Source organism: Pyxicephalus adspersus, chromosome 12 (genome assembly GCF_032062135.1).
Source record: "Pyxicephalus adspersus chromosome 12, UCB_Pads_2.0, whole genome shotgun sequence".
In the NCBI taxonomy this organism is placed as follows: Eukaryota; Metazoa; Chordata; class Amphibia; order Anura; family Pyxicephalidae; genus Pyxicephalus; species Pyxicephalus adspersus.
Window position 1 is genome coordinate 30,893,861 of NC_092869.1, and position 138,138 is coordinate 31,031,998.

General features: G+C 38.4%; 2 protein-coding genes across 4 annotated transcripts; one reads left to right on the plus strand and one right to left on the minus strand.

Annotated features, from left to right (window-relative positions):
- The first annotated feature begins 2,932 nt into the window (after positions 1–2,932).
- On the plus strand, positions 2,933–117,803 carry DAAM1 (dishevelled associated activator of morphogenesis 1). 3 transcript variants are annotated; one of them, XM_072428579.1, is made up of 27 exons: positions 2,933–3,069; positions 44,405–44,500; positions 58,495–58,716; positions 66,110–66,199; positions 69,239–69,310; positions 77,368–77,462; positions 78,383–78,716; positions 81,554–81,664; positions 82,026–82,129; positions 83,159–83,225; positions 83,306–83,423; positions 84,824–84,962; positions 85,445–85,503; positions 86,182–86,369; positions 87,432–87,737; positions 87,817–87,924; positions 89,672–89,701; positions 91,144–91,250; positions 98,356–98,440; positions 99,781–99,887; positions 102,843–102,931; positions 103,291–103,459; positions 105,001–105,108; positions 105,672–105,732; positions 106,873–107,004; positions 109,561–109,731; positions 111,287–117,803. In XM_072428579.1, exons 3-27 carry the CDS (start codon positions 58,534–58,536, stop codon positions 111,494–111,496), a joined length of 3,243 nt encoding a protein of 1,080 aa, XP_072284680.1. In that variant the 5' UTR covers positions 2,933–3,069; positions 44,405–44,500; positions 58,495–58,533; the 3' UTR covers positions 111,497–117,803. The 3 variants fall into 3 exon arrangements, with proteins under 3 accessions (XP_072284680.1, XP_072284679.1, XP_072284681.1); XM_072428578.1 differs by lacking the exon at positions 2,933–3,069 and having other exon boundaries at positions 44,189–44,500; XM_072428580.1 differs by lacking the exons at positions 2,933–3,069; positions 89,672–89,701 and having other exon boundaries at positions 44,192–44,500.
- Positions 117,804–128,303: 10,500 nt separating this feature from the next.
- Positions 128,304–133,807, minus strand: GPR135 (G protein-coupled receptor 135). Its single transcript, XM_072427885.1, has one exon. It carries the CDS (start codon positions 133,744–133,746, stop codon positions 132,427–132,429), a length of 1,320 nt encoding a protein of 439 aa, XP_072283986.1. The 5' UTR covers positions 133,747–133,807; the 3' UTR covers positions 128,304–132,426.
- Between the last annotated feature and the right edge of the window lie 4,331 nt (positions 133,808–138,138).

Consider the following 138,138-nt stretch of genomic DNA (forward strand, 5'->3'; position numbering starts at 1 on the left):
TGCTTATGTTTTATTCCTGTTATTTTTCTTATTTGTTGTTCTGAAAATCTTAATAAAAATATTGAAATACAAATCTTTAATAATGTGAGCATACAACCAATGATTAAAATTGTCTAATTTGGTTGTTTCTCCCACCTGCTGAACGTGGACATTATGGAGGCAGGAAAAAGTGGTCAGCAATCTTGGCTTGTATTACTTGACTTCATGGAGCAATTCCCACTAATTATGCTACCTGTATTATGTTATTATATGTTCTTCTTACTATTGTGTGGCTTTGATTACACAATTCAAAAAAAAGAAATAGGTAGGCCGATTGGTTTATGACCAGATTGTCCCTGGTTTGTCTGGGTAACTTTGGTATGGATAGAAGAAATAGACTGTCAAACCTCCTCTGGGTTATGGACAGACAAGAATGGTGTTTAAGTTTTGGAGGACTGATGAGAACAGTTCCCACTCTTCTGGGGAAGGGACTGATGAGAATGGTTCTATTTCTTTGGGGCAGACCCAATGAGAATGGTTTTACTTCCCTGGGGGAGAAACTGAACAGAGTGGTTCTACGTCTTTGGGAGAATTTTTTTCATGGTTGTGGAAAAGAAACTGGTAAGACTGGGCCTACTTCCATGGAGGAGAGACCATTGAATATGGTTTTGCTCCTCTGGGGAGGGGTTAAAGAAAATTGCCTCCTTGTGGCAGGAACTAAGCAGATTTTTTTAACATTTGTGGAACAGAAATTGATAAGATTTGGCCTACCCCCCTGGAGGAGAAACTGATGAGAATGTTCTGCTCCTCTGGAGAGGCATTATAGAAATTGCTTTACCTCTTTGTGGTACAGACTAAGGAGAATGATAGCAAAAAGTTTACTTTTCTGGGAGAAGGGCTGCTAAATATTTTTTATATCTCTGGGACAAAGACTGATGAGAAATATTCTATTCCTCTAGTTAAGCAACTGACTAAAATGTTTTGACTACCCTGTAGCAGGGAGTGGTTCTATGTATTGTAACTATAAAGTCACACAAGTAATTGTACACATTACACTTTTAATATTTTTCTGCTGTATTTATTGTATTCATGTGCTGACTTGTATTCATGTGCTGAAACTAAAATGCAAGCTTCTTTGAGCCCTTATTTTAAAGTACTGCATCACAGATTACCACAAAATTGTTCATTCAGAAATAGAGCACAAATAATGTATCAGCCTTTTTCCTTTTCTCATTTTATATCTTTTCAGCTACAACATGTTGAGAAGGTGGAGTAGGCACATACAAGAACAAAACTAAAATGTTACCAAAGTACTTGGGAAACTGTAGAATTTGTTTCCATAGATTACGTTTCTTGGAACCATACTGGAGTTATTATACATCCATATAAGTACTAATAATATTATTTTATGAAGTGGGGTTTTTCATTAAAATATAACTTTCTTTGAGCCAATTACAAGCTTAGCTAAAATTTAGCAAACTGTTTTTCTTACATGCTTCCATTCTAAAAATACTGGGCCTGATTTATTAAAGCTCCCTAAGGCTGGGGAGGATACACATTCATCAGTGAACCTGGGTGATCCAGCCAATGTGAAATAGTCAATTGCGATTTGCCAGCAAACATTTTGAATCCTGAACCAGATGCATTCCAGGTTTACTGGATCACCCAGCTTCACTGATGAAAGTGTATCCTCTCCAGCCTTGGAGAGCTTTAATAAATCAGGCCCACTGAGTGCAACCACCCCAGCATCAAACTTAATAAAACGTTTATCTTCAGTTTATTTGCAATTGTCATGCAATCAATGCCATTGTTGTAAAAGCAGAATAAAAGAAGAGAAGAACATTCAGTCTGGGTAAATAGTGAGCCAAGTACGCAAGTACGAAATAACATTTCAGAAAGTTAAATTAAAAAATGGCTTGTGTTTATGTTATAGGCATGCTATAGAAATATTTAAACAATATAAATGTAGAAGGCCTCAACATGGGAAGTTCAAGTTCAAATCGGGTTATGATCCAGAAAAGATATATGAATGTGAAATGACCCCGCACAATAAGATGAGCTCACGGTACAGATGTACACAATTTTTTAAATGGTTAATTGACAATTCCCAATGGGTATGATATGGACAGCGGCCCATCGAGAACCACGTGTTCTAGCATATTATTTATATTGCTAAAATTCCTTCTTCTAAGGATAAATATAATATTCTGACATATAAATTACAATGGAAGACAAAATAGATAAGAACAAGTGAAGAAATATTCCTACTCGGTTGTAAACTGTTGTAAAACATACATTGTGCTTCCCATCAAGGTCTTTGCAAGTGAGAGGTCTATTCTGGGGTTGAAAAAAGTTTTATTTTTACTGACCCTTGGGGTTGTTGAACCACTTCCAGGGGTACTTAGAAAACGTTTTATGAAAAGGTGACAGAGACACTCCATTAGCTACTTCCCCAAGTACAATACATGCTGGTGGGTGGTGAGCATCTACTATAATCAGTACAGCATACTTACTGAATATGGCCCAAAGTTACCCATTTGTAACCGCCCTGCAGCAATGACAGATCCATCATTCTACGGTGGACGTACATAATAATAATAACAACAATATACATGTAAATATATATGTATAACAATATATATATATAAAACACAATCATCTGCGCTGATTTATTCCAGCCTATTGTTTGATTTACATTGCAATACAACAAGTGACCGCTAGGTGTCAGTCTCGTGCGCTAAGCTTAGATGCTTCTGCGTCTTCCTCCCCCTATTGTCGAGCTCCATTCTCAGCCCGTAGATAAGCTCCACACACAGCAGACAGCGCCGCTTGCAGTGTGGGGGTTGTAGTTCACTCGTTCTATATCACACGGCTTGTATGGCTAGGCGCAGGACTACATTTCCCCAAAGCCCTTGCGCCTTATCAGCTGCCCCTGCGCACAGCTCCGATTGTGTCCTATCACACCGGAGGGGGATGATGTCACCTGCAGCCTGCAACACGCAGCGGATGGGAAGGAGAGAGTTCAAATAGATCTCATTGTATGCAGATCACATGCGGGCTTTATGAATGGTCAGGCATGGGGATAATCAGGTAAGACACTCCCTGTAATATGAATGGCAGGCAGACATTAATGTGCACGCTGGGGAGACACTGAACCAGGTTATGGGCGTGACAGCTCCATGGGGTTATTCCTCATATTCAGTGAAGGGGTGCAATGCATGGTGCAGGGGTGGCTGCATTCCCTCTCCTTAATCTGCAGCCCATAGACACATTGGCCTGATTTATTAAAGCTCTCCAAGGCTGGAGGGGATACATTTTCATCAGTGAAGCTGGGTGATCCAGCAAACCTGGAATGAATCTGGTCCATAAATCAAAACATTTGTTAACAAATTTTGAATGACTTTTAGGAAATCCATTGCAGGTTTGCTGGATTACCCAGGTTCACTGCTGAAATTGTATTCTCTCCAGCCTTGGGGAACTTTAATATATAGACCGCTAGGTCTGCTGCTACCTTCTGTTCATTCCTATTTGCATGCATTCTGCTCCCACATAATTGTTATAGCATGGTATTGTGATTTCTTCTGGTGTAGGCTGTCACTGTTCCCAACAAACCATACCAGCAGTTGTACAATGCCAGTTTGCCCATAACCGCTCATGTGCCCACTACCTCTGATCTAATAGGACTGTGCATGAAATGTTGCAATCCCAAGCAGAGATTTATCAGGATGCAGGAAACAATATTTTAGATCTGCTTTCCAATTCCCCACTTTCCAATGGCTATAGGGAGCTCTTATATTTTGCAGGTGCCAGGGATCTGTGCCCAGGTTACAGCCACCTTCTTGAAATCTGATCAGTCTAAATGAAATAGTGCTGAGCAAAATTATCTTTGTATTGGGGATAATTAGTTTGCTGGGGTACATGTCCTAAAATATTGTGAAATAAATGAATATGGAGAAATTAATATTGTGTTTGCAGCTTTTCTAGGGCTATGTACATTATTTCTGTTGTGTTTGTTGTAGGGGTATAGGGTTTGAATTAGTTTGTAGTGTGAATGAGCTTGATTGACAGTGCTGCTTAATATGTTGGTGTTATGTAAATCATGTTTGATAATAATAATAATATTGACCTGCTTTGCGTTTTTTGGATGTGTTGGGATCCATGCGTGTTGCTTTGAGCTTTTTTACAACTGCGATGGAACACAAGTGGATCTCTGATCATCTGCTTTCTATACAGAACAGCAAAATAATGTATGGAAGTGTAGTCCTAGGACAGGCTGTGGCCCTTAAGTATGTCAGAACAGGTACATTATTTCAATAAATGCCATTAGGACAGATGTTTGTCTCAACATATTATTAGGCAGCGTGGTGTCAGTTACTGTATAAAATCTCCACTGTGAGTTAATCACAAACAATCTGTTGTTTCTTGGTTTCCAGTGTTCTCAGATTTTTTTTTAAGTGGTGGGAAGAAGCTGTAGGTGGGTGATCAAAAAGTGTGCAGAGCAACGTATGACAAATTTAGTGTTCCTAAAAAATCCAGTAACTCCTATAATTCTGTCAGCTTTCTACCAGCCCTTTTTACTTTGTATCAACTTTTTAATGCTCACTCTTAGTATATCTAATTTTTCCATTGTCTTCGTATGCCCCAACTGTCTAGTGCCTGCGTATTGTGACCCAACTTTTCAGTAATTGCCCAAATACAGCAGGGTGGTTACTGAAAAGTGGTGGGCCGGGATCAAAGGGGAGAACACTGCTTTCTACCCAGTACCTAGGACTGGACTATTAACCAGATGTGCTGCTTTCTAACAGAATGGTACTTTTATGTTAATAATCAATATTTAGTTTTATGAACACAAATACACTATTGTCAATATTTACAAAATTTGGTTTACTAATAACTCAAATAAATTACATTTTGACCACTTTAGTTGATAATATATATTGTTCAGTATTACTGGTGTTCCCTTATCCTAGCTTTTTTCTCGTTCAGGTTGTTTGCCATCACATTTACTGTGATTTCAGTGCAGCTCGTGTACAGTTGAACAATTCTGTATATTGTTTTCTATATGAAAAAAGTCTTTGATAGACAACTTTTTTCACTGACATGAGCTTTTTCACCAAACTTTCCCCAAGTTGCCCAGTTTGACCTTTTTTTTTCAGGTTGGGCCAATATATTAATTTTTGTTTGTAATGGATCGGCATATTGCACATCATTATGTAATCAAAAGGGGGTATGTAGGAGGATTGCAAAAGGCTGCATTCATTTTTTCACTAAATTTATTAGACTGGGTGTTAGTGTCTTTAAAGCGGACTTTGTGCTAAAATGCATGATCGAATTGTATGGCTGCCCGGCACTCTCTGCTGTTAAAACTTTGTTTTATTAACTAAGGATTTAGCATGATTTTGCCAGTGGTCCCTTGGAGGAAATTGTGGGCTTTTCCCCTGCCCAGGTGTTTGGTTTCCCGTGTGTGTGTGTGGCAGTTCCCGGAGGGTCCTGGGCACTTGGAGGTATAGTGTCAGTCTTCCCGTGTCCCTGTTGGTGACAGCTTCCATCAGGACATAAGTCCATCAAGTTCAACCACCAGGGTAATAAACATATCCTAGATATAAAACCCTATGGACATAGTTGGTCCAGAGGAAGCCTTTCACTGGAAGACACCAAGCAAAAGGAAGGTGCTGGTTATATTGCCCTATGATCACATTATCTCCTTTGAGATGCACTATGGCAGTTTGGGTTTCAGAATCTGTTGAGCAGGCCACTGGCCAGCCATGTGTGTACTCCTTTCATTTTAGTGCAAGTTCCGTCTTCATTGTTGCTAAATCCACACCCATTTTGTGATTGTGGAATTTCTGCTGATTATATCAAATTCATATTTGTGAGGTCAGGTACTGATATTGGGTTAGAAGCTCACAGTCATCCCTCCAATTCAGTCCGAAGGTGTTTAGTAGGATTGAGGTCAGGGCTTTGTGCAGGCCACTTGGGTTCCTCCACATTGAATCTGATACTTTATCAAAATTATGGAATTCTTTATCAATATATTGAAAAAACTTTAATTGGGAATTCTTGTTCTTCTGATATATATTTTATTTCAGTTTGAGGGTGTTCTCCAACAATCACCAACCAAAGTTTCCTTCTGGTTAATAGTGTAGACATTGAGAGATGCCACCATGTAAGCATTTAGGAAATGCCACCATTGGTTAATTGGTAAATGACAGCTTTTCTGGTAAATAGATGCATGTCTGTAAACAGGTAATTGATGGCAATACCCTTCACTGGAAACATCTAAACACAATAATTTAAATTTGTGTCAACAAAGTTTTGGCGATATAGGTGGGATGGTCAGGTTAGCCTATTCAATGAGCACACAAACCATTGTCATGGTCAGGTTAGCCTATTACATTAGTACACAAGCCATTATCAGAGGACATTACCACTGCACAGTTGTTGTATAAAAGTATTAAAGCTACATACACACGTCCAACGGTTCTCGTACGATAATCAGGTCAGGGACGATATCGGGCGCAAATCTGGCGTGTGTACAGCGCCAGTCGTCCATCGTTCAAACGACCGTCCTGGCGGATCCATGGATGATGAACAACTTATCAATCCTAATGCAAGGGAAGGGAGAAAGCGGGGTGCAGCTCCGTTGCTCTCCCCCTCCCATCTGCATAGAGCAGAACAGTGCTGCATCGTGCAGTAGTTTGTCGTTAGAAAGGATCATGAAAGACCCTTTCCAACAACTATTATTGCACTTGTGTATGTGGCTTAAGTTAAGCATGCTGGCTTATGTACTGTGTAGCCACCCTTATCTTCTATGTCTTGTAGGAAAGATAATGATCATTTGTGTAGACTCATCATGGATTTTTTTTTTTGTTTTGTTTTTGCATAATTCATATAAAAGGAATTAATTTTCCTGATCAGACTATCATTGGACTGATTGGGCAACCATTGCCTCATGTCTGTGTTATCTTGTGTTGTGAAATGCTGGCAATCATGTGCTATCATATTATTACATATCTCAATTAATACAGTAATACAGACATATCACATGCTTTGCTCTTTAAATGCTTTGTAACTAGTTAAATGTAAATTAGGCTTTTTGTTGTTACTGCCCAGTTTACATTGTTCAATCTGATACACAACTGATTACTGTGCTTCTATTGCGCCTTTCTTTATGCATGCTCCTTGCTGGCATAGACAAGATAATCAGGTTTTCAAAGTGATAAACTTCTTTTTACTTAAACCCTTCCCTAGCCTGGAGCTATGATCATTATCTCATGCAACCACCCTACTTTCTACAATTACACAGGCTTGGAATTTTTCAGCTTAACCCCATGCAGTCCTTTTTAAAAGCATTTCACTAATTGGCAAAGTGTGCATTCAAGTGTTTGCGTGTAGTGGTGCATGGCTGTGTATTGCAGTTCTTTTGAATGTTTAGAAACTTTGAGCCAAGTCTATAAATGCCCAGGTTAACAATCGAGCTGTGAAAAAAATACAGCCATGTTTATTGCACCAGGTTGGTTCTTAGTAATGCCAGCTGGTCGCTCTTGTCAAATAGATCCATACTTTCTTGAGTTGCTATGTTTTGGGAAAACTGCCTTGTTTCTTCAAACAGGTTTTATGTTGCTAGAAACTGTTCAAGAAATGAATGTTTTCAAGGAACTGCTACATCACGTTGCAACAGGGATTATAAAGGATATTTATGTTGCTGCCACTGTGGGGTATGGTAACTATTGGGGGCACAATGAAAGTACTGGAAGTTCCGGACACTTCAACCTGACCAATACCCTTACATTGAATTCCGTTTCCCACTCCATATGCTTGGTAATGTACACATACCTGACCTGAGGTGGGTGTAAATAGAGTGTAAGTATACCAAACTGGGTGTTTTCTCCTCCCCCACTGTGCCTTTGGGCTTTCACCAAGCATTAAGTAGTACTGAAGCCTGCTAGCAGCTTGTTTAAAGTGTCAGTCAGCACTTCCAATCAGATTTGTGTTTAACCTCCCCAAAATGGAGCTGAATGGCTTAACAAAGCTTGCTGAAAGATATTGCCAACGTTTGCTGTGCACACTGCTCCAATACAAATTGAAACTTAAGAATCCATTCACACCTTGCCATTCTGGTGTGTTTCGGTAACATACATGACTTAACCCATGTAGCATTAAGTCATAGTAGTAGTCCTTCCTTTTTTGTGGTGGCAAGTGTTTTTTTTTTTTTTTTTTTTTTTTGTCGTTGGTTACTTTTTTACGAACGATTTTTTGCCCAATCGATCGTTCGTCGTTCGATTGGAACGATAAAAATTGGAAGTGTGTACGCACCTTATCAATTCCAACCATAATGGAAATGAACCAAGGAAGATATGTTTGAAGTCCCGTCTGTGTTACAATTATAGCTCAGTGAAGAATTTAAAAAATTGACTAATCCAGCCGCTACATTTAGGGTAATGGTAAGCTGCAATGCATATTTAAATCCAAAAATAAAAAATATTTTAGCTTGCCTGTGAAATATGGGATACCAACAGCCAAAATGGACAAAGAAAACCTGGTTACATGCAGCTATTTTCTAATGCAGTGCATTATGTCATTCCGTATTGTGTTATGTTCTTCTGGTCATGTGCATTACAAGTGCAATGCATTTGCGTCTTGGGGTTTATTCACAATTAAAGTACGATAAGGTCATATGCCAGTCTATCATGCATTACCCTACAGGGCAAAAGTGTGATTTGGCCCTTACTGTCAAAGGGTATTGCATTTTATTTTATCATGTGAATAGAAGCTGCAACCCCCCCCCCCTCCCCCCAAGATATATATTGGATACAATTGGTGGGTTGCACAGAAAATTCTTTTGTAGATTGTGGCCCTTAGTATAGTGCAGTGTTCCCAGTAGCAAAAGCTATTGATTGACGATCCAACAATGTGAACAAGAGATGACAGATTGTTGTAGTTGAGAGATAAACACGGAAAATTGCCAGTCTCAAAAATTAGGGAAAAATGAAGATTGCATACTACCTTTTTGTTTAGTACAGACCTCTAATGGCAAAACACCTTGAAGTGCCTTTACCTTCCCCACACACGCACACAAAAGTTGTATATTCCAGTATACCCGTCCTTGGGTGTGGTGGATTGGTTTTTTTTTTTTTTTCCCCAGAGCTGCAGTGTCCTTGTCACTTCCTATGACATGAATTAGAAGCAAAAGCAAACTAATCCCATCATCCACCATGTCATGGAGATTAACAAAGGCACACATGTTTAAGGTTGCAGCATCAATTGTGTTAATGGACACATGGTTGGGTCGCAAGTCATCCTGATATCTGTCTTGGGCCCTGCGCAGAGGGAGCACTGGGTAGAGATGAGCATCTCCTATGTCACCCAATCTCGCACTGCGCAGGCGTGACATCAGGTGTCCTAGATTGTGATAAAAGATTGAGAAAAAATTTGCCGATATCACTGCGCATGTGTGAGGTCAACAAACTTTTTTTCTGTTGATGAAAGGAATCTTTCTGCGCATGCCTGAGATGCTCGGGCATGCGCAAAAGAAGCAGCAAAGAGCCTCCTTGGATGCATGATGTAGGTATCTATTCAATTCCTTCCTAGGCTGTTCTGCACCCTTTTTTTATTTTAAGGTTAAGGTGGCACTAAAAAAAACCACACAAACAAAAATTTTTTACTTTAAATAAAAGGTTTATCCACCCGTTTATGTAAAGTAAAAATTCTGAGTTTAGGTACGCTTTAAAATATTTCATTTCCTGCATTTTAGGTTTTTCTTTAACCCCCCCCCAGTGGTATTCCTGAGTGTGACTCGGGGTGGATTTTGCCAGCAAAAAGTGGAAATCCCCAGTCAAGTCACACTCGGGTTGCTTTAAACGTAAAAAAAAAAAAATACCTTAATTATATTATTTATGCTTCTGTACAGTTATATTACATGTTTAACATTTTTTTAACAGATTTTTTAGTTTTTTTAATATAAAGTTTATTACTAAATGTATTAAATATTTGACATATTTCGGTGAGTTATGCCTAAGAATTATACCCTACGATGTAAAATACATTTTCATGCAAGAAAAATGAAATTCTTTTTACATGGAAATAAGGACAGAACTAAAACACTAGGGGGGCTTAAAAAATAATTCCGGGGAAAACTCATAGACTGCCCAGAGGTGCCACAGTTTAGGCACCATATTTCGGCCTACTGTATCAAAAGGCCTCGTTTAGTTGATCAATTCGAGAAACCGAATGACAACAGCAAATAAAGAAAATATTATCTTGCTGTTCTTGCTAACAATATCGGTGCTGACAGAAGCTGAGTTTGCATTCTGACCCAGCTCCAGGGATGGTGAAAGAGGAATCCGGATGGCTGCCTGTCAGTCTCCCGGAGGTGGAAGGTTGCTGTTGCCATGGTAACACCCCTTGCCACTGGAGCGTTGCTATCCTCTTCAGAGGACTGGGGGTCAGGTGGTGCTGGAGGCAGATATGGGGCAGGGCTTGGCTGACTTCTCTCTGGTTGTACACGGCAGGTATTCTGCAGAGAGGAGGAAGTGTGATTACATGTGTTCTGTCTCTTCAACACGCCCTGGGAGTGCTGTGTAGTCAGCTGTAGTCTGTGCCCATTTCACCTTGGAAAGTTACAGTAATTAGGGCCTTACCTGCCAGGTAATTCATGGACACAATTAGTCGCTAGTTGCATAAACACTGATTCTCGGTTTGGGAGCTTAGGGGAATGTAAGGGAAATATAATGTTATGAATGTACCTTGCAGCTCCTGCATTTACCTTACTGAAGGTTTTTTTTTTGTTTGTAATTTCTACTAAAAGTGGCTTTTGCAGAATGAAACACTCTTCTTTCCCAATGTCTGTTATGTTATAAGGAGAAATTTCCACCTGGCTATGTCTCTATTTAATGTACAGTGCTGTGTAATATGTTGGCGCTATATAAATACTGTTTAATATTAGTAATAATAATGTTAGATTTCCAGCCCCCTTTTGCACTCAATGGTTCCCTCCAAAATACTTCCCTACTATATCCTATGCAGTTGTGGGATGAACTATTGAGCGCAGCGGGGGACACAAGATAAGACTCTTACGGATTTATATTTTGTGTATCTAGAAAGGTGAGGATGTTAGATTCCTGGTCCCAGGCTGCACTCAATGGATCCCCCAGATTCCACCTAAATCAATACTTCACCATGTAGTGAAGTGGGAGTCCTTAGGATGAACTATAGAATGCAATGGGGAAACAGGAGAATAGACTGTATGAAGATTTTTTAGGTGAACATTTTTTCCCAATTATATTTAGTGTATTGGGAAATGTAAGGATTTTGAAACTTTTGGAAATGTTACACTTCTGGTCCCCGGCTGCACTCTGTGATACTTCACCCTATATAACATAATATTTTATGGTAAGGTGGGAGTCTTGGGGATAAACCATAAAGTGCAGCAGAGGACCAGGAAATTAAACTCTCTGAGTAGTCTTCAGATGATTTTTCCCAATTATATTCAGTTTATTGCAAAAAGTGAGGATTTTGAAACTTTTGGGTATGTTAAATTTTTAGTCTTTGGGTGCACTCAATGGTTCCCCCACATCTCTACCTTATCCTATAGTGATGTGGGAATGCTTGGGATGAACCATAGAGCACAGCAAGGGACCAGACGATTAAACTCATCAGAATTTACCTGATTACATTTTGCATAGCAAGAAAAGTAAGGAATTTGTTTGTTCTTTGATAGAGGTGACATTTTCTAGCAGTTTTGTAAATATGTAATTTTAGTAAATAGTTTTGTATAATTTTATGTGTTTATTAACATATTTGATTTTATATTCTTCAAACCTGTTGGTGTTTACAAGCCATTTTTTTTATTAGGACAGCTACTATTTTGGATCCTGTGTTTCATTGGGGAGATTTAACTACCCTCCCTACCGGAAAAAGTGCTGTTAATTTGATCCTCATGGGTGGTATTTAGCCTCCTGTACTGTCCAATGAGTGTACAAGAAGTGAAAGACAATCTCTCAAACATGTACACAGACCACTGAAGCCCTTCTGGGTGTGTTTGTGGGTTCCCTGTACAATGTTGTGATTTCTCCACCTGGTTGCTACTTCAATAAAGAACATGGTAGTAATGTGGTTGGAGGGGGAACCGCATTGTGTGACATGCTCTCAGACACACCTTGAAGTATCCTAAAGCTGCCAAGCCTGTATCTGTTGAGGGTTTGACTTACCACCTACCAAGCAAGAAAATTCACCTACTTTCTTTACAGATTGTTTGTTTTAGATTTCATACTTCCTCAAGTCAACAGGGTCACAGGGAAACTGTCGTCTTCAGTTCTCCTAAACTCTCCATATAAAGTCTTCACAGCTTACTTGGACACATTGGCACATACCCAGCAGTCTGCCCGCTTTTGCAATGTAAGGCCTGAGCTCCCGTGACAGCTGACATTTTCTCCCTGGCTTCTTTTGGGTCTTTTATTCTGATAACAGAAATCCTGCAGTTGTGTTCTGCTCAAAGGCTCATTCTCAACCAGGGTTTGGTGGAACCCCTAGGTTTCTGCAGAGGTAGCTAGGAGTTCATTCAGCAATGGTCAGTTTGTTCCTTTCAGGTCATTTTGAGACACCAATGTTCTTTATGGCTAATTGTAACGGCGACATTCTCCCCAGTGGCCAGCAATGTAAGAGACATTCTTCCTATCGCCCACCATACTAATATACTGTGAGCTGTGGATATAGTTATTATAGCAGGAGATCCCTGAAGACCTGGGCGTTATGTCAAGGATTTCCTCATTTTCATGTTCAGTTATCAAGCCTGATCAAGCAAGTTTTGGTATAAGGGTCTGCAATGGAATGTCTAATGATCTATAGAACAGGCCATGTGGACATTTCCTCAATAAAAATGAACTCTAACGTTAGGAACAAGAATGAAGAACTTATGAAGCCTCAACTGTTTGTTCAGGGCTAGGCTGTATTTAAAAGAGGAAACAGAACTCGAGCACAGTGTTTGCAAGTTGGTTTATGAAGCATAATGTTTCCTGAGCATTGGCTGGAAAAGATCTGTTGAATACAGATAATGTGCGGCATGGTGCATGGCAAAGATTAGGTGTTGATTGAGGAAACAGAAATTGAATGCACGATATTGGCTTTGATTGCAGCAACAGTAATCTGTTTGTATTCTCAATTAGAACATTAAATGATGTCATATTTACAATGTTGACAGCTGCCAACCAATTGGTGTCTTGGATGTCACAATTGCATCAGAGGTTTCTCCATGACTGGGAAATAGTTATAATATTTATTTACAATTTTTGTAGATGACTCAGTCTGATGTTGTTGATATTGACAGGTTTAAAGGATCAAACCAAATGGTACCCTTTGCACATCTCCATTGGTCAGATCCCTATACTAGTTCCTAGTGTATGAGGGGCTCTCCCTGTTTATTATGAAAATGTATTTATTATTAACAGTGCAACAGAAAATACTGGAACACACAAAGGGGGCCAGAACTTTCAAATCTCTGGGGCCATAGGGTAAAATTATGATACAGGAAGTATTCAAGATGGGCCGATGAAGTCCATTAGAGACCAGCTATAACAAAAAATTACACTTGCCTGAACTCATTCCCTAATGGTGACCATCATTCCCTAAAGCCCCCCCCCCCATTCCCAGTAGTACCCCTTTCTGACCTTTTAGACCCATAATTTGCTTTAGCAGAGAAGTCTTAATGCTTTCTCACCTGCACTGCAATGCATAATGTTGCATTAATGTCTATTGTGATGTTTTGCATCAGAAAGAAAATGCAGATGCTAATATTTTTGTTCATTCTGGCACATTGGCAACTCATTTAAATTCAAAAATAAAAATGACTTAACACAACACACGACGTGCATTAACACAAGCAGACCAGGAGACTGGTAGAAAATGATTTTAAAGAAATCCATTCCCCGTTTGCTGGATCACCTAGCTTCATTGAGTGTATCTTCTCCAGCTTTAATAAATCAGGCCCTTTAAATCCAAAAGAAAGCCCACATTGCATGCTTAGATGTTCTGCAGTAAGCTGGTACTATGGATCACTCTTTACATCCTCTTTGCATTCTTCCTCCGTTCTTGTCTGCTGTCGTTGGTGCATCTTTTACAGCTGCTGCTTATAAAAGGCATTCAAGTTCATCATTACTCCCCTGCTGGTGACATTGCCGTCCTCAGAGATGGTTCAATGCATAGAATCTTCTCAAACAGCGCTAAGTGGGAAGTGATTGGCTATGTTTTCCCTCTGCTTCCCAAGGTGTATGTGTATGCACTGCTAACGTGATCTGCTTGTTAATAATGTCTGTGTAAGCTCAGGAGGTAAAGCTTGTCCTGGGTTTAAAATCGGCTCTTAAAATGAAACACAATTACTATTTAGGGATATTCTGTGCACTGGGTAATTTGTGTAGTATGATAAGCGTGTATGTGACACCAATCATTGTGTAGTTAAAAAAAAAAAAAAACAGCAATTGAATATATTGTAATGCAGCAAAGGTAAGCATGTGTTTTTTATGTTTCTGGTAAAAGAAAATTGATCGGAATGCCCTTAAGGGCCAAACTGAATATTCCACATTGATGTCAGTAACAGTAAGACAGCATGTACAGTAATAAAGATATCATATTTTAAAAGTAGTCAAACTGTTGTTCCACCCATATGGCAGAAAATCTAATGGAGCCTAAGATAGCAGACACGGGTTCTAATCACTTCAGTAGAAAAAGAAAAGAAAGATTTTGGTGTGACAAAAACTTTTATAACATATTCATAAACATAGAACCATGAGAAGAAACCATTTCAGTCTGGCATATAAATGCATTTAAATCTAAGGATGTGCTGCTCCATGTTTCCTGGTTTATTCTATTTCTAAACATTACACCCTCTAGGGTTGAAGCCCAACTCCAGGCTCAGGGAGCTGCCATGACTGTATTATATTCTATTTTATATTGTCTATTATACTTTATTTGGTATAGTACATGGAGGTAGAGGATCTGGTGGAAGTGTCTGGCAGGGATACCTGGATTATTAAACTGGCACAGGCACTGAACATATATACATAGATGGCCTAATGTGCAAAGGGCTTTTGGTGAAGTATATTTAGGTTAGATTGTGGAAATACTTCGCTGTCATTGTAGCTCAGTCCCTTTTTCTTCTTTTGTGTTGATGACAGCAGAGATCAAGTCTAATTTTCAACTGAACATCAACAATCTCTCTCTATCCAAGTGTAGGATTTAATTGGAGTTCCCTGAGAATCACAATGGGCCTAATTTATTAAAGCTCTCCTAGGCTGGAGAGGATACACTTTATCAGTAAAGCTGGGTGATCCAGAAAACCTGGAATGGATCTGAGTGAAAACATTTGCTATCAAATAGCAAATGTCTTTGAAAAAATCCATTTCAGGTTTGTTGGATCACCCAGCTTCACTGATGAAAGTGTATCTTTTCCAGCTTTGGAGGGCTTTAAAAAATCAGGCCCAATGACGCTGAAATGTTTAACACTTTCACTACAAGAAGCCGACACAATGTGCTCCTAATAACTTAATCTAATATCGATAATAAAATTGTTGTACATTAGTAGTAAACGGTTGTAAATGAATATATATATAAATGTGTGTGTATTTATTATATTTATTTATTATTATCAATATCTGGGTTGTAAAGCAGTGATCAGTTAGAATAATCTTAGGAGAATCAAATATAATAATCTATACACATCCATGAACCCAATATTGCAATACAAATGTATTCTTACACCCTTTGGGGAAAATAATAAATGACCCAAAAATCTGAGTCTGTTTTTAAAAGTTTTTGTTTTTTTAGGGTCCCTTTTGTAATTGTTCTATTTTTGTTTTTATTCATACTGATACAGACCAAACGGTCCAACAAATATGGAAGATAACAGGGTTGGAACAAACTAAATACAAATACTAATTTACATAATATACAAAAAATTATATATATATATATATATATATATATATATATATATATTTATAGCTTTATTGCTAGACTGAATAATGATCATTTTTTTCTGCAGTTGATGAGTATTTAGAGCTGCCCCTAGAGCTCAATGAAACAATGAAATAAAAAAAATAATAATTAGGAAATTAGGAAACCTAATGCTTTTTAATATACCCAAGTATTTGTTAAATGTAAGGTAGAAATCCCTAATGTTGGTTTGTTTCAGGGAAAGCAATACAGTATTGTTATTACCATATATTGCACAAACATCTTATGCAGCACTTACCAGTTCGTAGCCATGTCACTGGTGACTGTTTACAGCTCATTTGCTTGTATCCACACATTTGTAAATAGTTACCCACTAACAATACTGATACCTTTGATGACTGTTGTTTTAACCTGTTATACGCCTGGTATGGTGTGCACCCAATGATCCCTTTGCATTAAAGCAGTGTTTCCCCATTAAAGTAGTGGTCTTCACTCTGGGAAATATTAGCAGTAATGTATTAAAAGTCATTTTGGGCAATTGATTTTTCTTTTGGCACCCATGATCATTTTAACTGGGGTGTCTGTCCAGCGGGATTCATAGAAATTGTTTGCCAAATTGGCCACGATGACTGGGCAACACTAATCTGCAAGCACACATTTTAAATTTTGGCACATGGGGAACTTAAATAACTGCAAGCTTATACAGAGCGTTTGTTCTTTAACTGAAGAAATAACTTTAGGTTGAGGAACTGTTGCCTGTTGCTTTGCTCTGAATGGAAATATCACAAATTTCTTCTAAGTTAGCCATAGAAGATCAGATTTTGTAGGAGGGAGGTCTTCTGTCTTCAGAACAATCCCTGTATGCCGGCATCCTTTGGGACAATTACTTTTGGCATGTTTAAAATGAGATACAAGATGAAGTATGTGCAGTACACACATTGTTCATTGGAGAGCAAATACTTGTATCAAAAGTCTGAGGTTCCTAACATAGTTTTTTTTCCAAGTATGTCAAGGCTGCACTTCTGATAAATAACTGGCAGCGCTTTAGTTGATCTAGCGGAAAGTTAATATTCCAAAGTGCATGCTTTGCCTTTATTACTGTCCCTCCCTTTCTTTCTTCATAAGGAGGATCGCTGTAACACAGTGTAGTTGGAATTTGCAGATCATGGTTGTTCTTTGATGGAAATGAAAATTCTTAATGTGTGGTATCACCTATAAAGTGTACATGGTAACCATAGTGCGGGGGGGTTTTAAACACCAAGTATTCATTCTCAGTCAATGTAGCAGTTTTAATGTTTTCTGGGAAAGTTTGGCAAGGCAGTCTTGAAATTCTTTCACCCCCCCAAACATTTCTATTGTCTCATCTCTATGATGGACTGCCTTACTGGTAGGAAGGTGCACAAGGTAGAAAGGGTGGGCATGCTTTCAGAATTTACATAGAAATTGGAACATACTTGCAAGCTTTTCCCGTCAGAATAGCCTGAGATTGGACAAAATGTTTGTGTTATTATTTGCACAAAATTATTTCCACTTGACTTCACTTCTCTAGGTGTTTCCATTTTATACATGCAGATTTTTTTGTTTTGCTGCTGACAGTCTTTTTAAAACCAAACTTCAGGCAAATGCCTTAAGCTTTAGTTTTTAAGCTCTGTAAATGGGCAGTCTTAAAATAATAAAACATTTTACAAAGATAGATAAAATTGTTTATTTTCTTTTTCTTTCTTTTCTTTTTTTTTTTACTAACTTGTACAGCTGTTAGAATGCAAATACAATGTCAGTAGATGAATGATATCAATAATATTCTTCCAGTTTTCATACACGTTTAGCTTCTTTAGCTGTTCTACACACAATACTGCCATGATTAATATGTTTGCATTTATATATTTTAATATCCAACTGTCAACAGAACAGCTACACTAGAATAAAAATGATTCATGTATGTACATAAAATTCAGGGCAGACAAAGCAGCTGAAGGTACAGATATCTAGTCTAGCAAAGAGCATGCTATTATGACAGCTTAATTATATATTTAGCTTTTTTTTTTGTGTAGGAGAGACGGAAAGTCTGAATACCTGTTCTAGGCCTAAATAATGACAGGAACCTCTCTCATCCTTTTTTTCCTAAATACATTACTGTATATATGGTAAAAGCTAATTGAACAGCTAAATGCACAATTGAAATAAACAGAGTAACTGTTTAGCTGCTGAAAGATACATAATGCACATGTTTTTTTAACACCCCTACATTAGATGATTGCATTAGGAAAGTGACCAGACATGATGTTGACTGGTTATAAAGATTCACACTTGACATTATCAGAAGGACAAATGTAGGCATTGTCAAATCGAGGTACTTTTTTTAAAATAAGATATATAGTATATTTTGCTTTCTGTAAATAAAAAAGCTTTTGCTTTTAAACTTCCACCTTTTTAGTACCCACCTGGCTTTTTAGGGTGGTTACCGTGGAATTAGGTCACAATACAACACTATTTCCTCCCACCCAGCTTAAAAGTCTGGGTGGTTGAACACTGCTGTCATTGCTAGAATGTCACAGAAAGTGTCTTAGTTTTTAAATTTATTATTAATAAAATTATAAATAATAAACAGGATTTTCAGTCAACATATTATCCGTGCTGTACATTAAATAGGGGTTGCAAATGACAGACGAATACAGACCGTGACACAGGAGGAGGAGAGGACCCTGCCCCGAAGAGCTTACAATCTAGGAGGTGGGGGAATTGACACACAATAGGAGGGCATAAATGTAGTGGTGGGAAGTAGTGACAGGTTAAAAAGACAAAATAGGACGTGTTGGCAAGTTTGAAAAAATGCATTTTCGGTGCTCTTTTAAATGAGCAGAAAGTAGGAGCAAGCCGAATAGGACGAGGGAGACCATTCCAGAGAGTCTGGGCAGCTTTAGGAAAGTCTTGGAGCCGTGCGTGTGATGAGGTTATGAGTGAGAAAGTCAGTTGTGGGTCATTGGAGGAGCAGAGAGAGCAGCTGTGGGAGTATTTTTTTACCAGGTCAGAAATGTAAGTGGGACAATAACTGTGGAGGGATTTGAAGACAAAGCACAGGAACTTGAATTTGATTCTAAGGTGAAATGGAAGCCAATGAAGAGAATTACAAAGAGAGGCAGCAGGAGAGGAACGTTGGGAAGGATGGATGAGTCTGGGTGCAGCATTCATAATAGATTGTAGAGGAGAAAGTCTGGTTAGTGGAATACCAGTGGAACTAAATTGGTCATGGTCATGTAATGCATAGCATCTTCTATTCCTTTCCACCCGTGGCCGATCCTCCCTAATGCAGAGAGGGATTTTGACATTAAAATTCAGGGATACCACAGGGAAGGAGGGTTGGGTCAATAATGCAATGCACCCACTGTATGTGCCTAGATTTTCATCAATTTTCATCAATCAGTAGTTCAATCCCCATCAATTCCTATGGAAAGGCACTTTTAATAGAAATTATTGAAGGGACAAGGGGAGCCTAAATTATGTGTAAGCACCTCTGGATGTCTATTTTTTATGTTTGTTCTGTGTACATAAGAAACATGTACCTATTATAGCCATAAATATTACCATATATGTTACAGGCAGGTTCCACTGTCTCTGTTAGATCTACCAAAAGTCATACTTCAATGACCTGCATTAGTGAGCACAAATAGGAATAAATTCTTCGGAATTAAATTAGTTGGTTTCCCTTCTGTAATGAAAGTTGCTTAGTTGTTCCACAGTTCTGACCCAAGATAGTTAGAGGTCCTTTTTTGTATACTGGTTTTAGGTCTCTGACTCAAAGTATTAAAAACAATAATGTCAATGTGACACCTAGGCAGCTTGGCTTTTTAGAAGGATAGCCAACTTTTTTCCTACTTATTGTTAATACTGTCTACTGTCAAGGTCCCTGTTTTTTTTTTTTTTTGGATTGTTTGTAGCAACTGTGGCATCCATGGACAAAGACAAATATGGAGTATGCTAAACATAGCAGTGATAGCTTTCATATTTGTGGGAAATCCTGCACAAAAGGTATCTTAATCTATAGAACGTTGCTGCCTTGTGCATTGGTTGCCTTTCACTGCTCAAGAAAAATGGGCCCAACCCTTTGTTAGAGCCGCTGCATTGTCTGCCGTCTACACTACTTGATCCTGTATACTCTTCTATGAAAGCTATAAAAAGCTGCTACATGCCCCATTTTTGACTGGTAAATTAAACTTTGCATTCATTCAGTTTACTAGTGAACATCAGAAGTCTTTGTGGTTATTATATTATTAATAAGTGAAAGTATAACAAGCCTGAGCAGAGCCTTGGGAAGTTCCAATGGCTATTTAACTGTCATGTTTGATTTTGTGATTTCTAGATTTGCATGTTTTTTAAGTAGAGGTCAGGCCTATGATGTCATTAAGAGGGTTAAAAGTTCTATTTTTTTAATACTATATTTGTAACCCCCAGAGTACATTACTGTATGCATTGGTCAGTTCTTTACACAAACTTTCATATATGCTTATCTGATGTGAAAATTCTTTCAATATTCACCACACTTCTAGGTGTGTTGGATTTCTGACTTCCTCACTTTAAGCTCTGGTTTCAAGTCATCTATTACATTATTGTGTCTGCATTAAATTCCACAGGTTGAACCACAACATGTGCCAGGGAATGGACTTCTTGTTAGTACATTTAAGAAAGCTGTATAGTATAGAGTCACCTACAGAGAGTATGCAGTGGCCCTTTTTTTGAAGAAAAAAAAAAACATGACCACTTTATTTCTCTTTGTGCAGCCACTCGACAGGCCAAAGCACCATTGTGTTGTAAAAGTGGGTTTGTGGTGTGACAATAAACATATATTGAAACCAATATGCAGGCATTGGGAGAACTTCTATAAAGCAATGTGCCAGGAAATACTGGCACAACCCAATAGCAAATCGACCATCAATGGTTAGATTCTGAACCCTTTTAGTGTCGGATGGCGTTCTGTAATATAGTAAGCAGTTATGTGCAACCTTTATTACCATTACCGTGTGCTTTATTCAGTGTCCAGTCTTCTGGTACAGTGCCTCTTCCCTTTCCCTACTAGCCCTTAATGACAAATTCGGGACATTTGAAAGATTTATATTGTGCTACATTATTATTGTGATTTTGGCATTATAGTGTGAAGTATGGTTTCTACCCCTTCCCAGCAGTTAGAACATTAATAAGATTGCTAAATACCGTCATTTTATAAATACTTTCAGATGTATGGGCTGTGATTTACGATGCAGTTCTCCGTAATCGGCCCCATATGAGTAAAATTAAGATGGGAGAAAGCAGAGTGGTTCAAAAGGGAAATTTCTGCATGAATAATTTAAAATGGGTAGAGATTCGATGGTTCCTATGCCTTTAATGTCCTAGTGTGTTTTCTGTACTAGCACTGCTGGCTTTCCATGGCAGGAAAACATTTATGAAATGTATCTTTTTCAGCAAAGAGCATACTGTGCTACAGTTGTTTCTTATAGATACTATTGCTAAAATAAAAAAGAAAAGTCCTCCCTACATAGACAATAGGTAAAGTATACAAGAAAAACTTGTTATCCCAGTCCTAATTAATGTTCTCATATTCTAACATTTTTTTAATTTGATGTACTATATTTCAACATTCTTTTTCTAGTCATGTGCATTTCCTGAGGGCAAGCAACAGAATGATGTCCAGGACAGCAGGGATATAAATTTCCTATTCATGTTGAGTTCCATAAGGATATTTATAGACAAGTATTGCAGAGAACATTAGACTTTTGCTGTGCCCCCTTAACACGCTGGCACATATGAAGGGCTATACTGTCTCTAACAACCACAAGCAACTTGGGGCATTATTTGCATATGTTTGCAGAAAACAGGTTTGGTGTATGGTAACGGGCACCTTCCATGACAGATCAATGTCCAAAATGCTTAAGTAACTCATCTGGAACAGTTATGCAGACAAGCAGAGTCAGAACACCTTATCTGCATGCACATTCCATTTGAGCGATTTTGAAAACACAGTGATCTCCAATTTAGTTGCAAAACTAGTCTTATTTTTTTTTTTTTTTTGATGAAGGGAACCATATCCCTCTAATGTATAATGTGTTATAGCGTGGCTTTCAATTAGCCAGGCTCGTCCACCACTAAGAACCATGCTTCTATGAGAAATGTTCATTTGGGATCTTGGCATTGAACCACCTGCCAGGAGCAGTTGTCAGTTAAGTATGGCTGGGCAGGGTGTGTGGCAACAAATTTGAATACATCGGCATGGTGTCTTGTAGCTCTGATCACGAAGTTAAACTGACCAAATTAGCATTAATGTGCTTCTGTGCTTGGCATTTTCAGAATGCCACAGGAAGAAGAGGCAACTGACTAGGTATTTGCCACCAATTGTTGCAATTACATGAATAAAAGAACTTGTAAAGAGTTTGTAGGGACAGAGGAAGAAAATTTCATTTCTAAGGTTTCTATACATTTTCATATTCACCTATCTCGCTGCCCTCTTCTCCAATCTCTGCTGTAATGGAGGTATCCTGCTTCTGTAAGAATATTCAGTATCTGACGCTTCCAGGAATATCGGGTTTCCAGAGCGTCTTTTTGATGTTGGTCCCTTCTGCTAGCAGCCCATTTATTTTAAATGGGTTTCCAATTACACACAACTTTTGGTCCCAGTCCTACTATTGTGCTGGGGCAAAACATGTTAGTGTAATGTGGTGCCATTCATTCCCAGACTTTTCCTAATTTACTACCGAAATTGCTGTATACATCCTTTTTTTCTGCGTTGATGTGCATTAGGCAGACAGTTAAAACAAAGTTGCTTTAAAGCAACAAACGTTAATGCAGTTTAACCACGAACCCTTGTGGACGTCTGTCACTTCTGTCAATGCAGCACACAACTTTATATACCCTTGTGCATTGTGATGTGCTAAAATGCATGTCAGTGTTCAATCCAAATCTTTTTGCTTTTACGCTGGGTGGGAAAAAATTGTAGGCAGGTGTTAGCCACTGTATTGTGACCCAACTCCTTAGTAACCACCCAAAAACAGCCGGCTGGCTACTGAAAAGTGCCGGGCGGTGCGCCCTGCTAAAAGGGGCTGGGGAGAACACTGCATGTGTTGTTGTGCACTGACCTGGTGTATTGATGTGTTTTTTATTTCATCTGCATAGTGTTTTGTATATTTAGTTATGGGCACATGTTCTTCCTCTTCTAATATATCATTGGGTGTTGGAGTAAAAGGTCATCTTCATGTATGAGAAGTCCTATGTACATTTTGACTTGTGAAACCAGGAAGAGGCCAAGACAGGCAAAAAAGTAAATTAAAGGTACTAGAAGCACGTGTTTACCTAAGAATCTCTCTCTATGCTGAAATATTGCCACTATAAGATTTCCAAGAACCTCAAACGTTTTTGTAGTTTTCCTAAGACTTGACTCTTGCCATGCTTTCATTGTTATCTTTTGGTCATTTTCTTCCAAGAACAAAATATTTCCATTGCTATCTCAGTGGGCAAATATTTTGGATTCTTTTGACAAGTGATAAAGCCTTTTTATTGGAGCTGTATTTGTTAGTCCAAATACTTGTTACATCAGGTAATAGGGTAAAGGTTGAATTTCGTAGCGCCTCTGGAGCGGTGTGTGTGCATTCTGGTCATGCTGGTGGGTGCAGCTAGTCTTACCAGAATTTTCTGGGTTCTGTCGTCCTAGTTTACCCTGGGCTAAGGCTTCTCATGACTGTTCTTGTCTGCAGCGTATGATTGCCGCAGGCCCGTGCGAGCCAGGAATACCCAGCTGTGTCATCTTGTAAACAGGCAAAAATGTATCATTGTTAACTCATTTGTTCCTGACCCTTTCTGTGTACTTTAAAATGTATTTATTATTTTTGCCTGCGATCCCACTGTGGTGACTTCACCTTGCTTCCTGTCTGAGACACAAAGACAAGAAATAAAGAGTGGGAGTACTGGTAATGGGGCAGGAATGCTAATTTACCAATAAAAGGTTATAGACCTTCCCCATGCTATTACAAATGTGACTTTTTTTCTCCCCTAAGTTTGCATTATTGCGATTTTGTTATTACTTCCTGCACAGAAATGTCCATCATATGACACTGACCATACCTGACAGTTTCTATCCCTTCTGCCTTTCTGTCCAAAATTAATATTAAAGGTTTTGGCTGGAGGTCACATTTTACACTGATGGATTCTTCCCTTCATGAGCATTTGGTTTCATGACTGACTGCTATGGGTTTTGGAACAATGTATTTTAGGACTTAAGTTGTCATTTTTTGGGTTTATAGAAATGGTGACGGTCTCAGGAGAGGGCTGATCTTACGCCACTTTCAGCCAATACTGTTAAAAGAATTCTAGTAATCTAATGGAAAAATTGCAGTAAAGTGTAGAGAAAACCAATTTTTTTTACTTTCAAGTTGGACCGTCAGCTGGGATTCTGTGTCTGTCCGTTGTTTTAAAGGTGGGAAGGTACAGTGTTGAAGGAACAGGACTGTTGTCCCAAATACCATCAATACCCTGTTTTAGAGGTCTATAAGGACATTTTTTATGACTACTGACTGATCCCAAGAATGTGATCCAATCACTTCAATGTAGAAGGACTGAGGTGGGAGATCAGTACTATGGGGGGTAGTTTGTACAGCTAGGAAATAGCAGTTTTGACTGTACTCCTGTGGGCAATCCAATGGGTAGACCCTTTTGGGTTTTGATGACTTATCCAAGAGGGGATCTCCTTACTTTGGAGGAATCTCCTCTCCTCAATTTCCTGCTGTGTTCCTGGGCCAGGAAATAAACCGAGATCTTCATGATTGGACACAAACTGAATATAAACTTACTGGGTACTTAACCATACTTAACTTTATTTAAAGTTTAAAAAGAAAACACTAAAAATTAGCTTTTTAATTAACTTAAACCTAAAAATAACGTCTTCCAAGACTTTTTTTTTTTCATTGCAAAATGTAAATATAACCAATGACTTTGTTTGCAGACAGTTGAATAACATTGGAAAGCTTGTCCTGGTCTGCTCTTGTGATTGCTCTTAGTAAATCACATGGGATTAGGCATAGCTAACTAGTTGGCACAGTGGCAACCTGTTTTTGTATCAAATACTTTGTGACAAGCCAGAGGCAATCGGGGTGACCCAGATTTCTCCTGAGCTAGACGGCAAAGCCTGACCTCATTTTTTTTTCTTTTTTCCATTGTGCACTTGAACAACAAATACACTGGAGGAATCAATTAAATAACCCCAGACATGTGGGAAGGACACAGTGCAGTATCTTTAGCTGTCATGATCCTGGGGTTTCATCCTTTGCCATGCACTGAATAGAATGGCTCTCCTAATATTATTCCACTCCGGCAATTATTTCCAGTCTGTTTGAGTTACAAATTTTATATCTGTGTTCATACCAGTGTATAGATACTTACCAAGTGCTATATTAGGAACATCCATTAGATTTTGACCAACTGATTATTTTTTGATGCAAGATGGTCTGCTTTAAGTATTTTCTTTAACTCCGGAATTTCAGGGCTTTTCGCTCAGTCTATAGAGTTTACGGTGTGAAAAATAAACATTCACTTAGTTTTGTGGACAGAAATGACTTGTTTATTTGAAAGGTCAGATGAAAATGACCAGACTAATGAGAGCTGACCAAAAGGCTACCAGAGCTTGGAAATCTATTTTTTAGAATTGTAGTGTGTAGAATGTACAACACGTTTAGACCGAGGGGCTACAATAGCAGAAGACAATGTCTGGGTCCATTTCTGTTACCCAGAAAGAAAAAAACAAGGCTTGACCAAAACTAGACAGCTTATAAACTATTTCCTGGTCTCATGAACTTTGATTTCTGTGGAGCCGTATAGATGGTAGGCCACTCACCGGTACTTAATCTAATAATACCCATGGGATGTGGTTGAACGGGAGGTTCACAGTATGAATGTGCAGCTGACAAATCTGCTGAAATTGCGTGATGCAAGAATGTCAATCTGAATCTCAAAGTAATGTTTGTGGAATGTAGAATCTATGCCATGAAGACTTGGGGCTGTTTTGACAGCAAAGGGAGGCCCTACCCGATATAAGTAGTGTGTTCTCAATAAATGGCTTTGCGAGTATATGTATGGATGAGTTTGTGTATAATCGTGTATGTAGAGGTGAGCAGGAGGAACCACTGAAAAATCAAGGGACCATGAGATCAAAACTTTAGGTAGGGAATTCAGCAGCTTGCCTTTAGATAAAATAAATGATGCAAATCTGGAAATAGATGCCTGACTGTGTTTGAGTTGCTGATTAAAAGAAACAGGTAGAATGCAAAGTCAAAACTTCGGATCTGCATACTTTTTCCAGATCATTGTTTTAAACAATACAGAAGCCTGTGCAAAAGTGTGAAAGCCAGCCAACCAGCGTTTTTAAAAAGATAAGCCAGCATAGAAATCCCCAATTTTTCAAAGGCTTTTTTTCATTTACCCTGGCTGTGGGTTATGCTGAAAAACATTCAATTTTGACAGTAGGTGAATGGACATAAAATATTTTATACATTTAAGCATGACCTTGTGTCTAGTTACAAGTTTATATACCTACTATCGGATGCAGAGCTGTCATTGAGTTGGGCGAAACATGTGACATCCAGCTAACAGCATGTAAGGAACAATTTCTAAGTACTTGGTACCCTTCTAAATATAGCGTGTCCCAGATAGACACCAAGAAATCCTTTAATGGTGCAAATTATGCAGCTAGTGTGCAGATTCAGGGAAGCTTTTAATGAGAGACACATCCACGAACACATGATCGGATAAGTGCTTATGGCTCCAGAGAGAGATGATTTAAAGAAATACAGTTTTAGGCTTTCCACACACATCAGATTATTGTTGCCTGAGATGAACGGTTGTGCTTATCTCAGGTGAAAATATGCTTGTGTACAGCGGTCCCCTGAAAAAGTTCATTGATCTGTCCTGGTGGATCAAAGAGCAACTGATCAGGAACAACCGCTATGGATGTAATTGGAGGAGAGGACAGTGGGGTGCTGCTTGCTTATCCTTCCTTCTCTCCTTTTCATGAAAGAGAACGGCGCTGTGTGTACAGCGCTTGTTTGTTCATTTGTCATCGGAAACCATTGTGAAAAATCGCTTCCAGAAGCAGTAATAAGACATAGCCGTCATAACCCTACACTTAAGCTACATACACATGTCAGATGATTGTTGCCTGGGGTGAATGGTTGTGCTCATCACTAAAAATCTGATGTGTACAGCGGTCCTGATGATCGATCAGGAATGACTGCTGTGCATCCCTATAGAAGAGGGCACAGAAGAGTGCTGTTTGCTTGTCCTACTCTCATAATAGAACATTGTGGTACAGAGCTTGTTCAGTATTCATTTACTAATATTATTATTAAACAGGATTTATATAGCGCCAACATATTATGCAGTGCTGTACTTTAAATAGGGGTGGCAAATGACAGATACAAACAATGACACTACAATTACAATCTAGGATGTGGGGGAAGTAACACACATACTAGAATGTATTATAAACTTTACAGGGCTTTTGGGAGTGGGGAGTGCAGTTAATTCTAAAGCTACGTACACACTTCCAATTATTATCGTTGTTAAACGAACGACGAACGATCCTGCACGATATCTGCGAACGATCGTATAGCACCGATCCTGCACATACAGATAACGACACGATCGTTCGTAGATATTGTACACACAATAGATACGATCGTTTGAGCGATACAGGGAGTGACGTGCACGACAGGAAGTGAACGAACGTTCGTTCGTCACGCATGCTCAGACCATGGACGATCAACGAACGATCGTACACACGAACGATGGTCAACGATCGTCGTCCAATCCGATCGTCCGGTCGTTCGTTTCCAACGACTTTCCTCGTTCGTCGGCGTTGTTGGTTACTTTTTTTACGAACGATTTTTGCCCAATCGATCGTTCGTCCATTTTGAACGATAAAAATTGGAAGTGTGTACGCAGCTTTAAGCTGGCCATATAATCAAACCATTACCAGTACACGCCAGAAACTACAACCTATAAATTTGGTTATCAGAATTCTGTTGATAAAAAATTTGGCAATAAATGAACAGCTTTAATGCATTTTATTGAAAGGTTAAATCATAAATGGTGAAAAATATCTATTTCTTCAAATGATGTGATGTTTCAACCAATTAATCAAAATTTTCTGCTAGATTTGAATGGAGCAAATAAAAATCTCCACATCCATGTAAAAAAAATTGCAATTCAACGCATGCCAACTCAAGTGCATTTAACATAAATCAACACAAGCTTAATGCAACAGACGTGGTATGAATCCACCCAAAGTTTGTATTGTATTTTGTGCTGGTAGTGTTATTTGACCTTAGAGATCCATTTTTCTAACCAGAGTGAAAATGGCTTCTAATTGTGGTTTTTATTTCTGTTTAGAATACAGAAATGCCTGGCTAAGTCATCAGCAGAATCAGTTATCTTGCAGTAGCCATCTGCAAGTATTAAAAATCAAGATATAGGGCAGACTGAACAGGAAACAAAGATGGCATTTGGTTTATAATGCTGCCTCCTTTCTCATTACAACTACCTGCCATATGGAGAGCTAGTGTACCAGATTGGGGCTGTCAGTCCAGTGACAGCCTTATCACATATAGAATAATTGCATGTAAAATTGATAGTTTGGTTCATCTGGTAAAAGTTCTGACCTTTTTTCATTTTTTTTTTTTTACCTACAGGTAAACTATATACATTACTGATATACATATACGGTAACAACACATGAGTACAAAAGTACTCCGTACAAAAGTAAGTTTGTTTTTATCTCCAGCCAATGCAGAAATTTTGCCCTCCCAGAAGGCAGAGCCAGCCTGGTGACCGAACATTTCCTAATATATTAAGAACAGTACAGCTCGGTCACCTTCCCACCTCCACCCCACCCTGTAAATGGGTATAGAAGGTGTTCTCCTCCCGTCTGTTTATTCTTTATTACCACATGAGTTCTGCAGAACATATCTGAATGCTTCCAATGCGGACCCAGTGCTTATTTCAGAATTTTTTTTAGCTGGGAGGGAAGAAATTGTAGGCAGGTGGCAGCTCCTGTATTGTGACCAAGCTCTGAAATTACCTCTAAAAAACAGGCGGATGGTTCCTGAAAAGTGCTGTGTGGTGCGCCCATCTAAAAGGGGCTGGGGAGGACACTGTAACCTCTCCGTAATTCTACTACATCTGAGATTACTAGATGCCAATTGCAGTTTACTAATCAGTAGAGCTCAAAGATGGGGAGACACTCAACTTGCTGCAGTGCAGGTAGTATTGCAATAGGAATGCATAAAAGCACTGTATGTATTTTTCTAAGCCCGTTGAAAAGTCCCTGGGCCTAAAGCTAGGTACACACTTCCAATAATTATCGTGAACGAACGATTACAACCAATCGACAATTATGCACAATTATATTTGAACAGTTGTATTGTGCACAATTCTGTACATGCAGTAACGATACGATCGTTCAAATATATTCCACCAATAGTGTACACATGCTGTATACAATCGTTTGAACAATGCAGGGAGTGACATGTACAGGAGAAAGTGTATTGTAGAAACATGCGCGATCACTGAACGACCGTACACACGATAGATAGCTAATGATCGTCGGCCAATCCGATCCGCCGTGACAGTCGTTCATTTCCAATGACAATCTTTGTTTATCAGCATCGTTGGTCACCTTTTTTTTTCCAACGATGATTATTGGAAGTGTGTACGCAGCTTAAGTGTGTGTTAGAAGGTAGATTGAGCCCTGTGACAATGCTCTTACCACAATGCTCAAAAAAAAAAAAAAAAAAGCTGATGGCCTAATGTGCCTTTGTTTTGAAGGATTCTTCAATGCACTTGTCTGCCCACCACAATGTACAATGCAAAAAAAAAATATGTGCCTGTATTGAGTCTTTGGGTCTACACACGTCCGATCATTTTTAGACGATAAACGACGTGTACAGAGGCCATCCATCGTTGTTCCTGGATCTGTCCTGGTGGATCCATGAACGACAGAAGAAAGATGACCTCAATGGAAGTGAACAGAGGAAAGCAAAGCGGGGTGCCGCTCGCTCATTCTCCCCTCTCCATTGAGCAGAATGGTGCTATATGTACATCGCTTTTTCATTCACCTTTCAGTCTATTGTCATTGGAAACTATCGTGAAATATTATTTCCAATGACAAAAATCTAACGTTTGTATGGAGCCTTACTGTAACACATCATAAAGTTAGGAAGCGTCCATTACCATATGTGTGATAATACATTGCATGTGTCATAAAGCCGAACTAAACGTAAAATGTAAAATTTAAAAAAAATGGGACCAGGCAGCTTTTTTATTGCAGAAAAGACAGGTAATGTTCTTTCTGCAACAAAATAAACTAACCTAGCCCCAGTTCATCCTGGGCCACTGGGATACCCGACATAGAGTAGAAACAATTGCGAACAGGCATATAAGTTAACTATAACTCCTACCATCCCACCCCCCATGAACATAAACTTATATGCTCCACCAAGCATTAAGGTTTATGGTGTGTTGTGTGGCCAGGAGGTAATTGTAATCGTGTTTATAAACTGTTGGGATATGTATGGGTACCTTTCGCCCCCTAACAGTTGTCTGAATATGTATTATTGGAAATGTTCATTAAGTGAAAATGGTGCTTTTCTAACCTTCCTTTCATTGGCCTATGATTTGATGATCTAAAGAATCATTTATCAGAGCCTGATTTCATGCACTTTCTCCTGACAAAGTATATAGGATGTTTTAAAAAATGTATTTCCCCTCAAACAAGTTCCTCCCATAAGGAAACAAGCAAGTGAACTGAATAAACACTGTACGGATAATATATCCTGTACACCTGGTTGGAAAAGGAAGTGTCTGGCCAGGCTGTCTCTTGAGGATAGCAACTTGAAAGTAAATAGATCTGCAATACTTTGCAGCTTATCTGGAATTCATCGTGTATGGTTTAATATGCGGGATGTGAGTTTTGTTTTATGCTGTCTGCAGTCACAAAGTTTATTCAACGATCTGGCTCGAACATTTTGGCAAAGGCCATCGCTCATAAACCAAGGATCGCAGGTATGCTAATCTCGTTTAGTATGAACTGTATGCATAGTAGTGGCCATGACAACACCATCAGCTGATCTGCGTACAGAACATTTGCAAACCTAGATAATACATTAACTGTGTTGTCACAAGAGATCCAGCTGATTATCACATGGGGAAACCTTCGTGCTTTTACTTGTAAGCTGTTTATAGAATACAGAAAGATGTTTGTTCAAGAAAAAGTCCATCGAAGAAGTGAAACCCTTATTTCACTTCTTTTTTTTTTTCCAATGCAGTATTTGCTAACCTGTAATAACTGCGATTAAAATTCTTAGAACGTGACTTGGCTTGCTTTGCTGAATATACTGACGTATGCAGCAAAATTGGTATTTTTTTTTATGAATTTCAGCAGGATATTTAGCCCTTTGGAACTAGTTAGTTTAGAGTAATGAAGATATAATTTTTTTAAATTTAATAAAGCGATTCTGTTGTCATACTTGGCGCCCCAATTATTATTAATCTTACTACACAAAATGTATATAGCGCCAACAGATTAAGCAGCACTGTACAAAGTCCATAGTCATGTCACCGACTGTCCCTCAAAGGGGCTCACAATCCAATGTCCCTACCATAGTCATATGTCTTTAATAAAAGGTCAATTTTTGGGGGAAACCAATTAACCTAACTGCATGTTTTTGGAATGTAGGAGGAAGCTGAAATAGGATATTGGACAGAACTAGTCATTATCAATATTTGACAGGCAGTAGCATTGCCTGAGTTTTAAGGGTGGTTTGCTGCCCCTACCATCTCCACAGACTTGAATAGGAATTATGGGGGTCTGTTATTTTGCCATAAATGTAAGAACTACATGCTATTTGTCCCTTTCCTTCTTTGGCAAGCCAGATTCCAGGGAACTTTTTTTTATATAGATAGGAGAGGGGGCACACACATTTTTTGCCTTATTGCCTATCCAGGCAGGTCCCAAGCTCATTAAAAGTCCTGGTTTTAATGTTTGGGGGGGCGGGCACATTCCGATCTGCCTTTTTAATCCTAAAACTTAAAAGGCTTTTCCTGTATATTACCCTGGTTAGGAATTGTAAAAACATCTGTAGTTTTTTTGTAGGTTATTACAAAATAACAAATCCTTTTTTTCTGAAAAGGTGAAATTTTATCTGATATGATGCTGCTGGGAATAAATAAATCAAAGGTGATTCTGAGGACAAGCGTGTAGGATGTCTTTGGATGTAAGCTTCAACAACACTTTGCATGATGTGTTTGTGGAAGTAGTCTTGTAAATAACAGGTTTGCTGGCTGGGCTTCTTACCTGTGAACATATAATTCTAGTTTACAAAAGTGAGACATTACATCAGCTGGGTTACAACATTGCTAGAATTCTCCTTAACCTCATAAACCTGATAACAACCTCTCAGTTCACACACTGAGCTGCTAACTGTCAATAAAGTTGAATGAAGTGTAAAGCGTAACTAAGACCCGTTTGGCACAGCTTTTTATATACATGTACGTAAAAGAAATGTAATTACAAATCTGACATGCCCCAGCATTGGTGAAACAAGTTCAGCCGGTATACATCTATTAAGTTGGTAAGCTCGGTTTCACTTGTTTACTAAAACTATGCGATTCCGTGATGTACAGGATAAACTAATCTAGGCGAGACTTGCTGATATCACCTAAACCATGGCCTCCCAGACAAGTAATACTTTAAAAAAGGAGTTCATAGCTTGGTTAGTTGGCACCTTGTTGTGGGTACAAACTGGCAGTCTTTGGCACAGTTTTAACGTGTAGTTATCCACACGATGCAAGTTATTTTTAATCATTGCTTTAACATGTTTAAGGACATCTGTTGCTTCTATTATTATTAGCAGACAATAAATTACCATCTGTTGGATTCTGCATGTTAAGATAGTATGCTTTATTAGAATATTTGGATTACATAAAACCATTGACAACATTAAACAGTTAAAATCTTAATTTTCCTTAAATGCAATTGTTACATAAGACTTTGGCTAAAAGACCCACCCCTATTTTGACACATAGGGTGATATACAGAATATAGAGTCATGGACAAAAATTTTGGCATCTTTGCATTTGTATCAGAAAATGCAACACTCCCAGAAAATTGGACAAAATTATTGGCACCCTAAAATTTTTGACTTGGTAGCATATCCTTTGGAAGAAATAACTGATGTTAATCACTTTATGTAACAATCAGTGAGACTTTTATATCTCACTATTGGAATTTTGACCACTCTTCTGTGGCCAGCTGCTCGAGGTCCCTCAGATTTAAGGGCTTCCTTCTCCCAGCTGTTTTTAGATCTCTTCACAGTTGCTCTATGGGATTTAGATCTAGACTCATTGATGGCCACTTCGCAAATTTTCCAGCGCTTTGTCTTAAAACCATTTCTGGGTGCTTTTTGAAGTGGGTCATTGTCCTGCTGCATATTTACCTGCCGGATTCAGGTAGTGCTGAAGCTTATGAAGGCAGAAACCTATGCATGGCCATATTTGTCTAAGTAGGCATCACTGGTCTCAGTCCCCGTGTACCTGTTAAGTAAATTTGTTGGCTGTATTAAATCAGAAATTGAAGGGAAATCCAAAATGTTACTATTGTCACCAGAATAAGAGGTGAGGGAAATTGTTCAAGTGGGAAAATCCTAAGGGACCCACCCAGTCCACAGACTAAAACTGCCAGCAGAAACTTACTGGGGGTAGATTCAAGACCAGTCACCTTGCACAAAAGAAGAACGAGACTAACCGGTCTTCTGGCAAAAATAGTTTTATGTTACATTATTGCACAGATCTGTAATAAAAACACAAAGGAAACAATGTTTCAAGTAAGAAATGAGATGGCCCTTGTGTTTGAAAAATATTTATCGCGGCTTTCAGTGTTCCTTAGATGTGAATGTCTGGTTGGGAACAATCTTCCAGAAATCCTTTTTTAAAGAATCAGTGAACCCAAGAGTATTGCAGGATGGATCATCACCTGGCTTCATATATCTGGGAATCAAGCAACAGATTTTTTTCCTTAGAGTTTAGGGTTTCTCTGTAATAAAAAAACTATTAAAAAAAACTTTTAAGTATACACAGAACTGAAATGGGTAGTTTTGTAAACAGTTGCATCCCTCCTGTAGGGCCTGCTTAATAACATATCTTTTGAATCTAGCTCTGTGCTTTCAATTAAAATCTACCATCTGCCATTTATGGGCTCGTTCACACTGCTGCATTGGTTATGGTTTATCTCAAGCTGCTGTATGCAGGTTTGACGGTTGATAATCCCAGAGTACTGAGCTTGTTTCCAGTGTGACCTTTCTGAGGTGTTTGCAGATAACATTGTGAGTTAACTGTCAGAGCAGTTCCTTGTCAGACAGTGTTTGAGGTGTCTGGCAGTGAGTCCAGCCTTTCAGCAAGATGGGACTAGCAGGATCTGTGCAGGTCTGAGCTCTCTCTGCTCTATCAAAGCATTCCAAATCTTCATGCTGTTGCTGTGGCTTCCTTATTTTTATTCACAAAATATTTCTGATATGTATTTTCATTGTATATGATAGATAAAAAAAATCCACTTCCTCCAATGAACATGCACATGATATATGCAGATGATTCTAAAGATTTGGAGAGCCCTTGTGCTTTTTGGGCATTTGAAGGATGCTCTTCTGCAAAGCAATAAGCATATTCAGTGATCTCCTAAATAATAAGTGACCTCTTCTTTTTGGGAATTTGAAGGATGCTCTTCTGCAAAGCAATAAGAGCATATTCAGTGATCTCCTAAATAATAAGTGACCTCTTCTTCTCCCCAACACTTCCAAAGGATCCTTACTGTTGCGCCTCCATGGGCAATAACCTAAGGGGAAATTGGTCCCTTCATTGCAGCTTCCACTCGCAGAAAGGTATGGAACCTTTTGGCCCCATGTTCCCCATGTACTCCCCACTCTTGCCACCCCAGCAAAAAAAGTAATCATTCTTTTTACTTCATGTTCATAAAAGTTGAAAGTCTCCTGCATTAAATCCAAGACCAAAGGAATGAAAACTAGTATGCTGACAAATCCTTTGTGGTCTGTCCATGTCTAGGCTTTATTCATATATACCGTGGTCTTGTTTGCACATGCTTCAACATGTAGAAGAATTGTATGTACAGCAAATTTCTGTAAAACATTTGTAAATCTTTAGGCAAGTTCAAGCAACTTTGATGAAGCTTTTAAAAAAAATTCAGTTTTAGTTTGGTGGTAAACCTATATCTTAATTGTCGTGTTGACGGTCACTTTAAAGAAGCAGCTAGTAGGCTTTAGCAGGCTATTGATAAGCTTCAAGTATTGATGAAACCGAATAGCAGCTTGTTGTAACAGTCAGCACTCCTATTTAGGTCTGTGTTTGACCTCCCAAAAATAGAGCTAAAGGCTGCTTGAAGCTTGCTGTATACGTGTGAACAAGGACTTCTGTGTTAAAAGTAGGCTGAGCAAACTAGGACCACCATCCCTTTCTCAGCTGGGAGATATACAGCCACTTTGAAGTTTGTTCATGGTCACTTCCCAGTTAGGACAGGAATTGGTTAAGGGTAGCCTCCATTAAGGTGGTTGTGTATGATGCCCAAATCTATGTCAACTGTCATCCCCTATGGTGAAGAAAAACTCTACTCCAAGGTATAGCTGGGCAACCACACCCTCATGGACTACAAACTCAGAAATTTAGTATAGAAGTGTTATGGCTTCTTCCAAAGCAAACATTATTCTTCCATTCATTACTCCCAGACCATGATTGGATAGGATGATGGGGACCTGTCCATGGCGAATTAAGGATATCTTTCCCAGAAAACTGTATTATTTTTAGTAATAAGCTGCTGGCATATAGTTTTTTGATCGTCCCTAGAGCAGAGGTATTTATCCCCATATAAATGGGTTCATAAAGTGTTGGTTAGTATTCTCTGAAATGCCAATATCTAGTTTGCTATCAAAGAGAATTTGATATTCAAAATTATGCAATTACCAGTAGGATGGATGCAGTTTTTAACCCAGGCATTTTTAAAGCTGGGTGGGAAGAAATTGTAGGTGGGTGGGTGGCAGCCCCTGTATTGTGACCCAAGTCTTCAGTAAGCACCCAAAAACAGCCCAGTGGTTACTGAAATGTACCAGGTGGTGCGCCCAGCTAAATGGGACTGAAAAGAACACTGGATGAATGTTTTATTTTAGGGGTCTGCAAACCCTTAAGACTAAAATCCCTCTATCCTTTTGCATTGTTCTTTTAAAAGTCATCTTGCAATGTGGCTTTGCAAAATGCATTTTGTGTATTAAGGTTCTTGTGTGAATAGTATCACTAGACTGAGAAAAGTATGTATCAAGTACATGAAGAATTTTTATGTATTCTGGAGAATGTTCATGAGAAATTATGTATTTTATAAATAGGACCTTATTCACAGAAAAAGATCCATAACCTGTTCTTCATATAGTCTATTAACATTTAGTTTTTATAATGATACTACCCAAAGCCAAAAGTGTAGGAAAGCTGTGAAGCACCAGTTAAGCATTTATTGATGTCTGAGGAGCAACTGGTGAGAATAATCCTCACATTCTGATTTATTAAAGCTCCCCAAGGCTGGAGAGAATACGCTTTCATCAGTGAAGCTGGGTGATCCAGCAAACCTGGAATGGATCTGATCCACAATTGAAAACATTTTCTAGCAAATTGCTAATGACGTTTAGGAAATCCATTACAAGTTTGCTGGATCACCCAGCTTCACTGATGAAAGTGTATCCTCTCCAGCCTTGAGTGCTTTAATAAATCGGGCCCATTGAAAACATGGAAAGGATTCTCCCCATTGGGTCAAAGCAACTTCAACCTTGCATTAGAAGTAATAACTATTAACTAGACTCCTTAGCATTAGATTAAAGTCAAATTCCAGGAAGGTATAAAAGATGCAAATTAGTGCAACTCTGCATTTAATAATTTATTATAATATAATTTAATATATTAAAATGGCCAAACATTCACTGCAGGTGTATATTTCTGGTGTATGTGTTCCAAACTACAGCAGTTGATTCACTTTCAGTGAAAAAAGCCAAAGGTTTGTAAATATGCACCACATTGTAGTAAGTACCTAAATTGGACTTGGTTTCAGCCTCTCGGTACTGGAAGGGACTTAGGTGTGCTGCGCACAAACAAGGAAAGTGCTGATAGACGTGCACAGGAGTAGTTCACTTTTCCAAACATACCAAAAACAAAAACTGATAAACTTAATTTTTTGTGCTAGGAAAACAACTATTGCAAGCTCTTGGAAAACATCCTCTCTCAATTAAAAAATAGTTATTTAGAAAATTAATAATATTATGATAAATGAGAAACTAACTTCAAATACACAAAATACACATAATAAATTTCTAAAGATCTGGAACCCGTGGATGAACTATACTAAATTAAATATTGATACTCTTTCTTTATAATAGTTATATATATCTCCCCTGAAAGAATATTTCATTTTATTTTCCTCTTCTCTTTTACTTATTTCTTTAATTATCTCTTTCTTATATGTTATCTTTATTACATTATATGCATTTATTTTTCTTTTACATTATTATTTAAATTGTATCATTTCATGTTACTTCATTTTTATTGTAACATTGTGTATCATTTTTTGTTATACCTTTTAACCTTGTAAAACTCAATAAAAATTATTGTAACAGAGAAATGCATAGGAGGATAAACCTATTGGTCTTCTGTTTCTCTTTCAAACTCAACAGAAGGCTGAAAATGTAGAGAGAACAACAGGTCTTCCACCTTGCTGTGCTGTGTGGTGCTCTGATGTATGCACCCCATCCGTGTAAAATTCACTGTTTTATAAATTTGCGTTTAAAGTCTGTCCAGCAGCAGGTCTGTGAGTTATACATACCTGCCCACACCACCATAAAGGTACATCTAAAAGGAAGGTCAGACACATTTGGGAATTTATCAATTCTTGGCATCGTCGGTTTCTTGATGAATCTTTTCCTGCACTAATGCAAAACACTGCCGGACCCCCCTTTGGTGCCACAGATTGCTGATGAAATGTCATCTCTGCTTAGCATTCCAGGTTTGCTTGTTAAAGCCTTGTTCTCTTTTTGAAGTTAACGTTGACCTAGGCATGCTTTTAATTGTGTTCACTGTAAGATTCAGTCTGTTTGAAGAGCTCCTGTTGTAAAAATAAATAACCCTCCTCAAAAGACAGGTTTACCCATGGGAGTCCAAAGGAAAAGGAACTGGTGAGGTCTCTCGTTTAATCTTTCTTTCTTTGTTAATGTTTATTGTTGAATTTACATTGAGATATCTCTTCCAAATTCAGTATTTTATTTTCTATTTGTAAGCAATCAACTATAAGTTTGTCATCTATTGCATATTTTTTATTTTATTTTAAACAATAATTTTGTAAGTGTTACTTTTATTAGTCTTTTATACAATTACTCTATTATGAGTAGTCATGCAGGATGCAATGACTGGGGTCTTGAGTATAGGAAGGGTTTTAATGACAGGGCTGGAGGTGAGGTGGTCAGCTCTGTCAAAGAGACCTTGTCATGAAGCACTTATTTAAACTTATAAATTATATGTTCATTTAACACTTTTTGTCATGATATTTACCTACAAAAGCCTCCCCTGTGTGGGCATAATGCAGCCCTGTGTCTGCTGAGTGCTACCACATTGGATGTGATGTCGGCAGTCCCAGCAAACTCAGAAGTGTCACACAAGTGACGAGCTTAAGCAGTGATGATAGATTTGATATAAATTATGGAGGGCCTTGCATGCAACCTGTGACACCTTCAGAGGGCCACAAGATAGCTGTGCATTTTTGTAAGCTGGGATGCATTGCTGCGCAATAGCTGCCTGAACACTTTAGTGTTGGAGTAAAATAAGACTTATTGTTAATAATGACGGTAATGGCAACCTCCACATTGGTGATGGTGGTTGCAATAAAAACCTGCAGCTTTGGATTAAGTGACGGCAATACCAACCTCCTGCATTGGTGTCAGTGGTTGCATTTATTACTGCAAGCAGCAGTGGTGTTATTGTTCGTGACTACGATAAGCCCCATGTTGGTGGTGGTGGCTGTGAAAAAAAGTAGGGGAGCAGTCCTACTTGTCTAACAGATTAAGTGGATTTAAGCGGGGAATTACTGGCATACCCATATCTAAAAAGCCTAGTTTTATTTTAATAAACATACAAAATATACAGAACACATTATTAATAAAACCTTAAATACATGACCTTGAATCACAATATATCACACAACACAAAAAGGCTATCGACAATCCCAACACATTTTGCTGTAATTACCGCTTCCTCAGGGGATGTCATAGCAGAGTAATATATATGTGTGTCCAAAGCTAGTAGGTGGCTGTGATAATATTCTTTAACTTTTGTGTATGTGGCTGGAAGCCTTAATAATAAACCCCACAACGGTGTTGGTGTTTAAAATAATAATAAGCGCTACATTGTTGTCACTGGTTGCAACAACACCTTTGGAAAACTGGTTCTATTGCTTGCTTTAGGTTACCTGCATGATATTGTTACTTCTGTATTGTATGTTGAATACAAACTATTTTTTATTTCATCTTTGGAGTACAGTTGCCATTTATGTCCTAGGTTGTACCATTCACAGCCCTTGGGGTTACTGGTTGCCTAGTGCACGTTGAGTTAGTTGCTATGGCAACCACAACTAGTGTTCTGGTTTATAAAGAAGCCCTATTACGTATGCATTGTATATTTAATTACACATTATATATACACTTCTAGATTCCGGTCAGTTATATTTGACAGTGCTCAATAAATATAATTTCTGAGAGAACATGATTCAGATCATGGTGAATTCTGCATGCTGCCAAATGAGACTTTAATTTATCCAATATATTTTGTTTTTGTTTTTTAACTTACCAATTTAGGTGTTTTATTTGATGCCCTGAACATTGCAGACCACAAAAACTCAAGTCAGAATTTAAACACACCAGTTAATAGCCATTACTTTCCCTAATTAGATAGTTCAGTCCTAACTTTCAATCACAGATACCAGGTTTTTATAACAGACTGCATCTGCAGAGATGTCTTTTTGACTAGGCCATAGTGCACAGGGAGTCCTTTTTCATAAATCAAAAATTAAAATCACATTTTACCTTTTAAAGGTGGATCTATATGTAAATCTTTTATTAGATGGGGGAATGGTTAGAGCTGTCAGGTTTCTCTACAATTGGAGAGATTCTTTAACTTTATTTCTAGTAAAAAGTTTGTCACCGGGAAAGTGAGGGGAAATCTCCAAATGTTTTCCTCTAGTACAGGAAGTGAGGGAAATTTTATGTAACATTGGTTTTAAAACTGACAGGTTCAAGCCTTTCCTTATTTCATTAAAAATGTGGTATTTATAAACTTTAAATTAATGTAGGAGATATAACTTTTGTTATATAATATATATTAACCTATTTTATTATTCTTTGCTTGTGTATACCAGGCTGCCCGTTACAAAATCCCTTGGTACCTGGTGTTCTGAGTTGTGTTCTGTTTAGTCCCAAGCTGGTGATTACCATTCGTCACCATCCATCTGTCACAGAGAAATCAGAGTGGCAGTATGTAACTTAAAATGCAAAATGAAAAGCCGAAAATGTGCAATTATATCTTACATTTCATCAAATTTTAAAACTGGGATATTTCCAAGAGCAAAAATGTTCCGGGATAAATTTTTGGTTTTGACATATGGCACTGTCATGAAAACTGTAGACAGAAGGCAATTGTGAAATGGTTTATATTTTAAATCTGCTAATTCTCAGGTTGGCAAACTAGTTTTGCAGCAGAAATTACATAAGCCCAGCCTTTTTATTTCTTCCAGTCTTTCATTGCTGCTGATCCCCTGCAGTATCTCTAGCTATTTCTAGACTACATATTCTTGCCTCAGTGTTGGGTGTACATCATGGAGCACCATTGGTCAGGTAGTCTTATAATGGAAGATTATTGTTATTAACTAGTGTTTATAGTGCCGACATATTTCAACGAGTTAGACGAAGTCTATAGTCATGTCACTAGCTTTCCCTCGAAGGGGCTCACAATCCCCCTCCAAGTCAGCTTGCAGATTTGCAGATTACTCCTGCTAAAATCCATACAAATTCAGATAGTTACAGAAGCTTGATTTAAAATGTAAAAGAATTTTAGTGATCTTATTATAGCAATATTCGATGTAGGGTTTAGCTTCATACCTAACTCAGAGGGGCCCTCAGCTGCAAATACCTGCTGTGTGTTGTGTGAACTGGCTGGAGGTATTTGGTATTAGTGTGAAAAATGTAGCAGAGCTTTACAGAAGAAAAATGTAAACATTCCCATACATGCTTGCTATTAAACTCGCTCCATGGCCTTCTAAGAGAATGGCCACTCTTAAGCCTGTAAACTCCATGTCCATATTTAGAGCTGGTGTCGGCTTTTGTTCCTAATAACTTAAGTGTGATGTATGAGGACTTGAAAGATGGACCGCTGGAGTCGACTTTAAATTGATAAATGCTAAGGCTGCAGGAAAAAAAAAAAAGCACGGCTGAGTTAAATGACCCTGTGAAAAAGAGAAGTAAAGCACCAGGAATAAGGATCTTTATTCTCAAAAAGCGACCAATAAGGTTTGAAAATTACAGTCACATGACTTAAAATTGCTTACGTCTGTGCACAGCATTGTCAGTTGAGCTTTGTGTATGAAATAATTCCACACAGGATCTGCAATGCTTTCAAAGATGTGTTTTAAAATCATAGGAAAATTATTTGCATGTTTTTGGAGGTAGCCAGAGTTGGGAGGAAGCCTATGCAAACAGAGGACAGTCATGCAAGACAGTCATGCAGGGTTGAATTCTTTATGGTAAACACCAGTGGACCATATCTGTCCAATGTGTATTTCAGTTTATAAAACGCCTCTCATATATGCAGTTCGTCTTTCCAACTGGCTCTTTGCCTTATGTTACACTTTAAAACACGGGAAAGGGGAGCTTAGGGGTTTATCAGTGTTTTCAACAGCTCCACTACTAGGACTTTAGTTAACTTTCAGTCAGCACATATATCAAGTTATCATAGCAGTGTCTTTTTCTCCAAAGTAAAATATTTAATTGACGCGCTTTGTCTTCCATATTTTGTTAGGGTTTTAAATATAGAGATTTGTATATTGGCCACTAGAGGGAGCTCTGTGAGTAACTGTAATCATGTCCCCCACCCCCTTAAACAAATACAATCACCCACACATGGAAGGCCTTGTTTTTAGTTAAGCTGCGTACACACTTGCAATTTTTGTCGTTGGAAAGGATCTTTCACGATCCTTTCCAACGACAAGGGAGTGCACGATGCATGAACGGTACTGTACATACAGCACCGTTCTGCTCTATGGAGAGGGGAGGGGGAGAGCGACGGAGAGGCACCCTGCTGCGCGCTCTCCCCTTCCCTTTCATTAGGATCGGCTGTCGTCCATCGTCCGTGGATCCGGCAGGTCGGTCGTCCGGACGATGGACGACACCGACTGTACACACGGCAGATTTTCGCCCGATAATTGGCCGATGCAGATTATCGGGCAATAAAAATCTGACATGTGTACGTAGCTTAAGTTATCAGACCCTCGGAATTCCATTATAGGTAGGAGCAGTAAAGCACAACTATTGTCTAGTATCAAAATGCCAGTAGAAAAACCGCCTTTGCAGTTGGCCAAATTGGCTGCCTCCATAGACTATTTAGTTATGAAAAAATAAGACATTGCTGAAAGGATTTCTCTTGTAACCCATAGTTTTGTATGAATTTATAACACCTTTCCTTTAAATGTTTAGTTCGCCATTCCTTTAGGTAGTAAATAAAAGACCTTTGCCATTTGTCCTCCTGAGTTTAGCTGGGGAATCTGTGAGATAAGAGAAGTTTTGCAAGTTATGTTATCTTCCAAGGCTACATAATCCGTTCATGAACACCTTGCTTGCACTCCCTCATTCCCATGTAATGTTATTGGGATGTCTATGCTGGCTAACAAAGGCTGTGCATTGAGATATATATATATATATATATATATATATATATATATATATATATATATATATTCTTTGTAGTTCTGCATCATTTCTGTTTTGCTAATAAACCCTTCTAAAGGTCTTATCTGTTGTGAGCACCAACACAAAAAATGTAAATAAATAAAAACAACTTGGTTACAATCAACTTTTTTGTGGATTGCCTTAAAGCATTTGTAGGGGTAATTATTTTGATGCCATTATTTGCAGTGGTTAAGTTATGCAATATCAGATAACAGTCAATCGAGATGAACAATTGGCGCCGTTTCCCCACAGCAGAATTGATAAATGATCAGTTGGTAAGAATGACTGCTGTTCATTCCAATGGAATAGAGCACAGCTGGGTGCTGCTCGTCCTTCCCTGTGTGTGTGTGTGTGTGTGTACACCACTCCATTGTTCATCTACCACTGGAAACTATCACAAAATATTGTTTATAGCGTCAATCATCAGACATCTATTGGACGTCTATAAGGGGGACTTTAAACCTAGCATGGGGTACAATTTGAAAATTAGGAACCTGGCCCGTTATTGGGGGGGCAATCCAGGATAGTGATTCCTACATATGCGGTGTGGAAATTATTCTGCTGGAGTTTCTCGGGGTTTTGTTACAACTATACACCCATTTTTTAAATTTTTAAGTGTTTTTATTGATGATTATTCTGGTTAATGCATTTTCCCCATCATATGCCCATTATCAGTTGCTGTGGCTTATGACGGTAATAGGAAAATTAGCAAGCACATCGACTAAGATATAAACCTATTCCATTTACTGAATTTCCATCATGTAAATCCAAGTGTTTTCCAAACCACGGCAGCCCCTTTTATTGAGGCATTGACCAAGCAGATTGATGAGAGAGGTTTGTGATGGGTTCCTTTATTTTATTGAATTTGACCTATAGTAAAACAGTGATTCGGTGCTGTGTTTGTTCAGAATTGGTGTCTCTTGTCTGGGCACTTTTAGAAATCAGCGTTTGCATTTTCAACTGTTAAGGGGCATAGCAGATAGACAATGGTTAAATCAATATAGACAGATGTTTGGACTGAAGAGCAGTGGGGGGTGGAAACCTGCCTTGTCATGTCTTCAGCCTGTACACCTTCCTTGTTCTTCCTCTATATCTGCATAGCTGCATCATGCAGCTTGTTAGCAGGAAAGCTTCTTCCTCCTATGGGCTGTCTCAGCTCAGCCAGTCCAATGGCGGCCATGCCATTCACATAGGAGGAGGGATTCCCCCCTCTGCTTCAATGAACAGTCACATCTGTGCAGGTCTGTGTGTGTGTCGCTGTTAGAGGACAAGCCTGGGGAAACCTAGTCCTCATTGCATTCTCATTTACAATAAAAAAAAGCCTTGGATTAAAATGGGGAATGGCTGATAACGTCAGACTCTTCTTGCAGATGCTCGGTGGGGCTTTTGTGAACATGTCGGTGTGGAAGGTGAATACTGACCTGGAAATGTGAGCTGGTGTCACAGGAGTGCCGTCTTCTGTACAGGTAAGCAAACGTCCCTATGTTCCTGTTGTACTATAGGCGTGTATTTTTATTTTTTTTTTTTTGCATGCACACAGATATGTTGGTAAAAAAACTGGACGATTTGGGATTTGTATTCCCCAATCTGCTTACTATGGATCAACTGCGGTTGTATCTTTCATTTAGATAAAAAAAAATGATCGCTTATACATTTTCGAGTGGCAACACAGTGACAGACTTGTGTTCCGATCATAGAAAATTGCCACAATGGTGCATGGTGACAGAATTGTTTTTTTTTTTTTTTTTAAAGGCTGCTTTCATAACCATTTACCGGCATGCTGAAATATCTAATCATTTATTTACTTTGATTTGCCACTTGTCTGAGCATTGAAAGTGAAGCTCAAATTTTTGCTTTTCTAGGCAGGACGATGGCAAGCAGACAATATAAAAAAAGCAATTTTAGATTTTTACTTGGGTTATTTTTTTATTAAAATGTGTTTAGATTATGCAAAACCAGTTTTACGTATGCAGGCTTTTTTCCCTATGTCATTATTATATATAACTTCAGAACAAGGATAGGGATTTAAATTTCCTTTACAATAAATTATTACCATGTTGGTTGGTTCTCATTACCTACAAGATGGTAAGGAATAGGCTAATAGCAGGACACCTCAGTAACTAATTAGAATTAATCAGACTACAGCGAGCTGAAATCTAGTTGATTGCTACCAGTTAGGGTTCTTACACATCCTGGCTTTTTGAATCCCTGTATTAAAGAAAAAAGTCTATTTTAGGGTTAGGTTATTATACCAAGCAAAAGGTGTTCAGAGATTTCCATTCCTAATCTGTTATTTGTGGCTGGTCTCCAAATGTTTTGATGGGCTTGGGTTCCCGACAAAAAAATGCCATCTATCGCTAAAGGCAAATTCATCTTTTTTTTTTTTTTTCCAACCTTGGAATGTCAGTTATTTTCGGTATTGAGGAAATGGCAGATAATAGGCATTAAGTGACTCTTTAGAGATACCGTAACTTATTTAGCATGTTTTGTATGTATATGCCATATTTTGACTTCTAGTTTAATACTGTTTTACACTTTTTTTTTTCCCCCACTTGGATTCAATGGCCATGGAGTTAATTAACTTTACACACCTTCACAACCTTTAGTCACAGCTATCAATGACAAAATGTGAAGAAATGTTTTGGCAGCATTGCATCAAGTTGGTTTCATGATCCTTTGTTTTATTTAGTGTTAATTTTACACCTTTTGTGCATTCATTCATTTTGTGCTGCGGCATCCTATGAGCTTGCAATGCCCCCCCCCCCCCCCCAGTGCACTTGCACTACTTTTGGGCACCAGTTTGCGTTTACTTTTTATGGATTGGGGTTCAATTCAGGATGTTGGTGCACTACAGCTCCATATATATATATATATATATATATACCGTGTTTCCCCGAAAGTAGGACCTACCCCGAAAGTAAGACCTATCACTATTGTCCCAACCTGCCCTAATATAAGACCTACCCCGAAAATAAGACCTAGGAAAAAAAGAAAGAAAAAAAAACAAAAACAAAAATAGTAAGGACACAGTCTATTTGCATCTACATCATATATTCATCATTAAACAGATTTTATACGATTATAGGTATATAAGACCTACCCTGAAAATAAGACCTAGTGTGTTTTTGGGAGGCCAAAAAAATATAAGACAGTGTCTTATTTTCGGGGAAACACGGTATAATGCAGTGCAATTACATTTTAAGTGCTCAGAGTAATGTATATACTTCTCATTTGTATATATTACAGAGTCCCAATTCTCATGTACTGGTGAGATGTTCAATTCTCTTTTTGGAATACAGCTGTGCATGGATGGACCACAGACATGGGAACCAAAGGGTTCAACTTTGATTGTAGTTTGGGGCATCCAAGGGCTGTAAGATCTGGTACAAGAGTATGTACTAGATTGCAAGCTCTTCTGAGCAGAGTCCTTTCCTCCTCATGTATCTATGTCATTTGCAACCCCTATTTAATGTACAGTGCAGAGTAATATGTTTGCGCTATGTACAGTTTATTAATAAAACTTGCACTGGTTTTCTAAAGAAGGTTGTATTTCTGTAAACATTAAAGAAAAGGCACTGGAATGCTGCCCCCACACAGATAATTTAACATTTGCTACAATCTGAATTAAAGACATAACATGGCATGGGGACTCCCGCTAGCAACAACTCCGTTACCAGCATTTCCAGCTCTTCCCGATCACTCTAGTGGTCATCAAGCCATGGTTTTCCACCTCCATAAAAGTGTGTGGGTTTAGTACTATGCACAAGTAATTGGGGAATCTAGATGCAGGTCGGGGGCACCCAATAATGGCCCTTTGGGGTGCAAGCTCGCAGTTTGCTTTAGATGGGTGTCAACATTGGGCCCATAAAGGTGATTCGCCCCAGCAGCATCCAACCTGAAATAAAATAGCAGTTTTTGCTTATGACTAACCCTCCTACACTCCTGTAAATGAAAAACGTAATCATAAAAAAATATGTCTCGGATATTCTGTGGACAACCATAAAGATTCTTGCTGGAGAACTATAAATCCCAACTTGGGAAACTTCTTAATTTAGCTGCAGAGGCTCGGCCATAGCTGGCCTGGGCCATATAACTAAGCATTGTGGGTAATGCCAAGATGTATTATGCATGCTGAAATGATGAGTGAGGCTCAGCATTTGTGGGCCTGGCTCTGAGCAGGAAGTCTGTTACCATGGAAATCATAGTAGATATGTCTCGTAACGCCACATGAGCGAGGTAAATGTTTGTTGCCCGTATGAAGATTTCAACAAGTCCCCACGCCAAATTAATTAGTCTTAACCGAGAAAAACTCATTACTCACATCAGCCTTTTGCAATCACACAGATTGTCTCGAGGGATTAACAATAAACCAGAGAGGAAAGGAAGAGAGAACCTAGCAACCAGCACCTCTCTTTCAATAAATCATGATTAAGGGGAGAAAATTTTTCATTCAGCCAGGAGTGTTTTCCACCCAGCGAGAGGTCTGGCTATTAAAATAAAGCCGACATTGTATGCAATCTGAGAGATTTTGTTAATTCCTGATTTGCAGCGCGTTTGATGAGAGAACTGGTTTTATTGCCTGCTGCAACAAATCAGCGTTACCCTTTTTATTTCCCCAGCATGACGGGAACAGACAATTTGGAAAATATAGCTGTAGTTTGTCTGTGAGAGTATGCAGGACATATATTGACCTCACTGGGAAATGGAGTGATATCCCAAATACATTTATGTATATTTGGTCCCTCACTGGCAGAGAGATGAAGGGGGTGGGCCAGCAGGTTTATTTTTTGCTATAACAGTGTGCCCTCAGGTACAAGGCTCCCAGGGTACGGACATCTAAAGGTACATTCTGGAATCTTTAGATGAGTAATTTGTAGTTAAATTATTAGTGGCACAACTTTGTTACACGTTTAATATATTTATGGATATGGATATTTATGGATATATATATATATCCAACGTTTTTATAATTTTTAATGTATAGTTGGACCTTGATTATAGGTGCAGCTACACTTACAAATTCTGTGCAAAGTCCACAGTTAGTGGTTTCCTGTGATGGTGTGGCAACAATGCTGCACTGCTCCTGAGTTTGGATCTGGGTTGCCACTCATGTAGGTTGTGCCGGTTTGCACTATAATAGGGGCAAAAAATGGTCACAATTCTGTTGATTGTTGATCATTATCTGGCCATGCATAGTCTTGCCCAAACCCTTCTGTATTGTCAGCATTGTTAGTAAACCCTTTCCACTGTGAACTGCAGTGTCTGGGAGGGAGCGTATGTAAAACCAATGAAAGAAGATTTGGCTTAACACGTTGAAATAAAAGATATGCACATCACATAGTACCTGGATTTGGTGCTTGTTTAGACTGTCATACCTGGATGGTAATAGTGTTTTTTTAAAACCTCAGTAAGATTCTTATTCTGTGTCCCTGTTAGGGAGATCCACACTTGGTTCCAATGCTCCTTATGACTTTTGTAAATGAAGGCAAAATAAGAGGGAAGTTATTTCAGTGGCAACACTTGTTCTGGTGACAGCTAAAGGGGGTTTTCCTCACTATCTAGATATGTCTTCCTTTTTCCTGTTGTGTCCACAGAAACAGGATAGAAAGTGAAGGGAAATCTTTTGGCTTCAGAAATACTCCACAGAGGAGCTAATTTTAAGAACATACGTATAATCTTGCTGCTGCTGTCCTGAGATCTCTGCAGTGGATGCCTTACAGAAGACATTTGGATCCCCAAACACCTCCAGATAGATTGTGTATGTTTCCTCCTTAACACCCTCCTCCTTTTCCACCACCAAAGCCTCTAATCTGAAGCACTGTACTTGTTATATCCTCTGATGGTATCACATACCATGCCAGACCAAAAGTCCTACACTGAGTAATGAGGGCTGCAAGAGCTCGTCAGCAACCTGGAGTGTCGTAGGGAAGAGGAAAGTGGTGATTTCTGGAGGAGCAAGGTTTAAGGTAAGTAAAGTGCTCAATACTGGTACCCTAGGCCAAAAACCAAGCATTTATCACTTGCAAAACCCTCTGCAAGGGTATTTTTCATTTCCCCCAGGGCTCAGCTGTAATGTTTTAGTACTTTATTTTGTAGTAGTGATTAAAAACGTTTGGTCCCTTGAAACTGTCTGCCAGCTTCTTTCCTGACCAATTTTCTCGTGTTTTCTACAGTAATGTTCTCCTCCTGATTGACCCATTTAATTTGATTCACGCTCCTTTGCAAATTTATTTTTCAAGTATAAACATATCAGGAAGTAGATGGTGTGTGATTACCATGGGATCTGCTTTTCCTATAACGCATCAAGAAAACAGGAGAATCCTTTGCCGTCACACACTGGTTTCCATAGCACACAACACAAAACAGTGTCAAGAGACTTTGGGTGGAGTGAGCTTTGTTCTGGTCTTCCAGTAATTCCCCAGCGAGGAAACTGTTGCAGTACAAAGTAGCAGGTTACATCCTTTATTGACATCTTGTAGAAAGTGTTGTCACAGATATGCTCCTAGCTTCTGGCGATTGCTTCTTTTCAGCAAACTTCTCAACTATTCAATGTATAGGACTTCAACTGAAATATATATATATGTATTAGTACATAGTTTTGTATGTCTTTTTTTACCAAATCTCTAGTTACATCAGCAGCTGATGGAAGGAAGATGTGGAGGGGAAGTTTTTACACTGTAACCTGTGTAAAGGAGGCAAACCAGGAGGCAAGTTTGCCATTATGTGCAAGTGTATTATTCACATTATGGTACTGAAAACATCAGTTCTGTGATAATTAATTGTATGGAATATATGACCTATAGTGTAATGATGCAACATATGTAACATACTCTACATTCAATGTATGGGATTAGTTTGGAGTATGGTCACCGTGTAAAATACTCGACCTATAAAACTCGTGTGAGCTCCCATCAGTGGACTTTTATCAGTGATTTGCATATCCTCGCCAGCAACCTTTATTTTCCCTAAGTTTCTCTTTGACATAAACCTCCATCTACTTCCTCCCTCTGTCTTTTTTAATGCTGGTCCAGTTCATGTTGTATGTTATAAAACTGGGGGTGCTAAAAGTTCTTGTCCATCTTGAATTGGTAAATTCATCCAATAAAGCAAGCAGTGTAGTTTATGCAATTTAAGGGCTTCCCTTCATTTAGGTTATATGTATAAATGAAAATATCCTATATGATTTTTAAAAAGGTTGCTAAAATAGTTCAGGATTTATTTAAAGTGTTATAATTACCCTTTTTAAATGGCTGGGGAAACTAGTGCCTACAGGAATCCATTGCAAACACAGGAAGAGCATACATACTCCTTGCAGATGGGCTAAATGACTTTTTAATGGTCTACACGAATTATCTCCCAGTAGTTATAATATTAGATAAAAATGTTAACTGACCTGTCACTTTTATTGCTGTCTTGGCCAATATTCCCAGGGAGGTCAATGTATTTGACATTGTTAGCATTGTGTCTGGAGCAGAAAGTGAAGCATTATACAATATTTTATGAGGGTCACCACGGCGGTGGATGAACCTTCTAGTGGGGACACTTGTTCAGAAGACGACGATCTAAGAGGGACTCTTAGATCGCTTTGTGCACTTTAAAGATTTTCTTCTCTTTACATTGTGAAACAGTTGTTTGATGGACAGGGATTCAAGAGTCCACCGGGGCACAGACAGCAAAAAAAAGAAAAGGGTACCAATCCTTCCCTATCCCTATTAAATGTAAAAGAAAGGTTTTTGGATATAGTTGCATTTGAATACACATTCCTGGGATCAAAGCAGAAGAAAATGCATAAAAAATGTACTTCAAACAGAGTGTAAAGTTTAACACATTTCTCAATAAACATTCCTTGTAGGACTCTTTATTTGCAATTCTAAAGAGAAAAGCATATACAAACAGATACACAACTGTTAAAATAAAGCATGCTTATTGTAGTACAACCTCATGTTTAACAAAATCCAGGTTTTATACTTTTTGTATTTCTTCTCTTAATGCGACTCTTGTACAACAAGGGTGTTTATACCCAGAATGTGAACAAGTGTTATCTGCAGTTTGTAATACATGGCACTGATAAAGCTGCACACAGCACCCATAGGTGCCATTCAAATCAAGAATCAGCAAGGTGCTTATTGTTTTATATGTGCCCAGGTGTCATGATGTATACGGTTTAGGTTTTGTCAACCTCACAGAAAAAGGTCTTTAAAGGTACTTTTTGATTGTTAATGACTTATTTTTTTTTAGGATATAGGATCATACAGTTCAATACACTTGTGTTGGGGTTTATAATATGAAATACAAAATGTGCAGATATCGGCATCAATATAGGAAAGACTTATTGAAGGTTAATGATTAGTAAATGAGATGTTAATGGAGCAGGTGTACTGATATTAATGCACAGAAATGCAAAATTAGGTTTAGCTAGCTAGGCATCTCCAGAGGGCCATTGATTTTTATTGATCCAGATGACCATAGCATTTAGTTTATTTGCTTTGTGATGGCTAATAAATATTAAATTGCTGGAGAAGGACAGAATATTTTCCAGTTAACACCTAATGGACTTTGGTCTCAGCTGTTGGCAACTTTAGCCAGATGTCAGCCTGTAATGTGTGATCTGTGTATTAGCTGAAAATTGATCTGGTCAGCCTAATATCTTGAACAATACTTGTCTAGTGAAGTGGGGACACCTGAACTTAAGTGACTGCTAGCTGAGTCAACTGTCAATTAAGGCACCAGGGATTAAGTCTGATACACACAGTACTGATCTACTCTTCTGTCTGCCAGGAGACTGTATTACAGTCTGAATTTAAATATCAGACAGTGCTGTAGAACAGTGTTAATTATATTAAAGATCTCCAGTTAGCATCTCATTTGGGCAATCTGTCTGGGTGGTTTCAAAGCAAAGCTCAAAGATGCCTTTTATGAAGGCCACACTCAAAAACACTTTACCTTCCTGTAATCTTAACCCCAAGGGCCTTATCACATCAGCAATCCTGTCTCTGCCAACAACTCTCCAACAACCAGATCCCTAGGAAAGCAGACAGAGCACTTGTTTGCTTGCTGAAGAGGTGTCGCCTTGTTGCTAATTGGGAGTCCTTAGCAATTTAGCCAGTGAGGGAAAAGGTGAATACTCTCTTTATGTGAATCTGTCACGAATTCAAAAAGTGCTAAAGAAGATTCTATTGTAAAGATAAGATACACTGCCGATCATTGCTGTGCTCAAGATCTTTGGAGAACATTCTTTTTTTCCAACATACTTCCTGGTTTGTCAGGCTCTTGGTCCCTCGTTGGGTACTGTGGTTTCTTTCTCCACTTTCTCCATTACTATTGCCTTCTGGACATGGGGTCAGGGGACCACAACTCTCATTGACTTAAAAGATCTGTTGAAGGTCCTGGAGTGACCCCTTTACTTTGCCCCACAAGGGCAAAAATGAAAGGTAAACTTTAATTGCCATTACTAACATGCAAGTGATTGATTCTAATCTCCATGAAGGATGAAATTTATGAGCACCTGATAGCTGTACCTTTTAAAACAGCTACTCAACTAATGGTCAGATAAAATATCTTTTACATTTGATGCACATTATAGCTAGGTTTCCTGACTTCCTTCCTTGGTTTAATACCTATAATACCATTATACATGAGCCTAGATCCATTATTTAAGCAGCACTTTCTCATAGACATAATCTGCTTGTTGCATCTAATGGAGCCATCAAGCAATGGTCATTTAGCTTTTGTAAAGAGTCAGACAATCAAATTCTACAAAATGAAAGTGAACACCCTAAATAAATAATATAGAACAATTGGAACAAACAAAAAGTTTTTTCTATGCTTTATTATAAGTTCATTGTCAGATGATGCAGGGAAATCGGGTATTCCTCAGGCTATCACTTTCTAGTTTATCCTAAAATGTTTATAATGGAAGATTGTAACATTACATTTAAATAATAGATGACAGCTCATTTATTGTTAATGCTTTGTTCCATTGACAGTAGGGTGAGCTATAGGTCGGCTGGCTTTTAAAAATTTTCCTGACTAAGCTGTAGATTTCTCAAACTTCCATCTATGCAGTCTCCTGAAACAAGTCCAATTTGTCCCTTAAATGGCTTTTCTGTAGTGCGGTTGATTGAATTCCTGTCTTAGCTGACAGTTAGGTGGAAAGAAGACACCAGTACCAATGACAGAAAGCAAAGAGAAGAGTTTACTTTCTGGTAGGGTTGTCCATTCAATATTAGCAGCTGTTTTTGGAGGCACCCAACTTGGAAGTAGGAGACATTGGTATCTTGGTAAGAATACTCAATATATTTCAGAAGTTTGTTTTTTATTAGATTTGTAATTCTGATGACAATATTAATAGCCTTCCAATCAGAATTTTTTTTATTTGGAAATATTCAAGAAACCATTAGGAGTAGTGTTTTACCAAATTTTATGAGGCACAAAAGAACCACGACAAAGGTGTAACTTATTATTATAAGGCGTGTCAGAAATATGTTAGACTTGCTGATGGCCATTATTACATTAGATTGCATTGGGTGTAGGTTCAGTGCTGTGAAAATTATATATGCGTATGCCAAGAATGACAACTAATAAAACTAATAAGCAGCATTTTGAGGATGTAACCTAACATTCATACTTTGTTATGAACTACTGCAATGCCAACATGTTTTCTTCCATCCTCATCCCCTACTTGAGCCATTTTTGAGGAACCGCATGAAGTGAAAGGAGAAAATCTGTTTCCCATACCCACTCTGGCAAAGTGGTAGATTTACCAGAACAGGCATGGAGTGCAGTTCAGCCACTATACCCTCCTTATTCTCCTTCAGTGGTAATTTTTATCCTTTAAAAATGTAGACCCATTTATTAAAATCTCATATAAATTAAAATACATTTAATTTTTTTTCAAATGTATCTGTTTTTGGTATTTTTAGATTATCAAAATTCACTAAAATAGTACTTGGTGATCTTGCCAGGTTAATCCTTGTCCAGGCACTACCTGTTTATGGTTGACCACATTCTATACCCATCTTCTAATTTTCCTCCTGAATTGTTACTAGTTTGAATTCCAGTTCAATGGAGACTACAAGAGTCTTGCTAATTATACTGGCATGATCCATTGTAATGATTATTGGTCAAACTGCTTTGATATAGGGGGTACAACAACTGGTAAAGTTTGAAGCTTCTGGTAATGACAAAGACTAAAGCAGAAATGAAGTAAGTGCTGGAGTGGGAATGTATATAAAAATACTTCATATTGTAACTTGCAAATTGCTTATTATATGCACCTAAATGATCCACTTCTGACTTCAGAAAGTATATCACTCACATTGAACTGTGGTGCATTGAATCCAGGTGTTAATATCTTGTGTAAATATAAGATGCACTTTTCAAGCGACACTTGTTAGTATAATTTTAATCTATAGCGTAAAAGCTCTTATATCATTATATACTCAACATTCCAGCAGACTCTGTATTGTTCTTTTAGTATGGATTACTGATTACTAGTCTGAAGCAAGATCTGCAAGGCAAAATTGAGACTGTTTTATTGGACATTTATAATATTGGAGAACGGACATGTTGTATAGCGGTATCCTTCATATCTGAAGAGGAGATTCATATCTCTTCTGTGGATTGTGTAATGACAGCAAAAGGCTATATGAGATCAACCGTTATTACATTTAACAAAGGTGAAAAGTATTTTTTAAAAAGTGGAGTTTGCTTTAGCTCATTGAATGTCATTCCTTTCTTCCTTCCTACTTTTTAGTAGCTTTATTTGAAAATAGGTATTAGATATATACTAACCTTCAGGATTGTGGAATCTTGGAGGTTTCTATCCAGTGTATTTTGTATTCATGCAAGCATATAGGGAGGAAGTGCTGTCACATCATGTTTCTCAGTATATTCTTTGCATAATGGTGTAGAAAAATCCGCTTTAAGACTTGTGATTCGTAACCTAATTGCACATGTTTTGTGACTGGTCAAATCATTCTTGGACTGCAGTGATTGACTAAATAATTAGCCAAGTAGAGTCACCAATAAGGTCATTAGCACCACCAGGGAAAACGTATCATGGGAATGGAATATGCAAATAGGCTGCTGCCTAGCTGAGATTAGGCAGAACACAAAAGTCTGATCAATGGTTTGTTATTTTTATTTCTGAGTTACACTCATATTATAGCGCTCTGGCCAGTGTAAAATGCAACGTCGTTTGATCTCTGTACATAATCCTGTATTATATTAAAACCATAGCAGATAAGTTTATCATTCACTCCTCTGTTACTCCTTCCTTGTTTGTCCTCTGATGTGCAGCCAAAAGTGGTGTTTGATGTCAAGCTAATGCAACATGTAGATTAATAGAGGCTGTTTTGTGATGTGTACACACGAGGGACGGACGAGCAACCAGCTGTTATGGCGTCGCTTCTTGTTGGCTGGGCATCATGGGAGAGAGATCTGCAGCAGCTGGAACACAGTATCTCGCAAGCTTGTTATCTTTTCATACTGATTTAAAGGCCATGAAGCATGGGTGACAGTTACATAACTCGCTAAATATTTCAGCTTTTAAATTAACAAAAGAAACGATGCATGACCTAAAACTGTTTCATTTTTTTTTTTATTTTTTTTTTACATGGGGGGCAGTTATCTGAATATTTTTTCTTTCTAGCAGCCCAAAGACCTGAACTGAAAAAAATCAAAGACTTACTTTGTTAGAGGATCATGTAGAAATACTGTTGTGCCCACAGAGTACCCTGAAAATCTACCTTTTGCATTCTTGGCAAAGATAGCAGTGCACTGATTGCTAATCTCATAACATTTGCATTCTCATTTTACTATTGCTCAACTTCATGGAGAGGAAACTGTAACTGAGGACTTGTAATGCAAGGATCACCCTGCTTCTGTTTTTTTTTTTTGTTTTTTTTGTGGATCTATGCATCCTCTTCTGCTGCATTTGGTCATTCTGCCACCAGTCCTTACGGGGCAGCTCTTTCAAGAGGAAGCCAAGCTTTGTTTCTCTTCCAAGATGGTCACAATACGCAAAGACCGAAGCATGGTCTAGGTTCAGAAACATTTGGCTGCATTGAGCATAGAGGCAAAATTGCTAGCGAATCCTTCATCCTGTGCTCTTCGTTTTGAGCACAGGACACACACTACAGGGCACCTTTCAAGGTACGTTCATGCATTTAATTTCATGCAAATTTAATTTTCATTAATTTAATTTCATGCAAACATTAAAGTTATTTGTTTAAAGCACAAGCGTATCTTAAGACCCAAAGTTTTTTTTATTCTCCAACTTGCCAGGCGTGGCAATTAGCAACTATTAATTTATAGGTCTCTTAGACTTAGTGTTTGCATGCTAGTAGATCTGCAGAGTGCACAGCTTCCAGAGCTCACTTTAAAGTACTGCCAAATCTAAATTTCTTTTTTATTTTTATTAATAGTACACAATGCAATACCTTTTATTAGCCACCCAGATTTTGGGTTACTTTGTAATGAAAAGGAGAAAAGTAAAGAGTTTGCATTACTGCATTTGCACTGCTTTACTATACTAAACAAGCTTTTCGATGTCTGTGCAAAGAAAACTACTGAAGCTGTAATTTGGATCTCTCCTTCCTAAAATGCTAGTTGCTGGATGTCACTCATTTGAAGTTATTGATTCTAGCCAACATTTTTAATGAATATCAGCAATGGCAGCTGAAATGTTTCTCTCTAAAGTTCCAGTTTAAGGTAAACTACACACATAGCCAAGCACACAGTTTAAATTCAATTCCGTGGATTACGCTGCTTGCAGAATGATTTGATATTTGGTTAATACAGTATTCCAGCTTCTTTAGCCAGGCTGGTGAATCTGCTTTTCTAGTTGGACCTTTCAGCTCTCCATATTCCTTTTCCATCCTGCTGATTAGGCAATGAATCCGCATCCCCTCTGTCCAGTGAATAGCAAAATGACCCTGAAAGCAATGGAGCTGAAACAGGATGCATTAGATTGATCATCTTACCTTGACCATGTGAAAGAGGTGTATGAATCACATAAAAATCAGAATAACAAACTCATTGCAATTAAAACCAAGGTGTGCTGTATATTGCTGGAGTTACATTAATTAAAAATATAAAGCCATGACTTTATTGTCTTAGAATGACAAGAACTAATGGGTATAAAACAGCTGGAAATAGCTCTTTGTTTAAGGTGTCAGAAATTATTCACAGCTCTTTTCTTTAGCCCAGCGTAGATGTATGGATATTGCTTTCCCCCGGTATACATGTGTGGGAGAGAACGATCAGCAACTAAGAACGCCACATGCATGTTTTTTTAACCTGTTTATTCCAGGGAAAACACAGAAACATTATATTATTTTAGAAAAGCTTTGTTTCCTGTTACTGATCCAAAACAGTTCAGATCACCTTTTATTCCAAACCGTTGATAAAGAGGAGACTGAAATAAAAAGTTTATTTTATTGTATATACACGAATAGTGAGTTTTACCTGGAACTGTTCTTTAACCGTCTTCTATCAACTAAATCTGCCACCTGCTGAATTATTGTATTAGTTAACCGTCCATAAGGAACACCTGGCTCTTTACCTCATCTGTTAGAAACAGCAATACCCCTAAAGCAAGAGTTACCTTTCTTATTCACTAGATATGTTAAATCCAGAAATATTTCAAGATTCTTTACATTGGATTTTAACTTATAGTTTTAAGTAGGTTCTTGCCCTATTAAAAGCTGGCTGTTCAGTAAGTAGCTCAATCCCCTAAAGTCGTTCTTACTTGGAGTGATTTATATAGGATTGGAGGTTTGTGTTGTGCTTAACGTCTACGGAAGAATACCTTCTCCTGCTAAGCTGCTTCAGAAGGAATCCAAAGTATACATTGCATTATTTTAAGTAGCTGTACAACGTTCAAATACCTATGCAGGTTTCAATATGCGTAAGGCATTTTATACAAGCCCTCAATTTAAACAGGCAGTCTACTCAACACCCAGCCCTAATGGTAAAGGGACAGTCTACACAAAATAATATTTCAGCTTCTTGGTAAAGACCTAAAGCTTTACTGGGTGACGTTTACTTAAAGCCTGTGAATCCTTTTGGTAACATTGGTATTGTATGTATGTGTGTGTGTATGTGTATGTGTGTATATATATATATATATATATATATATATATATATTTTTTATAAAATACTGTTTTCATTTATTGTTCATATTTTTTTATACTATGGCTGCTAACTTCCTCTAATCTTTTTTTCCCCAAACTATAGAGTTGCCTAAATGCAATGAATCCAAAACCCTTTTTTAAAAAGCACATTTCAGACAATGATAGAAAGAACCAACTCTGCTTTTCCCATAAAAGCGAGATGTAGTTTAAATACATAACATATCTCTAATGTCCCATTTTAGAAAATGTATTGAGTATTGAATGTGTAGTGTAATTTTGAAGGTCACTTTGAAAAAATAATATATGCAATTTCATTTTTTAGGATTTCTTAGGTAGAACCTGCGCCTAGAATCTCTGGGACATGGCTCCGCGGAAGAGGAGTAACAGAGGGATCTCCTTCATTTTCTGCTGTTTTCGAAGTAATGAGCATCCAGAGATTACATATCGATTACGAAATGACAGCAATTTTGCCCTGCAGTCAATGGAGCCGGCGCTGCCCGTCCCTCCGATTGAGGAGCTTGATGCTATGTTTGCAGAGCTGGTGGTAAGTTGACCTTTCATAATGTAATATGCATTTATTTTTTTATTGACTTCTATCATGGAGAAAAGTCAGAATGCCTTGTCTGCACACCAGGCTCCAGGACAGTAACTCAATATATGGAAGCCAGATAGTCTAACTTGAAATTTCACCTTTTGTTTCAGCCTGTTTGGGCAAGCTGGAATTCACCTTAGCTTTGCATTTTCATATACACACCCACTGTGTGTCAAATCCGAGTTAAGTAGTGTTACACAGGTTCCAATTAGATCCATGTATGTCTGATTGGTAATCTAGCAGACAGACAGCAGCATATAGAAGAGGTTCTTGCAGCTACCAATTATTGCTCAGACTTATCTTAAAATTTGTAAATTCCATAGCATCGGCTTATACCTTGCTTTTCCAAATGTTATAAACTCTGGAAATCCAGCTTCCATTAAATGAATGCCACATTTAGTAGTGTTTCCTGGATAGCATCAGCAAGTTATTAAAGTGCGATTCAGATTTACGTAAAACGGTCACCGGTCTTGGTGGAACATCTGCCTATCAGTAACCTCCATGACTCACAATCAGGCAGGATTTGTTAAGTGCAGAGGACTGTCATGCAAATTATTGTTTGGACTCCGGGATCCTGAATACAGATGACATTTATACAGCTTTCCTGGCAATAATGTGTAATGTGGTGCTGCATCCTGTAACATTACCCCACAGCATGGTCTCCCTTATTTGCATTGCAAGAAAGCACCAGAATGCCGAGTCATTTTTACCAGTGTGTGTCTATATTTGCTTAGCATTTGCATGTTTTTTTTATTTACTTTCACAGTATATTAATAGCTTGTGATGTGTGTTCCCAAGTACACGCAAATCAGTGACTTTTAATAATGTTGCTGTAGACAGAAGAGTTTTACGCTCATATTGCGGTATAAAAAGTGAAGTAGGGGTTTCTTTGTGATCCTTGGTGATGAATAAGTTAGGCTGGCCACACATTCTGAATAATCTCTGTACATTGTCCTTCGATAAATTTTGTATTGTGGATCAAAAAAATGTTTTGCATTGTGCTTAATTAGCTGATGAGTCCAGATGCCCTTTTGCAAGCTGACTTGCCAAATAATAACTGTGGCTTCAAAACATTATACAGCGTACTGGTACATTATGTCAGACCTTTTCCCACAATGCAACATCTCCAGTCCCCTTTATTGTCACTCCTGCCATATTTTCCCAAACTCCTTCCATGTATGAAGTTCTCGATCGGAAGAAAGAGGTGATTCCCAGACATGGCCATGGTTACTTCAACCTTGCTCTGACAATTGTACTCCCAACTGCTTATGAGTACAAGTTAAATTACAATTATTGAACTAGAGTGTTCTCCCCAGCCCCTTTTAGCCGGGTGCACCACTCAGCACTTTTCAGGTAACCACCTGGCTATTTTTGGATGGTTTCTAAAAGTTGGGTTGCTGAAACGGGCTGCCACTCACCACCAACTTCTCCCCACCCAGCTTAAAAAATTCTAGGGTTATACTGAACTATTTATATGTCTGAAGTTTATGACATAAGGGACGTGCATAAAATTTTTTGCCTTCAAACTGTTCTTGCTACCAGGTTTGTAAACGTAACTTTATTTTTGCTTTATCCTACCAGCCCTTTCCTAAAATAAGGAAGAAACCTTGATAAACATTGCGCAGGCTGTATTAAGCGCACGGCTATTGGTTGCTTGTTAGCTGCTATAAATGGCACGCAGTTCTTGCACTTTCATGCAGCATTTTTTGTCAAGGTCTGCCAACTCTTATTGTGAAAATGTGTGGATAGCATCCCCCCCACTGTTTAATTAGCTGTGATGATAAATATGTACTGTTTTCATACGGGCGCTGAGCCAGGGACAGGGTGTATTCTTTGTGCGTAATGACTGAATCCTCAGCATTTCACTTAAGAAAGGACATGACATGGAACAGGAAGTGTTGATTGTTACTTCCTGTATCCCCAGCTTTGGGACCTATCCATATGACCACAGCAAAGAACGAGAAAGGATAGGAAGTATAGACATGTATTGGAGGAAGGAGACATTAAATCATACATCCTCTTTATTATACATTACATAGGCATTGTAAAAAGAGGAAAAAAACAATGGACAGAAATCTATAAAGTGCAAAGCTGCATATTAGATGCTTTATAATGGCTGTGCCTAGCCCTTTTAACTCATTAGTGCACATTGATCCTTGCAGTTACATGATAAATCCAATAATTGCTGTGCAGTATGAAACCAAACTCATAAAATGGGGAGAGACCATTTAAAATGCCTTATAGGCGGCTTCTGTATGTGAGAGCTTTAAAACACTTAGTCATAGTATCTGGCTGTACCTAATTCTCAGGGACAGTTACAGATCCTACAAAGTTTTGGAAATGTAAACTTTTGAACTCTCATTGATTTTGATTATGAAACATCTACAGCACTTGACCATTCTGCTGCACCACCCTGGCGCCTATTGTTCATCACCTATCAATCAGTAGTTAGAAGGTAGGGCTGGAAAAAAGGGCATGTTTGGTATCTGATAAGTATAAATGGGCTGCCTTAAAGAGGAACAGTCATTTCTTCATTGAGGGCAAAAGGAAAAAGTGTTAAAGGTTTCCCCCGACCCACTGATCATCACCTTGTCATCTGCTACTCAGTCCTCACCTGCCCTAAAATTCTCAGCCCTGGCTAATGTTGCGTACTGGGTGATATGATGGTGAGTTGTCACTTTACCTTGTATGTGACAGTGTTTGTGCCTAGAAGTTGACTGGTGAACACTTCTTTACACCCAGGTACACTTGGTATTATCGATATCTGCAACAGTAGAGTAGGTAGAGTGATCATTGTTAGTATCAGTGTATTTTTTTGCGGTTGGAGTTGGTCCTGGGCCCTTTTGCAAAGACAAATTCACTTTTCCATTAATAGGCATTGTGACATTGTCTTTGTAATGCACTTTTAATATCCAAATACTTATTATTAAACAGTATTTATATAGCCTCAACATACTTACGCATCTCTGTACATTAAATAGTGGTTGCAAATGACAGCCAGACACAGTGATACAGGAGGAGGACCCTGCCCAGAAGAGCTTACAATCTAAGAGGAGGAATCCACATACAATAGGAGAGGGGATATGGAATGGTGGGTGAGTGGTTTAGGAGACAGAAGAAGACGGGTAGGTAAGTTTGAAAAGATGAGTCACATTAATGTTCATGCAGAAATGCACCACAACACACTGCAATGTGTAAATGATATCTTACCTTCAGTAAGAACTAAGGGAATAGGAAATTATAAGAGCTCAATTGTTAACATGAAGATATAATCAATCTTACCAGGATAGATCAATCAATAATTTAGGGCTGAAATACTTTTCATAATGAAAATGTTGCTGATTCCCTTTGGTGCTGATGTCCTTAATCATTCCTCTCAATTAGCTGGCAAAGAATAAGGCTACGTACACACTCGGCTCAGGGCAGATATCAGACGAGAATCTGGCGTGTGTACAGTCCATCGTCCAAACGACCGCCCTAGCGGACGAACAATTTAAATGGAACTTAAGGGGGGAAGTGCTCAGCGGTGTGCCGCTCCTTCGGTCTCCCCCTCCCCTCTCCATAGAGCAGAACGGTGCTGTATGTACAGAGCTCGATCATGCATCATGCAGTCCTTAGTCGTGGGAAAGTATCGTGATAGATCCTTTCCAACGACAATTATTGCACAAGTGTATGTAGCTTAAGGTTTCTCCCAGACATACCCATGTTTATCCTGACACTTGTCTCTATACTGTGCAGCTAGTACAACATCACATAAAAAATTTCATTATGAAATGAAGTAAAACTTTACTCCCAGGTCAATCCACTAAAGCTCCTTAAACAAGTTTTGTTTTTCTTTTTCACCTTTTTCATTTCGTACATCTTTAAAATTATTTCAAATGACACAATGAATGTGTTCATTTAAAGAGTGCAATATTTGTGTAAGCTTGGGTCATATAAAACTAAATTTAACTCTTAAATTATATCCAGCGTGTTTTCCTAAGCGTAAGTTTCCAGACTGACTATTGAAAAGGTAAATTGCATGTTTTCCTTTTAATAATTACAGGGCTGGAACATAAAGTCACTGTTGAAACAGTAACATGCAGGACATTTGTCGACTTTCAGTTTTAATATGAAGGGGGAGGGAAGGGCTGGTGGTATATGGATTTGTTTGATGTTGATTTATATCTACCAGCTTGGCTTTAAAAAGCAAATGATGGTGTTATTCTTACTTCAAAAGAGAGGCTTTGCACCCAGGCATCTGCTGTTAATTTATACGGCAAATGAAAGACAAGCGTCTAGGACCAAGCGCAGGTAATCAAATATTAAGAGCCCTCTGTTTTATGTTTACCTGCCATGTGTAAGAGAGGCGTGCAGCTGGCAGATTAAGTGGCTTCAAAGGTCTTTGGTGTTTATAGAGTCACCTGCTTAAAACCTGCTTGGGTAGAACACTGAAATGATTCTTTTAAGTGTATAAAAACAAGAACATTTCACCTTTAAATGTATTTAGGTGAGTTGGTTCTTGTATGTGCAGCCCTTCATTCATCTCCATAGCTACTTTGTTTTCTAACTTTCATACTCCTATAATTGCTAGCGCACTTGTTTAAAAAGTTCTGAATCCAATCCTGTATTATTGTAGCCATGACTGTTTAGCAGTCTGCTTCTACCTTGCCTACCCTCATTGGAACAAGAGAGGGGGGTTGTAAAGCAGCCATTCTCAACGAGGGTTCCACCAGTGGCTGCTAGGTATTTTTCAAACTATGGCTGGTTCCCATTTTATGATGCTTGCATAGTTCTGGGGCCAACACCATTTGGTAGAGACAGCTACTTGACACTAATGATTAAAATTGTCTATAAAGGTGGCATTCTAGCCACTACTGTAAGGGGCTTTATTCCCACTGACCACCAATTTAGGAGGACTTTTTCCCCACTGACCCACAATAAATTGGATTTAGCAAGGGTCCCTCATGACCTGAAAATTATGTTAGGCTTCCTTAAAACTACTACTGAGGATTTACCCTCACCTCACTTTTTGTAAAAGCATCTGCTCTTGCAGGAATGTTTTTCATAAGATTTTGTAGTGTTTTTTTAGGTATTCATATCTATTCTGACAATAAAGCATTTCTAATGTCAGGTACTGATGATGATGTATGAGAAGATCTAGCTCACAATTGGCTGCCCAATTCATCCAAAAGGTGTTCAGTAGGATTGAGATGAGGGCTTTCATCGGGCCACTCACGTTTCTCTATGCGAATCCCATCACACCATGACAATGGAGCTGGCTCTCTGCACAAAAGTGGCTGTTAAGTAATGGTCAAAATACAGGTTCAATTTGAGTGAAACATTAGTTAGAATGGAATTTGAAAAGGACTTTTTCTGGCATAAAATTAGCAATGATACCAGTCGTTTTGGTTGAAAAAGTGGGCCTGGAAGTGAGTTAAAACAACCCGGCTAAGATCCCACCAACATGGTTTCATTGATAGACCAGAGATTGGCTCCCTGCTGCAAGTGCTGGCATTGACCTTGGTTCCATTAGGGATAGCCATGTGAAAAGCAGACTGGTTGTAGAAGCTTTTTCAGCTTTCTTTCAGCAAAACATCTGTTCTCATGAAAATGGTTTCAGATCTTTATTATAAGAATATGGACTATATATGGCATACTCAGGGCATGGTTTGCAGTATTGCTTCCCAATTGAAAAGTATTTCTGTGTGTGGTGGTGGAGGCTTTGTGTGAAGATCTTATGGTGAGATTGTAAAGGCGCAATGTGTATCATAGTCTCCATAAAGGGGAACTTATTCTGCTGTGCAACATTTGTTTCATATTTCATGGTACATTTAAGGAACATTCCATATTGCCAAGTGAAAAGTCTAGCTCACAGCAAAAAAGATAACACATCCTTTGTAATCTAGTAGAGCAGGATGTTGTTATTTTATGCCTTTGTATTGGGGAACATTGAATTTCTTACCCCCCTCCCCCCCAATGATGTGATAACATCTTATACAGGAGCCTAAACTTAGCAGGAGCAAAGGTGCTTTTATACTACTTTTTTTATTGCATAGGAAAAAAAGTTTTGGCAGATATACCCAACCAAGCAAGGTATTTGATGAAAGATAGGAAGGATTTGGTCCACTTAGTTTCTCTGCTGCAAAGAGAAATCAAATTATGATTATCAGATTTGTACTTGTTTTACAGTAGGCAAAAAGTGGCTGTCATGTTTCAACCTGGGAAATCCCAGATACATCCTGGAGGGTTCAGTTGAATCTTTTTAGTCTTGTAGTGACTGCAAAGATCTCTAATGAGACACGGAAAAAAAACTGACCATAGTTTGAACCCTTTTCTCCCTTTTTCTTACCAGCATATTAGAAAATTGCATTTAGGCTTTGTCATGTGCCTTCTAGGTTTTCCTTACCTTCTGCTGACATAAGCCTGTGGCTTTCAGAGTTTAATAACTCAAGCTGAAATTTACACACCCATATGAATGTTGTCAGCAGTGACAACTCCCCCTCCTTCTCCACCCCTCTGTAAAGCTTTGGTTGAATTTTAATTTAGACAGGACAACCCCTAAATAAATCGGACCCACAGCCATGATAGTTTCTAATAAAAACAGAAACTTTGGGTTTGAACATCGCTAGGAATGAAGCAACTGTGTTTAAAGCAAAAGCTGACCTCCAAGCATAAAATAAAAGGTTTATTCCAATATTAGTCAATATGATCAAATCCACTTTTTGGTATTTATTACCTTGTCAAACAGCTGACAATCCTTTATTCAGAGTAAATTTAAGTACATTTTTAAATCAGATTATTCGGAGTTTGACAGTTGCGTGTTGGATATATTTGACCTTCAGCTGCATCAATATGTGTCAAGCCACTTTTACATTCCTCTTGAGTTCTATAGAGGCACTTCGAACAATTGCCTATTTACACTTTTAATAAAGCTACCCAACGTGGTTGGGAGCATGAAGAGGACCTAGGACTTTGTCCGTTCCCCATGTGACAGCACCTGGCACCCAAGCACCCAATCCCCAGGCATTATCAGTGTTAAATAAAAGGAATGGAAGCAAGTCACATGCTCCTCTATACCTGGAAGTACCTGATGATATAGGAGGGCAAAACATATGGGAAGATAAGCCAGAGGCCACAGTTAAATTTTACTTTACTCTACATAGGCAAAGCTAAAGTTCACTTTTAGTACTTATATTGTACTAGTTTGCAAACCTTCCTACATTAATTTTCCTGAGGTTAAAATGTTTACAATTGTAGGCAAACCATCTCAAGGATAATGTTAAATCGAAGATACTGTCTGACTGCACATCTGTATTACAGCAATTTCTGTGAATAATATTGTTTTTCTCCTTCTTGCACTTAGGATGAACTGGACCTCACAGACAAGCACAGGGAAGCCATGTTTGCCCTCCCAGCTGAGAAGAAATGGCAGATTTACTGCAGCAAGAAAAAAGTAAGCAAGCTCAGCACGTTCTTGATACATGATTTATATTTCCTTTGTTGATGTTATGTTGACTTTTTTATGTTATGAATTAGAAAATGCAGAAGCTACCAAGGAATTTGGAAAAATGTGTCAATGTTTTGTCTGTCTTTGGCAAAACAATTTCTAAAGACAAAGCAAGCAATGATTCCAGCTTTTCTCTTTGGAATCCACAGATGATGTAAGAATGAGCAAATAATACATTTCAGGTTTACTATAAAACCTTCCAGTCTCCCCTTCTCCTATATCCCTCTAATCTCTGCCTCAACCCTCTTTTGCCGACCCTGATGTTTACTTGCACCTTCCTGATAATGGTGACCTCCTCCAGTGCTTACATCTTTCCTGCTGAAATCCTATCTGGTCCTGGCTGAGCTGCTACTTCTCAAAGACCTTAACCAGCCATCGTGAGTAAATCCTTGCAAGTCTTTAGAAAGCTACTGTGCGGGCGAGGGCAGCCCCAGACAAATTCCCATGAAGAAGACTGTAAACATCGGAGGAGGCAGCTTCCCTTGGGGAGAAGGCTGAAACCTAGATTGGGGTTGAGAGGAGAGGCTGAGGGCTTTTCAGTAAACCTAACCCTGACCTTTGAAACTTCAATACAGCTGTAGTGCTTTGTTAGCAGTGTGTCAGAAGCAAATTGCTTTGTAAAGAGTCAAATTATATTATGGTTTGTTCTCCCTCAAAATCTGTATTTTGTTAAAAGCAGACTTGTCATTTGTACTTTGTTTTGAATCAAGGGCAAATAACGGTTCCCCCACCAACAGCCGACTTACGTGTGATCGTAATGGCTAAATGGCAATAAAAAAAATTTGTGATTCCCAAACCCAAAGCTGAAGGTCACACAACTTTCTCAAAGTGCTGTCTAAGCAAGACCAATTAACCGCTTGGAACAGACACACTGGAGAGGTTTAATAAGCCCGTTAAGTGCATTCTCTTTATGATGGAATCTAAAGTGAAGTTTCTCCTCTACTTGATACAGACTACCAGAATTTTATGGAGTGTTATCACTATATTAACGTGAAAGAGAATGGCGAGTAGAATAAACTGACCCTTATTCTGTGCTTTACTGACCTATTAACAGACTCGGATATCTCGCTTACATGCAGGGATCTAAACATTGGGGATGAGAATTGATCTTGCTTTCCTGCATGAGCTAGGGCCATTTATACATTCAATTTGCTTTTAATCACCTCCTAATATCATTTGCATAACCACTGGCGTGAAGAAAGGAACTTTATGACCATCCTTTTAATTGAGTTGCTATTCCCCCATGATCAAATGGCTGATAATGTGATGGATTTAAAATGTCATTCCAGTCAGCCTGGGAAGAAATTTAACTTGGAAGTACATAAAGGGTTATTTGAAATCTGCTATCATAGGTAAATGAGGCCCATGTATGACGGCAGCATCCATCCTAGCCAAACCAACTCTGAGGGGATCTAATCATTTTGAACGTAAGATTAGAATAGAAAGCAATTTTGTAATATTTTTTTCCCAATCAATATTTTCAATAAAATGTTGCATATAAGATTATACCTTTAAGCTGGCTGTGTTAGGTTAATGGGCCCAGTCTACTGAAGACATTTTAGTTTTGGGTTTACCCTGGTGAGTTCCCTTGGCATATATATTGGATACTCCAATGGTTAAAATCACTGCCATAATTCCCAACTAGTGACAATTCAAGGTCCAACGGAGATGGACATCCCATTATAACGTCCTTGGAAGGTTTGGAGATGGAAGAACTAAGATATTTATAGAAAGCTTTACAAATCTTTATGATGGTTTACCACTCCAAAATCTGCCATAAAGTTTTATGGGAAGTTAAACTTTTAAACGGCCTTTCCTTTATGCCCTGTTCTTTTGAACATGCATTCAATTTGAACACCAATGTTTCCACTTAAGGGTACTATTAATGCTACCGCATTACAAAGATATTTTAGCAAATGTGCACCTCCAACCCTGTGCAGCCATTTGAGAAAGAATTTTCTTCTGGCATGACTGTGCCTCTGTGATCAAAGCCTAGAGGAAAAGTTGTCTGCTTGAGCTTTGATTTTTACCCTTTTTAAGCACCTTAGGGATGAACTGGAACACCATTTGCAATCCAGTTTTTATTCTATTCAGCTAATGCTCTCTTCACTGAATTGGCATAAATATTCAGACACTCTCCTAAATCCTGTGGAAAGCCTTCTTAGTAGAGTGGAGACTTTTATAGCCTCAACAATATAGTTCAGAGGGACTGTATTATTACAAATAGTTTTAGAATGAGATGGCTAAAAGCTCCTAAAGTGTAATGAGGGGTTCCCAAACTTCAGGTATGTATCATACAAATATTGACTCCCTTTCACATAAATGGAAGGTATGCTAAATCTTCTTCAAACCGATACATTATAAAGTGTACATTTGTTGTATTCTTTAAACCCAAATTACACTTTTACCCTTTTGATGTTCATAGTTGTCATTTAGGAACAGAGTCCTGTGTTTCCATTAGACCATCACACCCGTACAATGTGGGGACCATATTCCCTTTCTTCTAATAAAATCTGGATTACAAAAAAATAAACTGGAGGCTAAGCTAATTGTCCTTTCTTTTCATTTTAAATGGAAACCATTTGTGAAGCCTCACTGAGACAATTCTGTTTTCCGTGTTTATTTTATATGTCTTTTGAGGTCATCTGCCCGTCTAAAACATATTTTTACCCTAAGGTGTGTAAAAAGTCTACAATTTCCAGCCAGACATTTCCAGTGTGTTCAGATCTTTGCTTAAACTGAGTGGTTTTTATTATTAAAAAAAAAGTATATATATATTTTTTCATTTCTTTATTCCTGCAAGAATTCTAAATGTTGACAGCATATTGGCCTTTCACATTACTGGGAGTGGCATATATTAGTTATTCATAATTTTAGAAGTTCCTCTTTTTTTTTATATGTAACATTTTTCCATTAGACATGCTTTTTGTATAACCTGTTCAATCATGGATTAATGTTTTCAATCTCATTTGTTTCTTTCCATAGGACCAGGAAGAAAATAAAGGTGCTACAAGTTGGCCAGAATTTTACATTGATGAACTGAATTCTATGGCTGCTGTAAGTACTAAATAGTCTAACATCAAGTTCTTAAACTGAGATCTGACAAAAGTGCCGGGTGCAAAGTGCATTTGTCACTTGTTCCTGCAAATCTCCAGAATCCTGCTGACCACTTCCCTAGTAGGCAACTTGCCAGATGTACAGAAAAGCTGGTATTTCATAATCATCCCCTGGCACAGTAAAGCAAATATTGAACCGAGCTTACTTTAATTATCTGTATGGCTTAAAGGAAAACTCCTGGCAAACAGTTTAATGAGTTGAAATATACTTGCCAAAAGAATTGCAATTCTGACCAGCTGTCAGTCCTGAGATTTATTACCCATCTACCTTATTGCCCAGCCAGACAGGTGACATCCTTAATTCCTGCTTCTCCTGTTTGCTTTTTGTGCCTCATTGCCCCACTTCTATCCCGATGTAAGGCCTGATCTTTACCACTTTCCAATATGCAAACATGACAAAAGGATCCTCCATATTAGCAGAGACATGTGTATATTACAAGAAAGGTTGGCCAAATTTGCAGGGCCCTACAGAAAAAAGACATTTATATATTTTAACTGCATATTTAGTGGTTTATCTGGATTTCTGCATCTAATATACCACTTTAGGCTCTGACACGTGTGAACCTTGCATCCTTTTAAATGCTGGGAGTTCTGAAATTTTTCTGTAAGGTAATCTTTTAGGGGTAAAGATGTTATGTGTAACTAGATTTGGAGGCTCAATAGTTAAAATTTAACTTGTCCTTGTACAAGCAGAAACACACTATAATTCATACAAACCCTGTGTACACTTAGTGACAAATGTATCATGGTAATCCTTTAGACACTAAAGTTTTGTGTGCTCTCTATTAACTTTGAGATGACGAAGGTTAAATGGGTGTCAGTGATACCATTAATATGGAGGGAAAATGCCAGGGTGAGGCGATGTAGCATGGCACAGCTGTCAAGCAACTGCAGCATGGAAATTTGCCAGGTGCATACTCTAGATAGAATAAATATCTCCTCTCATCACTCAAGATAATGAAAACAAAATGGAAGGCTTATGAAAGGAGCAGTTGTTTACTGTCCCATATCCAGCATATTGAGTAAAGTATGCTGGGGACAGCTGAAGATTCTCTTCTTGTAATGCCAGCATTGAAAATGCTGTATAGCTTGGCATTGCTGGCTGCTGTTAATTGCTAGCGGAAGAGTGAGATTGGGTTGGAAGTGTCTTTACTGGCTAATAAGAGAGAAGGGAGAGGAGAAATTCCAGCAAAAAGGAATTACACAAATGCCTGTATGTCAATTATCCTACATTACATTAGCTGGGGAAGGATAGGAAAGTGAGCAGCACAAGAAATTAAACTCAGAACTAAGGCATATTTGCAGGTTCAGAAAATGTGGTCTTGCTCTTGCAGTTGGAGTGTATCTAAAACTAAAACGTCTTTGGTTAGAGCTGGGTTAGAATGTTAGAAGGTTAGAATACCTTACAGATTCATATTGCCATCTGGGGTGCCCCTCTGAGAAATTCACTTTCCATTTGTCCTATTGGCCATTGCCACTGGAGCTGAAATTTTAAGTTCAAAAAACAAAAAGTCCAAAAAACAGAGGGAAAATCTTCCAATGGCGACAAATATTCCAGACAAATGTTCCTACTCGGTCAGAAACCTTGGCCAAGGATGACAAGAATTCCATACATGTCCAAAGGAGTTAATATATCCTAGAACCAAGGCATGCTAAGAATGTACCCTGAGCTGCACATTTGTGGCTCATTGTAAGCTTAGAAGAAATATTACAGAGGCAGAAAAAGCTTTTCATACATTAGAAATATACTTAGTCTCTTTTTTACTAAAGGCCTACAATCTGTTTTGAAGGTAATTTGTTAGAAGCAAGAAAAAACTAACTAGATCAAGGACCTAATTTGTAAAGGTTAGGTGACTGGGTTAGGGGTGTTCCTCATTTTCAGTGGTTAGTGGTCCAAGGAAGGACAATCTGTGACACAATAATACGTGTGGGTGGGGAGGCTAGGTTGTCTGGTCCAATCCCACAGAAGAGCCACCATTGCATAAATTGCTGAAAAATGTAATGCTGGCTGTTAGAAGAAGGTTTCAGAATACACACTACATTAAAGCTTAGACATAGACAATTTAGAGTGCCCATGCTGACCCCTGCCCACCACCAAAAATGTCTACAATGGCCAAATTGTCATTAAAACTTTACCATGGAGGAGGAGATGACTTGGCCTGATGAATCCTTCAATTGGTGTAATTATGAAATGTGTTAGAACCTCGTTGTTGTCATTTTCGGCTTATGTTCTATTTAGAAGATCTCTTCTATTTATAGAAAAAAATTCTTCCCACTCGGTATATACATTTATTCAGCCACATCCCAATAATTTCAATAACAAAGCAAAACAGTTAACGGGACTTTAGAGGCAGCAAAGAAAAAACAAACTTACTTAATCCAAATTAAAATCAGAAAAGTAAAATTGTATTTTTATTTGTTCATAATAAAATATTATAAAAACAGATCACCATCTCCGGTACACACAAAATTTTCAGACAAGATCTCTAGATGATACTATTTTCTACGTGTTTCGTGGAAACTGTCCTCTTCATCAGGAAATTTAGAGCATTGTTTCCTCCTCCCTCTAGCGCCATAATACAGCAAAGACATGCTCTCAAAAATTTGATCCCAGAGATCAAGGAAGATAAGTAACCATGACACAATTAGCCATAGGCTAGGTACACATGTCAGATGGTTCTCCGTTAATCGCCTCATCTATCAGACGAGAATCTGCCACGTGTACAACGCTCATCGTCTAAACGACTGGCGGATCCACGAACGAGGAACGACCCTAATGAAAATGAAGGGGAGAGAGTGCAATGGGGTGCCGCTCAGCCGCTATCCACCGCCCCCTAAAATACGTTTGTACAGCACTCGTTCGTGTATCGTGCAGTTTTTTGTAGTTGGAAAGGATTGTGAAAGATCCTTTCCAACAACAATTATTGCTCGCGTGTATTTAGCCTTAGAAGCAACATGTGTCACATTATTACCATCATTGCTGAAATCAAACCTCAAATTTCCTATGTAATATTGTATTCCTATGTCATCTTATATTTACTCTATATATGACCATAGTCACCTGTGCAGGAAGCAAGAATGGAAATCTAGACATGAGTAAAAAAACTGAAGTAAACCCCTCATCCCTTAAAAAAAAAAAAACCCTTTGCACACAGATTTTGTAGTTGCTCAGCAGTAATGCAAACCCAAAGTGTTCACATTGTATTACTCATTTTATGTCATTATGTCATGGGTGATATGAGATGATGAAACACCTGAATAGTAACAGAATGACATTAGAAGAAGAGAAGTGAGCATGTGATGCTGAAGTTTTTGTAGTAAATGTTGTAGTATTATCACTGAGACAGCGTGGGAGGGATGATCTGCTTCCTGCACAGCTGGCTTTGTTTAGCTGATAAGAGTTACAGAAAATTGTAATTCACTTAATCAGAAAATTTAAACGGTGTAATTAATAGATTATTCTCTAAATTGTCTTGTAGCACAAAGTCCACTGTGCTATCTTTTCTCATTTAGTCATATGCTAAAGGCAGTTTTTGAACACCAGATATTTTTTTTTTTTTTTGCGTTTGCTCAGTTGCTGAAAAGGCACTGATTGTATACTATAGATCTTCGCTCCCACTGTTGGTTTACAGGGGAATGCAGCATCCTCCAGCCCCCCACAGTTATATATTTTATCCAAAACAAACCTGCCCACCCCCCATTGGATCATTTTTTTAATTGCTCAGTTGTAAGCCTATAGAATGGCTTCCTATTCCAAAGGATGATTAAATTTTTCATTGACTAGTTCATCAGTAGAGGATACATGACCATTCTACCATACAAAGTCTGGAGTATTTGTTTTAAGGATCTCATCATGTATAGGATTCTACAGCATTGAAACAACAGAATAATTACTGGGAGGTTAGACTATTTCACCTGTCAGGTATGGGCTCTGCTGAAAAAGTTGGACATATTCAAATCATAGCATATCAAAAGTTGGAGATAAACAAATCCCATAATGGAGATCACTTTGCATGGGGGAAATGATCTTATTGTTAATCGAATGAGCAATCACTCATGGGTCTGATTTTAAACAATTAGCTCCAATGTGTTGGTTCTAAAGCTGGTAATAGACATTAGACAAACATTTAATGGGACATGCATGATCTGAGTGCCAAACATTCTTAAAAGCTCTGTACATGCCTGCTGTCTATATAGTAAATAGGCAGTGACCATGCCAAAGTTGCCACAGAGAAAAGGATTTGCTGAAAAGCCCTCACTGACCCAAATTTTTTTTTTTCTTAAGGCTGTTTGCTCACATGCCAATAGTCCTTCAGAGAAAATGATTCCATGTCCGTAGTAATTTTACAGTTTGGTTTCTCCGCCATATATTTTATATGAAGGAAGTATAGATATCACTGTGCAAAAAAATGTATACACCTGCACACACAATCATTTATTGCAAAAGAAAATATTCCAGTATATGTATTTAGTGGTATCATAAAGGGAGCAAAATGTTAGTGTGAAACTTGGGGTGCTTCTGTATCCTTTACAAGAAAACCAAAAAATAAGAGTCTTTTTAGGCTGAAAGAAATATTACAAAGTTCAAACATTTTACACATTTTATTAACAAAAACTGTAATATATATTGAATTGAGGATGATTTTGTTTGTTTTCTTGGCATTTTACTGCTTTTAGTTATACAAATAATTTTTATCAGTGGAATACTATGTTTTTTTGTCTTTCTGCATGTATATGGGGTCAGCCCATATGGGAAAGTGACTGTGTCATGAGAAAAGTATTCGGACAGGCCTCCACATGAAACTGCTAGATAAATGATAGTCAGACTTTTTTTTCTTCTATTAGTCTTTGAACAAGCAGACTGTAAATAAGCTTCAAAACTACATATCTCTTTACCTGTCCCATACCATTGACTCCAAAAGCACTCAAAGTCAAACTGTGCCAACCTGGAAACTAGCTTTCTGAAAAGAGAATTCAGTACTGGCAACTTCTATTAATTTCTCATGATTGTATTCCTTTAATCTGACCCAGGTCACATAGGGAATCTGGCTGTAATTTTGTTCCCATTGCAGGACAAGTACCATTTTTTTTCTTGGCTTGTGCTTTATTTGTTTAGTGTATAATGTAACTGATAGGTTAACTGTAGGGAGAAAAAGAAGCCAGCTATAGTAAAAATACAAGATTTCCATTTCAGAACTCCTTTTAAAAAATCTTAGCTTGGCCATCCTGCTGATCCTACCGTGTTCATATAGCTACATACTGGTTCTGGGGAATACTTTTCCGTCTATAAATGACCCTGTTGCTAGGCCGTTTTTTTGCAGCTATGATCCTTCAATAAAATAATTTATTAGATAGTGTGCATATTATTTAATTGTAAAACTCTCCCTTGTGCACATCACCAAAATCCCTGAGACTGCTGCTAACTAATATTGGATGAGATATCGGCAACCCAAGCAGACACAAAGCAGCACCTCAGATGACACTCCAGTGACACACCACCCGGCACTTTTTTTTGTAACCACCCGGCTGTTTTTGTCTGGCTGCTGTAAAGCTGGGTCACATTACAGGGGCTGTCACCAGAGTACAGCTTCTTCCTACTGAGCTTAATTCCTAATTAGGGTTTGTGGAACCCCATGGTTTCTCCAGAAGCTGCTGTGCCCTATTACCTCCCATCTGATGGTGCCTCCCTAGTTCTGGGTCCAAGGCCACATGGCAGAGCCACCTGCATGACACCAGTAGTATTTCATCTGTCTGTAATGGTGTTCTGATCACCACTATAAGGTGAATTTTCCCCACTGACCCCAAATAATTTGTTTTAGCAAGGGTTTCCCAAGACTTGGAAACTATTTAAATAGTTATTTTGGATCCAAAAGGTCAAGAAAGGCTGTTGTATATTTTTTCCCATCATTTCTTCCCTGGCTGCTAATTAAAAATGTAATTAGGAAAGAAATGAGGTGGAGGGGCTTGACCATCAAATTAAGTAGTTAGATGCATCCAAAGGAGGAGAGGGTCTGTGATGTGCGAGGGGGAGATAAAGGACCTTTTTCAAAGTAGTCAAATTTTATAAAAAGTTTGTAGATATTTTGCAAGTCAATAAAAAAATGGCCATTGTAAGGTAGGATGCTGCTAGTGGGAATTTACATGATTTAATCTGCCTTTACCCGCAAATTGTTTGTTGGGGTCAAGATATCTTTAAGTTATAAGCAGTTTGTCCTACTTCTGTGTAAGGGCTGATAAGTCTGTCCTAGCCATGCAGCTAACATGGTTTATTGATCTCTTCCATGGCTAATGGGTGAGCAGTCATCTATATAAGCAGCAGCCGGGATATTGGGGAGATTAAAGTCTCCATCGTCTGTGCTGCCTTTGTTGAAGGTTGCAGGACGTGATGGAATAAATGACATCAGTGGGCAGCCATCCCTGCAGGGCACAGGATTGCATTGTTCCTCTGCTGACAGCTGTCCCCACATATTACCATGGGGCCGCTCTAGCAATACAATAGAACCCAAATGCTCTTCCTTTTTTTTTCCTTTTTAGATTTGTTAATGCAAGCGCCGTTTGCTCTATCTGTATACAAGCTTATTAGGTCGTTTATTTTCTTAAGTATAAAAATGAACGCATATGGCATCAGTCATTAAAATAATACCTTGTTATCTTTCCCATGGAATTCAAATGGTGTTGCCTAATATTAATAATATAGTACATAGAAAATCCAGACTTATTTATCTGGAACTGAATTCTGCCTTTGTGTTTGCAGGCTGACAGCAGGATTTAATTTCTTTGTTTAAAATAACATGTTTTCTGTATAATATGTAGCAGAACATTGTACTGAGTCTTCAATTTAACAAGGGAAATGTAGCTGTGGGCTGTGATTATGGCTCCATGTAGTGCATTGCACAGGGGTTTTGACCCTAAATCAAGTGTTTACTGGAACTAGAGAACAACTTACCCCATGTCATGGAGTAGTTCTATAGCCCTATGAGTTGACACCATAAGTTAAAAAGTATATTGCATGAAGAATCACCAGGTGAAAAAGAAAGTAAATACACCCACATCCAAGAACTAAGTGAGCTTAGATACAATTTACCTACTTATTGTAGCTTCTTGAAACTGATTTAAAAAGAAAAGCTAAATGTAATAATGTATATGTATAAATGTAATAAAGTAATATATTGGTTAAGAACCAATTATGTTTTTCGCTCATCATAATATTATTCTATTGTCTGTTCTCATTCTGATAAAATTTGAATGACTGTATGCATATGTGATGACATACATACGTACTTTTAAAATGTCTGAAATGATTCATAGTTTAATTACTGCAGAAAGTGTGGTCACCATTCCTGAACAAGCCCCATGATATTTCTCAGCCATCTGCTCCAGGTCCCAGATCCCGTTCTGCCTAGTCTTTAATAATCTGAAATGACATTGTGTTTCATGCCATATTAGCAACATAAACCGTAGTGTCTTAAAAGGTAATAAGCTTCATATATCATCCATGGTGGGAGAAGCCATTTCAGGGGCTCTTTGAAAAACAAAGTTATGTCTACATTTTGGCTGTGAAATAAACATTTCTGTAAAATGGGGTAGTAAGCATTACTTACTTGTTTTTGGTCAATACAAAATGAACACTTTCTATTTTTATGGCTTTGGAGCTGCGGGCTGTCTTTGCCAATCTGACAAGGAGCAAGACTTGCAATATTTTAGAGAGAGGCTGTGTGTTGATAGGGCTGGGTCTGGAAAGGGTAAGTTCATTAAAAGTGTTCATAAAACAAGAACAAATGATTGCTGAGAGCACAAACTAGTTTCACTATAAAATACTATTAAATAGATATTATTAATAGGTAGGTTGTTTCTGTTTTTTTGTTTTTATTAGAATTGTTTCGAGTATACTATCCCTAAACACATTCATCTGATCCTAGCAAACATCATACTCATTGCTGTTTTAAAAATAATGCGTCAATGAACCAGCAATTAACCTGTTGTATTCCAATGTTGCAGAGAAGAACATTGTTGGCAATGGATAAGGAGGATGAGTACGAAAGAAACAAAACCATCGAGAGTCTAAAGACTGCACTGAGGACAAAACCTATGAGGTTAGTACAAATCAAAAATGTATGTGTGTCTCTGGCATCAATGCATTTTTTGTCATTATTATTTATATAACTATACTTCTAAAACTTAATCCAAACAGACCTTATTTTCCTCTCTCATTTAGCTAAATGACTTTGCTCATATGTCAGATCATTGAGCTAATAATTTCAGTAGCTGTGGACTGGAATTTGTTCTGGTTCTCTTCTGAACTGGCAATATGCAACTTGGCCTCCATAGGCCCTAATGAAAGCCTGCAGCTAGTGGGCTTTTCTGTTAGGGTGCTTGAAGAATACATTGCTCATGGGCAGTACCGAGAGGTTCAAAATTCTTGGATTGGGTTGTCTGCATGATCTGGGATGTGATCAAGTAAGTAAAGGTGAGCGTGAATGTTAGCCCTATGTGAGCTCTGCATCACTGCTGGTATAGCTTACACAGGGTTGTGGACTCTCCGAGCCAGTCACATGCTTCTCTAATCCTGGAACTACCAGACAATTGTTGCAAATAATTTTTGCTCCTGACACTGAACAGAATCATGAAAGAAGAATAAGTAAATTTATTAAGGCATTTAAGGGATTAATGCAAAGCTCTTGCTTTGCTCTGCATGTGATTGCTATAAAGGTAACTTGTAATGAATCCTATAATCTGCCACTGCTGACCCAGTCTGCAAATGCTATTTGCTTGGCTGTCACTTTTACCCTCTTGCTTCTGTAATTAAATAGTTGGGGCATGTATGCACATAAGGGGCTTCTTACATTTCTCCAACAGGTTTGCTTTAATCTGTAGTGATTTAATAAAGGAGCCAATGTGTTCAAATAATGCAAATGCCTTTTCATGTTTTGGCAGCATATGTTGACTTTTTTTTTTAACCTAATTTCATATATTTACTTTGGTGCTTTATCTTGAAATGTATATCTTTTTTCAGGTTTGTCACCAGATTTATAGAGTTGGATGGTTTAACTTGCATTTTGAACTTCCTGAAAAATATGGACTATGAAATAGCAGAGTCCCAAATACATACCTCTCTCATCGGTTGCATTAAGGCGCTGATGAACAACTCTCAGGGGAGGGCTCATGTCTTGGCCCATTCAGAGAGCATAAATGTGATCGCTCAGAGTCTGGCAACAGAGAACATCAAAACTAAGGTGGCCGTATTGGAAATTATGGGTGCTGTCTGCTTAGTCCCTGGAGGACATAAGAAAGTTCTAGAAGCCATGCTGCACTACCAGAAATATGCCAGTGAAAGAACGCGCTTCCAGGTAGGATACACCAATGTTCCTTTGAAAGTGGAAACCTAATTTATTATTATTATTTTAACACTAAGGTTATGCTTAGATGTAATGTAGGGTTGCAGTGTATTTACCTCTTGCTTTTGCACATGAACCACTTCCACAGTTGAGATTCTACAGGCAGCTGCTCATAAGAACTGAATATTGGTGGTAGTGAGTGGGTCAGTACCTAGACCGAGACCATCATTTTGTATAAAAATTATATTCACAGGTGTTGGTCTTTAACTGCAGGTAAAGGCTAGACCTGGAATCTATCTTAAGTCACCCATGTTCCAATGTTGGGTAATTTAAATCATCTTAGTTTGAGGAAGCTGTTTTTTTTTTTTTTTTTTACATACCATTTTGTAGACATAACCAAGTCAGTGTGGTGCAGTGCTCTATGAAATGCAGGCAGATCATGGCGGAAATGGAGCTGGTGAAAGGGGCCATTAAGGTGCTTTATGTAGATTCCTGGAAACCTCATAGCACCCTGGTTTAGTATTCCTCTCAAAGTGCTCTGCCCTGATGCATGAGGCAAGCTCCCTCTTATTAGGCAAACATCGAAAGCCCTTGGAGAGAGGCAATCAGTCTCAAGGAAAGGAGTTGCTATATAGATTGCATTTGCTTGCAGGCTGTTTTGAATAATGCCCTATGTAAATCTGGGCTTTCAATATTGAAAGAACTGAGATTCAATGAATGAAAGGGGTGGTCTAGGGACAGTAAGGCTAGGAAACAAAGACTTAAGCCGCATACACACTTGCAATATTTGTCTTAGGAAGGGATCTTTCACGATCCTTTCCAACGACTAGCACTGCACGATGCATGAACGAGTGCTGTACATACAGCACCGTTCTGCTCTATGCAGAGGGGAGAGAGGGTGCGACGGCGCTGCACCCTGCTGTGAGCTCTCCCCCTGCTTCCCCTGTAGGAGGATCGTTAGTCGTCCATTGTCTGTGGATCTGCTAGGACGGTCGTTCGGAGGATAGATGACTGGCGCTGTACACACGCCAGATTCTCGTCCGATATCGGCCCTAAACCAATTATCGGGCGAGAACCGTAGGACTTGTGTACGTGACTTTAGATGTTTCATGCTCTCCAGGTAATGAGTCAGGCTCTATCTGACTTGAAGTAGTTTCTAAGGAACATACATAACAGTATACAGTAAATCAATGAGTGAATTTTCAGTACAGGAATAGTGTCTGTTCAGCATTAAGTATCTTAATAAGCTAATGGTGTTTTGTGGGGATCTTCAAAAGGTGTGTTTTGTTATTCATGGAGATAAAGGTGCGGTTGCTGGGATTTCTTAACATATTAGAAAATCCCTATGTGTAATAATAAGCGCCTCTGATGATCTCAAGTTTTCATTATGAGTTGCTAGTTAACTGTGGCATGGCCAATAAAAAGTTGTAGCTTGCAATGTCTAGCCTTGGAGAGACAAACACATTGGGCCTAATTTATTAAAGCTCTCCAAGGCTGGAGAGGATACACTTTCATCAGTGAAGCTTGGTGATCCAGCAAACCTGGAATGGATCTGCTGCAGGGTAGCAAATTACTCTGAAGAACTCCATTCCAGCTTTGCTGGATCACCCAACTTTACTCATGAAGTAGCCTCTTCAGACTTGGAGAGCTTTATTAAATCAGGCCCATCAGGCTCTACAACCTTAACAAAAATCCATAATGGCCCAAGACACTAAAATTAAATTGTCTCCGATTCATTTTATTGGTTTACCTTGTTTTCTAAAAAAACAAAACAAAAAAAAGACCCCAAGCGAGTACTTTAACACCTATACTGTTGACAATGCATGTTATTGGCAGCATAGCAGTAGGCTGACTTGGTAAAGCTGCAAGTGGTACATATTAATTATTCTTATGAAGCATTTCATGTTTACCTTCATAATCGAATGTTTAGTAAATCTATTTTTGCCCCAAAATCAGAAAGGCAGTTTATAAAAATAATTAAGGCATTTTTGCATTGACTAAATCAGGAAGTGATTTAATAACTTGTTTTAGGCATTTGTAAAAGTGTGTGGTATTCACAGATAAAGAACTCTGTAGATGCTATTCAATAATGAAAATAATAATGTTTTTCAGTGGCTGATTTTCATCAGATACACTGCAAAATTTAATTAAATGTGTTCCTTAGTCTCTTAGAATGTTAAGCACAGAATGTACTTTGTACCAGCAACCAATGCCCTGTAATTTGTACGTATGGCTTTTTATGAGCCTATGTGTCATGAAGCACTTTGTAATTTAGTAAATGAGGGCTGACCACTAATTAGATGCTGCATAATACAATTTAAAACACATTTTTTGCCTTTCACCGACAGTAATTAATTACTTCATTGATCAGAATTATGTTCCCATAATGAGGAAACGGTCTGGTCAAAACTGAGCTGATTTAGATATACTGAAGTCACACCCGTTGAAGTCATTGGTTTTGGCAAGCTATCAGATTTTCACTTTTTAGTTAGCAAACAAATCAAACCACCTTCATGATGCTTTTGCTTTCTTTGTTGATTTTTGTTTTCAGGGTTGGACACACGTGGCATGATTACAGAATAACAGGCAATGTATTTGTTGTGTGTCTGCTAGGCAAAACCTATGACCAGTGAGAATTAAACAATATATTGAAACCATTAAAATGACAAGTATCCGTTAAAAACATATTGTAGTAATAGTAATTTTGGTATTATAAAGGAACCCATAGAGTTTTACCATGAGGAATAAAAAATACATCTATGCCCTTTTGATGTTTTCTAGAACTTGAAAAACTAGGACGTTTTTTCATATTGCTATGCTATTATTAAATTACTTTGAACACTTTTTAGACTCTGATTAATGACTTGGACCGTAGTACAGGAAGGTACCGCGATGAAGTGAGCCTTAAGACCGCCATCATGTCCTTCATTAATGCTGTTCTGAGCCAAGGAGCAGGTGTAGTAAGTAATATTTTTCAACAATCGTTGTGCTGGGTGGGGTATTCAGTGATGAATTTGAGTAAATAAAAAGGCAAACATATATTTGTAATACCAACAGATTACAATAATACCTGCACATTTAGAGGATGTCATTATGCTGCAATGCCCAGGCTCTTCCACATTGTAATTGAAAAGTTTGGGTGTAATTTCTTCTTATAATAGACCATGAATTTATAGATGTTTTGGGTAAAGGAGAGGGATTTAAATTTAATTTTTTAAGAGGTATATTCAGCTCTGAAATCTTGGGGAATTATATATATATCCTAGTTGATCTTGAAATACTTATTATAATTTTGACCCAAACTCGCTGTTTGCTTTAAAGGAAAGCCTGGATTTCCGACTTCACCTCAGATATGAATTTCTAATGTTGGGGATCCAGCCGGTAATTGATAAACTACGTGAACATGACAATTCAACACTTGACAGGTATTTGATTGGGATTATTGAACTGTATGGATATACAGTTTTCTTTTTTTCTTTTCTTTTAAAAATTGTTTATTAAATTTTTTATATTTTTAAAAAAGAATCTATCAAACAGTTCAGAAGTTACCATTCAGCTGATGGTGAATGACCCTTCAAGCGCACTCTATTTTACAAATATTGCATGATAGATAGATGAACTAAAAATGTCATTACAAGGTTTTCTCTCCTTTAGTATTTGTATGGAGCACTCTTAAAGAATCAAATGCAGACCTTTATACTTTGAGTCCTTCTCTCTTCCTAATTTACCCACCAGAACATACGCATACATTGTAGAATAGAGCTAGTAGAAAAAATACTTTTGCTCCAGAATTTGCATGGTTCTGATCACATTATCTCGGCTAAGGGGGATTAAGGGACTGTTGTCCTGCAGAACCATCCAGCCAGTGTGTTTATCCCTTTGGCCAACTATCAAGGCATAATAAATGATAAAAGCATGAATACATTTCATTAAAGTACTTTGATAAGAACAAGTTAATATAATTTAACTAAATATAAAAATGGCTTAAAGTAGCATTTGTGAGGAAGGATTTTGTTACAGCCAGAAAGTTGCCTATGCTATAATCTTACTGAAGGATGCAGTAGTTACATTGTCCTAAGTGTCTTCCTCAGTGACTTCCTAGCTTAAAATAACCAATGACATTGGATACATTGTTCCTATGCCTACATCCTATGTCTACATGCCAAATGTTAATGCAGGGGAAAATATACTAATAACTATAGCAAATACATTCTCCACAGAAATGTCAACATTCATTTTCGTAACTTGTATAAATAGCTTTGCTGCTTGCGGCACTGTAATGGTAATCTGGGAGAATCTAGGACAGTGTGGGAAAGACTGCATTTTAGAGAATAATTATATATATATATATATATATATATATATATATATATATATATATTTCATACATGTATAATAATAAAAAGAAATTAAGTATATATTCATTGTGTTCCTGTAATCTGTTTTAATAATAGGCATTTAGATTTCTTTGAAATGCTAAGGAATGAAGATGAGCTTGAATTTGCTAAACAATTTGATTTGGTGAGTATCCAGTCCCACTAATATTGGATTGAGGGTAATTTTTATTACCGAGTTCTGAATGTTTACCTTTTTCTAAACAGGTCCACATAGACACTAAGAGCGCAACCCAGATGTTTGAGCTGATACGAAAGAGGATAACGCACTCTGAATCTTATCCGCACTTTATGTCTATTTTACATCACTGCCTTCAAATGCCTTGTAAGTATGGAGGCCAATAATGGGATATCCTAAAGTAAGAGAGGTCCTAATAAAAAGACCAGGCCTGACCTTGTTTTGACTTGTAATACAATAAATGTCATCATGTTCTAAGGCTGAATACACAAGTGGACAAAAGAGCAATCTTCTTTTGTATCAGTAACCTATGGAATGTAATCCTTACATGATGATTTTTTTTTGTCTTGCCCCATCAATGGAAACATTGGTTGTAGTGTTGGTCATCTCTAACATTACACCCTTATTAACTCAGTAGTGCCACTGAGTAATAGAATACATGAAAAGCACTTTTGAAGGTTTTTTTTACACCTAGTCATGTCATTGCAAATAAATGTGTGACTTTAATCCTTCCTGTAAACAGCTGTTTTCTTTAGTTTGGGTGGTTTCTTCTAAGGGGCATTTTATATTAGTGGCTCCTATCCAGTACAAATCTCCATATCTAGTGATTACCAGTGATTTGTAGCTGTAGTAATAGCTATGATGGCTGGAAATGTGCTGTGTTTACAATTTTGGGAATTTGGATACTAAAGTTGGCCAGAGGCATTAGGGAGCAGTTGGAGGTTATGGCAAAGTTCTGCTGCCCTAGGAAAAATGTACAAGCCAGCGGTAGTAACTGCACCTGTATGACATGGCTGATTGCTAATAGTGCCTAAGACTTAACATGCCACCCATGGTATGTTCAAAATATTACCAAACAAGCAGGGTTTTTCAACATGTCCTAATCACAGTTGTTCCCAAGAATGCTGGCATGGTAGTGTATGTGGATTACTGAATAATGGAACTCATAGCTGAATTCTGTTGGCATGCCCATAAGTGCTTGGTGATAATCAAGTAGAAACAGGATCTTAATAGAGTGCCCTGGTTTTATATTTGGGTGTTTCAATATTTTTTGCTATGATGCTGACCTGTCCAGAGAATGCAGTTAAATTTTGGCTTGGTTTTATAATGTCATAAACACTGATTAAAGTAAGTGATAAGGCAGATTTTACCCTCTGGATGACGACAGTTATTACTAGCATTTCATAGTTTTCTGCTTGGACAGCTGTGTTGAAGTCTGCCTCTTGTGTTGCTGTTGGCCTGGGCTGTGTAATATGTCTGCAGCAGCCCAGTGTTGAAAAGACACTTAACTGTTTTTATATCATAACTTCATTGAAGCTGGCGCCCAACTGACATTGCTTATATCTTTTTGGCTGGCTCTTCTGTTGTCTCCCCATTGCATTTCTGCTACGTCACAGATATTTATAGAACACTTGTTTAGTGACAATTGATTATTTTTGTTTCTTCCAAGAACACGATAACTTATCTGAAACTTTGTAAGTAGAGGGCAGTGTCCTTGTTATTCCTGAATATGTTTTATTCATATTTTATTTTTTTTTTTCTGCTAGATAAAAGAAGTGGCAACACTGTGCATTACTGGTTACTTCTGGACCGGATAGTTCAGCAAATCGTCATCCAGAATGACAAAGGGCAAGATCCGGACATCTCCCCGCTGGAGAATTTTAATGTCAAAAATGTTGTTCGAATGTAAGTCATTGTTGCTTAGAAAAACATACATAGCTTAATTCCCACGTATTCAGCCAGAGCTTGCAAAACACTAGTTTGGCCCTAACTTGGTGCAAACAGTTTGGTAATGACAGTAATTTAGTGCAAAAAAGATTGAAGAAAATGTACTATAGGTTACAATATTGTGCACATAGGCCGATGTCACTTATACTTCTTAAAGCTATTTACTATTTTAGGAGGTTGATATCCAGTATTTATTTCATATTGTTGGAATGATAGAAATATAAATTGCCCTGTTTTTCTTAATGGTTGGAATTTGGTAACATCATGGTTTGGCCTGTCCTCCATTCCAATGAGCAGCCAATAAGTGTATTCTTTTTGGCTAGCTGAGACATTGGTGAGCCTGAATCAGTAAATTGATTTCAACAGATTCCTTGATTTGTGTGGTCTTATTTGCCTGAAATGATTTCAAGTAAAACCAAGTACTACTCTAATGTTTATAGGCTGGTCAATGAGAATGAAGTCAAGCAATGGAAGGAGCAAGCTGAGAAAATGAGGAAAGGTAAATTAAGTTCCTAATTTATTTTGTACTGTTAAAGTAGAATTTACCATGGTGAGGGAGGCCAGCAAGTGCCATAATGCCGAAAGCACTACATACTGGCACAGTATAACGTGCTTCCTTCATTCTTCCTCCCTTATGGCATGCTTTCCTATTGCGATTCCGTTGTCTTAACCCTCTTTGAATGTTTTTAGGGAGTCTGAATTCCTTCAATAACCAATTTTATAGATTGGTACATATCTAGATATTTATACAACAAGAATCTCGCCCCAGTTTTACCCACTCACCGCAGCCATCATAAATTGTGTTACTTAATCATTATTTATTTTGTCAATAGAGATAATGGTAAAGTTAGGGCGGCAAACATTTGTTTGGCATGCAATGCTTTTATTTAATTGCAAATATCAGGTGGAGATATCCAAGAAATACTTATAACCTCTGAGCAACCTCCTTGGCAGTCAACCAAACCATGGCAGTTTGGAAAGGATTTGGTTGTTAAAGGCCTAAGTTTGCCACCTACGTATACTACCTACAATTGCCTATTGATTTACCAACACTTATGTAATGTAAGGTCCTACGTTTGTTTAATTTGTATCCAATCATAATTGTGTACTGCTTAATCACAGTGTCATAGGTTTTAGTGCCAAATCCTCTAACATATGTCACCTTGTCCTTTACCAGAACATCATGAGCTGCAGCAAAAACTGGAGAAGAAAGAGAGGGAGTGTGACGCCAAAACTCAGGAGAAAGAGGAGATGATGCAGACTCTAAACAAGATGAAGGAAAAGCTGGAAAAGGAGTCTAGTGAAAACAAACAGGTCAAACAGCAAGTGGTGGAGCTCACAGCACAAATACAGGAGCTCAGCAAAGTAAGGCATTGTCCTCACTATATTCTTTATTTAATTAGGGGTTTAGCCTTGGGAAATCTCAAAGTTCCAGTTTTCTTATATAGAGTCTATAAAATATTAAGGGAGAGAGAAGAAGCAGCAAATGGAGATGGTCATTTTTCTTGCAGTACGTATGTACTACCAAGGAAGAAAAGGCAAAGCAATAAACTAATATTTTCTTTCACTGGTTTGGGGAGGAACATGACATGCTAGTCAAACACTATGCACGGTTTTTCTTCACTTAGAAAGAAGGACAAAAATGTCAAAAAATTGTATTTGTAAAAGTTTTTGGGCAGAATATAAAGAACAAATTGGCAAATTGACTGGACAGTTTTTTTTTTCCGGTTGACTATTACCAGTTGCCTTTTATCAACATTATAATACACTTTGTGCTTTGCAACTTATATTTCCGTTACATTATATGATCAAAAACAGTTATAATACTGAGCAAATCCCAAATAATCGTAATGTTTCTCGAGGATCAATTTAGGATTTTTTGTAATTAGATTGTGATTTTTATCAAATATACCATGGAGATAAAATAAGTGTATACCTAGCTTTGCTGAACTACAGCAGAGTTCAGCTTAAAACTGAACAATACAATCAGGATTACTGATAATCAGCTAAATAGGTAAAATGGGTTCAGTGGTTCCATGAAGTGATATATGCTTGTAGAATGTAATATATGAGCATTTCAAAGTATGTGAGAACCTGCTCACTTAGGGCTAGCCATTCTCATAAAAAAATACAGAAAAGTGCCTGTTGATCTGACAGAAATGTTTTGTGCTCTTATGGTAAACTGACAATGCTGCTTCTGTTGCACTGAAATCCCAAGCAGTGTTAGTCCTATACTCTCCTGCTGGACTACAGATTGCCTGCCATATAGTAGAGAACCATGAACATTCCAAACTGTATAGGTCACAGGTTCCTTGCTTGTACTTGCCATGTCAATTTTCTAAAATGTTATTTTCTATTATACAGTAAATATTCAGTCTTAGCTCTGATTTTCAATAAGTTACTTATATGTATTTTTGTCTGTTGTAGAGATCAGTATGTCCTCCTGGTCCTGGAGGACCACCGCCACCTCCGCCAGGAGCACCAGGTGGGCCAGTATCTTTGCCTTCTGGGAATATTATGCCTCCACCACCCCCACCGCCACTGCCTGGTGGAATGGCTCCCCCACCTCCTCCACCTCCACCCCCTGGTGGCCCTCCTCCTCCCCCAGGACCACCACTTCTAGGAGGATTGGCAGCACCACCTGGAGCACCTCTGGGTTCTGCATTCAAAAGGAAAAATATACCCCAGCCAACCAATCCCCTCAAGTCTTTCAATTGGTCTAAACTGCCAGAGGTAACTGCTCTGACTTCTGTAATTAAATAATACTAAATGTGTTTATGTTTTATCAACTATCTACATGGTTCCATTTCAGAACAAGTTGGAGGGAACTCTCTGGGTTGATCTTGATGACGGTCGGGTGTTCAAAATTTTAGATTTGGAAGATATTGAGCGAACTTTCTCTGCTTACCAAAGACAACAGGTATATTCCTCATTTATTTTTTTAACATAGTAAAGTTTCAGTTATAATGTGAAGATAACAAAAAGACATTATATGTATGACTGTTTTCTAATTGCCTTCTGACCTGTGCCTTCTGTTCTTCAGAGAACAGAACTTCCCTGTACTGAGTAAAATATGTAGGCCAATGCTGACCACATTCTCTAGCTGCTAGTCACACGGCTGTTTGTGCCTCAATAGTTCCTGAGACACTGACCTGCAATAAACACACAAACATCGTCCGTAGATCCGCCAGGGCGGTCGTTCGGACGATGGACGACAGGCGCTGTACACATGCCAGATTCTTGTCCGTTATCGGCCCTGAGCCGATTATCGGATGATAAGATTTGGACTTGTGTACATAGCCTAATAAAATGATGGCTAGATATTGACTGGTTGCTCTTGTCAAAACCTCAAGCCATCCACAAACCAGTTTTTAAGTGAATCTGTCCTGGTAATATACAGGGGCTACCACTGCTGACCTCCTAAAAACTCCAAATGTTTGACGTAAAAACATTTTCACAGTTGCTGGCCAAGGGAACTGATGTAAACCTGAAGTTTTGACGTCAAAGTCAATGTAGGTCAACGTCTCACAGTAAGAAAGCCAAAAATCATCAGTTTGACAACAATCCAGCATTTTCAGAGGGTCAGCAAAGGCACAATTACATAATTTGTTCATTTCAGGTTTTCTTTAGTATGAGATGCTTTTGTTCTGCATCTGGAGAGGTGTTTTTTGGCAGTGTAAAGTGTTTAGGGAGTTGTAATCCCCTATATATTTTATTTTGTAATCACTATAAACTTATTTGCTGTATAAACGATTTTAGATCCAACTGTGGGAAATATTATGTATCACCATTTACACATATATATGTATGAGATAATTCAGGAAGGAGAATTTTAGGTTAAAGGAACATAGAGTGCATTTTTATTAAGCTCAAATTTTAATTTTTATTGTTGGGTTTATATTAATTAAAGGATAACTTTACATTCAGTAAAGGGAAATCTAGCTGGTAAAAATACTTACCTTCACCACCATTTTTGGAACCTTCAGTGGGAAATCACTGAAGAAAATTGCTGTAGCAGGGAGATATTTTACCAGCTGAAATGCACGTGTGGGGCTTACTTGAAGAGCAGTAAACTGCAGCCATTGCGTAGTACAAAGCAGAGGCAAATATGGTCGCCTCATGTACATAAATCAGAAAATATAGAATAAGATTTTTTTTAGAAATGAACACACGTTGAATGGATTATACACATCGATCTGAGCACATATATCAAGCACATAAATCAGGTGCACTTTAAAGTTATTGTGTAAGGTATAAGAACCTATTAGTGGGTTGTGGGGCTGAGTTGTATTTATTGTGACTTGTTGTACCCTAAACACGATATAACACAGCATGTTAACTTTCAGAGCTGTGTGTCAATCGATATTTCTAATTAGGACTGACCTTTCCAACTGACGGCACTACCGAGTCTCCCCTGCATGATATGTATAATTAAATGTAATTGTTCAGTCACTTGTTATGTGATAATTTTGATTAACTTTCACAATCGGTTGACATCACTGAGCTTGTGTTTCTCCTGTTTGCCTCTTTGCTACAAGCTTCTGTCTAAAATTTTACTGTATACCTTGCTGATCTGCTTTGGCCACTCTTGTCTTAATTTGCTGCCACCGCTGAAATTGCACGCAATGATTGCCTTTCCCCATGCTTGGCTGATGACATGACTGCAGGATTTCTTGATCAACAATGGCATTAAACAGGTAAGTGAGCTGCTTGCTGCTACTCTTCAAAAATATATACTATACATAATAATGGGAATAAAAGTACAGTAAAGGTCCAGTTCATCCAATGGAGGCTATTCTGTTATACATAGGGTGTGGTGGGCTCAGTCACTGGGGGGGGGGTTGGGTAGATTCTCATACTAAGGGTGGTGGCAATGCCCCCTGTTGCATTTTCCATATTCTTTATTACAGAAAAACCTTTGAAACATTTTAAATAGCACTATTAAAATGTCTGCAAGATCATCATTATTATTATTAGTAATAATAATAAACCGTGTGTGTGTGTGTATATAATATATATATATATATATATATATATATAGCCCCAGCATATTACGCAGCTCATAGAGATCTTAGGGAGTTATCCTTCAAAGAATCATGAAGAATTTATATAATAATTCCATACAGATCAAAAGAACAAAAGGTTTCTTACTCATTTTGGTTTGGTGGACAGGGTATGACAATTATTCTTTGATGCCCCTGTAGCCAGCTGCCCATCCCAACAACTTTTTTATGGCAAATGCACGTGGATCTAGTTAAAAAAAAATTACATACATCAGTGCAATATTTGGAATCCATGGTTTCGTGGAACAGTAGGACAGAGTCTTTAAGTTAGGTCCGGGTGAACTGCAGTGGCAACACTAAACTTTGGCCTTTAGGACATATTGTCCATTGAGGCTGCCTAACAATATCATTAGTACTGTGATACTAATTCTGCCTTCTGGCTGACAGAGCTTATGTTACAGGGTAGAGATAGATCAAAAGATCCAACCAACCTGTTTTCTGTTTCCTTGTGGATAAGTTGGTTGGGAATGTCAGCTTTCTCCAGGTTACCTTATTATAAACATGTGGCACACCTTCCCTCCAACCATAGTGCACTCGGTGACCTGTGGCTGGGCTCCTATACTGGCTTTTATTGGGAATGCTGATGATTTTATTATTGATGTTCTGGTACACAAACTTGTACTTTTAAATCTCTTCCCAAAATAAATTGTCTGCTGTAGTTACTACCCCATAGACTGTTGACCCCAAGTCCATTTGATTTCTGTAGTTGAAAGATGCTGGGATTAAATAATGGGGTAACGACCATCTTCTGAGACACAATTTGTTATTATTCAGCAAATGGTACGGTAGACCTCCACAGAGAAGGGTAGAGATACAAATCATATAAACTGCATTCATAATCGGAAGCATTTTTTGGCCTGAGTGGGTGGGTCATAAAAGGCTAAAGACAATTGAGAAGGAGTAAGATCGGGGCTTATTGCCATTTCACTGGGAACTACCCATGGCTGCCCAGGATCTTTTAAAACATCAGTAATGGCTTTGTTTTCTCTATTGGACCCTTTGTATTTTAGATTTTATTTCATGGAGTGTATATTAAAATAAATAAACTTGGGAAAATGTTCTTGTGTCATTTACAGAAAGAAACCGATACCACTGATGATACACTGGGATCCAAGATGAAGGTGAAGGAACTCTCTGTAATAGATGGAAGAAGAGCACAGAACTGCAATATTCTCCTCTCCAGGTATGCCCAAAGAACATAGAACATGTTCAGGAGGAGCCGTTCTGTGCATGTTTGCCACTTAGATGTATCAGTGTTTATGTACTGCTTTGTTCCATAAAGTGCACTATTATGAACTATAGATATAATATATATACATTATGAATTACAAATTCTATTTAGTAGCAATTGGGGTTCTACACACAAATGGTAATTACTTGGTCTTTTTATGGGGTTTTGGTTTATGAATGATTACACACCAACCCTGATATCTTAAATTCTCATGATCTAGAAGAGCAAGCAATTAAAGGCCAAAGGAGGGGTCTACAACAAATTAAACACAGATTTACTGGCATGAGACCAGTTACCATCAATGCGATTGATCAGGGAATTCTTTTTACAGAATACTAGTATTAGGAGGACTGCCAGTGTAAAGGGTTGGTTGGTATTCTTCAGAACTAAATTCTATGGCTTCATGAGTTCCATCCATGAAAGTGCATTTCTCTTCATGCTTCCTGAATAGGTATGCTGGCAGAGCAATCTTGCATATGAACCTTCAGTCAGAAGATATTCATTTCTTTTTTTTAAGCATATCAGCTATGTTTTTTTTTAACTTTTATTTATAGCATGTAACTGTAGATCGGTTGTTTAAATACTTTTACATTTTGCTGGTCAGTTCTTCTATGGGTGGGAATGGGTTACATTGTATTTTTAGACATTCCTGTTTAAGTATGTATGCTATGTTGTGTGCAGCAAAGAGAAATTCCTGTGATAAAGCAGTGAAACTACACAGAGAACAAATGTATGTCCTTTGGCATGTAGCTGTGTTTGCCTTAGTAAGCAACAGTGTTTATCTAGAGTAATTACACAACAGAACACTGCAGTGTATTTTGTACAATGTGCAGTGTTGACAAGCTGTTATTCCTATTTGGCCAGTGATAGTTTGCCAGGATATGCAGGTTCAAATTCTTCTGTTAGATCATTTATACCCCAAAGAATCATTAAAACAATGTGCACAATTAAAGGCAAATCTAGGAATATCTAAGGGATACAAAGCAATGAAGCTAGATGTGTATTAAAGCTAAACGGTGGGTTTGGGATGAGAAAAAAAAAAGGATTTTCAGTGGACCCGCTGCCCCTCCTTGCTCAGTGCGTGAGTTAAATGCTCAATAAACATGCAGATGATGTAAATATTTACTGTATTTCTCACCCCCCTGGTATCTTGTGCTCTTCTCTCTGACTCTCCAGGATGGGGGACATCCCCTGCCATCTTTGTTACACTTCAGCCCTCCCAGTTCTAAATTTGTACATGTCAAAAAGCCCGCGCCTGGCTAATAAAAGCAGCTTTAAGGGACTAATCACTCAGCATAATGAAACAATGCTAGAGTGAGAATAAATTTGAGTATTGCAAATTTTTTCTCTATCCCTGGACTTAATCATTCATTCACTAAGTATTCAACCTTTGCAGTGCACAGTGGATCTTTTCCAAGGGTGTTTTTTTTTCTGCTGCCTGGATTGTGGCTTTAATAAATCATGAAAAGTAGCAAGGAGTCAAGTACCTGATTTAAACCCATACACCAGTTCTAAGGAGGCTACTTACAGACGTCAGATGATTCTCATCCTATTCTCGCCTCAGGGCTAGTATCAGATGAGAATTGTGAAAGATCCTTTCCAACATGTGTACGTAGTCTTAAGCTACGTACACACTTCCAATTATTATCGTTGGTGAACGATCCTGCACGATATCTGCGAACGATCGTATAGCACCGATCCTGTACATACAGATACGACACGATCGTTCGCAGATATTGTACACACGATAGATGCAATTGTTTGAACGATACAGGAAGTGACGTGCACCACAGGAAGTGAGCGAACGCGCATGCTCAGACCATGGACGATCAATGAACGACCGTACACACGATAGATGGTCAACGATCGTCGTCCAATCCGATCCGCCGGTCCGGTCGTTCATTTCCAACGACTATCCTCGTTTGTCGGCGTCGTTGGTTACTTTTTTCACGAACGATTTTTGGCCAATCGGCCGTTCGTCGTTTGTTCGTCGTTCATTTCCAACGATAAAAATTGGAAGTGTGTACGCAGCTTTAGATTAGAACAATCTGCCGACAGAGGGAGAGAGCAAAGGGATGACCTTCTGCCATGGCCCCCTTACTGATACTCTGCTGTATCCTATGTACCCTCCAAACTGTAGCAAAGAACGTGGCATTATCTGCCTGACTTTGTAGTGTGGCAAGGCTGTTTTTATTTCAGAATTCAATAAGTCACTGCCTTATCTGTTTGTGCCGGAAATAATGAATGACTTTATCCTTCATCCTGTTTGCTGGATGCCTTTTAGATCAATGAGGAACAATTGTCTGTGGAAAGAGTCTGAACCTTCTGTTGGCTACAGTAACTATTTTTGTTCTTCCAAGATCATTACACTTCAGAACTAATTACACGTTCTAGTGAAAACACATTTTTTAATAAAATTTTATGTAGATTACTTGGCTGCAGAGGTGTGTTAGGAAAAAAATGGTTCCTGATGGTTTTTGTTCATCAATTTAGCTTAAACTATTTAGCTTAAGCTTAAATATGTTTAATTGTAAGAACACATCTTACTAAAACCACAGGAGTCCATGCAAACAAATGCTCCCTCTTCTCTTCCAACTTTGACTAATCCTCACCAATTCATCAGTTCCCGATTCTGTTTAGGGACCCTTCATTGGCCACAAAGGCTCCCTCATTGGACAAAGGAATGTGAACTGACGGAGTCTTATTCCCAAAGTCAGGGATACCCCTATAATACCCATACACAATTGATGGTCATCAACATAGTAAGGTTTTTTAATATTAATTAAATTCAACCATCCTACTTTACAGTAGACAACTTGTGGTGTCCATACATCCTTGCTTCGATTTTCATCACTGCTGATGTTCCCCAAAAATACATTTTAAATGCAAACTCTTAAGCTATGTACACAGGTTCAATAATTGTCATTGGAAAGGATCTTTCACGATCCTTCCCGATGACAAGGGATTGAACAAGCGCTGTACACACAGGGACTGTTTTGCTCTATGACCAGGGGAGGAGGGAGAAAGACGTAGCAGCACTCCCCTTCACTTCCATTACGATCGTTCATGGATCCACCTGGATGGTGCCAGATACACACCAGATTCTTGTCCAATATCAGCCCTGAGGCAATTATTGGATGAGAATTATGTAATGTGTGTACATAGCCTTAGGATACTGAACAATTGTATAGATTATCTGTAAAGTGATGTTTGCACAGTAGCAGCAATGGCCGATTACCCTCCAGCAGTTGGGTTGTGTGCACAGTGACCTGGTACATCTGACCTTCATCCAAAGTTTATGGCTAGTTGTAAGTTTGCCATATGGGAGATCAGGCCAGCTAACACATATTTGACTTGGAGTGGCCCTATCACATTTCTGGCCAAATCTATTAGCTGTATCATTTAAATGACAATAGAAATAAGGGAACAAAAAACAGGTATTTGTTAGCTTTCCTATGCCAGTTGGATGGGAGAGAACTTCCATAATCCAGAGAGATGGGGAAGAACTTACACCAATATTTATATGATGGGTATACATTTTTCACACATATTTGTGAATGATGTTGGTGCCTTATTCTTGTTTATAATAAGGTCATTTCGATATATAGGCAGCACGGTGGCTCAGGGGTTAGCACTCTGGCCTTTGCAGCGCTAGGTCCTAGGTTCGAATCCCAGCCAGGACACTATCTGCATGGAGTTTGCAGGTTCTCCCCGTGTCTGCGTGGGTTTCCTCCGGGTACTCCGGTTTCCTCCCACATCCCAAAAACATAGTTAGGTTCATTGGCTTCCTCCTAAACTGACCTAGACTACATTAATGACATATGACTATAGTAGGGACATTAGATTGTGAGCTCCTTTGGGGGACAGTTAGTGACACAACTATGGACTCTGTACAGCGCTGCGTAATATGATGGCGCTATATAAATACTGTATAATAATAATAATATAACAATATATTGTTCATAACTGCTATTTGTATAAAATATCTATAATTAAAACATTATGTTTCATTCCCCAATGCATGAATAAAGCATTTAGAGAATGAGTGCCTAAATCTGGTCACTGTGGAACTTTACTGACAATGTTTTATTAACCATGCTTGCCATTTTTTTCCTAAAAATGAACACAGAATAGCCCTTCTCTTTTAATGTAAGATATTTTTTGTTTGTTTAACGTAAACAGCTTTTGAAGTAGGAGAAGTTGTGCCTGAGCATTCTACGGAAATTAAACACCTAAGGGATTATTTCATAAACTCCAATTGTTTTTAGTGATTAGACCTTGCTAGCTTTGATCTTAATGTGTTCCACCTCCCTCCCCCCACCCCTACAAACGCCTCTCAGCCAATAACATCTGCCAAGAACAACAGACATGTATATATCATGTGCCAATGTATACAGAGCAACAAAGCAATGTTCCCTGCTGTGTTACAAACAATGTGTTTGTAGAAACACTTGACTAGATAAACGTGCATTTCATGAGATGCTTTATTAACTTTTTATCAAGTGTATAATTTACTTACTATATCAGCATGTTAAAAACAAAAAAAAAAAAAAGAATCTGAAATAATTATCATACAGATCTATGGATGTGATAGTACATTATGCCTGGCTATTGTCACCCTTTATTTATTTTCTCTTAAATTTGATCTCACTTTCGGATTGCTGTAGGATAAATAATCCCTTTCTTTAACCTAATTTGATTATACTGGCACATTTATGCAAAAGTAGTCACTTTAAAGCAGTGTTTATTAACAAGCGTTCCTCCAAAAGTTGCTAGGGGTTCCTGGAGCAATTAACAATTTGGTCCTCTCAGGTCTATTACCACTGGCACCAATTATCTTTTTGGCTATCTGAAAGGGTGACGTTTTTCCCACTATCCGGCAAGAGGGATTCTTACTTGTGGTTAACATGGATCTGAAAACTTTCTCAAGGCTTCAAGGTTGATAAAGGTGGCTATAAAGCATGAAGTGAAGAACATGATTTTATAAAAATATATTAATGATTCAGGTTGAAGCAAACTGCAAGCCAACAGCTAAATAAATGGGTGAGGCACAGAGCTATTTTATCTGCCAAAGGATTTATTTGCTTTGTACATCCATTTATGTGGAGTAAACGGCTTTCCAGACATGGTCCTGTGTTGTATGCCTGCCTGGAGTCCAGCTCCAAACTCTTAAACCATACATACACAAAATAAATACTGTCCTAAAAGTTATTTACACTATAATTTAAGCATTGTGGGCTGACCTACTCCCTACCTTTTTGGATATTGCAATAGAAAGATGTTCCTATCACAATTTTGTCCCTGATTTGGATGTTTCCAATCACTTTTGCATGAGAGCTGAAAGATTTAAATACCACTGGACTGTAGTTAGGTTGTAGCAGTGTTATGACTGGGGGTCCCCTACTTGTATTTTATGTCTGTAGGGCTAATACTAAACAATAGGCATTTAAACATGTGAGAACATGGGAAATCATAACGTGGCAAACGTGTGGTTAAGCACTGACAAGTTCAGAACTGTGTTTTCCAAATGGATACTTTTATGTTTTCTCAGAAAGTTTATATTACTACAAAAATTATTTTCCTGACTTTCACATTTTTATAGTGGATTTTTTAGCCTTTTCATTTGTTTTCATCAAGGGGGGCCCTTAATAACATATCTTGGTTAAAACACCATTTTTTAATAATTAAAAACCACTGTAGCAAGAAAAATGCATTCTGATGTGTTTAGGTGGAAGCAGTTTGTTGTGGACATTAGTCGAGCACACGTGGTTGGGAGGTATGGGGGTGAACAAAGGGCAATCTTCGGCCCCAGAGCTTTGCACTGCAACAAGCTCATGACGGCCCCTCAATTGCTATTTAGTAAGATTTCTGCTGAAATCTGATTGAACTAGAGCAGTGCATAGTAGTAATTCAGATAAACAATCAATATCACAGAGATACTGATCCTGTTCCTGATCCTGTTCCTGATCGTGCACTTTTCTGCTAGTATATAGCCAGCAGAAGAGACTTTTCCTATGGGGACATAGATGGCAAAAATACTTAGAGATGTTAACTCCTCCAAATGCTATCCAAACCTAAGGAAAAATGTTTGGGCTATACATACACGTGGCAAAAAATGTTCTATACATACTTTCCAGAAGTCCAACTCCCCTCATTGTTTTATTTTTGAGTTCAGTCACATGCAGCCCAACTCATATCTCTAAGTCTCCATTGGTGAGATTTCTTTAGCATTGCCTTCACATCCTCTGCTAAAACTTTGACAACAATGTCCATTTTTTAGCTACATTTACCCACTATTAGATGCTTCATGGGGGATTTCTGGGGGTGTACATCATTATTTGGCTTAGGTTTGGCTGTAAGCCAGACATAGATTTCTCAAAAGAAGATTTCTATTGGAGCCCTGACACAGAACAGTGATTCTGTTTGTTGTCAGGCATATAAGGCATGAATTATCTGTTTTGTGTTGAATTAGCCGTTAATGTATATGTACATCCAAAAATATCTTCCTCCAGTCACAAGTCTTCATTACCCTTATAATATTACCCTTTATTTACAACAATGTGCATCAAGCAAATAAAGTACCAGTTGGTCCTCCAAACACACATCTTTGCCAGTCGTGGAAAGTGCTCATGTTGCTGCATGTTATCCAGTAGTTAGCCTGTCTGATACAATGATAGCCACACCACCCAACCTGCCTATGGTTGTTGATTTGACAGCAACTTCTGTATTGCCCTTTTTGCTTGGAAAAAGGAATATTGGTTGCATGACTGCTAAGAAAAGAATTAAAAAGTTATTTATGGGCATTTTTTAGCAATAAACCATATACAGATGTTTGAGCTGTGTTTCTACGTGCCTATTGTTGAATGGTATTCCCACGACTTTGCAGATGCTTTATTGTTAAGCCTGTGGTATGCTATCTTCTCCGAGGGATTTTGTCCATTGAAACTTTTCTATAGTGTTCACAGTTCAGCATGTTTCATTGTGGTATGCTGGTAGTGTTCCTGTGCTGTGACATGTACTGTTCTTTATTTAAATTATGCCGTTTGCATTCTTGCAGGCTAAAGCTGTCAAACGATGAAATAAAGCGTGCCATTTTGACAATGGATGAACAGGAAGACCTTCCAAAAGACATGCTGGAACAGGTGAGGGGCAATACTATGGCTGAATATTTCTTCAGTGCTGACCTTTCCCACAGAGCGGATCACAGACACCTCCAGCCATGTTATCTGTTAGCCAGAGAAATTGTCTCTTGGAAACCAAGTAATGACTGATGAGCTGTAAATAATTAGGAATTGCCATGCTTGAGAACTTCAGCTGTATATAGTGTCAGGTTCTTCTTTCACATAATGGGTGAATGATATTTAGAATGTGTATAGTGACTAAAACATACATTGACAGGCCCAAAAAAGTCATCAAGCCTACAGGGACAGATTTATGATCTGGGGTTGCTTCAATTGGTCAGATCTAGGTTCTGCAACAATATGAGCCTAGAACATGAGGTCAGCTGACTACCTAAATATCTTGAATGATCAGGTTTTATCATCAGTGTATTTTTTCTTACTTGATGGCACAGGCAGATTCCAAGATGGCAATGCCAGGATACAATAGGCACAAATTGTGAAAGACTGGTTCTGGACATCATTTTCACACATGGATTGACCACCAAGAAGTCCAGGCCTTAACCCCATTGAAAATCTTTGGGATATGTTAAAGAAGATGATACCCAACAGTCTGACTATCCCATTGATGTTTTTTTAGATGCAACTGTCCACTTTAAAGTAAGGTCTGTTTTGCTAAAAACAACATATATATTAAACATAAAAAACACAAACAAACGCATATTAAAGCTGATCAAGAAAAGAGAAATTAAAAAATAATTTGCCCCAGATCTGGTTTATACCCACTCAATGCAGCCTCATTGGGGAGCTGGGTGTATGAAATCTGAAAATGTGCTTCAGCAAATCATTGGCAAAGTTATTTGCACTCATAACAGCACAATTCCTGGCCCTGATCGGTGGGCCTGGGACACATAGGTCTTTAGAGCAGCGAAATGTTATTTCCTTGGTCCTTCTGATTGCCTCTGAAAATATACGGCTAAAGTCTGAAAAAGAATTATCGTGGAAAGTAGATGCTGAGAGATGTCAGTAAACTTGCTGCTGTTCAAGAAGCATGAAACTATCTCCTAATATAAAGCAGGCAACATTCTTTTGCCAGTAAAACATTTTAGCATTAGCAAGATTTCGTAATAAACTAATGATGTGACACAATGACAAGGGATTACATAAGGACATCAAAGAGCAAGCAGACTGGTGTTAAAAATGGTACCCTGAGCATGGGAGACCCAATAGTAAAATGTCATGTACTCCTCATTTATCGAGCAAGCTACAGGCAGGATGGTGAAATAGGAATATACAGCTGTGTAGAAGACTTGACAATGAAACATGCAACAAATAGCAACAAATATTTTGCAAATTTTTTGCAGCTCCTGAAGTTTGTTCCAGAGAAGAGTGACATTGATTTGCTGGAGGAGCATAAACATGAACTGGATCGTATGGCCAAAGCAGACCGATTCCTCTTCGAAATGAGCAGGTTTGTGTCCTATTTGTCATGTTAAGGAATATGACACTGTATTCTTCTTATGGGTTTCTAGTTCTAGCAGTCACTGCTTTTAAAAATGGCATCCATTAATTTGCTGCACTAAGCAATCATTGGCCCGTTCCTGACCAGAGGTCAGTGAACTCTAGATGTTAAGGCCAAGTTTATCAGCATCTGCGTGTGTCAATCAACACAACTATATCTGGTAATTTCTCACCTAAATGTATTTACAATATATATATATATTAGGAAATTAGTTATGTTTTAGGCATCTTTTTGTTTCTTGAAGCTAAAAAGTAATGACCAAATTAATTTCATGTAACACAGGCTTACTGAGCTTGTCTCTGCATATTCCAGGCTGTTCAAGACAAAGTGTCTCACTAATGCAGTTTTACAACATTTTTTTCATTACAATTCACTATGATCAGGCCCCAGATGACTAAGGGACTATTACAGGCCAGTAATAATGGGCAGAACAAGTGAATGAGGACATCTTTGGTGACAAGTCCATTTGTCATACTTTTTAAAATGGGAACATTTGACTAACAATATGTAAAGTGACCACTAAATTAGTCATCTATGGTTGTCTGATGAGGGCTGAAGATATTTATAGACAGAAGGACCCAGCCAGTCAAGATAAAGCAATGATAGTCTCATTTCTGTTGAAGGGCCTTTAACCTCCCTAGAGGTAACCCGGAGTGTGACTCAGGGTTGAAAAAAGTTGCTAAAAGCGGTAACCCCGAGTCACACCCGGGGTAGGTAAACCCATGAGAAGGTATGTAAATACAGCGCTTACCTGATCCGCTGGCGTCCCGCGTCGTCCATGGCCCGGATCTCCGTCTTCTTTCTCCGGCCAGCTTCTGCACCCGATGAGTCGCCGGGGAGTTCCCGTTGACGTTGGTGCATGTGTATGTTGCGGGGCAGGACATTCAAAATCCATTTGTATTGCATTCAGTACAAAATAACTGTATTGAATGCAATACATTGGATTTATATGTGTAAAATTAGTAAATTGTTTTCAAGAACATTTATTTTACAGTATATATAATAGTATGAGTATAATATGTATTTTTCTTTAAAAATTAAAAAAAGATTAAAAAAAAATAGATTTTTTTAATTTATTCAATTTGTTTTTACATGATTTTGTGTTTCAAACTTTATTATACTCATACTATTATACTGTAAAATAAATTTTCATGAAAAACAATGTACCGCTTTTAGACATATAAAACCAGAAAGAAATGAACCGCTAGGGAGGTTAAGGCAAAAAAAAAAAAATTTGAAAGGCATATTTCACTGGCCTTATCTTAGGGCTTGTTTGCATATTGTGATATCAAATTAATTTCTGTCCAGAAGCAGTGCATGGAAATGTGCATCACATGTGTTGGTGTGCTGGGTTTCCATTCATTCACACTGTTTCCCAAAATGCTCCTCACTAGCCCACTGCAGATCAATGCTCAATGCTGCTCATGGCATCTTGTAAATAATATTTAGCATTACTGAACATCCTAGCCCAGATCTACGGAAGTTGCTTCTGTGGATAAAGTGGATTTCGGAGTTCTGGATCCAGATTTATCTGTGTGACCCACTTAGTTCCTCCTACTGTTCTACATTTAGACATTTTCAGAGCTTCCACACAAAAATCCATAGGAAGTTTTCATATGCTGATATGCGGAATCACGGACATGGCATGGGGACATCTACAATGGCCCTTTTGCCCCTAAGCCCATACAAACAAAGGTTTGCTTTTGGCTGCCAGGATGATGAAGGCATTTAATAGAAAATCGCACACACATAGGAGGCGAAATATTAAAATAATCGAAAGCTGGAGCCTAAGCCAGATGGATAGAATTAAAGTGTAACTAAACCTTTATATTTCCAGAAGTCCCATGCGTTTTGCTGTTACGATACATCCTTTTTCGTCAATGCTGCTCCCAGTGCAGCTTTGGAAAAGTGTAAACCTTGTCTTTTCACAGCTGCAAAAGATTTTCTTTTCGTATAATTTTACATATTGGAAGCTTTTCACTTTTCCTTTTTTAGAGCTTTGTCACAGGAGATTTTTAGCTTTTTTTCTAGTTGCAGCTTCTTCACCTTCTTTACAAGGTGTAGATTCAATTGCTTAAGAAGACATGTGCCCTGTCCCTTTGATGTTCAATGCATTACATGCAATGTGTTCGATACAGTAAAAAAGTAAAGTTAGTTTGTTAATGGATTCAAACCAACTTATGATGGCTGCTTTTTATTTCTGAACTTTTAAAGCAGACGACATCATGGATCTAGCAGAGTGTAAACACTGCTTTGTTTATGCTTAGCCTGTCGTTGTCTGCACTGTGATGGGGCCAAGGGCTGATAATTGGAATGCTGTCTGCTCTTCATACCAGATATACTCAAAGTAAATAGCAATAATACACAAACCCTACATTTAAAATCTTACCTCCCTATTGCTTTGATACTCCTCACACAATCCCTGCTGTGATTTATATTATTTTTATGCTGTCACATAACCACAAACCTCCAGCTCAACCCTTGGCTAACTACAGAGTAATGGATATAGGCTGTCCGATGTCGCACGCAGAGTGTAGATTCGTTTATTGGGCTTTATTAAGGACATAGTATGTCAAGAATGTTTTACTTAACCTGGAGTTCCACTTTGCTAGTGCTAGGAGTCTTGCATGACTTCTATACTGCAGTGCACTCATACATTCACTGATGATTACAAATTACTGGTTTTTGGCAGCCCTTGCAATAATTTACACTGATGGGTCTCAACAAGCTTGCAAGAGACCTTGTGCTGGTTGATGACAGACCAGTGTTTATGAAGTGAAGATATGCAAATCTTTTTCTAGGAAAGCAATGCTGTATTTCATCAATGACCACGTAAGTCTTTAATGTATATCAGACATTTTCTGGATCCATTCATACTTATCACCTCTTTGCTGTTTGTTTTAGGATCAATCACTATCAACAGCGGTTGCAATCGCTATATTTTAAAAAGAAGTTTGCAGAAAGAGTTGCTGAAGTCAAACCAAAGGTAGAAGGTAAGTATTTATTGTGTATGTGTGTGCGTGTATGTGTGTATACATATGCATATTTATTTTCTTCCTTTATTTAATGCATTAATTGAGAGTAGACATGCCTTGGAGTTACCTCCTGGCTGACTTAAATGTACAAGAATATGGCCCATGTAGCTCCAAGGCAGCTGTAGACCTCCAGTGTATTTTAGTAGCCCAAACCCAACAATGGCAACTATTCAGGTGGGTGTGTAATATATGGGCTGAGCAATCCATATTCTATATATCTTTTTTTTTTTTTCTGTATGTCTTTTCTGGTCAGTGTTATTAGTTATTTGCTTTTTATTTTTCGCTCCACTAATTCTATAACATTTTTTCTTGTGCAGCAATACGTTCAGCTTCCAAGCAAGTTCTGCAGAGTAAAAGTTTAAAGCAGCTGTTGGAAGTGGTCCTTGCGTTTGGAAACTACATGAACAAAGGGCAAAGAGGGAACGCCTACGGGTTCAAAATTTCCAGCTTAAACAAGATTGCTGATACCAAATCCAGTATAGACAAGTAAGTTGAACTGGCTACAGGTAATTTTATAGACTTTGTCCCCTGACTGCGGGCCTGCCAACACAGTTTTTATATGTGTTCTGTAAAATCCATTAATTCTATGAAAGAACAACTAAAGTGATATATAGGAGTACCTGGAACCTATAATCTTTTAATAAGGTGCTATAATAGGCATGTGATGCACTTATGAGCCAATCTTGTTCTATAGAAACAGTTAGAGTCTAGGGAGGTAAGAGGAATCATGTTTGACCTGAAGCCAGCTACGTTCTCTTAGAAGGGGAATGTCAAGGATCTCATGCAGGCCATTAAACAGAATTTTGGGTCTTTTTATTAACGTTCCCAGAGACTAGAGAAGATAGACTGTCATTGGAGAACGTGGGTGATCCAGCAAATCTCCTGCCCATTTAGAGGAGTGTGCTGTGGCAAATATGAGTAAATATCAGTATTAGGCAGGTAAAATAGCTCCCGTATATCAATTTCATACATGTCTTCATTATTATCATATTTGTTTTTTCTAAGGTCAGCTTTAATATTTTTGTTCTTATGTTCAATGAAACTAGCTAATGTCTTTGTATATAAGGATATAAACATGAATTTCCCTAGTCACCGTAGGCTTACACTGACTTGTTACACAGGAGCAATGGAAGTGAAGCGCTCTTACCATGTTTTTCTTGGCCTGCCCCCTACTGGAAAAAGTGGTCAGTGCTTGCACAACACAGGAAATACCTTCATAATGGTTTTGTTAAAAGTCTAATTTAAGTTCCCAGCAGCGGTTTATGCTTTTTCCTACAATCGACCTCTCACAGGGGGTTTTATGTGCAGGATCCCGGGTGTGCAAGCTGCTAATTTCCCACCAGAGCTGTGGTTTGTTTCATGCTTCCAATGTTAGCAAAAAAAAGAAAAATGCTCCTGTGGGGGCTGTATGAGGTAATGTAAGGAAGAGGGATGGTGCTGATGACATTCAGCTGTTTAAATTCTACAGTGAATATGATGCACACATTGGACTAAAGCCAACTTTGTCCAAGTTTGCATGTTCTGCAGCACTGGAGTATATCAGAGGAATATGCAGTGTGTGCATCTGTCTACTGCTGAAATCTTCTGCTGGACTAATGCACATCACCCTACCGGGTGGTGAAGATTGCTATAATGACGGATGTGTTGTACATTATTTCCTCCTCTTATGTTTAATGTCACTTATGACATCTCTCATTCCTTGCGTGTAAAGAAATACCTAATGGAAACCTTCAATAAGATAAATGTTGAGATATTGAGAGATGATGTGAGCTGCCATTGCTGCAATTGTAAAGAATCCCGATTGCCTGGACTTAAAGCTGAAAAAAGCATGCTGACAATTGGTATTAAAGGCAAAGGATCAGAACCCCAACCAGGCAAGCTATATATTTCAGAACTGATGACATAAATACAAAACCTTTGGTCAAATGGCCTCCATATATATTTTGCCTGTTCATTTATTAACCTTTTATTATTATAAAGTATTATAAAGCTAGAATGGTTCCATGACGCTATATCTCTCATTACAGGAACATCACCCTTTTGCACTATCTTATAACTGTGGTAGAAAAGAAGTATCCCAAAGTTGTCAGCTTACACGAGGAACTCCAAAGTATATCTGAGGCTGCAAAAGTCAAGTAAGTAGCAAAAACTTGTAATAGTGTAGTATGTACAGATTATGTGAAAGATGTAATATATTTTAGGGTATTGGGGCAGACTTAACCCCCTGTTGAAAATTCCAAACCTGATGATATTAAAACAAAATACTGTTTTTACATATTATGTTCGAAAGTTTAAGAAATACATTCTTATTTCTGTTTTGGTAAAAATGACCACTTTCATATTTACTCTTTTAGTGAGGTGGGGATTGGGCTATGGTACTCTTAACACACTGGAAGTAAATACCTACAAAAACCCCAATGAAATGGCGGGATCTTATACACAAAAGATAAACGGGACACACAGAGAGGTGGCACCCTCCTCATTTTCAAGCAAAGACTTTGAAATCAGGATCTTGATTCTATAGGACCAGTCAAGTTAAAGTACCAGGCTTTTCTGCACACACTTAAGAATGGGAGCCTCCTGTATTAAATGTTCAAAAATCTAGAACAACAAAAGTAATGTAAAATAGTTTCTAAACCTTTAAAAAAAAAAAAAAATGTTTTTTTTTGCTACATATTTACCTTATTTCCTATTGTAGTTTGACTGAGCTGGAGAAAGAAATCGGTAACCTGAGAAATGGCCTAAAGGCTGTGGAGACTGTAAGTATTCCCATTTTAGTCTCTGGCAATACATCTAAGAATAGAGCTGTCACTGTAAGTCACCACTTGAAAAGGCTTATTGCCTACATCCAAATGACAGGCACAGAATAAATACAAAGCAAAATTTCCATATCTTTAAAGTATTAATATCATAGAATCAGTAAACGTAGTCCCCGATTTATATAGCAATAAGGAAAACAAAAACTTTTCTTTTTACTTTTTAAAAACCGAAGGCAGTATTACAATAAATGTAAATAAAATATAAAACTGAACGGTAGCCTTATTTCCTATTTCATGGTACTTTTCTTTGATAATAGCTGATAATTACCTGTCTGCCTTTTTTTTATTGGGGAAGTATCTTTAAGACATGCACATAAAACCAACCACTATACAAACATATTTTACAGTTGTGTACAAAAGAAATGTCTTTATGAGTGATGTTAGAGACGTTCCTATGTTGTAGGTTATAAATCATTTGCCAGCAGATGTGCTGTTGACAATAACAGCACTGTGAGATGGAAGAAGTGGTCACTGTCGCTTTGAATTGTTGTGTATTTGCTAGTTTGCATCTGGAGCCGCAAAGGTCGCCTCTTCTTCCGTCTAACAGTGTGGTTATTGTTAAGAGCTGAAAGGTGAATTGTATTCTACATTACAGGCATATCTATTATAAATAATTTATAAATACTTTCTATTTGTAGAGATCCTTGTAATATTATGTAATGTCTGCTGGTTATTATTCATTATTTATATAGTGCTGCTTTATATATTTATGATTATGCAACACTTTACAAATTGCATTTGGCTTACAATGTATTGCCCTATTACATTGGAGGGCTGGGATGTGGGGAAAACATAGGAAGAGAAAATTCAATGTATAAGCTCAATAGATGATATCTTGGCCAAGATTTAATTGTGGGAGCCCAGTGCTGCAAGAGTTTCAGTCTCTGGGTCACTCCTAATTGGGACTCCCCTTTAAAAAGCAGCACAAAAATAACTCATCCACTTTGTCACTACTTAGTAGTAATCTGAAAATTTTTGATTACTTCAAAAGTAGCAACATGGAGTGGTCCATTTTAAATTGATTTCATTTTTTTGAAATTTGCTTAGAAGTAATTGGTATGATTTATGTTCCTTGCCTAGGAGCTGGAATACCAGAAGACTCAGCCTTCTTTGCACGGGGACAAGTTTGTCTCTGTTGTCAGTCAGTTCATTACTGTTGCTGGTTTCAGCTTCTCAGATGTTGAGGATCTGCTGGCAGAGTCCAAGGAGCTGGTAAGTACAACATCTGCAAACATCCCAAACGTCTCTTTCACATGTGCCAGTTGTTCCTAATTCCGACTAATCTCAGCCGGGAGCTGTACAGCCTCATCTTCTAGGGATCAAACAGCAAAAACTACAGCAAGAATGTAACAAGATTTCTGACAGCAGAACACTGATTGCGAGTTGTTCACATATTGAGAGCACATTACCCCAGTTCCTGGAACTTTACAGGGAGCTTGTTCCTTGTAGGGTGGAGAAAATAATGAAGACAAATGTTTTACACTGAAAAGCCTTTCAGTTAAAGCTAAATTCAGAGCACACCACTAAATCTTTAGTGGAAATAAATATTTTAGGACCAGTTCTAAGATTTACACAGTTCAACCGCACAAATCAATCTGTCTATTGACCCTTTCTTTTTTCAAGTGGAGTTAAGCAATACATGTACTGACGTTTATACAGAAAATGCAGCTACCCTGTTTCCCCCCAGTAACAATATAGCCATCATGACACCCCCTCACCCCTAACAAGTGTGGTTACTGTGTCGTCCTTCACCCCCTTCCATAACAAGCATGGCGACCCATGAGTCTCCTCTTTACCTCTCCATGCAGAGTAGTGCAATGGCAGTCAATGCCTCCTGCAGCACCAGGTCCTTCTTTTCCATGCAGCTTTCTGGTTTCATGCACCACTGTTCCTCTCCTAAGGATTCTTATTTCATGTGACCTCACTTTTGAGCAGAAAAGAAAAGAGGGAATGCAGAATGCTGCATTAAAAAAAGCAGTGCTGGAGGCGTTATTACATAGGCAATATTCTTTTAATCCACCACTGCATTATTCCAAATGGGGGTAGAAGTGGCTACCAGCACCTGCCAGAGGCAGGATAAAGCAGTGTGGGCCCGGAGACAGCTTCCCTAGTAAGTTATGCCAGTATTTGGGCGGACTAAGCCTTTTAAAGAGTTTTACCAGTTTGCTAACATACTAGTAAGTCTGGAGCTATACAGGCATTTTTTTTATTTATCACCTTTTGATTCACTAGAGCAGCATAGAGTTCCTAACTTTCCAGTAAAAATCGAAAACCTCTTTTAAAAGCCCTCTACCCTTAATCTCCTATTAAAGACCGTGAACCATCACTGGCTTCTAACCATCACTGTGACCATTCTGCTGAATATCACCCGTGAAGTTCTTGCTATTACAAACTTTAAGCCCAGTTCAGGGTGGTCCAAAGTAAATAGAGACCACACTGTAAAAAGCAAAAGCTTGTATACTTTTCCTTCCAGTGGCCCGTGTCTTCAAACTCACCGCCGGGAACTACTAGAGATATGAGCTGGCGGGAGGAATCATAGCATGTAGTGGGGGAGCAGATATTTAACATAGAGACATCCCATTGTCTGATATCTTAGTGTGAAGATACGCTCCACTGGTAAAGCCTCTTACAGATATCAGATGATTGTCACCAGAATCAATCTTTCCTGATTACTTGCAGTGAAAGTTGAACAAACAAGTACTGTACACAAAGCATTTATGTATTAAAGGAGAGGGGAGGGGGAAGGAGAAGTGAGCAGCACCCTACTCTGCTGTACCCCAATGGAGCGCACAGTGGTCGTACCCGATTGCTCATTAACCGGTCTCCCATGGTGGATTGATGAACACCAGGGGCTGCTGTCAAATTTTCATCTGAGACAAAAGGTAATGCGCATCTCAGGCAAAAATGACATGTGTACAGCTGTCCCTGGTGTCAATCATCAATCTGCCACAGCAAGTGGTGTACATGGTATAAATTCTATCCTTTTCCAGTATGCTCTTAGTGTACAACTCACCCCATGATGTTCGTGTCATCTCAATGTAATTTTCAGTTCTCATTGTGTATATTTTTTAAATAAAGATCCTTATTCTGTTGTGTTAGCCTTGTGAATTGAACTCATGTGTTTTAAAGCAGGCACCATTCCGCTTTAATGAAACTTTGAAGAATGATTACACATTTGATGATTTTCCATTTTTTTAACAGACTGTTTATTAATGTTTCTCTTGTCCGTTTGCTGGACTCATCTGCATAGCCCACTTTCATTAAAGAGGCTCAGAAAAATAACTTTGTTCCGCCTTGCTTAAAAAAAAATGTTTTTTTTCTAAAGTCAAATAAAAACACAAATACATCCCCCAGGCACACATATGGTTTTAATAAAGAGCCATGCGGCCACAGAAGGATCCTAGCCACATCAAAGCGCTGAGGGCAAGATCTTTGACTCCTGTGGTGCAGACTTTGTTTTATGTAGGAGAATCGTGCCTCTTTCTTTTACTGTCACTTGTTAGATGAAATAAAAGGTTAACTAATATATATGGGCCAAGTATTTAATTTACACGCATGTTTGCAGCCTTTTGCAGTGATTAGACTTTGGCGAGTTCAGCCCCCATAGTTCTGGTCGGAATATTTTTTTTTTATATGTAACCTGCACTCAAACAACAGCCGTATTTTGATTGGTTGCTATAGACATGTTCGATACATGGGTCCTATTGTGATCTTGGCAGCCATGTTTGGCCTTGTTAATAAAAATGTTTCCTGCTTGTATCCCTCTAGTATGTGAAGGCAGCCAAACATTTTGGAGAGGAAACTAATAAGATACAGCCAGACGAGTTCTTTGGGATTTTCGACCAGTTTCTCCAGGCATTGTCCGAAGCGAAGCAGGAAAACGAGAACATGAGGAAGAGGAAGGAAGAGGAGGAACGGCGGACACGTATGGAAGCACAGGTTAGGAAATCTTACACAAGGTGGTTTAACTTTCTTTAAATCAGGTGTGATGTCTCCATTACAAGGATTTCCTGGCAGTGTTTAAAGTGAACCATTCAGAAGGAATGGCCATTATTGTGCATGTAATCTTCACAGCGTGCATAATGCAGGTGCTTGTTTTCACTCAATTTTTATATGTATGTAGACCGCTTTACAATATGAAATGGCCTTGCAGGAATAGTTCCGAAAAGTATTAAAATAAAAAATGCAAAGCTGCACCAGTTAACAGGTTCAAGTGAAGAATTGGCTTGTCTAGAAAGTAGCATTGCTTGTTCTTCCCTTTCCCATTGTGTCTGAACACACTTCTGTGTTGTCCACTGTGCTTCCCTTGAGCATTCATGTTTTGCTTATCACTATGGGAAGTATCCTGGAGATGAAAGGTCTCCTTACAAACACAAGTGCGCTGCTTGGAAAAACCTTTTTTGATCTTTTTAACATTGGGGAACCCTTGAAATAATGTTCAGGCCTTCAGCACCCCCTGCAATTAATACTATATCCACCGCTCACAGTACATTAGTATGATGATCAGTGGAAAGAATGTCTCGTACATTGCTGGCCAGTGAGAAGAATGTCACCATTATGGATAGCCAAAAAGATCATTGGTGTCACTTTAGGTGACCTGAGAGGCACAAATTGCTCAAGGAACATCTACATTTTTCCTTTGGGCTTATTGAGTATTTAAAGATCCTGTAGGGGCAATATAAAAAATAATAGATTAAATCTGTTAAATTCACTATCCTATGCTTAACACTAGTAAATTTGCTGTGCGATAATATGCAAAAAAACATTTCTGCAAATAAAAAAAGCCCCTTGTTTAAGGCTTTATAACATTTCAGCTGTAGTAAATCGTACAAGGCCAGTAATACTCCATGACTATATAAGAGCCGCACGTTTACATCTGCAGCTAAAGCACTTGAGACAAGATCCTTGGAAGTGGATCGTCTGTCTCAGAGCATTGCCGGATGAGAACATGAGCAGAAAGCGGGCTATGGAGTGAAGTCACCTCCATAAAATAAACTAAATCTTCATTCTCCACTTGTTGGTTGTCAGTCAGTTCATGTGTTTAATTAACGTGATTGAGTGAGCTTGAGTTCCTGCAAGACAAATGTCAGATGTTCAATAAACAGAACATCTTTAGATAATCATCGCTGGAAGCTTTGAAGTGTCTTTTCCCTTGTTGCAGCCAACATAATGGAATGATTTAGCGGCATTGAGATCCATCAGCTATTATAACAAATAGTATGAAAATGCAGGTTCGGTAGGATGTAATACATTTTTTAAGATTCTGCTTTGCCTTCTAATTGATAACAGGGATTAGTCTTCAGGAAATGTAAAAAGATCTTTTTGGACATTTCTAAAAGGTTTTTGCAACATTAGATTACAGTTTGGTTCAGGTCTATCTGGTGGAGGTAGATTAGACATGCATGTTCCTTATAACCATCATTAGGCTCATATTTTACTTTTTTTTCTCATATTTTTAGTAGTTTCTTGATGGCAAAATTTTTTTTCTTTACAGCTTAAAGAGCAGCGTGAACGAGAGCGCAAAGCCAGGAAAGCCAAGGAAAACGGAGAAGAGGAAGGAGAGTTTGATGACCTTGTCTCAGCTCTGCGATCAGGAGAGGTCTTCGACAAGGACCTGTCCAAACTGAAAAGGAATCGCAAACGCATTACCAACCAAACAACGGACAGCAGTCGGGAGAGGCCCGTGACAAAGCTGAATTATTAACTAATTGCTGGAGCCTGTTCTTGGGATTTCGATTACTGTCTGTGTCACTGCCTTGGAAACAGAGGGGAAACTGTATGTGTACATATGTAGTTTATGTAAAATAATGTGTGTGCATATGTATTGGCCTAAAACATTTTATACAACTGCACACATAGATGTATATAGTTTGAAAGATTTCCTGCACATACTGAATGTGTGAATTATTGCAGTATTATGTATATATGTGTACAGACACATGTATACATACCCGCTGTGTAGAACTGATTTTGTTTTTTAATCAACTTTTTTTTTTTCTTAAAGTGCAAAAGCACAAACCATGTCCTGCCAGATGAGACAGGTGCATTCCAAGACAATTTGCTTGTTCGTTTTGCTTTTTTTTTTTATAAAACATTTGGATATAGGGGCAGTGTTGATGGGTTCTGTTTGTTTAAAGAAGATCAAAGTGCACTGGTCATTGAATTCCAAAAAAAACTTTGAAGCATTGAAAAACAATCCATTGACACAAACCAATAAAGCGGTGCCCTTCCCAGTAGAGGCAGGCATTTTATTAGGGAAGTATATTTGATTACAGGGTGAGGTTTTGTAATCTTACGTAATATAAAAGTTGCAGAATTTGTTACTGTTATCATGCCACATAAAAAATCTAGTGCACTGATTGGCTTCATAATAAATTATTTAATTAGTTTCAAGGTTGCATTCTCTGTTATGTCAGTGGCTCCTGTGAATCATTGAGTGGCAGGCACCAAGATGTCACCAGACTCAAAAAAAAAAGTGAATAGGCTACATTATGTTGCTCGATTGTGCTGAATGCACTGGCAACATTTAGTTATTATCAACCTTATTGGTGGTCTCCCATAAGTCATGATTTCACAGTTGTTTTTTCAGCAATGTCAATAGTCACCAGACAGTGGATAGCCATTGTCTCAACTGCTTTCCTAAAAAAACAAAAACAAAAAAAATTTTTAAATGTCTGCCTCTACTAAACATAGGTGAAATGCACTTTCACTGGGGTATTGAAAGTGAAATAAAACTATATTTATTTATATGGGTATATCGTAAATAAACGTAGGGATTCAAATTTAGATTAAAAAGCACAGCAAAGTTCTTGCGAATTTCCCGGTTCACACTATACAAATGCTGGATTAACTTTAAACGGGTGCTTTGCTGGACACAGTGCAAATAAAACATATGTGAAAATTGCCTTTGCAAATCTGTAAGTGGGTGCTTTAATGTTAGGTTAACAAAATTGTTGCAATATTTTTTATTTGGGGAAAAAAAATTCTGTGTACCATCATGTAGTGCCACGGTGTTTTTTTTTTATACCGGACTAGTAGTCCATTGTATCGTACACAATTTAGACGGACTGTACCACACATTTAACATATGGTAGATACATAGCACTGCTCACAAACCTCTCATCTTGTTGCTCGTATGTTTATACAACCAACCCCAATATGCCAGAGATTTAAAGCTGTAAACACCTCTATCAGACATTAAAAACTGGGTTTATACTGTATATTGTAAGGGAACACCTCTATAATTTTTAAAGCAATGTTGTGTTCTATGCTTATTAGTTTAACAATTGGGAGGGACCCATATAAAGTAAATGCAGCCACTATTGTGGAGCTAATGTACACAGACTGGAAGGAGGTAGAAGGTGAAGTCCTGCCCAGAATAACAAATTCCATTCTAGTTGCTATTTTCTTGTGCCCATTTAAAGCAGAACTAAACCCTTTATACCCACCTGTCTCTGTTCCATCACAGGGCACCATTGTCTTCTTCCTTCTCTTCCTAGTTGCAATCATTGGCCATATTAATTGGCCGGGCCAGGATGGCATAACTTCTAGGCAGGTGCACAGGAGTTTATTCTATCCCAGCAACTACTAGGAACCTGGGAAGAATGCTCATTACAGAAGGGATATATATTGCTTGTGCAGTTAAGCCCTACCTGACCACAAGCTTTAAACTGGAACTTTAGTTCCACTTCAAGCCAGCTCCTGGTTGATTGCTGTGAACCCTCTATGTTTCCCTTGTTAAGTTGTCAGACTTATTTATTAGAGCTGCGCAGAGAACTTTAATAACTTGCCATGTGGCCAGTCAGTCATATCAGATTGGCTGCTTCAAATGCACAGTGCAGTCACCTTACCGAGGGTTAGAGCTACGTGGGCAATTCTTATTTATTTGTTAACCCAGTTCGATCAGCAAATTCCGGTGATTGTACACACTTCAAATTTCTGTCGCTGGAAACAAATTTTTGAGATAGTTTCTAGCAACACTACAATAAATGAGTGCTGCACAGCTCTGTGGAGAGGGGGGACAAATATGAGGCACCCTGCTGTGCCCTCTCTCATAGAAAATTACTGCAGTCATCCTTGGTCAGTTGGTTAGTGATCCACCATGGTGGGCCCCTAAACAACATCAGGGCTCATTGTACACACACTAGATTTTCACCCAGGCAGATCACAAACATTTTTTTTGGACCATGATTATCTAGCATGTACATCACTTTACATATGTAGTATTCTGCTAGTAAGTGTTAAATCTCAGGATTTTACTATCACCTGTGTAGCTCCAACCTGCAGGAATGTGTCCTGTAGGGTAAAGGAAATTACAAATCACATGGCTGATATACACTGTGCACAAAGCTTTACGACACCTTAAATAAAGCACCCTCATTAGAATGAGATGCATTTGTACATTCCACATGGTCACCCTTTAATGTGTTACTAATATGACACTTGCTAGATTTGTATCTAATAAACCCCTCTTAGGAAAAGGTCAATAACACATTCAGTGTGATTACATATTATTTACTCACTGACTTTTTAAAATGACGTTTATTGTTTACATGTTGCTGAAGCTCTTTCCCAATAGGAGCAATCCTGATGACGCAGCGTAACTCAGGAACCACAAACCCCAAAACAATTTTGCATGTTGTAACAATATTTTAGCATGGTTTTATGTTTTATTTATTGCCTTTTAACATTTATGTACCCGGTTTTATTTTCTCTATCGAGCGACAGATTGTTGTGGAGGGGGCGACGTGCAACATTTAGGTCTCTAGGATTACCCGCTTGAAGGATTCTAATGTTACAATATTACTGACTTGCTTATCACAGGTGGGTTCGGGGGTGGAAGCTCATAGGGTTGAATCTAAAAAGTTGTGGCTTAATAGTGTAATGTGCAATACTCATAGCAGCTAGTCAGCCTGTAATTGCCCTCACCAGAGGGCCCATTTATCTATTCGGGTGCATTGTGGTAATACATTAGTGAATTGTGGTGTCATTCTTTTTTATTGGCACCCCAGTGCACTTAGTCAATGCGCCTCAAGTGACTTCTGTGCATTGTGGTGCACTGCATAGGGAAAAATGATACATGTTCCTTTTTCTGTTTTACTGTATTGGTACCTTACAAGTCTGGGCTGCCAATGTATTAACATGAAAAGACATCTTTATATGCCAACTCATCTCGCTACTGTTTTTCTCTCCCTATATTAGGTCTTCTGTGCTTTACTACTGGGGGTGGCGATTACTGAATATGCCTCAGTTTTTAGTAGAACTTTTTTAATACAGCAGACCACGAGAACCGTTAGAAATTTAGGTTTTGTCCCCATTGGGGATATTTCCCTTAATTTTCTTGTCTCAGTAACTGCAACTACAATATGAAACGAATAGGGTACCCTTTCTCATTGAGTAATAACACGTTAAAGGAGAGAGAAAGAGACGGGGTTTAGTGGCTAAATAGGTTAAATATGTATTTACAACAATTAGATTCATACATACTTTATTAAATGGTCTTTGTAATTATGTATGAATCTAATTGTTGTAAATACATAATTAACCATTAAACCTCCTCTTTTTCTCTCCTTTAACACATTGCAACTACAACAGAATGTTCAAGTAAATCTTCCCCAATATGGGTACAGCAGGAAAAACCTGACAAATGCTTTAACTCCCTCTTTAACAAAACATAAAGGAAATCTGTAACCTTTGTTACTTCATAGGCTTTATTCTGAAAGTGTTCGGGGTTCCTGAATGGATAAATTCCTTACTGGGTCATGTCTGGTGCTTTCACTGGTATTTTTTAATAATTTCTATAGACATCTCCTACAGTTTGCACAAACTTTCCACATCTTTGGTAAACACATTTCCTGAATTCCAAAATCAGTGACGTAGCTATATCACAGGATAAATGTTTGGAAAAATGGATTTGGAGGTAGAATACATCTACATACCTGCATGTATTTATTACTTGCTGCAATTGTGTCTTATAAAAGCTCTTACTGGCACTGTACCATAGTCAGGAGATTTGCTTTCATATTGCTTTAATTTTGTATATATGGACTGTACACTGTTTTCCCTTCACAATGCACCTTCTTTTTTCCCCCTTTGTAAAGGTCTGCATGTTTTTTCCTCATTTTGTATATTGTCACTTGCACATATTTTTATTTTGTGCTTCGGAGAAGCTGTGAAATCAAAACTCCAGGTGGAACAAATGTTTTTGGTATCTGCGTAGACTGATTTACAAAGAAAAAGTGAGACTATGGTTTGGCTGTGCAAGGCAAAGCAACTTGAAAGGCGGCACCAGCAGCTCCATATACTTCACTTTCCTTTGTCCCGTGTTCCATCACTAGGAGATAAAGCCTCGTACAGAGGTCAGGTGACTGTTGCTAGAAACGATCTTTCGTGATTGTTTCCAGTGACAGATGAACAAATGAGCGCTATACACACAACGCTGTTCTATTTCATGGAGAGGGGAGATTATGAGCAGGAAGCAAAAACACATCTGCAATGATTGTCATTGGAAAGGATCTTTCATGATCTTTCCAATGACCAACAACTGCACAATGCATGAACGAGCACTGTACCTACAGCACCGTTCTGCACTATGGAGAGGGAAGAATGATGGAGCAGCACCCCACTGTGCTCCCTCCCCTTCACTTTCATTACGATCGTTCATCGTCTGTGGATCCGCCAGGACAGTCATTTAGACAACAAGCACTGTACACACTGTGTACCTAAACAGCCCCCAAGTTGGGAAGAAGGATAATCACATGACACATACAGGTAAAAGATTTCTTTTGTTTGGTTCCAAGTGGCTGAACGGACCATCATTGGAGCCTTCGTGGGGAGAGTGTAGGCAAATAGTATCTTCTGCTGGTGAGGCCACCTTAAAGTAAACTTTGCCTTGCAAAACTGTTGGCCAATCGGTAAGCTCAAACAGGGATACAGTTGCTGTGGTCAGCAGCTCCAGGCTTTTTCAATCATTAAATACATATATCAGTCTGGACAGAAAGAAATGAAGGTGCTATTGCTGTCCTTTTTGTAAGGATGCAAAGCTGCCCTTCAGTACTTTAAAAGCCTCCGACTTGGCCCAGGTCAGTGACTCGTATTGAAGCCAGAAGACTACCACAGCCTCTGTCTTTAAGTGGTCCAAATTTAATGCTCGGTGAACTAGTGTCATGGGCAACCAGGTTTTCTGCATACACAGAAGGCTGCATATGATTGATTGTTATAGGTTGCTTTACTTTTTCATATTGTCCTTTTCTTTATTGAATAACCTATTGGGCTTCTTTATGAAAACACGAGCAAACAAGAAAAAAAAAATGTGGCTGCCACGCTGGTGTTTTGCATTGCACAGATGAATTCTAATGGGTTGTTGTGGGTCAATACCTCCTCACCAGTACACTTTCATCAAGGTCTGAGCTGGATTCTCTGCCAAAGAGTAATTTTCCTTATTTATTTATACCAAACCTAACGTTATCGATCAGTGTCTGATACATCTACCTTGCCACAGGACTGCACCTGCCTCTGTATTACAGTTCTTTTCTAAAGTGCCTCTTTGTTATCACAAGTAAAAATAAAGAGGGTTTTGTGTTTTGCAATAATATATTAAAGCAAAATATTTTTTTTTTTTTTTTTTTAACTACTATCGAGGTTCCTTTGAACACTTTCATTCCACTTGTACCCACATGGTGCCATTGGCAATACACAGTCACGTCTTTGATTCCTTTGTCACTAAATTTGTTCTCATGGTGCCAATGTGAGACTTCTATGATCAGTGCTGATGTAATGAGAACGTGTTCTGTATGATGTGCATTTTTTAAACTTTTGTTTTTCTTTTAAGCAATCTCCAAAAAAGATTGTAAATGTGTTGAGTCTGTCGAGAAACTTTAGAGCCAATAGTGAATTTAGTTAGTAGGAATGAGAATGTTTAGTAGTAGAAACAACAAACAAAAAAAAAAAAGTTTTTATGATGGTGTATATATAACTATAAAAATATGCAATAAAAACACTACTTAAAAGATTGAAGTCGAGGCCGCAGTTCTTTGTCTTTGTGGTGATTTGTTCCATCTATTTATCTCGGCCCGCGTCTTATAGGTATATATGTAATAATGATTTGTTTTGTGTGCATATCAAAATTCATACATTCACAGCAGAGGGGTTAACCTAAAGGAGAACTAGATGTAAAAACTAACCGGATCGGTGATGTCCTTTCTGCAATAAAATAACCTTACTGCCTGATCTCATTTTTTTTTTTAGTTCCTGTCTTCACTCCAGCGTGGACACCGCCATCTTCACCCAATCATTTACCCGGCGTTTATCTTTGGCCATTTTGATTGTCCTGGCTGGGATAACGTAACCCATGCACAGGTTCAATCAAGGGCTGCCAGGATACTGGCAGGGAGTTTTTTTCTAAATAAGTTGTATATTAATGTTTTATTACAGAAAGGGATATTGCCTCTCCTTTTCTGCAATAACGACCTGACTGGTCACTGAAGTTCAAAGCAAAACCTTAATTCTGCTTTAGGCACTTTTCAATATTTTTATTCTTCCTACATGCAAGGTGATCCTGCCAGGAAGGTCCCCCTGTTGACTTCCCAATATAGAGCAACAATGTTCTGTCCCTGTCTTCCAATTTTGCTTCTTGCAGCTTTGTCACTCTGGAGGTGACTACAGGTGGCCATTTTAGCAGACATGGGCCACTGTTGTCACCTCTAGGAAATTCACCCTGAAAAATGCCACACAACTATTCCTTAAGTGTATGTGAACAAAGTTGCTGTAGAGACTGCAGAGCAATCAGACCTGAGATGAAACGACGGCTTACTGAAATAAATCTGCAGCCAACACTGCCAGGCATATCTGATGATCCTAATGACCTTCACCAACCTCTATGGGCTATGTCAGATGGACAGATATTTACTACTCAATTTTCAAGTCAGAAACATCATTGGTTCACAAAGTCAAAGGCTCAAAGTGAAGTCAGGAAGCAATACACTAATAATGGAAGCAGCCATTCCTTCATGGGCCATAGACCCAACTAAGTCACTACCTGAAAGCCAAATACAAAAAAATGTCATACAAATCCCAGCAATACCAAAGACACTTTCAGATTCATTGTGTGAAACCACACAGCTGACAGCTCTTGGGTGCACAGTAATCTGTTTTCTGCTGAAAACTGCACTGATGGCAACATATTTGCATGTAGCTGTAGTTGCAGCAGTTTCCAAATCAAACAAAAACATCGCTTTTCAGAATGGCACCATGGCTGCAGAAAACTGTTCCCAACCACTCGCATTCACTGAAGTAGGAGAGGTTAGGACCGCAGTGTAAATCCTGAAAATGGCACTAAAAAGCTTCATTCATCAGTCCGTCCACCTGAAATTGATGTCAACTATGACTGGAAGGTAATGGAGGTAAATCTCCCTATGGCTTCCCAAATCTCAAGGTGAAGTGGGGTAGGGGTGAGAAGCCAGAAGCAAAATGTCTCCATTGGTAAAGTGTTACTGTGCCTGCTGAAGAACTTGCCCTTACTGTCCAAGGCAGCATTTATATTAGCAATATAACCTCCAAGAAGTCATGGTTTAGAGCTGGGCACACGTCCGCTCATAGCAGTCAATGGGAAGGCTACAGAATGTTTAGGGGTTTGTGTAATGTTATTTGGCATTGCAGTAATCCGTCACATGCAGCATCTCTGCCACTGGGTGGTAAAGGTTTCTAAACGTGCCAGTTTTTTTCAGCATCAGAAAGGAAATGGACCAGGATCCTCTAGTACAGCATTTGTTGACCTTTTTAACATGGGGAACCCTTGAAATAACTTTCAGGGAACCCCTTCTATAATTACTATATACACAACGCACAGTACTTTAGTGTGGGGATCAGTGATAAGAATGTCATCAATACAGAGAGCCAATAAGATCATTGGTGTCCGTTGATCTGACCTGAAAGGAACACATTTCTCCTTGCTCAAGGGAACCCCTAATAACCTCTGGGGGAACACTGCTGTAGTTGTTTCCTCTAACTTTTTACCTCGTGTGGTGCAAACATCAAATAAATGCTAGAATATCACTGAAAAAATGCTTTGTCAGTGTTGCAGCAGAATAACAAGTTGTAAAGCCTAATGAAGGATTTAACTGTGAGAAATACTCCTTTCTATACAAAGTAAAGACAATGACAGGAAAAAGTTCCCCTGCTTATTCTTGCAGAGGAGTAACAATGTGGAAAGCAATTCAACTGATCCACATCACACCCAACTGAATAAGTTTTGGTTAGACCAGGGTTTGTCTTTTTTTATATATATTTTTTTTAAATATTTTTTTAATTGAGGTTTAACAATAGTTAATGGTCCATACAAATTGGAATAACGGTTTCTGTACAGAAACACTTTAAATAACAATTAACAGTACATTGGTAACAATACACAATAAATTTTAAACAAACTATTAACATCAAACACGATAGACCCACAGAACAGGGTTAACTTGACATCTATGGGAGGATTATTTTCCATTTCTCTACCCAAATACCAGGTGGTGTGAAGGAAACAATTGTATAACTTTATTTTTGTAGGTGTGTTAGGTGTGCCAATAAAGCTTTCCCAGGTTTCAAAGAAAAACTGTGTTTTTGATTCTTTATGTATGGAAGTTTCAACCTATTCCATCCTAAATAATTCTTGCAATTTAGCTAGACAAAGATGCAGTGTTGGGGATTAATTTCCAACCAGCAATGGAGTATAGTTTTCTTGGCTACTGCTGCAAGTAATAGAGCTGTTTTGCTCCCTTTGGAAAAACGAGAACATGTACTCTCCACCATACTGAAAATCGCCCATTCAGGGGTATATGGGACATAAGTTAGCAGTTTATTACAGATATAGCATATAACTTCGCCTCAGAAACGCTTAATACACGGACATTGCCACAGATTATGAAAAAGAGTTGCAGCAGGGGCTCCACATTTAAAACAGTTATCTCTATCAGAGAATCCCATAAGATGGGCCTGATTGGGGGAAATAGAATTCTTTTGGAAAAGACGAAAAAACATTTCCCTGTACTGAGTCGCAGGTATCACTTTCCAGGATACCCTATACAATTGTAAGATCTTTACAATCGGCAGATTGGGGAAATGTTTCTGCCATTTCGCCATACCCATGTTCGTTGTCGAATAATCTAAATCAGTTCGCAAGAAATCATAGAGTTTGGAGATGGCTTTGGAAGTAAAGGGAGGGGACAATAGCATTGTATCTAAGGGGTTAAATCATGTGCGGTTAAAGTCTGGCTATTTTTGCAGCATAGACTCGCGTTTGAATCAACAAAAAGATACTGGGTGCCATAAAAGGAAATCTCCTTTTTAGTTCTGCAAAAGAGTAGGCCAAATGGGTATAAGGATTAATCAACGTCTGTACTGAGGTGAGACCTCTGCTAACCCAATCCGCAATTATAGGAAAGAAAAGCCCAGGGGCAAATTCTCCGTTACCCTCTAGTGGGAGAAAAAGTTTGGTATGAGCATTAAGCAATTCCACTTTCCGTAAGAAGTGCCATAGTTGCCATTGGGAAAATAACAAGGGATTATTGTGGACCTCCTCCAGCAGAAGCTTCCTATGGGTGTGTAATATAGCTATAGGATTCCAAGGAGGATATAGTGAAAAATCTACTAATAAATGTGTATAGAAAAAGGTGCCATGTATCCAGTTTTTTTAAAATATGCAATAGTGCTGCTTGATTATATAGGACCACATCTGGTAAATTGAAACCTCCATTTTTGGTCGTCTGTTGCAGAATTCTGCGACTAGCCACCGTATATTTACTTCTCCAAATAAAATTCCTAAATGGACAAATAATTAGTTTCAGGTCATGCTGAGGTACAAGAATTGTAAAGGGTTTGAAGCAGGAACAGAAGTATAGGGAATGTGACTATTTTGATCAAGGACCCATAAAGGAGAGAGAGTGAGGGAAGCCCACACTTCAAAATCTTTTTTCATGGAGCCAATAGCTTGAGCAAAAATAATAATAAATAAGAGTGTAAAGCTTGGCTGGATTTTTGGGGATTAGTACACCCAGATATCTGAAGTAAGATTTTACCCATTAGAATGGGTACTTAGAGCTCCAAGTAAGTTTATGTTTGGGGAAGAGAAAAAGCGCCACAGACTTGTCAAAATTAATGGTATACATCTACACCTTCTGGAATAATTCAAAAGGTGCGCATGATACTGGGGAGGGAGTCTTTAGGGTTTGAAATGAACAAAAGTACATCATCCACAATTTCTGTTTGCTGTTTATTTTCTGTAAAATCAAATTATATTCCAGTAAAACTCTTGTCCTCCTCTAATAAACACAATAATGGGTCCAGGACCAGGTTAAACAGAAGGGGAGACAAGGGAAAAAAAACCCTGCCGTGTTCCACTATTAATATTTATGGGTTGAGAAAGTTGGTTATTTACTATCAAGTACATAGTTTGGTAGTTATAAAGAAATTTAGCATACGATTGAAAACATTGACCAAAGCCTCTATGTGTTAGCAGTGAGTGTAGACCGGTGTTTCTTAATGAAAGGCCCTTGAACAAGAAGTAATTTATGTCTTTTGGTTTGAGTGACACCAATGATGTTTTTGGCTATCTGTAATGGTGACATTCTACCCACTGGCCAGCAATATAAGAGGAATTCTTCCTACTGACCACAACTGTACTGTACTGTGAGCTGTGGAAATAGTAAGGAGTTCTCTGAGACCTGAAAGTTATGTCAACGCTTCCCCCATGTTAAGTTTTAGAAAGGCTTGGGTAGACTTATCCTATAAACCAAAACTTTTTTTTTTGGCAGAGAAGTTAGAGAAGTCTGACATTCTGTCCTCTAAAAATATTAGTCACCTAACGGTGTTAACATTATTACTTCACAGACCTGAATGCAAAAAGAAACTTATAAAAACTAAAGCATTTTCTTGGGTTGCAATTAAAACCTATATACCGTAATATAATGACTGGTGCACAAAATATATCTTGGCTGCCATCTAGTGGACATTTCAGTGTATGAACCTACATACAATAATGTCAGATACAAAAATTGTAACTTTGTTGCCATCTAGTGGCCATTCAAGTGTATGAGTTATTTTACAGAAATGATACCTGCTGCTGTTGAACTGTTTTACTTTTTATCGAAATTTGGATGCCAGCTTCAGAACTGTGGATTTGGGAAAATGTTTGTGCCATGTATGTGTACATAGATGAGATGGGAATGTGTTTATGCCTTTTGATACTATCATACTGACCTGACAATCCAAGCAGCACCAGTACTTGGAAACTATTTTAGTGACAAGTTTTGAGCCAGAATTATCCCAAACGTTATCTTTCTAGAGACCTTTCATGTTACTATAATGAATGACCCTGAGGTCTGTGCATTGGGATCCCTAGCTGAGAAAACAACAACTACAATAGGAGTCAATACGACAATGATACAGAACACAGCTCAAATGGGATAAGTCTGTCATTTCTTCCTATGTTGAGGGTTAGAAATAAATGGCCTGCCTTAACACAATATAAAATTGCAATGAAACGATATAGTATACTGCTAGACACAAAATGATTTGAAAGGGAACACATTTTCACCCCAGGCTGTCACCAGAACCTCACCAATGATCAAGCAGACAGAATTAAGCAAGTGAATTTCTCCACCGGGGACAAATGCTGCAATAAAAACTTCACACGGGGTCTAAACCTTCTCTGCTTTACCAAAAATAAAAATAAAATGCATTTTTCATACACTTTAACTTTAAGCCTTACTCGGGACAATTTGTTTTGGATAGCATTGGGAAGTGTAACTTGTGAGGGGAAACCTCTCCAAACAGCGCATAACCTGCAATCAAAAACTCACAGATGTTTTCTACCATATCTAAAGCAAAATGACATTTCATCTGCAGTTGGACTTCAAAGTAAAACTGAATTTTTGTGATAGCAATTAAAAAAATCTTGTCCGTTACACATATTGCAAACATTTTAGAGAATGTAGATTCTTACCTGCATCTGGTCTGCAAATGAGGACAGGCCATTGGTGTTCCCATGGTGGGGGCTCTTCTTTGTATAAACACATGATCAAACGCCGTCCTGCTGGAAAAAGTGATGAACCAGTGAGAAAGAAGCAGGAGATACAATTTCTGAGTTCTGCAAATAAACACACGGGGCCAAATTTTCATTATCTTTTGAAAATTATATTTACAATAAATCTGACCTGTTATAACTTTAAATGTGTTTTAATGTGTAACTAATATATGTGCATATTCAGCTGAAGTGGAGTTTCCTTTTAAAGAACATCTGTACCTGTCTTATGCAAATGCTGGCAGCCAGCTACAGTATTTAGAGGCCCTGGCCTAGGACAGGAATGTCACAAGTACTGATAAGCACACTTGTTCTATATTACAGACTCGTAAATAACAAAAGTGAATGGATCAGCATGACGGCCAGGGAATTGGTTTATTCAGAAGAAGCAGTAAGTAAACCTCCTCACTAAAGTCTTATCATAGCACTGACATCAATATTAACCAATTATATATTAAAGCATTCTAGAAATATAATGCATAGAGGAAAGGGAAATAAATGGGCTTGGTGGGACCCTTGGAGCAGGTAGGCTGTGCGGTCATGGATAATTGCTACCAAATGGAACAGTTGACCTTTCACAGAGTGAACAATCAATAACATAATACAATAATGTATAGGAACCCTAAACATTGTTCTTTGCAGTAACACATGCAGCAGCATGCATGGGCCATAAATATTGTTCTGTGCTGTAACACATGCAGTAATGTGTATGAGCCAAAAATATTATTCAGTACAAGTGTGGTGGCATGCATGGGCCATAAATGTAGTTCTGCCTAGAACATGTGGTAGAATGTATGGGCCATAAACAAAGCTCTGTGCAGTAACATGTATAAATACTGATTTGTGCGGAGCATGAGCGGCAGTGTCCTTGGGCTATGAATATTCTTTGCACGAACACAAGCGGTAGAATTTATGAGCCATACTGTTCTGTGCACTAATGCATGCGCAGGGTGCATGGGCCACAAATATTGCTCTGCGCAGTAACACATACCCAGAAAGAAAGCGATACTTTATAACATTTGCTGCATAAGACCTTTATTGGCTTAGTTTACAAAATAATATACATCCACCTTTCACAAATAGTTAAAAACTTCAATAAAACTTATTTTCTTAAATACTGTACAGAAAAAAATACTGGCATTTTTTTTAGAACCATCAACATATTTCTTTCTTTCAAAGCCAAAAAATTTTTTTTTAAGGCGTCTGAGATTACAAACCTTTCAGTAAAAGGGGTTTTCACTTGTAAAATAGGATTTTGTGCTTGTGATCACCCCACATTTCTAAATATTATTTTCGTATTAAAATTCTCTCAACCTGGCACTCTGGAAATAGCAAACGAGGTAACAATGAGCTTTGAAACACAAATAAAATTAAATAACATTTGGCACAATTAACAAAAACAGGAACTTTTACAATAACCCAAAATTAGAAAAAAAACATTGTCTAGCAATGAGGTGCCTGGCTGGCTCTGGATTCAGTTCTTTGAGTCCCTGACCGGCACAAGCATGCAGAAAAGTAAAGTCCAAACAGAATATAAATTAGTAAATCAAAATACTGCAGCCAGGGATTGGCAGGACATCAAGGCAGGTAGAAGTGAGAACAAAACTCACCAGAATATGAAGGAGGCCATTACTAACGTGTCACTGTGCTGACTCAAATATGACAAGGAAATTGGTCCTTGACTATAATTGTGCCATAAGTGGCCTGTTTGGGCAACATAAAGTATAAAAGGCACAGCCAGAAACATGCCACTTAAACCTAAACTCCAATCAGAAGTCAAAAAATTCCATGTAGTTTAGGGGGCCAATTGTAAAGTCATTTTTGATTCTGATTGGAGCTCAGCTTTAATATCAGTGTTCTCCCCAAACCCTTTTAGCGCACCATTCAACACTTTTCAGTAACCACCTGGCTGTTTTCGGGTGGTAACTGAAGAGTTGGCTCACAATACAGGGGCTGCAAACCACCTACAATTTCTTCCGACCCAAGAGTTTTCTGGGTTGACCATTGAATACCATTAAACGGTATCATTTGAATATAGGTCATGTTAGAAAATACTTATGAAACACTTAAGTATAATCAAAATGTTATACACAAATCGAAAAGTAGAGCCATTTTTTACATTTCAGGTTCCAGTGCCTTCTAAACTTAGGTCACTGACCCCAAACAAGCATGTAGAATAAAAGTCAGAACCCCCTGCTAAGTACATACACAACATTTAGGCAGCTGGCATTTTTAGAAGGAGAAGTCAGCAATGGCAGCTTATATGTTCTCTAACTGCAGGTTTTCCTTAAGCTGCACCCTCTGCTACAGATGTATTAAAAGCAAGGCTGGGGCCCCAACCAATGGCACAACTTTCAGCATATGGAAAGAGTAGTAACCAGCACAGAGACCTATGGCCAGACCTCAGCATCGCCCAATGGGGAATGAACACATAAAGCACAAATACTTTACACTCTGTGGGCTGCAGTGCTGTATCATAATGTTTAGAAGGTGTAAGCTGTGTAAGAGTCAATGCAAACCATATTTGTAAGCTACCAGAACAATGTTAGTGATGGCTCGATATACACTACTATGTTTTTACCTACAGGAGAGAAGCAGTATAGAGATGACAGCCCTGAGTACTAGAACATCAGAAGCACAGAGATGCAAACATTTCATATATACCATTCATTGTATTTAGTCACTTCATACAGGGTTATATGAAGGGACTAACGGGGAGCACATAATATAAAGAGACATCTCAGGAGATGATAAATTAACAGTTTATGAGAAACAAAGGTATTTTATGCAAAAAAAACAAAGAACTGAATACTAATGTAATAATAGGAATTAAACATTGATGAGAAAATCATGCGATACAGATACTGTAACTGAAAAAAGGACCGATTGCTGCATGTTGAAGGGAAACTATATTGTCAATTAAAGGATGACAAATTTCTGTTTTAGATCTTTTTACTAACAATCTGTAAAATCTTAGTTTTACAAATTACAAAATAGCTCTACAAGCTATAGCTAAGAAGCTGCCAACTTTTATAGCACAGCTTGCTCTGTAAGCAATGGCTCTTGTGTAACCTAGATCAGGGGTTCCTAATTTTTATAGGATGACCGAAACCAAAAGGATTTCCCAATATGTCCACATATTGACAGAATCATTCCTATCACCATTCCTCTTATACACAAGAGGCACTACAGATGTCAGATGATTGTTACTTGAGAGGAATGGTCATGCTTGTCTCGGGCGATAATTTGTGGTACCCAACGTTGTTCATCAATCTCACAAATCTGTTGTAGCGGATTAATAAACAACTGATCTATAGGATCATAAATCATCCCTGAGGAGAGCACAGCCAGGTGCAGCTCGCATGTCCTCCCCTTTCAGTTTACAAGAAAATAGAAACTGCAGGTGGTACAGAGCATTATATTACAGTGATACCTCAGCTAACGAGTGACCCTGCTAACAAATTTAGGATTTTTGGACCAATCATTTTCAGAATCACTACGCTATACGCGAATACTCTAAGTGAGTGAAAAAAAAATTTACCTGACAGAAAAAAAAAAGAAGGGGAAAAAAACAAACAAACAAAAAAAAACAAATACACAAACCACTAAGTTTAGGGTCACACCTGCCTCTAAATAGAGCAATCCCTTGCGGTTCCCCAGGCGGTTCCCCGTTTAGTCAACGCTGCTGACTGCACTGCTTGACATTCAAACAGAGGGATAATTTACAGGATGTGTGTATAGAATGTGTGATAAAATATCAAAACAGTGTACCATATATGTAAAAGTTGCATAAAAATGTCATTTTAAAAAGATAATTTTAAAAGATGTATTTACTATAATTTCCCTTCAATAAATAAGCCATTATACAAAAAAAATGATCCCCACTCACCTCACATATATTAAAAAAAATACATTGAACACAATAGAAATATAACAAAATAATACAATGGCAAAATATCAAATATCGGCAAAATGTACACATATATGTAGGCTTTTTTTATACACGACACCAAGTAGTACTAAAAAGCATTATTTTATTATTTTTCACAGTGTGAAACTAAAGTGAACCTGTCACTAAACTCTGCAAATCCTAATGGCACCCATGTACACCTAGAATTTAAAAAACTGGGAGGCTACACACCTACCATCGCTGTGACAGCATTATAAGATTGGTTTTTGCTGACTGTCAAGGCTGGGAAATTTGTTTAACATACATGGCACAATATATAGTGGTCTCAGCCTTATGCAGACACCAAGAGGGGGGGGGTTTTTCTATACAGGATTTTCCTTGGTAAAAACCCAAGGCTGCTCCCAATTGTTATTACGAATTAACGGAAAAAGGGCACCAACCTCAGCAATACCAAAGGATGTTAAAACCATGGATCTTGAAACCTGAATTAGAACTCCTCAGGTAAAGGTTCAACTTTTTTTTATGGGCTTTTTTTTTTTATGGGAAAAAAACATCATACCTATCACATACAAAATAGAATGGAACAAATCTTATTTGGCACTTTTACAGCAACTGGTTAAAAAGAGATGAGAATTCAACAGCAATGGACTCATCTCCAGGGCAGGGTCCTCTCCTCCTCCTGTGTCATTGTTTGTATCTGTCTGTCATTTGTAACCCCTATTTATTGTACAGCGCTGCGTAAAAAGTTGGTGATTTGTAAACTGCTGTACAGTTTAAAAATAAAAATCTCAGCTTCAGAACTGGTGGGCCGAGAAATTGTAGTTCAGAAAAAGGTGCTATAACCCAAAAAACCAAGTACAAAGGTAAAGTGGAATTTGAGAAAAACACATGGTTTTCAATAAAATAGCAATCAATTATTAAATAAAGGGACAATGTTTTGTACCACAAACTGCAAATAACAGCAGCTGGGGAGAAATCCAAAATTAAGTAGGGGAAAATGGCAAGGAGAATGTGGCCCTCTGGTCAGGAAGTTTTGGCACCTGGAACACTCCAGTCACAGAACTTTGGACATCATCTTTATGAAAGTTTCTCATACTAAAAGTATTGTGAAAATTGTAAATTATTCTTAAAGTGCACCTGTGCCCAGACTAAGGACAATAAAAAATGTAACTTTTTAACAAAAAAAAAAAAACACACACAACAACAACAATAATAAGCTATTCCTGACCATTCTAGCTGCATGCACTAAGAGTTATATGATCCTCAACAATCACAAATAAAAAGAAAGCCAAAGATCAGTTTTGAGTATGTCTGAAAATGATAGCTGGTGGAGACTCTAAACATTCTAAAAGGCAACCCATCTCGCCGGCAAAACTGCAGATGAGATCTGCTGGAGCAAAATCTGGGACTTCTACATCATATTACATAAAATATTCTGTTAGAAAATATCCTATACAACCTGGACAGGTCTTTACCTCAAGTCAAAAGAAGGAGTACAAAAAAGGGCAGATATAGGTGACTAGGTCTGAAAATGAGAGATCATTCCTCTAAATAGAGAGCTGGGACTTTACATTTTTCTGCTAGAAGAAAAATTCATAGGAATTATTCTATATTTCCAGCTTACCCTAAATGGCTACCCTTAAAGTTCAGGGAATTCCAAAAGAAAAAACAAGCAGAGCAAATAATAACTTTTAGTATTGAAGGGTATCCCCTGCACAGTTTAAAGAGAAACGGTCTTTGGGAACACAAATAGGAATTGGCATAGAAGAGCTTGCTGATGGACACTCACGGGCTTTTGAATTAATATATTAAAAGAAAAATAATAAATTACAATATTTACATTTATCCAGGTTGCCATTAATAAATCAATGTAGAAGGAATACAAAGCAACCTGCATATCTTGGATAAAAGTAACCTACCCTCGGGGACGAATAGACGTTACAAAGTTTTACAGGTACGAACTTAAGTTTTCAGTACTGAAACACATCCAATCCTAATGTTGGCTTGAGCATTTTACACCAATACAAAAGGCTGGTTTTTCTTTCAATTCTGTCATCCAGATTGCTAAACTAGAACACAAAAGACACTGACATAACCTGACAGCAATAGACTAAGGAACTAAACCAGCTTTCACCAGCGAATGAGCAATCTCGTATGGCATTACAAATTATTATGACTGGATACTTATCAGTTTTTATCTGGAGATGTAATAAGACCAAATTACCACAGACAAGTATTTTTTGTTAGCCCTCTAATTTTGTAAGGGATGTGGACATATTTAACATGACATGATTTGTGACTAATAATATTAAGGTGAAATTTATTAATGGAAGGGGCTGGGTTTCTGCAGGTATAATGGCCAGTAAGAGGTTTTATTTTTAAGCCAGCCCTCTGTACAGGAAATTCATATCATAATTTAAATTTGCAATACGTGTACAACTCTTGGATATCTTATTTCTCTAGTGGTTGAACTTGATGGACTTATCCTAACTGGATAACAATGGTATACATAGTTACATATATATATGTATGTAACTATGTATCGGATTGCAAAAAAAAGTGCATGAACCAAACAAAAGCAACCAAAAAGAAATCTTCTAGACCCCAGGGCGGACATAGGAAGGTGCAAAGTGTGCTGCTGTACAAGGTCCCTGCACCCTTCTCAGTCAAACGGGGGCCCCAAGTCATTTCTACACAGGGCCTACTTTTGGGTATGGCAGCTACTGGGCCAAATGTATTAAATATCTGAAAGAAGAAATGTTTGTTCCTTCAGTTTCTGCTGCACATCAAACCTGACTGAGATCTGAAAATTATGTACAGGACAACACAGACCGTCCCTATTTTAGGCACTGAAAATTGATGTTCATGGTTCTGACATAACAAAAGCTGAAATTACAAATTTGTCCTAATCCATATCCTATCTAATAACAGAGTCATCCATTTATTTATGTTAAATGGCACCTCGAAAAAAAAAAAATAGCAAAACCAGTCAGAGAGAACATGAATATCAACAAAACCCAGCAGTAGTCATGAGAAAGGGAACAGTTGTAAGACGCAAGATTCAGGCCACGTAAAAGAAACAAACTTCATGTGACAAATGTGATGCTGCAGAAGCAAATGATAACAGATTGTTGATAGTGATCTACATTACCCCCCAATTCTTAGATCATTTAAAGGCTTGAGTGCCAAGAACCCCACTATAATAACAAAGGGGGGACCATCTTACAGCTAGACTTCCAAATTATGTGTTTTGCACATCATGGAGAATCTATGGCAAGACAAGTAGACCATCATTTAACTTTGTAATAGATATACCGGTATTCGTTTGGTGGGACCACCAGTTAGGTAGATTATTAATCAATTAGATAAGAGAAGCCATCAGAATATTCAAAAATCACACCAACCACGTTAAAACATTCTTCTAGTTGTCCTCTATAACCAATAGTATTCTATTAGACCCTCAAATGATCCTTCAAGCCCAAAAAACATTTTTCAACTAAAATTCATCCGAGGTGTAGAGCTTTACAGAATGCACCCAAAGCTTAAGTTAAAAGTAATAGGAGAGCTGAGTAAATAAGTAAGCAAAGTAAAATAAAAAAACCATCTCCACCGGCATGCCCTAGCAAAGAACCCTTGTTCTCGGAATATAAGCAGTGGTCTCTCTGCAAAGGTCTGACACACTTCCCCTTCCAAGTCTCAGTTCTCCAATGATCAAAGCTCACACTTTCTGCTGATTGAAAAGCTCCGACTCTTTTTAGCAGGGGACATAATGGATGTGTGCAGTGAACATTTATTCTGCACATAGACAAGGATCCTTCTCTGCAATTTGACAGGCTTTTCTACTCAATTTGTGGCTGCTTTGTAAAGAAAATTAACTTTGACTTTGGACATTTTTGTTATCATGAATATAGAATACATTGATCCAATTTAAACTAAACATTTAGTTGAAGATTTCCCTCCAGACCCTTTTAGCTGGGCACACCACCCGGAACTTTTCATTAACCACCCGGCTGTTTGTGGGTGGTTACTGAAAAGTTGGGTCACCATACAGGGAGAATACCGAGTTGGGCTTGAGGTATCCATTGTAACCAATCAGACACATTCACCATATTGGTGTACCTTAGATACTCCCACAGGGACAGCAACCATAGCTCTTCATACCAACGGACACATTCTATAGATCACTTGGATTGCATTAACCCAGCAGCAAGCAAATTTCATACATCTGTACCCTCTGAACAAGTCTTGCAAAAGCTTACGTAAAAAATAAACAATTTAGGGATTTCATTACAATTCCATTGATTAATCAGCAGTGGAAAAATGTTTAAACTTTCTAAAAGAAGAAACTGCTTAGAAAATAAAGATTTTCACAGTTTTGCTGGCGATGTCCTTTAATTTATGCTGGTTTGGTCTCCTTCTATGCCCTCATGCTACATGTAGTAATTTAAATACCAACCAAAGTGTCTGAAACCAGACTTTTTTTTTTGTATAACGTTGTGCTCCTCACTGCCATTACTTTGGTTCTAAAATTGAGCAAAAAAAGAATAAGAATATTTTGATTTAATACTTGATAATCCGGGGAACCTTTTTCTTTCTCTAGCAGCCTTCCTGAAATTTTGTTACCCAACCAGTGGGCAAGAATATAAGATAATTAGCCAGGTCAAAGGCTTGTGTCTGCGGTCTCAGATTTTATGCCAGGAGGCTCCGCCATGGTGTCCGGTTGGCCATCTCGGCAGAACAGCACAGTTGGGTTCTTGCAGGCCCACATGGCTACATCCCCACCATTGGCTGGGCTAGACGAAGACACCCGACTGCCTTGCCCGTGTCTGTTCGTGTAGTGATCACGAATGGGGTCAGCCCGACCTCTGATCTCCCTGTTCTGACCCTGCGTACACAGGTAAGCGGCGATGTTCCTAGTCCTGTAGCCCTCTTCGCGATTGCGTCCGAGCAGCATGGAGATGTTGGGGTTGCGGATGGCATAGATGAGCGGGTTGATCGCCCCATTGGCCCAGGCCATCCAGATCGCTACGGTGTCCATGAGCGGGGTGAAGGGGTAGTCCCCGGCGGCGGCCACCAGGCCCATGACGCAGTAGGGTCCCCAGCAGCAGATGATGAAGACGATCATGATCAGCACAGTGGTGGCCGTCCTCATCTCGCTGTAGAAGCGCAGCAGGTGCGCATAGGTGGTGACGGGCCGGACGCGGATCTCCGACAGCCTGACCGCTTTGCAGATGTTGTAGTGGCAGAAGCACATGAGGCTAAAGGGTAGAAGGTAGCAGAGGACGATGAGCGAGATGCTATAGGCGGCCCCCAGCCTGGAGCCGGTCGAGTGGAACACGTACATGCAGTGGTAGTAGCCCTTCTTATGGACCACCCACTGCTCCTTGGCCAGCAAGTACCAAGGGAAGGAAAAGCCCAGAGCGGCCAGCCAGGCTCCCGCTAGAAGTTGCAGCGCCCTGGCGCGCCCGATCTTCTCCCGTGGCTGCCTGACGATGGCGTAGTAGCGGTCCAGGCTGATGAGGGTCATGGTCAGGGTGGACACGATGCCAAAACACGAATTGAAGAAGCCATTGGCGAAGCAGAAGCGGTCACCGAAGAGCCAGGCTCCACCTCTGGAGAATAGGAGCACGAAGGAGAAGGGCAGGCAGAGCAGGGCGGTCAGGAAGTCGGACAGGGACAAGGACAGGATGAAGGCGTTGGTCACAGTGCGGAGCTGCCGGTGTTTGCCAATCACCAGGATGACGGCGCAGTTGCCGAGGCAGGACAGCAGGAAGATGGCGAGGAGCAGCAGTGCCTGGCAAGCTACAGCCACCCCGTGCAACAGCGGACTTCCCCCGGGCTCCTCAGCCGGCTCCGGGGAGCTCCGGTTGGTTCCAGTAGCGACGGAGCCGTCCCTTCCTCCTGTGCCGGTGGTGCCCGGGCCGTTCAGCGCCGTCAGGTTGCTCAGCAGAGCCAGGTGTAGCAGTGGCGGCGGCTCCATGGGTCGCGGTGTGACCGGGCGGAGGCATCCCTCAGGCGGCCCGCTTCCTCTGCTCACAGTCTCGGGGATGCTGCCTGCGCGAGCCGGGCTCTACATGACGTCACCGCGGTTACCAGGGAAACAAGATGGCTGCTTTGCTTTATTTTACGCAAAGAGAATAGAATGGCTTTAAAGAGACCCTGTCATGTCAGCAGGCTTTATATCACCAACATTCTCCCCCTATGTGTCGCCAATAAAGTATTTTATTTCCTTGTAAAAGCCCCCATGTGTGTAAACTATACAAATCCCTGACACCGCGCTGGGTGCCACCATCTTGGCTGTGATGTCAACAACCCCAGCAGGCGCCAAGCTGTCCACCAACTTTATAGTATTCCCTTCACTCACCCAGGATTTATAGGAAGGGTCAGAAGGAGCTGGGTCAGCACAGTAAAGGAAGAGGCTAATAAATGTGCAGCGCTGCATAATATGTTGGTGCTATATAAACTGTTTAATAATGATATACAAGGGAAATGCTGTGATGGAGCAGAAACGCCAGCATTTAAAATCCTTTTACCTGGAGATTTGTTACTGACAGGGTCTCTTGAACCAAAAATTGAAGACGTTTTGCTGTGCCATGGCTGCCAAGCTGCACATCAGAAGACCTGGCAAGCCTAAGAAACTCAACACTAATAATTGGGATTAAAGACGAACTAAACTCAAAAGTCCCCCAAAACAAAAAAAAACCACCTTTTATCCCACAGGGCAGTCGATCGGTCTGGAGCTGTCTTCAATCTGGTCCCGTCTTGTGCCGGCGTCATCCTTCCCTCTTCTTCTCGGGTCTTCTTCCCATGTCACCCGACCCAGGCGCGAGATCGATTGATATAGATGGGAAAAATTTGCCAATCTCACTGCGCATGCATTGCTAGGGCAATTTTTTTCCCTTTTCACAAAAAAAAGCTCCTTCATGCTCAAGCATGCAGAAGGAGCACACAGGAGCCCCCCAGGATGTGTGAATCTAGGCGATCGAGAATCAAAGAGGGCGGTGCTGCACCTTTTTTCAAAAAACAAAAAGGGTGTTGCAAGAAAACAAAAAAAAGAAACCAAAGAATTTTTACATAACATAAAAGAGTTGTCTACCTTTTTATAGACAGTGAACATTGTGAGTTAAGGTACGCTTTAAGAGACCATCCAGAGAGATCACATGCAGGGTCAGTCCATCACATTGCCATAGGGGCAGGCAAATAGTTTTTGCAATGCTGTGGCTGCTAGTGGCAGGGTCACAGCTGTGCCATGGTCCTTAGTTATCCCTCTATCTGTAGGACAGGCACTTTACATTCTGCCAACCGTCCCATGTCCACCATGTTCCTTATAGCAAGCAGCACAAGTGTTGTGGCAGAAGGCATAAAGAAGAGCCAGAGAAGTCAATCTGAGAGAACAAGGTATTGGAGAAGTGACACATGATGCCAAAAAAGCTAAAGGATAATTCCATTTGACCCAAATAATACCTTCATCCTCCAGGCTCTATTAGAAATAAATACTTACCTTCCAATGAAAAACCCACTGAATAGCATTCAGCAACTGGGTAATTGGGATTCCATACAAATACGAGAACTGAAGACTTCAGTTTGTAAATGCACACTAAAACCCCATACGCTTTGGTCTTTTTTTTTGTCTAGGTACAGACCAGCCATGTTACCACTAATAAATCGACCAAGCGGTGACAATACTAAATTTAATAGTAAAGATTACTAAGGGTAAAGATCAGCTATTACACAAATAAATGGTCCCAAATAGAAAATGGTACACAAGTAGCATGTGGTAACAATCACACATATGTGCGAGGAATCACCATCACACATTACTTGTGAATCTCACTTCATATTGATATATATTAATCATAATATTAATATGTAATTATTTAGCACCAACATATTACACAGTGCCATAAAGAGTCTATAGTCACAGATTGCTACTTTTATCAATCTGCATGCCCCAATCTTTCTGTGAAATTTCAATTGAAATGTAATAAATAAAATTGGAAAATGTGCACCACTGAAAGAAGATACACCTGAAATAAAATTGAATGTTTCACTTGATTCTCCCTGTTTCCTTCAGGCAGGTGACTTAAAATGAAAGCTCTGCATCTAGCTTATTCACTGGACAGCAAGTTATAATAATCATCTTTTCACAACCCTTTTCACCCCTGGAGGAACCTTGAAAACATTTTTAGGGGACCCCTTCTTAAAACCATTATGCTTACAACACGTTACATAAGTGTGCTAACAAGTTGTAGAAAGCTCTAAATATGGTGCATACAGTTTATTTGACAAGCAGGGAAGATAATTTAATACACCCCCATGATGTATACAACATATTTTTAGTGATAAATATGGAACTAAATGAACAGATTGGAAAAGTTGTGTTTTTACCATTAGTGATCAGTGTAGAAGGGGCTCTTACATTGTTGGTCATTGTGGGTGAAGATGAATTTGTCATTGCTTATGGAACCCCCAATAACTTTAGGAGGAACCTGAGGGATAAGAATGACCGCCATATCAGTAAGTAGTGATTTGATTTACAAGGGCAGATTCACCCTCACACAAAGCCTAAAGAAAAAAAAAAGTCAGTGCTGTCTTTAAAAAATTACACTTTTTTATTACTCCATACACACCCAATATAAAGCGCCCTTTAAATGTGGAATTTAGCTATTTACGGGTAACTATGATAAATGTATAGATTTTCAGCCCATAGTGTCCTCACTACATCAACATGGTGCGTCACACACATAACAATTTGCATTGCAATGTGCTACAGTCTTTTGACACACAAACATAGCATGTTCTTTAGTAGCATTTGGCCTGGGTTTAACATTGAAATGGATTCTTTAAAATAATTTGCTATTTGGCTAATTTGCTAAATGTTTTAAATCCTGCACCAGTTCTGTTCAGGTTTGCTGGGTCACCCAGGTTTTCCCATAATAGTCTATCTTCTCTAGTTATGGAATGCTTTATTAAATCAAATCCAATGTTAGGGAAAATGTGAACAAATGGAATAAAAAAAAAAAAAAAAAAAAAAAAAAAAAAAAAAAAAAATCAGCAAATCTTACTCTCCCCCATCTAGGCAAAAATTATTTGGCTGTAGTTCCAAGATAAATATGTGTGTGTCATATAAACTTACATACCATAAACACTTTCACTGAGCAAAAGTATTTTATTAGAAACTGTTATAAAATTTTGTATGTACAATTGTTATTAGTGTTATACAAGACTAAATATTGATGCACTTAATCAACTACATGATTGTAACACGTCTGCCATACATAAGGTATACAGGGGCCAAAGCTCACCATACATGTTGCAATATATCTGTACAGTTTTTGTCAAATAAACTTGTGATAGGAGAATCTACCATAACTATTTCAGAACCTACCATAACTATTTGATTAACTGGTATCCAATACAACATAGTTGTTGGCAGATTTAAAGCAAAGCTCAGATGGGGAGGCAAGGTTACTGTTACCATTTCCTCCCACACCTTGGAAACTACTTGCAGCTGAGATGCTACATGTGGTGTCTTATTTGTGGCCACCCATAGGAATGAATGGAGTACCACCTACTGGCAAATGTTTCAACACTGGTCCAATAACAATCAGCATAGCAGGTGGAGACCACCATTACTGCCACCCATCTGAACTTAGCCTAAAGAAGATTGTACAATCAGATTGTAACAAGTGAGGTGCATGTAAGATTGAAAAGAACAGATGATACGCCATAAAAAAAACAAACTATACAAGATAAGGAAGATTTAAACAGGCAGTTTGTAACAAAACAAAACAAAACAAATACATACAGGTAACATAATTACCATTGTTCTGACATATAGCTGTCACATTAAAACTATAGTAACCCTTTCTGTAAGAATAAATGAATCTAAAAACAGAAAAAAATCAAGCCTGTCATATACAAAATACTGGTTGTCAGCTTGCCATGTTTATTCAAATGATTAAATACTTCTGGTGCAGACTTAAAACAAGCATGCAGATCAAGAAATTGGACTTCACTCAATATTCTTATTCTGGGTATTGACATAAAATTTTTGTTAAACCAAACAAGTATTACTGATGGGGGGGGGGGGTTTCCTATAATAAGTCTTCATTACTGGATATGATTCCAGAGCGACCCTAAAATGTGTTTCCAATGCCTCACTCACAAACACAATATTTTAAATTCCTTATTAAGCAACTTTATAATGATTCAGCCCACATACCAAGTAGTATGTGTAAAGTGTAACTCTATTTATGTTCAGGAAAATACAATCACTTATATGCAAAATATCTACAGCTCAGAGTTTTAGAAGATTCCTACCTTCCTCTGTTGCTGTTTTTCTACCCATTTATGTCCTTACAATGATATC

Coding starts and splice junctions, on each gene's coding strand:
- DAAM1 (XM_072428579.1), top strand. CDS start 58,534: ATGGCTCCGCGGAAGAGGAGTAACAGAGGGATCTCCTTCATTTTCTGC. Junction 84,963..85,444: donor GTCAAAAATGTTGTTCGAAT/GTAAGTCATTGT, acceptor TAATGTTTATAG/GCTGGTCAATGAGAATGAAG. Junction 98,441..99,780: donor CAAAAGACATGCTGGAACAG/GTGAGGGGCAAT, acceptor AATTTTTTGCAG/CTCCTGAAGTTTGTTCCAGA.
- GPR135 (XM_072427885.1), bottom strand. CDS start 133,746: ATGGAGCCGCCGCCACTGCTACACCTGGCTCTGCTGAGCAACCTGACG.